This window comes from Rutilus rutilus (genome assembly GCF_951802725.1).
Source record: "Rutilus rutilus genome assembly, chromosome: 17".
NCBI classification, from domain to species: Eukaryota; Metazoa; Chordata; class Actinopteri; order Cypriniformes; family Leuciscidae; genus Rutilus; species Rutilus rutilus.
This window is the reverse complement of record NC_140230.1, coordinates 26,912,012-27,033,907: the sequence shown is the minus strand read 5'-3', so window position 1 is coordinate 27,033,907 and position 121,896 is coordinate 26,912,012. Positions and strand designations below refer to the sequence as shown.

Below are 121,896 nucleotides of genomic sequence, written 5' to 3'. Positions count from 1 at the left end.
GTGGGTAGACAATGAGTGATTATTTTCTCAAGCTAATGTCACTGTAAAAATGCAGCTTTATACAGAACAAAATATTTGTTTAAGTTTCCTTAAGTCAGAACATTACCTCTTGAAGAGATAGTTCATAGATAGTTGTTTTGTGTGTGTTTTGAAGAAAAAAGTCAGAGCCAAGATTGGATGGTTGAGTAAATGATGACAGGATTTTTAATTTTTAGGTGAACCATCACTTTAAGACCCATAATCTAAGTGATAGTTCTCAACCCATTTTTAGTTACCAGTAGATCTAACATAAAAGACAGTGCATAATAGCCTCTACACTATAGCTTTTTTCACGGTTGTCTGCATTTTGAGTAAATTGCATTTATTTTAGTGTCTGAAAGTAAAGTTTCTCAGGGGACAGGGTCATATAATTTCTTGGAAAGGATTATTTCCTGCTCTCACCATTAATGCAGCCAATGAGACGAGACCTTATAGTTCTTTGAGGGGTTATTCTAGGCTGTATCTTTCTTATCTGTTCTCATAGAGCAAGTGCACACTTTTTCCAGGTGCTGTCAGCCTGTGACTACTTGTGACTGAGATCATGCACACCAAGGAAAACTCATGGTAAATTTTAGTTTTATGTCATTGATATATACTATACAATGAGTAAAGGAACATATTTGCTGAAAACATATTTACATTGTCTGTTTACTTAAAGAGTTGATAAGAGTTGTAATTTGGATTCACATCTGTTATCTTAGAGTAAGATCCTTTATGCATTTAATCAAATCAGTAAGGCCAATAAAAAATATCAGCTCTGCCAAACACAGCTGAGTCACAATATGAAGACTATGCAGAATTATCTTCAAATGAGATGCAAATGAAATAGAGCCTTGACAACTGCATGCTGTAAATTTGCGTTTATGACTCATCAAAACTGCTTTTAGAAACTGTAAATGTGTCCACTGTTTGCATTTTCACTGTGATTGCTACTAAGCTTTTTACCTTTTGTGCTTTAACCACATTACGCCAGCTTTATATTCTCAGCTTTTTTGCTACCAGCATATTTTTAACTATCAAGAGGGTCTCTGTGGTTTCATTTATGTTAGTTAATTTCCTGTGTGCTATGCCATTATATTTCCATAACTGACTCCGGAAATCTTGGGATGTAATAAAAAATGATGAAAAATTAATACAGTGAAGGTTGATTGTTCTTACATTATGGTGGAATTTAATGTCAAAGATATATGGTGTAGTGATATCTGATCATGATATGATGTTGATATTGCATAAAAATGTCTTGATGATCTTCGAAAGATTATCATGTTTCTCATTGTAAGCATTGGCTGATAATCAGATGATTGTTTATTTGCACTTTGTATCTTATCAGACACAATTTGAGCAATTATCAATGTGACCTGTTCTAATGTATCTTTCTTTCTCCCGACTCAGCTGCTGTTCCTTTGATGACTGCAAACTGACTACAGAATGGCTGCTGAGCAGGACGAGACACAGGCCAAAGATAGCTATCGTGTGCGGCTCTGGACTGGGACTTCTTGCAGACAGTGTCTCAAATAAACAGATCATCCGCTATGAGGACATTCCCAATTTCCCAGTGAGCACAGGTACCGGATTCATGGAAGTGTATCAGAGCTGAATACATTTCTTTCTTGCTCCTCTCTTTCGAAAGAAACAACCCTCATAGCAATGCTACACAATACATTTTAGTTGGCATATGCAGTAATAAAGCAAAGGATGAAGTCGGTGGATGTTCTTATGTTAATTTACATAGTGTGGTAATTTCAGTCAGCATGTTGAGTCTATAAAATGCCACTAGACAGATACAGGAGTTGTTGGAGGGAATCTGAAAGCACAGAGGTTTTCATTCTGTCCCTCATTGTATTGTATGGTTAACAAATTATGCCCAGCTCCTGGTAATATGAGCTACAAAATGAATAACTACTGCCTATGAATAAAATATTATGACTGGAGCAAAAATAGCCCCTAATATCTGCCACAGGGAGTTATGATATCTTTGACAGGTTTAAATATTAATATGGTGAGGTGAATAATCTTGGGAAGTGTTCAGATGCATCAAATGATATTTGCACTACCTGTAGTGTGTGTGTGTGTATGACGGATGGCTGAAGAATAAGAGCCCTTGTAAATAAGGGAAAGTATAATAAGGGTCTTAGAATCCATTTGTGTTGTCATTCTTTGTCTAATCCACTTCATAATTTAAATTCGCTGGTTTATGGAGACTAACAGAGAAATGACTGACAGTTTGAATAATGAGAATGAACTATGGATGCTCTGTGCTCATTTTTTAAATAATAAATTCTTCACATTGCCCATTGCATCATTCATATAAATCAGCAAGTGTCAAATCAAAATCAAATCAGTCAAAATATGGACAAAATAGACAATATACTCACACATAACTGCTACAGGTAGTAAAAGTCATTATAGTATACAATTATAATATTAATATGATTATACTTAATTATTCATATTGCATTCAAGTGCATATTATTATTATTTTGTATATTTTTTATTATATTAATCTATATATATATATATTAGACAGATTAATATATATAAAAAAATTATAATAATACATATTTTGAAAGTTAAACAGTGTGTATAAATACACTGTATAACTTTCAAAATATGTACTTCTTGAATATGTCACTAATTTTTCATTAAAACTAATTTCGATAATTAGTCATTTTTAAGCATTACTAAATTTATCTCAGAACTGTTCTCATTACACTCACTGTTTTGTCAATTTGTGACAATCTGATTTTAAAAAAACTCAGGCGGCATGCACTGAAACGTTCATTTGCTCATTCATTTTTACAATGTTGCAGGAAATACATTTCACGGTGAGTGTAATAAGCCCCCTCTCTGAATGAGTTTTTTTCTCAGAGCCATTCATCAATGCTCGTGCAAGAAAAGAGGAATCGGCCCCTGGAAAAACAGAGCTATTATTCCAGCAGAACCTCATTACGCTGCAGGTTTTAGGGCCAAACACATCTCATCGGCCAAAATTCAAGGTTATATTTACATAAGCTTATAGTCACTTGGCTCAGTCGGCCTGTTCACATGTCAAAGTAAGTTCCTGAAGCCACAAACAAACTGCAGCCTCCTACTGGCTCATAACGTTAGAAAACAATGTTTGCTCCACCTGTTCGTACACTAATGATACACAATCAGTCTCACTAATGCCATTCTTGATGACGTCAGCAGTCATCCCTAAGCAGCAGGTATTCGCTTTTTTAAGATTGTTGAATGAGCAAAGTGAACATACAAATGCAAATCAATGAACTTCTAAATACAGCCAAGCCAGCATGATCTCTTCGATTTGGAGACAGTCATTAGTCAGTTAACGCCATATAATAGAAAATGATTAGATGACATCTGTTATCAATGGCAGCATCTGACCTTTTATTTGCACATTACAGAGAGGTTTCGCATTAGATGAATAACCCCTTAGGTAGACGTAATATATTAGGGAGAGAGCAAAGAGTACATTTTTTACAGCAGGAGGTTCTTTACTGGGGAGAGACAGCTTTAGAGCCCAATACATTGCATTTTTATTATTAAGAAGCTTCATACATCACACTGTGGTAGAGTCATATTTATTTATTTTTCACAGACTAAGGACCAAATTTAGTATGCCAAACTTGGCATTAAACAAAAACTACTTACATGATTTACTTAAGACTTGCAGTGAAAAATTAGAGATGGAAATGTGTGGACAGTTGTTTTTTGCACCTGACCTTATTTCATATGCATTTGTTGGAGTTTCCCTTTCAGTTTCAGAGTTTATGGAGAGTATTTAAATAAATCATGCCACGTGAGGTTTGCGGTAGTCTATTTGAGCCATTATTTAACACCCAAAAAAGCATTTCTTAACCCATTTTGCGCTTGCCATGGCTGCGTTAATTTACCCTGATTAGTAAATCTGGCCCTAAATTGTTTTGTAGAGTTTGTCGTTCTTAGTTATGTGATATGCTGCAATTACAATGTGTCTCCCTTTATCCTTTACCTCCAAAAACGTTGCTCTCGTGATATTATCTCCTCAAGTTGGTATATTTGGATATATATATATATATATATATATATATATATACAGTGCAATGCATAAGTGAATACACCCATGCTAAAGTTGACTAAAAGGAGGAATAAAAAATCATATTTTGGAAATTGAAGTTAATGCCTTAATTTAAAAAATTAGGAAAAATCCAACCTTTAAGGACACCAATTTTCTTTGTGAATGAATAATGTATCGTAAATAAATAAATGTTCTTCCTTAAAATACATGGTGCATAAGTGAGTACACCCCTATGTTAAATTCCCATAGAGGCAGGCAGATTTTTATTTTTAAGTATTTAAAAAAAATTTTTTTAGGATACTATGCATCCTGATAAAGTTCCCTTGGCCTTTGGAATAAAATAGCCCCACATCATCACATGGCCTTCACCATACCTAGAGATTGGCATGGAGTACTTTCCATAAGATCATCTCTCAATGCAAATCAAACTAGCTATTAGGCTAACTGAAATAAAACCATGCCAATCTCTAGGTATGGTGAAGGCTATGTGATGATGTGGGGCTATTTTAATTCCAAAGGCCAAGGGAACTTTATCAGGATGCATAGTATCCTAAACAAAAAATAAAAAAAAATACTTAAAAATAAAAATCTGCCCGCCTCTATGGGAATTTAACATAGGGGTGTACTCACTTATGCACCATGTATTTTAAGGAAGAACATTTATTTATTTACGATACATTATTCATTCACAAAGAAAATTGGTGTCCTTAAAGGTTGGATTTTTCCTAATTTTTTTAATTAAGGCATTAAGTTCAATTTCCAAAATATGATTTTTTATTCCTCTTTTTAGTCAACTTTAGCATGGGTGTATTCACTTATGCATTGCACTGTATATATACATAACATATTGCGGTTCAACACACTGTTTTGCATCATTTAAGAATGTGCAAATTCTTAGAAGAAATTCTTCTAGAATGATCATTTTTATCAAGCTTGTATATTTCAGTTCAATAATTTCACTTAAATGGCAATGCAAATGACCTATTAATTGTCATTTAAGTGAAATTACTTAACTTAAATATACAAGCTTTATAAAAATGATAAATCTAGAAGAAAATTTCTTTTTGCATCTGAACTCTTCATATATATATATATAAAAAATTACAATTACAATTACAATTTACAATGATTGTAAATCATGATGATGATTTTATATATATATAATTAAAAAAAATATATTATAATTTTTTTAATAAAATATTAATATGGTATATACATTATATTATACAAAAAAAAAGAGTAAGCATGTTTTTCACCGATATGTTTGTCTCTTTATGCATAGTTCCTGGTCATGAAGGGCGCCTGGTGTTTGGTCACATCAAAGGCGAGTCCTGTGTCTTCATGCAAGGAAGGTTCCATCTGTACGAGGGTTACTCATTGTGCAAGGTGAGCTCAAATACACAGTTTGATGCCTCTATTGCAGGTGCTACCACAGCCATCTTGTTGTTTATCTTGCCCTTAACTGATTTAACTTCATCTTGCCTTTCGATACGGTTCTTAGCTGTATCCATTTATAATACTTACAAGCACAGTGGTTTCTTTACTTGAAGTAAAAGCTATATCACAAATCCCGTTTTTGTTTACTCTGTGGCATCAATGTCGTGTAAAGTAATGTGATGTGCGTTTCAAGCAGTGGCCTTGGTTCTTTTTAGCATCACCTCAAGGACAAGTAAACTCATTGTTAACAGCTCCTATTTGTTAAAACAGAGAGGAGCTGTTGCCTCCAGTATGGGTCATTAACTTTATCTGTCCCAACCAGGAGATGCATGAATACCGAGGCTGAATGCTGAGAAAGCAGGTGTGGAGGAGAAACAAACTGCTCACTGCTCTTGTCACTCTCGTATCAAAGCAGTTCATTGATAATATTCAGCTTGCTCTCGTAGTCCTTTGTGAACAGGAAAACAGTTTTGTTCCTTTAAAAAGGATCTGAATGCATTAGCATGTTGATATTAATCATGAATACATTTTCACATCGGTTAAAAGTCCTTGTTAATTTATAAGTTTTCAAATGTTAATTTACCCCGGAGTTCAACCAAGCAGCATGATTTGTGTGAGCTCTTGGCTTTCTCTCCATCAAAGTCTGCAGGGGAATAAATGATCTGTTGCACATGGGGCCAGAGAGCCACTTTTTACTAATTTACCAAGGAATCTGCAACCTCTTGCCCTGGAGTGGGACTGTCACTGTAATTGCAGCCCTGACAGCATGACACAATGCATTACAATCAGTTGTCATGGCCACCATGCCCTCTACAGCCAGCCAAAAGCTTTTTAGTCTTAATATGAGGCTGGGGCATTAAATCCATCATCCCCCTGTATTATCAAACTCGAGCTTTTCACAGCACTATTATGTATTTAATGTCTTAATGGCTGTGGCGCATAAACACACACTGCAGCCCAATTTGCATATCTGTCCTAAATAGGATGCAGGAAAACAATTCGCGTGTCAGATCAAATCAGGCAGGTGTTAAAAAATAGTGAGGCAAATGTCCCTGTTATAGTATTTTATGATGACATTTTCACCCATGACATTACCAGCGCAACATCCTAACATTTGGGCGAAGCATTGGGTACATATTTTTTTTTTCATTTGCTGTTTCTATTAAAAAAAAATGACAAGGATTGAGCGGAAGAACCTGCCATAGCATTGGGAATCTAATTATGTATTGTAAGGCAGGGCTGCCAACTTTTCAGATTAGCCTGGAGTGAGAATTACGGATGGGGTGGTGAGGGGTGATTCAATTCATAAGCTTGCGACTCGATTCTGATCTTGATTCAATATTGATTCATTTGGCTAAATATGAGTAAGAGTAATGAGTAAAAAGCCTATACATTTTTCTTAAGGAATCAAATCTCTCTCAACTAATGCCATAAACATACAGGGAAACCTGTCTGCTGTGGCATTATTATTAAAGGTTAAAAATTAACAACTCATTCTTATATAATTAATATAATGCGATTTTATAATAATGTTATAGCCTAATATTTTTTAACAATATAAGAGTAAAAAAAAAAAAAAAATGATATAGTGTATATATTTAGCAAAATGCTCCTCTTTAGAGTTAATTTTTCTAGCTAACTAACATGTAAAATGGTCATTGATTGGCTTTACGTGACATATTGTTCACAATAAACTGTTTTATTCATGTCTTTCTGCTGTCGAAACACTCATTGAATGACTACATGAGACTAATAGATTTTACTAAGCTGTACTGTATCTTTCAGCGTATGTTCATGTACGTATGTTTACGTTGGTGCTATAAAGAGGAACACAGATACAGCGATCTGTCATGCCACATTTGTTTGAATTTTGTAATAAAAGTGACAGAATTTGAAAGCTGAGACTTTGTTTCATATCAAAAGTAACCTGCTCTGTCGGTGCGTTGTCAGTGTCCTCTTTGCTTAGCAATGTTTAGTCTTTTTTTTTTTTTCATTAATTTAGAAGCTCAACCAATCTGGTTATTAAATCTTTTGTCAAACTGTGACAGCTGGTTTTGTACCTTCAGTCCACTGTTCATTTTGCTTTAGCTGACTCATATCTGTGAGTCACTGTGCAAATCGGTGCCAACTCACTGTATCCTAAAATTGGACCCAACTCATTTCCATTACAGTTTATGATGCAAACTTGCTTTCGTGTTTGCCCTTGGTAACACAAACAGTTATTATGGCTTCTTTAAGTGATCTCATTGTTGTGGAGAGATGTGCTTCGGAGGGTAATTGGACAGTCAAGATTAGTTAGCCCTTCACTGACCTCTGTTTCTCTGCAGCAAGTAAAGCAGCTTTATGGTGTTCAGATGCATTTAGAGGGCTTGTCTCAACTGTACGCATCTCTAGACTGTACTGGGGGGTTTTTCATTCCACTACCCTACTTCTGCGTTCTATTGTTCAGAAACAAAAAGAGAGTTGATAGGTCATTATTGTGTGGCCTCGTAATATAAGTGTCATTGAGCAGTTTAAGCCATCTGATGTTTCCTAATATTTATGCTTTACGTCACTTCACTCAACAGTAAACTGAACTGGCGTGATTTTCATTTCTCTCACACCACAGACTCTCGCACTCTTGTTACAAAAGCAATTGACACCATCTTGCATCTCAGTTACTGATATAGTGGCAATGACCTCAGAGGATTTCTGTATTAATATTACTGTAATATTGTTGCAGCAGTGTTCGTCTTGTTACTTGGCTGAATTGTTTTGTAATTGTATTTGACAAAAAATTTTAACAGAAGTTTTAAGAAACTATACAGGCAAAATCATAAAATAATTTCAATTCACATCAATGTTTCATGCATGTTTTTATTTACATGCAGACTTATACATAACAGAAATCTAACAGATCTAATTTGCATACTACTTCAGTGAATCCGGTGCTAAAAGGACACAGACAGCGCGTGCAAATAGCCTATGACGCAATCATTGAGTGCAATCCATTCTGAAATCCAATCCAATCCAATTCCCTGAAATTGAAATAAATGCCAATTCATGATACAGTCCCAAGACATACAAGATTCTCTTCTTGTTACTCTATAATAGTGCGCATTAATTAAACTGCGGGTGACGGGTAACCTATAATGCAGCACCTATAGACAAATTCTCTGAGGAGAGTTAAATACTCAAATATGAAGCGATTTGATCTCTGAGAGTTTACGTTCCACAAAGAAGTCATCTCTGATTTAAAGGGTACCAAACTGAGGCGTATTTTCTGGTCCACCTCGGCGGCCCGTGTGTGTATATCTGTAATGGCCGTGTTGCTCACGGAAACCCCACACGTCGACCCTGGTTCGTCAGCTGGAGAGCAGGCTGACAGACTGTGACATCCCTCTTGAGATGTGCTGTACTGAGCCCGCAAGTTCATTATTCATCTCCTGCTCACACTGACACCTCCCTTAATGGCTCCCTGCTCTACACTCCCTATATTTATCCCATTTAGAATTACTAAAGCTTATTTAATACCTGCCTAAAACTGTGGTTACCAGGCACTGTGGGGTACCATTGCAAGCATGTGGATATTGTCATACCCACGTGGTCTTCTTAATTTTTTTTTTGTCCAATAGCCTATAAATTTGATCAAATAAATGTGTAAACTTCATCACATATTAATATGTAAAAATATAAATAAATATTAATCTTCTGTTCGTTTTGCTTTATTTCTGTACTGTCAGTTATTTTCTTATCCAATTTTTGAGAAGACTCACCTGCCACATGATATTTTTATTCCATTAAAAATGACTGGACCTGAAGGGGCCATTGTATGGCCAACATGTACCTCTGGTTTCACAGACAAGGCTTAAGCCTAGTCCTGGACTAAAATGCATTTGAGTTGTTTTAACTGAAAGCATATTTTAAGAATCCAGTCCATTGTTTTGTCTCAAGAAACATGCCAGTAATGTTTTTTTTCTAAGGCACGTTTATAAAATCGACTTAAATGTCCTAATTTAACTAAGAGACCTAATCCTCTGTTAAACCAGGCCTAAGTATCATTCATTTAATCATTTAAAAGTGAAAAGTGATCCTGCTGTATAACAGCTTGTGTTTTCTTGGGAATTTTTCCAGGTCACGTTCCCCGTGCGGATCTTCAAGCTGATGGGTGTGGAGACCATTATCGTAACAAACGCATCTGGAGGTCTTTGTCAGGATTTCAAAGTGGGAGACATTATGGTCATTAAGGACCATATTAACTTGCCGGGGTTTGCTGGACAGCACCCACTGTGTGGACCCAATGATGAACGGTACGCAGATAAGGGAGAGAAAAAGGCAGAGTAAAGTGTGAATGAGTGAGAGTTATTATTTTACAGAATTGTGATGGTGCGTGTTCTTTCTTGTCTTCCTCAGATTTGGGATCCGGTTTCCTTGTATGTCTGACGCTTACAGCAAAGACCTGAGGAAATTAGTTTTGGATATCACTACTGAGCTGGGCTACTCCAATTTTGTGCATGAGGGGGTCTACTGTATGGTTAGTGGACCCAACTTTGAGACCATCGCAGAGGCACGCATGCTGCAAATCTTGGGGAGCGACTCTGTTGGTATGTCACAAAGGGGGAAAACTGGCAAAAACGCGTATGAAAAAATTCTGAGCTGCCGCAGGGAAAATGCACAACTCAAGTTGTCAAAAACATTGGAGCACTTTATATGAAACACACTCATCAAAACAACATGACATTTTTATTTCTTATTTTTTTATATTTTCATCAGTGATTTTAATACTGATTTTTTGTCAGAAAATCTGTGTCAATTCTAAACTCTAAACAATTCTATTAGGTCATATTTTTTAAATTATTTACAATCCTTTCTTAATGTATGGTTTTTCATACTCATAAATTACATTGTCCTGAAAAATCGGTTATTGCATGACTACAGTAGTTTGAGGTAAAGTTAATCAATTAGGTGAAATAAATGGTTAAAAATGAAAATAAATCAAAAAGGGGAAAAAATTCCATTCCACTCTTATTAAAACATCCATTAGCATATAGTTGCAATAAGTTATTACTTGTTACAATAGATAATAATAGAAATAAATGCACTGACCCACTTTCAGTTTAAGTGGAAGGTTCTTGGTCAGAAAAAGCTGCAATGTTTAGCAGGGCTGTTATTGTAAAATTAAAACTAAAGCTAAAACTAATAATAAATAATTTTCTATAATTGTGATAATAATATTAATAATAATTGATCATCTTAAACTTAAAATAAAATAAAAATGTTGTTTTGGAAACTAACTGAAATAAAAAATTTGAAGTACTAAAATGACAAACTTATATTGAAATAAATGTATATATAAATATAAAAAGAACTAATAAAAATGCTTATTAGTTCTAGAATATTTTATTAGAACTAAACACTAATGAAAATGTACAAAAAAAATAACAGAAATCACTAAAACTTACTGAAAACCGATAATATAATAGTGAAAGCTAATTCAAAATTAATAAATACTAGTATATAAAGAGGATAATGTAGTTTATAAATAATAAAATTATGCTGCATCAGGTTTCCTCTCTCTGAGGAGTTTGAGTGGTTTAACTTGCTGTTTTCTTTTGTGTGTACTGTGTAGTGCCTCTCCTTTAATCGGTGCTTCAGGAAAATGATAGCTTGTTAATAATGATGTGCCATATTAGCAGACCTGCCGTGCCATATTAACTGATGGAAATTAGGCCCACCCAAAGGGCCAAAGTAGCCCACTTCAATCAATGTGATTATGTTAATCAGTGATATGAATAACTCTCTTGTCCATATGATTGGCATAAACTATACTTACTCCTGGTCCTCTGATGAGTTGAATGATGTCTTAGATAATTGGACTCCGATTACCAAACGACAGCAGTGTGGGTTATGTGCTAAGTAGGCTCCTCTGGCTAGACCGGTCAACAACTGGTTCCTGTGTGCGTCCTCTCTCCTGTGTATACATCAGGACCCCAATAGTCCTCATTAAGTGTTATGCGAGAGTGAGACCCAGACCTGGTCTGCTTTATTAATGAATCACCTACTGCGCCACAACAGAAATTGAATTAAGAGTCTCTCTCTCTCTTTCTCTTTTTTTCCTGCTGCCCTCACAGGCATGAGCACAGTTCCTGAGGTGACAGTAGCCAAGCACTGCGGACTGCGGGTCCTTGGCCTATCACTCATCACCAACAAGGTTTCTCTTGACTACAGTCGTGAGGAGAAAGTGAATCATGAGGAGGTGCTGCAGATCAGCAAGATGAGAGCTGAGATGCTCCAGAACATGCTCATGACCTTCATCGCTCGCTCTCACCAAGTGGAGACCCTCAACAACAACAACAACTGCATCTACTCTAATACCGTCTAGGGTCAATCAAACCAGTTCAATCATGGGCGCTGTGGGAGTCATGTGATTGGATGCAATAGATCTAAAGGCTCTATGTTATGTTTAGCCTTTATCTGGTTGTTTTAAAAAAAAAATCAATGTGAGACCTCACTGTGCTTTTGGAGAGGATGTGATCTCCAGATTGTGATTGTTGTCTTGTTGACTTTTCCTGACTTTTCAATATGAAAATGAAAAAAAATTGTAAATAAACCTCCCTATAGTTGAAATTAATTATTTGACATCTCAATGGGAACATGTTTCAAACCATGTTTATAAGCCAAAAACAACATTCTGTTTCACAAGGTACGGTTCTTAATCTACACGTTAAGAAAAGTCTGTCGTCAATTACTCATCATAGAGTTGTTCCAATTCCAAACCTATAAATGACCCTTTAATAAAAAGGAATTTTCTGTATTGGAATTTTAACAGGTGTCTTACCCATATTTGTGTTGTGTTTTAGAGATTCACAGATTTATTTCTAACAGTGTAAAAGCACAGCAACAAATAGCTCTTGATTGCACATGTGATAAGATTGACAAACTTACTTGGAACTACAAACTTAATACATCCAGTAGGATTTATAGACCAATATTTCAAATAATTGTTACACGCAGTGTCAAACCACACACTGGTTGATCAGTATTTAGCTGTTTTTTCCAATATCCCCTGGTAGATGTAGTGACTACATGCAAGTAAAAAAAAGCATCTACCTCCTCTGACACACATTTAAATCCATAATCCTGTTGATAATTAATAATTTTCTATAGTCCATCAGGATATCTGAGGTTTTCTTGTCATTGTAAATGTTCAGAGGAAGGTAAATTTAACTTATGAAGAATTCCTGACATCAAAATGACTCCTGTCAGAGTGACAGTTAAATGGCATAATTTCCATCCAGCATTAAGATCAACACAAAGTGTTAAACTGAATATAAAAGCTGACTGTAAGCAGGAAGTCATCTAAAAGTTTTCATAAGTGTTTACAACTTAATTATGTATATAGCATTTTCGTATAACCATTTATTGCATCATTGAGTTTTCTATTATTGTGAGCCTACGGACAAAGATTAATTTGTTTTCAAAACAATATGAACCAAACTTTTTAAAAAAATCATACAAAGTGATTTTGCTGATCTTTTTTGACAGATGCCTAATGTTAATAAAAAATGAATCAATCTAAATATTAATGACTAAAATGTTCAGATTAGCAGATTGAAATGATAAATTAGTGCTTTATCTATTTGGTTAGTCTTTTGAGAGCATAGTGACCATGTTAACAAACACTAGTGAATTTGAATTTCCTATCATATGCACGATAGGATCTCTGAAGTGTAGATGAGTTGTTTATGTGCAGGTATTTATGCGATAATGTCAGTTACGGTAAAAATACTAGCTTGGGTCAAACTATTTTGAAGAACTCATAATTTACTTTCATTTTTGCTCTTCTAAGATGCAACTTTCAGGGTCAAAAAGTCATTCTTCTAATTAGCCCCATCTTATAATGAGTATTCTTATCAATAAAATGGATTTTTACTTAATCAGGAGTTTTGAATTGTGTTAATGTTGCGGGCACAACCTTCTTTGATTTTCCTTGAATGTCAAGTGCAGAAACCAAAAGTTCACTGGGCCCAAATTCGCATTCCTGTTCTTTTGGAGTCAGCATGAAATATTGCTCCCCTCTTAACAATCTTTGGGTCTTTGAAAGTTCTGCTAGAAAGACGGATCTAAAACTCTTTTCAGACTGTTAAATCTCTCACTAAACATAAGGCTGAACTTCGACCATTTAAGCTCACAGCCTCACACATACATTAAGCAAGGACGAAACTGCTTATTGTGGAATAATCAGAGAAATCCAGACCTGCTACTTCTTATGGAGGACCAAACCTGCAGAAATTAAAAATAAATAAATAAATAAATAAATAGATAAATAGATAAAAAAATTTGTTAAATAGATAAATAAATGTGATAATAGGAAAATAAATAAATAAATAAACGACTTGATAAAATAAATATGATTCATTTTTAATCAAATTCATTTTTGTATTATTTTTTCCCCTTAATGTATTATTTTCTGCTTATATACATTTTTACATTTTTTAAAAATCGTTTTAACTTTTATTTATTCGTTAATTATTTATTTATTTATTTTTATATTTTTATATTTATTCTTACATTTATTGTTTAGATTTATTTATTTATTTATGCATTCATTTATTTATAGATTTATTTATTTCCACATGTATTTATTTTTAGATTTATTTATTTATTTATTGATTCATTTATTTTTACATTTCTGTGTGTAACATGGAAATGAGGAAGGCGGTCCTTGTGTAGCTTCAGTGCATCATTGGTTGAGAGCTCACGAATAGAATCGTCAGGCTTAGCTAATAGAGAGGAGATTTTTCAAAAAAAAGAAGAAAAAAAAAAAGAATGGCGGCAAGAAATAATTCCTTGTCAAGTTTGCTACGGGATGTGGCAGATCAGCTGGAGAGTTGTAAGTCATTTTCACCTAATCGCATTATGCCGAAATATTTTGTTGCGTCAACTATTTTTCCAGAAATAATAACACGAAGCTGAAACTACTTATGTGATCCCTCTCAGCATCGTCATCGAGTGTGGAACCGTCGGCGTCGACGTCGACGTCAGGCGCTGGGTTTATGACACCCAGACACCCAGTGGATGGTTGGTTTTCTAGTCTAATGACTGTTCTGTAATAAATGACTAGATCTTCACTCTAAATGACTGAAATGGTTGCGTTTCTCAACCACCGATGGCTTCTATGAAAATCGGAGCAATCCAGGGCCGCGTTTCCCTATTACGGAGCCCCTAAAGGGACGTGGTGGTGAACATTTTGGGGGATGGGACAATTTTATTTTTTTCAAATCTTTTGCGTTCCCTCGCAAAAGTTTTGCGTTCTCCCGAGAAACTTTGCGTTCCCACGCAAAAGTTTTGCGTTCCCTCGCAAAGATATTTGCGTTCCCACGCAAAACTTTTGCGTTCCCACGCAAAACCTGTTTTGAGCTCGGACAGACACGTCCTGTTTAATGTCCCGCTGGCAGTGTTTCAGAGCTCCGTACGTTAATGGAGCGTTTATAGTGTTTGAACTTGGACTCAAATATAAAGAAATGCGGTCAGTGCTTAACTAAAGGAGTTCAGTGAAGTTGGCATTTGGCAATATTCACATAGGCTATTCGAAGTTCCCTATTCTTGAGCTAAACGTTGTTGAAACACAAACAACATCTATTTATAATCACAGTAACCTAGACAACGAGCTAAAACCTGATTGTCATCAAAACAAGCTTTATAATATTGATCTCTATGAGCAGGCGGCTGAGAGACAAGTTAGAAGGGACCGTCTGCAAAGTGCAATATAACCCAAAAACGACTACAGCATCAACTCACAGTAGAATAATCATTAACTTCAATGTTACAAACTGTAGTGCCACCCAATTCAGTATCAATGGTGACCCACTGGTCATACTACACTGCTTTTGCACATTTTATATTATGAAAAATATTCAATAACTTCACTGTAACACACCAAATTTAGTTTACACTTGACACATCACTGCTCTAATGTTGGTTATAGGCCTACAACAAATAGTTTGGGAAATAATTGCACATAAAAAATAAGTAGGCCTATTCTTTACACAAATTATATTGGTAGGCTATACGCAGCTTTTGCATTATATTTGCTTACTGAATTTGATGGCATTACACTGTAGCCTACACTGTATGTAAAGCCGCCTTTCCACTGCGCACGACATTCGCATTCGATTGTCGCATTTCGCCCCCTGGTGTCAGTCGCACGGAACTTTGAAATTGGTCGTGATGCAACCGTTACCCTCGGCTATTCACAATGGTAAAATTAATGATTTTAATGAATGTAATGCATGCATGAATATATCCACACAAAACAAATGACCCTCAATACATCTTATATATTAAAAACAGTCGATTTTATAGAGCTAATCAATATAAATATTGATTTAATATGATACAAATATTTTTTTCTGCCATAATTATTAATAACCGTCATTTTGCAGGAATAGCGTTTACATTAAAGTATTAAAATATTGGTAATTCTAGCTTCGCGCTCATAGTTTTGATTAGAATACATCACATCCGGTCGACCGGTCGCATACGGTCTAGCCGCAGAAGTTCAGATATTTCAACGCATCCGAAGCTCAAATCGGATCCGAAATTTCCGCATACACATATGATCGGAACTCCCCGCAGCTCCCGTACGTCTCTCCATAGGAAATTAATGACTTCCGGTCCGACGGCTGTCGTTTGTCGTTTGCAGTGGAAAGGCGGCTTAAGCCTACACTTCACAGAGTGTGAAGTTATTTTATATTTATTTCTAAAAAGGGTGAAGTTATTGCTTTTATTTCATAATAAATAATCATAAAAATTCTGCATTTTTTATCAAACTAAGTAATGTAGGCCTAGTATAACCAGCAGGAGAGCAGTGATGTGTGAACTGAATTTGGTGACAATTCTGCACATTTTATATTATTAAACATATTCAATAGCTTCACTGTGACACACTGTACTGACCGTACAGTGTGTCACAGTGAAGCTATTGAATATGTTTAATGATATAAAATGTGCAGAAGGGTTTTGAGATTTGCACTTTACAGACGGCCCCTTATTTGGATTTGAGAATTGGGTTATAGCTCGTTGTCTAGGTTACTGTGATTGTAAATAGTTGTCGTTTGTGTTTTAACAAAGTTAAGTTCAAGAATAGGGAAGTTCGAATAGCCTATGTGAATATTGCCAACTTCACTGAACTCCTTCAGTTAAGCACTGACCGCATTTCTTTATATTTGAGTCCAAGTTCAAACACTATAAAACGCTCCATTAACGTACGGAGCTCTGAAACACTGCCAGCGGGACATTACAACAGGAAGTGTCTGTCCGAGCTCAAAACAGGTTTTGCGTGGGAACGCAAATATCTTTGCGAGGGAACGCAAAACTTTTGCGTGGGAACGCAAATATCTTTGCGTGGGAACGCAAATATCTTTGCGTGGGAACGCAAAAGTTTTGCGTGGGAACGCAAAGTTTCTCGGGGGAACGCAAAAGATTTGAAAAAAAAAACTCTCCCATCCTAAAAAAATTTCCACCACCACGTCCCTTTAGGGGCTCCGTACCCTATTATAGGTCCACGGCTAGGCCTTTTTGGAAACGCGGCCCTGGATTTTTCGGTTCTGTGATTGTCAATGTCAACTGGGTAAAAATAAAAATGAAATCCAGACACAGTATCTTACTGATGAGGTTATAAGTAAGGGTTAATGCCCGACGAGGTGTCCATTGTCAGGTATTAATGGACGACGGCGAGGCGTGAACGGTTGCCTCCGCCAAAGTCCATTAATACCTGACAATGGACACCTTGAATAACCCGCTTATACCATGGTCACTTGCCAAATAACACATTTTTAAAACATTAGTTTATATTTTAATTAGTTTTACAATCGAAATCTAAAGTTTTTACAAACACCCTTAAGTGGTTTCTCGCAGCTGATGTAGCCAGCGCATTTATTTATTAATTTCGAACGGTAAACAGTCAGTTTCACCAGAACTCCTTTACTAGGTGTCCTCTATCACTTTTTAATGGACACCCTGCAGCCAATCAGAATCGAGTATTCACCCAGACCATGATAAAGAGGTTATAAATAACTCTGTAAATGAGTTATGTTACTTTACATACCTGCAAAATAAACGTTTAATGCTCAACTGTTTGTAGTAAGTTACTTGGATCATAAAATTGTCATAGAAAATGAATAATAAAATATAGAAATTAGTGGTTATTGTTCAGTAGTTTTTTTTTTTTTTTTTTGCCAGCTAAAAGCAAGAAATAAGAAAAATAAAACATGTCAGTTTGACAAAGGTCAGACATTTTTTTATTGCACTTCTGTTACTATTGTCCCCTTCACTTAAAAATGATGGCTGATTTGTTTACTTTCCTACACGTTCTAGCTGAAGTTGCAAGACTATTTACACCTTACAGAGGAAGAGGATTTGCAAGACGAACAAGCTTGCCTGTAATGAGTCGAGCAGTATCCTGCAGCTTTACACATAACTTTTGCTGTCTTGGTGACAAAAATGCAGAATTAGTACCCAGTCGCTGTGCAAAAGACAGTTTGTTCTCTGCTGGGTTAGGGGAGAAACGTGTCACCTTTCGAGGTATGTAAAAAGCAGCTTATTGGAATGTTATTGTTTAAAAGCAAGGTTTTCTTGAACACATTTGGATTATTAATTAACTGTTGTCTTATATACTGCCCTACAAAGCAAAAAGGCAGTAACTACGCAGAGTGCAGAACTGAGAAAAACGACTTTAAAGTTATCCTGTCATCCAGCCTAAGTCGTTGTAGGTAGATTATTGGACATGTGGCTGTTTTGTTACTTTATATTAGCTTATTCTTTGTACATATCAATCCTCATATTTAATTTGATATTTTACCCCTATTTTGCAGTTACTGTATTCTTGCTTTGTAAACTTGCTTTGTATTACTTACCAAAAACGGGGCACCATACCAAGGAAAAAGGCAGTAACTACAGATTCTCCAAAAACTATTACCATTTTTCTCCAAAACAACACACATTTGAGATAAGATGTTTTGTCACATAACAAAGGATGCCTTGAATGTCATGAAAATGATAATAACTCATTTTTGACCAAAAATGCAGTTACTGCCCTTTTGTTTTGTAGGGCAGTATAGTAGGACACAATAATATGGTTCTCAGTGGTGCCCCAACACTGTTGGTTGCAAATATTCTTTTAAAAAAACAGTACGGTCTGTCAGTAGTCATTTTAAATAAAATTTTAACGGAAGTTGTCTGGAGCTTTCAAAACTGAACTGAACTGTATGTCAAAAATAAGTGATAACTGTCAGATTTGTCCCAGTATCTTACATTTTATCTTTTTATTATTATTTTTATTAAAGGGTGCCATGCAGATCCCCAAAAATTTAAGGATGTCATCTTGGAGGCTTATCCAAAACTCAGACAAGGTGGTGGGTTTGAGTTATTAAAAATATCTGGGAACACAAGGAGCCGTTATCTCAGCCTGATACCCTGTCCAAATGAGGGATACAATGTTAAATATTTGAAAGATCCTCAAAACCAAATTGGTCATGCAACCATTTTCATTCGTCCACTTCAACGTAACATTGAAGTTGAACCAGTAAGTTACATACTTTCAAACAGGGAATGTTTTAACATTTACATTAAACATGAATGACATGTTATTTTGTTGTGATGTTTTCTTGCAGGCGAGTCTTCCTAGCAGAGATGAGTTAATTGGACCACCTCAGAAATGTGTTGTGTGTGGAGACGAATTTTCCTTTGCAGCTATCAAGTCTCACAGTGATGAGTGCGGGAGGTATTTGAGGTTTTATTTTTTAAATGGAGTCTCTTATGGAAATGTTTATTTATCATTGTTTTGGGTTTACAGGACAGAACTATTATCTATTGAATTACAGTAGACTTTGTCAGTTTGAACCAGTCAATGTATACACTCACCTAAAGGATTATTAGGAACACCATACTAATACTGTGTTTGACCCCCTTTCGCCTTCAGAACTGCCTTAATTCTACGTGGCATTGATTCAACAAGGCGCTGAAAGCATTCTTTAGAAATGTTGGCCCATATTGATAGGATAGCGTCTTGCAGTTGATGGAGATTTGTGGGATGCACATCCAGGGCACGAAGCTCCCGTTCCACCACATCCCAAAGATGCTCTATTGGGTTGAGATCTGGTGACTGTGGGGGCCATTTTAGTACAGTGAACTCATTGTCATGTTCAAGAAACCAATTTGAAATGATTCGAGCTTTGTGACATGGTGCATTATCCTGCTGGAAGTAGCCATCAGAGGATGGGTACATGGTGGTCATAAAGGGATGGACATGGTCAGAAACAATGCTCTGGGAGGCCGTGGCATTTAAACGATGCCCAATTGGCACTAAGAGGCCTAAAGTGTGCCAAGAAAACATCCCCCACACCATTACACCACCACCACCAGCCTGCACAGTGGTAACAAGGCATGATGGATCCATGTTCTCATTCTGTTTACGCCAAATTCTGACTCTACCATCTGAATGTCTCAACAGAAATCGAGACTCATCAGACCAGGCAACATTTTTCCAGTCTTCAACTGTCCAATTTTGGTGAGCTTGTGCAAATTGTAGCCTCTTTTTCTTATTTGTAGTGGAGATGAGTGGTACCCGGTGGGGTCTTCTGCTGTTGTAGCCCATCCGCCTCAAGGTTGTGTGTGTTGTGGCTTCACAAATGCTTTGCTGCATACCTCGGTTGTAACGAGTGGTTATTTCAGTCAAAGTTGCTCTTCTATCAGCTTGAATCAGTCGGCCCATTCTCCTCTAACCTCTAGCATCAACAAGGCATTTTCACCCACAGGACTGCCGCATACTGGATGTTTTTCCCTTTTCACACCATTCTTTGTAAACCCTAGAAATGGTTGTGCGTGAAAATCCCAGTAACTGAGCAGATTGTGAAATACTCACAGGACCAGGAGCACACCCCTAAATCCATTGAAGCAACTGCCATGTGATTGGTTGATTAGATAATTGCATTAATGAGAAATTGAACAGGTGTTCCTAATAATCCTTTAGGTGAGTGTATATAAACCCTCCTAGTTACTAAAATGTCATTATTATTATTATTATTATTATTGTTGTTGTTGTTGTTGTTTTTAAACCATTTAAAGGCTAAATTCACCCAAAAATTAAAAATTTATTAATTACTTGTCCTCATGTCTTACCAAACCCAAACGTTTTTCATTCATCTTCACAACACAAATGAAGATAAATCTGACTGTCCCTCCATTAGACAGAATAGTGTCCATTGAGAACTCATATTTCATTAAAAAGACCTTCATTTGTGTTCTGGAACAACATGAGAGGGATGAATTGATGACAGAGTTTCCATTTTTGCATGAACTATCCCTTTAAACAGTCTGTGTTTACCCCTTTTCTGAAGGTCAGTGGAGGTCAGTGTTGAGGTAGTGAGTGAGAGAGCTACAGAAAGGGCCACTTCAAGCAGCACTGAAAGTACAGTTGTGAGGCAGGAAAGAAATGATGTAAATCCCAGCACCAGTTACTGCACAATGCAAGATCAGGAAAGCATGACAGTTTCACAGCTCATCACAATAGATGAAGAGAGCACTGAACTTGATGGTTTGTATAGTTGACTTGCACAATATATCTTTGAATTATGCATTAATTTATTTTTAGATTTATTTATTTCCACAATTAATAAATTAAGCAGAGAAATACAGGTATAGAACAAAAAGCAAATCTCATAATGTTCATTTGAAAACACAACATGTGCCTACGGTCTTCAAAGATTACGGGTCATGTTTTTTGGTTTTTTTTTTTTTTCTTTACCTGATCATATGCCTTTTAATGTTTGTTTCTGTGGATAATGTCTCTGGTTTTAGATTGGAAATTTGAGCCAGATGCAACAGAGGCCTCAAAGAAGTACAGAGAAAACCTTTTGAAGACACATGAAAGGGGAAAGGAGCTCAGTTTCCAGATGGACATGAGAGACAGTCCTGAAGACAGGGAGAGAGCAATCTTGACTTTCTACAAGATGGCAAAAGTAGAATGGGCTTGTCCTTTAAAATGTACACTACATGGTAGGTAAAGTAAATCCTATAATACAGGGGTGTCCAGCCCTGCTCCTGAAGGGCCACTGTCCTGCAGAGTTAAAGCAGGGCTCAGTAGTTCCGGGATTTCTTCGCTGTATTCTCGCTTTTTGCTCACAGGTTTCTCTCTAGAGCTCCCCCCACAGCTTCAGAATAGATATTTGACAACACTGTTGTAAAAACTCGTTGCCAATTCTCAGACACCAGCAGAGCAACGACATTAAAGCAGATGGGACATTCTTTAAAACATCTTCTTCATTCGGGTTCGAACAGCATGAGGGAGCGCAATAATGACAGCATTTTAGCAGATTTCTTTTGGCCGTAAAGCAATTGTTTACATCGCGAGACCTGATATCACGCGATGCTTCCTGACGCGGCGGCCCGCCGGCTCAAAGTTGCAAGTGCGGATTTTCCGCTCACGGGCACCAGGGGGGTGCGAAACGACCACCATTCAACCCGAAATAAGTAATATAACCATTCCAATGACTCCGAAGCTGTTCAGTTAAGGTAAAAAAGTTACTTAGTTCACCTTTAAGCCATGTTTACACGAAGGGAAGACGCACAAGAAAACCCTGTTTTTATCATAGAAAACGATTATTTCTAAAAACTCCGGCCAAAGTGGAGATTTCTGATAACGCCGCCAATGTGTTGCCGTGTCAACTGGGAGAAATGGGTTCTCAAACGTCACATTATGCACCAGAAAATGCCTAACGTCATGTTTAACGTTATTTGAGTGCCCTATGACATAGTTATGATGGCGCTCGACGGCGTATTTATGCAACTTTATTAAAATTACAACTTTTTTGAAAACAAGGTTGTGTGCACAATGTTATTATTGAAAACGTAGGGGGGGGAAATATTCGTTTCTCTAAATACCACGCGTAAATGTGGCCTTAACCTCCAACTAGCTCCAACAGACTTGCCTTGAAGTTTTTAGTGAGTCTAATGGTCTTAATTAGTTGGATCAGGTGTGGTTAATCAGGGTCGGAGCTAAACTCTGCAGGACAGTGGCCCTCCACAAGCAGGATTGGACACCCCTGCTATAATGTGATACAGTTCTGAATCTGATTTTTGTTTGCGTTAATGTCCTGTTATACCTTTGCCTTTGTAAGCCCGTCTAATTGGTCCAATGGAGGTCTCCAATAATACGGGGAAGGTTTCTCTGCGCGTTACTGTCTTTCCTTTTACGCAACACAACAAGATTAAATGCAATATATTTTCTTACATGCAATAGCTCGTTTCATCTGACTCCATAAATGAAAAGGTTTTAATGATATCTGTGTATCATTAAACGTGAACGAATATCTGATTATTCTTTTAACTCTGATTATAGTTTACCCGTTTAGATTTAGGAAACTATATCGCTTAGCAGTCCTTCGGATGCACGACACAATCTCGCCAGTCTGATTTCTCAAAACAGAGGTAATTGGCTAAACATCTGAGATTTGCCGTATTCACACGTACAAAATAACAGACACTTACATAGCCCCCTTGAATGCCACCTCAGGAACTTAATCAAATTGTTTCACTTTAGTAGAGGTCATGACCACCATAAAAGACGTTAGTCGATCAACTTACTTTTCTTAAAATGGCTTTAGTTTAGTCAAGCCCGTGGTATAACCACGTACACGTATCTAAAGGAACATTTAAATGAGAACAGAGGTTATGGAACGCACCCGAATCCAGGTTGATCAAATAGCATTCGCTAATTCTGGACGGAAATAACTCGCTCCCCTCATTCAAGTACACTTGAATCTGATAATCAAGTATTAGTCGTCACTAATGTCTAGCGCAGGCTTGTGGAAATATACGGATCCTATAATCTATAAGAGTGGAAACAATCTCAGAGTCAGTCAGAATAAAATCAAACGTTTACAATTTATTGACCAGGTAATGAAGCAATAATTCAAAATCCAATTCGCAAGAATAAAATCATCAGTTAATCATAACATAGTAACAATTCAGGAATCGAAGAATTTGTAAAGATTATTACCTGGTAACGAAAAATACACACATGCGGTTGTGTGGGCAGTCAACCTACAGACTCCTCGAACTTTCTGCACCTTTTCCTTATATACCCAGATAATTCAATATTCTTACCAAATGGCCGTCTATCATTATAATTAGATTTTGGTTCCCTATTCAGGGATTCACACTGGGAGATCAGAATTTGTATTTGAGTAGGTTCTTGTTTTACATACAGGAGGTACAGTCTGAATGGAGGACCTGGGGGAGGGAAACACCTTGAGAGGATACATCACTTTTCTCATATTTTATAACTTCTTTTAGCTTTTCCTTATGGTTGGGAAAATGAGACCATTTTACCAGGCGCACTGAGACACTTTAGATGATATCAAACATGTATAAATACTTCTTGTACATACTTTACATTGCATAGGTTTTCAGTGTATTTCAGGTGAGGCGGAGGGGGAATGAAGGGGAGATATTGTGTGTGGAGTGTGAACTGCACTGTGTGCTGCGTCTCGAGGTCCCTGTTACATATGCAGGAGATAGTTCAAGTGTTAATGTCCAGGGGGGCCTTTTGTTCCATCGAGGGGTCGGCCAGACATACTGGCAGCAGCCTTACACCTTTAAGGGGATCCTGCAATTGGAGACGGTGTGACTCGTCATGTTTTCGCAACCATCATGTCAAAACTCCAGCATGGTTTTGAACTACAACTTGGTTAGTGACCTATACAATACATGTTCTGTCTTTTTCTGTTTTCTTGGGATAACTTTGAAAGAAGTTTGCAGCAATTTGTTGGCATCAACAGTTAATTACTTGCCATTGGCCTTAGGGTTGATGCATTAAGGTTTCTGCATTTTGTATTATTGTAATGCATGCCGGATTGTAACATGGTGATTGGCTTTATTTCTTTAAGTGCCCGGAGGAACACTTCTTTTTGAGGGTGAAAAGGATCACTTGATACCCTCAACATCACAGAGTCTTCTGGATAGTGACTTCTTTGTGGTGGCAGGCCGTATAATCGGACACTCATTCCTGCATGGTGGTCCATGCTTAACTGGTTTAAGCCCAGCAATAATCCACGTGCTTTTTGGTGGACCCCCTGAAACTGCCACAATAGATATACTGGACTGTGTGGATACTGATGTCCGTCAAGTAATAGAGATGGTTAGTTAATCTTTACTCTTATTAATTTTCATTAAATATATTAGCTGGGAATAAAACATTTACTTACACAAAAACAAATACACTATGCAGCCAAAAAAAAGTTGTTGTTTAGATTTTATTAGGCAAATACTTCAGAGACTATGATTGGATCATTATTGCAGTGATTATTATGTTTCTAGCATGTTATATGTTTGGCAACAGTTCTTCTAACCCTAATTGATGGAGTGTGCAGCTTTTCATTTCTTAAACACACATGTAGGAATAAACATCATGGCCATATTCTAGGATGACAAAGTCCAGATTCAACAGGCTCAAATTGTGAAAGAATGGACTATTAGGAGGAATAATTTTCACACGTGAATTGGCACCTCTGAGTCCTGACATTAACCTCAGTGAAAGTCTTTTGGATGTGCTGGAGACTTTACAGAGTGCTCACCTCTTGTGTTGTCAATACAAGATTGACTCTTTAAGTATTTGCCTATTAAAATCCAAACTTTGACACTTTTTTTTGGCCAGGCAATGTATATAATTATTATTTTATGACCAGTTGGAAGGCACAGGTGAATTATCAGAGGAGGAAAAGAGGGCTATTACAGACCTTGCAGTGTCCTGGGATTTGCCTGGTGTGACATCAGAGAACAGAAGATGGCTGCTTGACAAACTTCTCATTCATGCAGTGAGTATGCACTATTGGTTGGAATACTCTTAAAATTTAGAAATGTAATGTATGTTTCCAATCCAAATTAAATTATGTGAAGGTCCTTGAAAGAACTTACAAGCAAGTAAAGCAGCTTCGGCGGGGTTTGAAGGAAACATTGATCTGGCCTTTGCTAACTGAGAGGAAAGACACTATTCCTCTTCTCTTTCCTAGGACTTGTGATACAGTGTACACCCCACTGGTAAGATATGGACCATTTATGTAATTTTGTTGAGCTCTACAATTCTTAAGTAATGATAATTTTGTCAATGTGTCAGATGGTTTTAGAGAGGATATTTTGGCCAACACATGATGAAGACAGCGAGGCTTCTCTTGAAGACACATGTAGGCTCACTGGATTCCTTCGCACCTTCATTGGAAATGGTAATTATAAGAGAAATCAACAGATTTTTTTGCTTTAGATGCTGGATTTTTTTTATTATTTTGTTTTTTGAGTTGCACTCAAGCAGCAACATTCTAATCTGAAAAATGAAGCCTACCCGGAAGTGCGAAAAACTGCAATACATCGAAAATCCGCTAGAGGGAAGTCCCAAAAGGGAGCAAATGTCTATAGACCACCATGTTAAAATGTCCGTTTTCACAGCATAAATTCATGTTTTTAACGGTTGGTCCCATGGACTTTTATTGTATTTTTCGATAGGTTCCGAGTGCCTGACAACTGTGAGGGGGGTGAATTTTTTTCTAACTCGTTAGTTTAGATCGTATTTAGATATAAAATGTATGACAAATAAGGGCGTGGTTAACTTTGATTGACAGCTTGACTGACAGCTGATAACGAGCATAGGCTGCGCCAAGGAGAATGACAACATAAGAAGCGCCATTTTTTAACACAGTTAAAATATAATACTACTGTTTCTGTATCATGAAATGTAGTTTTAAGAGTTTTTCAGGTGAGAATGTAGTTGTTTAAAGCTCAAATCTGTGGTTTATTTATAAAGATTTATGAAAATTTGATCCAGTTGTGAGATCCAGACGATCACCGGGCGCTCAGCGTTCATGTACCCCGCCTGGTACAGCCTTTCCTCGGCTAGTCGTTCTGACGTTTGCCGCTGACTCTGACGTCTATGTAGTGGTTAAACATGAGATATAATTCCTCTTGTGTATATCTAACGGGCGATTTTTGGTCTCGTGAATCTATAATTCGTTCCCTGGCCAATCGTTTTGGCTGAGGGGAAGTTTCATAACTTTATAAGCTATTTAACTTTACCGTTGTATGGTTAGACTAGAGCGCTGACTTTGTATGTTTGACTGATTGAGTTTTGTCATTTTAAATTTTAATAATAGCTTTCCTGTAGCTCAGTGGTAAGAGCATTGCGTTAACAACGCAAGGTTGTGGGTTTGATCCTAGGGGATTGCACATACCTATGTATAAATGTATAGGATAATGCAATGTAATAGGGCTGGGCAAAAAAATCGATTTTTCGATTAATCGTTTTTTAAAATGTGGTCGATTCAAAATCGATTCTCAAACGCCAAGAATCGATTTTTTTTCCATCTTTATGTATTAGTTTTCCTCCACTGTTCATAGGCTTGCAAACTCAATTTTATAGCTAATGCTGTGAGATTTTATGGTAGTTTTATCTAAATCATAAAATAACCTCAATTAGTGCTGCACGTTTAATCATATCGCAATCGCTATGACAAGCCTATACGCAATTAGGCTATATGACCAAAATGCTGCCAAAATGCTGTCGTGACTGTGACAGAAAAACTTGCGATGATATCGTGCGTGCGCACAAGACAGCACAGAATAGAATTATCTTTCGCGCTTGAACGAAGAACACACACAATTATGCCAAAATGTATTTTTGTCGAGTATCTTTATAACATAAGAGCAGTCTTATGACGAACGTGAAGAGTTGTGCCTCGTGAGAGAATGAGTCCGCGTGTGAGTTCCGCGTCTCTGTCAACAGCGGCTGGTCTTAAAGGGACAGTACACTGTAGCCACTAATTATCTCTGTCATTTAAAGGTCCCATGACATGAAATTTTCAATTTCTGAGGTTTTTTAACATTAATATGAGTTCCCCTAGCCTGTATATGGTCCCCAAGTTTCTAGAAATTTCAATCGGTATAAATCGAGCTTTTCCAATCTTTCTCTGCCTTTGAGAAAATGGAGGCTCAATCAGGCTGATCTTGAATCCCCTCTTTATGACGTTACAAGGAGAAATGTTACCTCCCCTTTCTCTGCTTTGCCCGCCCAGAGGATATTTCTCGCCCATGAGAAAATGAGCTAGGAAACAGGAACGCGCGCGTGCGATTTTAGTTTGTCCACGAGAGATATCATGGCTTTTGAGCGAGCGAAGCATAATAATTGCTCAATAATTGGATGTACAAATGAACACTGAAGGGTCAATACAAAGCTGGGCTTGCTGAACGTCTGAAACTAAAGTCTGGATCAATCTCTTTGGCTCAGCTACACACCTCGGACAAGTAAGTCAACTAATGATATATAAGTGGGTTGCTTTACTGTTTATGGTTACCTAGCTTGTTACACGTAGAATGTGGCTGTCACATGAGCTATGCAGTTTATGTGTGTGAATACACACACTGTAACGCGAGTGTTGTACACTTCTTTGTTATTTGGATAACCGTTTTCCTGTTGGTTATATGGCGCGTGCGATATCCGCATTTCAAGATCGCAGAGCTTGATGTAATTGTAATAAGATAAATACAGACGTTACAGATCTCTCATGAAAAGGCAACAGTAGGTTCGCGTTAGCTACATGATAATAACTGTAAACCATCCGAATAAAGTACCGTATTCAAACATAATATTTTAAACTTACCATTCGGAAACGTCCTGCTGGAGCTGCTGAGTTGCAGCTTCTCCATCTGGATCAGATTCTGGGTCAAACTGAAATGCTTGAACGACTGCGTGTCTTCGTGCCATTGCAATATATCCAACATAAACAAACATGCATGGTATCGTTGCGCAAGATGGTCAAGGCCACGCCCACCCTCCACCTTGCGCCGCCTTTCTCCTCCTCATTAGTATTTAAAGCTACAGACACCGAAACGGCCTGTCTGAAGGAAGCTCATTCTGGGACTGGTTTGTAGTGGCTATAATTCTGCACCGAGGCTGAATTTTTGGAAAGAGATTTCAGATACAGTACTAGGGACCACTAAGGTCTATATTAAAGCCTACAAAAAGTAGCATGTCATGGGACCTTTAAGTTAATCAAAGAACAAAGAGAACAGAGAAAAACACTCACTGCTCTTGAATAAAGAACTTTTGTAACTTTGATTAGTCAATATATAATTTATAATTAATGCAACACAGACTGTTTGATAATTTTATTCAATTTCTGTATGTCCTAGCTGTTAGACAGGAAGGGCACATATTATATTATATGCAACGTTTTTATATGTGGGTTTATGTGAGGATTGTTAACCTGTTTGATCAAGACATGCGACTGTTCTGACTTGTCCAATTTTCAGCATAAATTTTTCATCTTGCATCAAAATCCTGTCTATTCATTGTATGCATTTGAAATATAGAGTTGGGTTCTGTTTTAATGTACCCAAGTGTACCTAAAATAAAAAGAGTTTAATATACAGGTTTGTAGCTCTTAATTTCTTTTTATTAATTAAACACTTGAAAACTTGTTCACTTTTTTTTCTTTTCTTTTTCTTTTTTTAAAGGTCCCATGACATGCTACTTTTTGTAGGCTTTAATATAGACCTTAGTGGTCCCTAGTACTGTATCTGAAATCTCTTTCCAAAAATTCAGCCTCGGTGCAGAATTATAGCCACTACAAACCAGTCCCAGAATGAGCTTCCTTCAGACAGGCCGTTTCGGTGTCTGTAGCCTAGCCTTAAATGATAATGAGGAGGAGAAAGGCGGCGCAAGGTGGAGGGTGGGCGTGGCCTTGACCATCTTGCGCAACGATACCATGCATGTTTGTTTATGTTGGATATATTGCAATGGCACGAAGACACGCAGTCGTTCAAGCATTTCAGTTTGACCCAGAATCTGATCCAGATGGAGAAGCTGCAACTCAGCAGCTCCAGCAGGACGTTTCCGAATGGTAAGTTTAAAATATTATGTTTGGATACGGTACTTTATTCGGATGGTTTACAGTTATTATCATGTAGCTAACGCTAACCTACTGTTGCCTTTTCATGAGATCTGTAACGTCTGTCATTTATCTTATTACAATTACATCAAGCTCTGCGATCTTGAAATGCGGATATCGCGTGCGCCATATGACCAACAGGAAAACGGTTATCCAAATAACAAAGAAGTGTACAACACTCGCGTTACAGTGTGTGTATTCACACACATAAACTGCATAGCTCATGTGACAGCCACATTCTACGTGTAACAAGCTAACCATAAACAGTAAAGCAACACACTTATATATCATTAGTTGACTTACTTGTCCGAGGTGTGTAGCTGAGCCAAAGAGATTGATCCAGACTTTAGTTTCAGACGTTCAGCAAGCCCAGCTTTGTATTGACCCTTCAGTGTTCATTTGTACATCCAATTATTGAGCAATTATTATGCTTTGCTCGTTCAAAAGCCATTATGTCTCTCGTGGACAAACTAAAATCGAATCGAGAATCGAAATCGAATCGAATTAGAGCTTGAGAATCGAAATCGAATCGAATTGTAACATCTGAATCGATACCCAGCCCTACAATGTAAGTTGCTTTGGATAAAAGCGTCTGCCAAATGCATAAATGTAAATGTAATAAAACGAAGATGATCTGTCATGTTGTTTACTGCAACATCTGTTGTTTAGTACAAATGCACATATTGCCTGGACCATATTAAAAATGTTTAATATTTTTATATTATATTTAAACGAAAAGAGGTAGGTTTGTGTTTTATATTTCGTTTTGTTATAAATAGGCAAACGTTATATGCAGTGAATATAATCAATACGCGTTGCCTGAACCACATTTGTGTGGCTATAATGTTTAAGATTTCTTTCAATGAAAACGAAAAGAGGCAGTATGGTGTTTTATTACATATTTCGTTGCCTAAAATAGACACAGAGATAACCGGAGTAGCAGAGCGAGCTGAGTGACGCGCGCTGCGTCCTTTACCCATATATGGATTGGCTAGAAGGTGGGTGGGGTTAGGATTTTCCAAGATGGCGCCCCCCATACCCCCATAAACGGCTTCAAAACCGTTCTTCAGAAAGTCTATGGGTGACGTCACAGACGCTTTGTCCATATTTTTTACAGTCTATGGGTGCACTGTTAATAGGGCTGTCACTAACGATTATTTTGGTATTCGAGTAGTCGGTTCATTATTCCGACAATTAATTGAGCAATCTGATTTATTTTTTTGTGATTAATAAAAATAGCACACATTTGTAAGTGAACAACAGCCTTGACTTAGAATATATATCTAGTTATTTGAACAATTATTAATAACAATGAGACAATAACTGGTTCAAAAGTAATTATCATATGGTTTATTAGAACAAAACTGTTAAAACACATAATGCAATATAATATAAAGAATATAACTTATGTACATTATGTATTATAACAAGAGCCTGCAAAGGACCCCTGTGGTCTAATGATTGCCTTTATACTTTACCTCGCAATCTAATCCTTGTTTAATATTGGCTTAGAACATTTAATCAAAAGTCCACTTAATTTTGTATATTTGGACATTTAGAAATGCTACAGCCACTGTAATTTCTTGAACAAGAACATGCTGAGTGAGGGTTAACTTATTTTGAAATCACGATGAGCAGTTAGCATATTTTTAATTAACATTTAAATCCAATATGTAAATCTGTGATGCTACAAATGCCTTTTTCTTTTTTTTTCTTTTTTAATGCAGCTTCTAGTAATATCTTACGGTTTCTAATGAAATTCTGGACTGGATGGGATGTGCTGCCCAGAAGCCTAGACGTCGAGGTGGTGGATGGAGACCTACCCAAGTCTTCCACATGCTATCAAACTCTCAAGCTTCCTAGTCATTACAAGGACTACGTTTCCTTTGAGAGAGATATTTTAGCTGCTATCTGGAGCTCAGATTATGGATTTGGAATGGTCTAAGTTTATAATATCAGATGCCATTTTTCAAAATGTTTCATGTCTAAATCGGATATTTAGTCAGAAAATCTCAAACATGTTTGGTATGCTGCAATGTTCAGAGCTTTGGCTGTGTCATTACATTTGTTATTAAATGTAAGAATTTATTTGCTTGGATGTACTAAAAAGATACTGTTCTAGAAATTCTAGCTATACTAAATGGTTTGGAAATATGGAAGAATATTCACTGGTTGCGAGAGTTCATTCATATTAACTGCCACTGTTAAAATGTCTCACTTTTTCTTCCTGGAAATCCAGTCTGTGAATCTTGTAAGCAATTTTTACATGCATTCAGAACATTGTCAAATTTATACCAAACTAAGCTTTGGTCAAACAAGTTATTTGAAATGTTTATTGATCTTGGTACATTACAAAGATTGTGTGGCTGTTCAAAGTCATTACACAAGTTCAATAAAAAGGGGGGGGGGGGGGGGGGGTTAATAGCATTAATTGAATTACATTAATGAGATCAGAACAAGTGATACATATTTAAACAATGTTGATAAGAGGTCAAAAACAGGCACATATAATTTTATGCAACATAAGTGCAACTTGCTGATGCTCTTTGAAATTGTGTATACTTGCTACTCAAGCATTTCGGATAATAACATTACAGTCTCTCTGTACACCTCCAACACATCAGACAGGGGGACATCTGGGTCTGGCAATCTTTCAACATCCTCCTGTGCAAGTTGATGTATTTGTACTTCAGGAATCACCACACCGGGTTCATGGTGACCACATGGACCTCTCCAGTCAATACCATATTGCATGGCATCTACCTGTAATAGACAATTGATAATTAAAAAATTCTGACTGGGGTTGCTATATGTTGTTTAATTGATCTAACTTATGGTTTTCCTAAAAATGATTATCAAAACTCAGAAAAATCCCCAAAAAACTGCTGATGAGCCAAGACTGTTAAAACTCAATTTAAACACACTGAAGCCCATTAGACTAATTTAAGATCCTCTAATTTATAATCTATCACAGAGGTCTTCATTCCTGCTCCTGGAGAGCCACTGTCCTGCAGAGTTTAGTTCCAACCTGCTTCAGCACACCTGCCTTTGAATACTCAAGCGATTCTGAAGAGCTTGATGAGCTGAATCAGGTGTGTTTGATTAGGGTTGGAACTAAACTTTGCAGGACAGTGGCTCTCCAGGAGCAGGATTGAAGACCTCTGATCTATCATCTAATATTTATCTATCTATCCATTCAATCACATGTTAAAGGGTTATTCACCCAAAAATGAAAATTCTGTCAGTATTTAACAACCCTCATGTTGTTCCAACCCCATAAGACCTTGTAAGACGACCTACCGTAAGACAGTAAGACCCGTTCATCTTCGGAACACAAATTAAGATATTTTTTCATTAAATCTGAGAGCTGGCTTACTCCTCCATAGGCTTCTAAGTGACTGAAACTTGCTGGCCCAGAAAAGTTATTAAAGAGATCGTTAATATAGTCCAAGTGACCACAGTGGCTCAATCCTAAGTTTATAAAGCGACGAAAATACTTTTTGTGCGCAAAAAAAACAAAAATAACGACTTTATTCCACTATTAATTTCCTTCTCTCTGGGCCTCGAGTTGGTTCACATAGTGTTTTAGCGCAGCGCTTCTGTGTTATACGTCACCACGTAGGCTCACTATTGGCCGACGCTGGTCATGTGTGAGATACGTGTGGCGTATAACACAGACGGGCTGCGTTAAAACACTACGTGAAATAACTCGAGGCCCAGAGAGAAGGAAATGAATAGTGGAATAAAGTCATTATTTTTGTGCGCACAAAAAGTATTTTCGTCGCTTTATAAACTTAGGATTGAGCCACTGAAGTCACTTGGACTATATTAACGATCTCTTTAATAACTTTTCTGGGCGAGCAAGTTTCAGTCACTTAGAAGCCTATGGAGGAGTGATCCAGCTCTCAGATTTAATCAAAAATATCTTAATTTGTGTTCCGAAGATGAACGAAGGTCTTACGGGGTTGGAACAACATGAGGGAGAGTAATTACTGACAGAATTTTCATTTTTGGGTGAACTAACCCTTTAATTCATGTCATAATTGCTAACCAGCTTTGATATAAATACCTGGATAGGGTCTTGCAGTTGATGACTTAACCAGAGCTGTATTGGTGACTGGTTTCCTTCTGTCCGCAACTTGTGGTGGTTCCAGCCATCCAGAAAGTACTGAAGATGTTTCTGTACATGTGGCAAGAAGCACCTTTGGAGGGCATAGAGATGCACTTCATCATCTGGATTCAGAAGCCCGTCATTCTCAAGGTTGGTGAAGATTGTGTAGAAGAGATCAAGCACTCCAGCATAAACATCTCTCCACAACCTTTCAATCCTAACACAGTAAAATAACCAAAATACAGAACATTTAAAACAACGACCAATATTTATAATGTTGTACATGAAGTGGAGTTTCCATAGCCTAAAATATGAATTAAAAAATCTATTTTACAGATGTGGGGATTTAGTTTCACATACATTATAAACATTTAAAAAAGAAATTAAAGAATTTTGTTTCCAAGATTGATGGTAGTTACCTGGTAACAATTTTTGAATGGTTTATTTTATTCTAGAAACCATGCATATCTTGGTAATTGTTTGCATTTCTTTGTAAAAAAGAAAAAAGAAAAAAAAAAACCCAGGGGCCTGAAACCGTAGCAAGGCATTGTATATGTTTGATTATACCTCTGATTATGGACACTCTTCCCTGTGATGTGCGAGTTTCTGTTCTCTCCTCTGGTGGAAACCATGAAACGAGCAACCTCGATATTCTCCCCACCTTTATCTGACCTCACACGTGATGGCACACCGTACAGGTTCACACCTTCTAAAAAGCTGGTCAGGACTGTAGCAGCTTTATTATTGGTGGCAGCTTTCAAAAATACGATTAGACGGCTAAAGCCATCGATTCCACCATGAACCACAATACGCCACCTGGAACAGATATAGGACAATTTATTTCAACAACATTAACAACTAGTCTTTTGAGTAATGATGGAAAATACATTTTACTTTCTATAGTAAATCAAAACAGCCAAAACAGTACATAACATACTTAAGACGATACCTTTTACATACAGGGGTTGGACAAAATAGGTGTGAAATAGACAATATTTATTTATTACTGTGTTTAATCAAAATGTGCCTTTAATACAGATTACAACCTTATTAAACTAGATTAACAGATTAACTACATTAATAGTCTCCAGTTGAATGTCGTCTATCAGAACATCTGCCAATTTGTTCAGAGATGTTTAAGTTGAGAATCTACTTCTCACTCACACTTCTCTCCAAAAATGTCCCGCAGTAGTTCAATAATACTCAAGTCAGGTGATTAAGCTGAGCAGGGCAGATGATAAAGTTTATTTTAGTGCTCCAACTGACCATATACAGTACTCTCATGATGGAAGAGGTGCCTGTGTCGCATAACATAGGGGTCTTCGTGAATTTAGAGGCAGAGCTATCAAAATAGGGGTGTTATCCTTTTTGGGTATGGGCATTTTGCTTTGGTGATTTCAAATATCAACAGTGTTTCTCTAGAAATCCCTTACTGGACCTTTAACAACACAATCACAAAGATCTGCTCGTATAATTCCACCAATAATGTCTTTGAAAATTCAGTTGTACAGACCATGTTAGAATAAATCTTCAAAGATGTTCTAGTCAAATGGATATGTTTCTATGTTGATCAAGATATTTCACCACTCATTCAAGTGGGTTCCTCAGTTCCCTAGCATTACACATACACACACACAAAATGGAATCTACATTTTAGAACAGTTAAGTGAGGAAAGGTCTGATTGCCATCTTCTTATAACAGTTCGTTCAACCTTACTCCAACAAATTCACACTTATATCTACATGGTTGTTATGAAATTTAATTTCATGGTGTTAAAGAGATCTGCATCGAATTAATCTATGAACACATCCCACCAATTACACATTTATGCTTTTGCTTTTTGCAAAAATTGCATTTTCTTTTGTTCAACTGTACAGACATTTCCTTTTCAGTCTGAAATAGAAAACGCATCCAGATGAACATGATAAATAATAATAAATAATATTCTACTATTGTCAGCATACCTTATTAACTTATGGTTACCATCGATGTGCCATAAACTGTTGGGTGCAGGGACTGAGTATTTTCTACGCAGCCGAGGGTTCAGTTGAAGACTGCGCATAAGGACACCCTGAGGATCCACCCGTCTCATGCATTCTTGAACACGTTGCCCTAAAAAAGGTAAATTCATCAAAATATGCAGTAAATATTCCAGTCTTTGAGTTCACCTTTGACATGTTCAGTGGTGACCTAAAGGACAAGTTCAAAAATATTACTGTACTGACACTATCAGATGTGCATACAAAAACTTGAAATTAACTGAGCTGAATAAGTACACTTCTGAGATGTTTTTCTAGCTTTAAATTATTTAATAACAATGAACGTTGCAATACTGACGTATTTCAAAAAAACTTCACAGTAATAAACAGGTAGATAATCTGTATTGGCGATATATATAATTGATTTCATTTCTATTTTACATGCTTTTTACTCAAGGATGCTAATATGTCAAGGTACAAAACCCGCCTTACTCTGTACTCGAATGCCCTGTGCACCGAGATGTCCAACCATCATTTTGTATAGAGGGTTTTCACCTACGTCACGATTTGGTCAGTTACCCGGATGCGCGGCCATATTGGAGGTACTCGGATGTAAACAACAGCATGGATTGCACTGTTTATGTACTACTGAACACATTGTTACACTAATTTCTGATGTCTAAACCACGGGAACAACACATGGAAGCTGCGAAATCATATAGAGAAGGACTTAAAGCAGGAAAGAGCTCAACATTTTGACAAACTTAAGGTAATATGTGGTAAAGATCTGAACGAGCTAGCTTCTCCAACTAGTCCTTACTTCTATTTTGACATTGGCTACGTTCAGATTGTCAGTCCAAAAAAAAAGCACATGAAATCCGTTTCAAGCTACATCCATATGTGGTTTAATATCCTATTCAAATCACATATCAGGAAATCCACCAGTCTGAACGCTCTTTCGCGTGGTTTATGTGACTTTCTCACGCCACGTAAAATGTAAACATCAGACGTTGTTATAGGGAACATGCTGAAAGTCGCTGCCGAAACAAGGCTGTGTTGTTGCAAAGTGCCGGACAAGCAGAAAATTATTATTTTTGAAAAGTATTTTGAAACCGGCGCGGAAAAAGAGTTGTGCATACAGTAACCTACCAGCCTCCTACAGTTCTGCAGCTCGAGACGCAGTAGTCCAGCGCAGCGGCTACACATCTCCATATTGTAAAATTTAAATAAGAAAACATTTATATTGCAAATGCAAACCCCTCCATCAACGCAACATCATTGCCGTGTTGTCAAAGAGCTGCGTGGACACACAAATCGGTTCTGAACAGTTGCAATACAGTGTGGACATCATTTTAGATCATATTCCAATCGGATACAAAGATAATCGGATTGACAGTGTGTATGTACCCATAGTTAACTATTTTACGTCAAAATTTTAGCCATAGTTAACGCTTCATTTACACATGTGGCTGATGCTGTGCCTCTCTCAACCACAAACGCCATCTTTCATCAGTTTTTTGCACTCTTCTCTTTAACTTTCGGCAGTCTATAGAACTAGAAATGTTTTTTCTCGGTGCGACCGATGAGTACAGACCAAAACTTGACCATTTTTCAGAAGCAATAATCAGCCAAATTTGCGAGTCCGTTCAGTTCAATGGCACTGTTTACGTTCAGTGCCTCCAAAATGGCCGACTTCCGGATTGATGACGCGTCGTGAAAACCCTCTATCCGGCATTTGGGTGGCGCTTTAGTACATCTTCTACCAGAGCATCCAGTTCAGCGTCCTCCACAGTTAAGAACAGGTCGCTTACTCTATGAGAATAAAATAAACCTATTATCAACCACACAACACACAAATATAAACACTAATGTGAAAGCTTAGTAGGTTATAAGGCTATGCTACTAGGAGCTGCTTACCTTAAACCATGATGCGCCATCCTATTCCGGATAGTTCTTTCAGAGACACCAAACAATTTTGCAATGTTTACAGCAGTTTGACCCATTGAGAGATAAGTTTCAATAGTACTTATCGGAAGCAAGTACGATGGACGTCCCGCCGTAGTACCATCTGACTCGCACAGATTTTGAATGTGTTGGGAAATATTTTGCAAAGAACCTAACAATTCAGGCTGTTCTTCGACGTTCATGTCGGCAAATATCTCTCCTAAAACATCGATAAGCACATCTAATCTAAACAACACATAGTCATTTGATGCGTTGTTATCAACTTCATTTGCTAAGTTGCGCAACTCTCTAGCTATTTGTAAAACGTCCGCCATAGTACACACCTGTCTCACCACCACCCGACGTCACAACAAAGCCAGAGTAATCGAGCAAGCGCCTCAATCAACGATGAACCAATGGTAAGCAAGACCAACCCACCTAATTATCATACAAGACAAAGAAATGTAAAAATAAATGAATCAATAAATAAATAAATCTATAAATAAATGAATGCATAAATAAATAAATCTAAACAATAAATGTAAGAATAAATATAAAAATATAAAAATAAATACATAAATAAATCAATAATTAACGAATAAATAAAAGTTAAAACGATTTTTAAAAAATGTAAAAATGTATAAAAGCAGAAAATAATACATTAAGGGGAAAAAATAATACAAAAATGAATTTGATTAAAAATGAATCATATTTATTTTATCAAGTCGTTTATTTCTTTCTTTCTTTTCCTATTATCACATTTATTTATCTATTTATCACATTTATTTATCTATTTATTTATTTATTTATTAATTTTTAATTTCTGCAGGTTTGGTCCTCCATAACTTCTTCCCAAATGTCATCATGGTTAGAAGTTGTTCCAAAATACCCAGGACAAAATGTCTGTGTGGTTGCTGATACACCTGTCACAGATTTATAGCGCAGTAGGCAATTTGCTGCTATCTGAGGGACAAAAAAATACTTTATTTATGTTAGACGTCCAGGCTAAGAACGACTGTAATCGGACTTCCTAAAAATAGCTGGCAATTCATTTGGCAGCAAAGCTGAATTAGTTTGTGAGAGAGATACAAATTATTGACAAATAGTAATGCAAGCATTTTTCATGTCACAATGATTTCAATAAAGACATTTATATTTGGAAAAAACAAAGTCAAATTAGCAAGTAAGGAATGTAATTTAAAATAGGCATATGAGTGATCAAGACAAACAAAAATAAAACATGAAATGGTTCCCTTTTCCCACTGGTTGCTCAACAACGATCTGCTTAATGGGTAAATTGTTCTTCCATGAATGACATACCCTGAGGCATCTTTTAGTGAGGAGAGTTTCTACACCAATTATAAAAAGTTGTACGAACAACAAAACTGTGTTGAAAACTATACAGTAAACTATCATTAACACAAAACAAGACAAAGGCTTTAGCTAACACAATATTAAAAAGTTACCATAGTTTAAATCACTGTAATATTGAGTTAATATAAAAACACAAACCAACACATTCTTACCTGTGAAAGGTTATTGCATTTCTTCAGGAATTTAAATTTCAATCAGAGGCTGCGCAATGCTAGCCTGACTACGTCAGACTTACTTCCGCTCAATTTCGTTTCGCTTCTGTACTCAGTCTGAGACCACGGCATAGTTTTCCGTTTTCCTCCGGCCTGAAAACAGCCGGCCAATCAACGAACAGAGGGCGGGCTGAGAGCCGTGACGTAGACGCTGATTGTACCGTGGATGCGTAGATTTACTTCACATAATCTGCAAAAGTCGTTCACAGCCATGTTCACTCCGGTATTTCGCTCCATGGTTTTGTTTTCGCATCATACATGTGTTTACAGTGGAAGTTAGATGCGGCTGAGCATGCGCATAACACACGCCATAACCAAACGTTATTTGATTGGCTTACGGGTAACCAATGATTTTAAGCTTCAGACTAGTGCCCCCAGGCGGTAAAGAAAACGTTTTTCTATTACGGAACTCCAGACTCTCTCTATGAAGCAAAGCGAAGTAGCAGAGTCTGGTATTACCAGGCTAGCGCAATGCTATGGCATCTTGGAAACCGTTTTTACCGTTTTCTTATTACCGAAGTGGTGCAGTGTGAAGCAGTGTCTTTTTTTTTTTGGGGCAAGACTTGATTTTGTCCATTGGGAATTGATTGGATTGTTGGATCATAGTCGTTTGCTATTGCTGTGATCTCATGTGATTGACAGGTTGTCCCACCCTCGCTGGAAAACGGTTAAAAACGTACATTTACACACCAACCGCAACTTTCAGACTCTTTCAGATTCTTTCAGATCTTTCTTTAGCTTAACTGTCATGAAAAGAAGTTTCCGACTCTTATTGCAGGTCTCATATGGCGTATATCTCAGCATCTGAGGTGTAGATGAGTTGTTTTCATGTGCAGGTGTCACTGTTTACTTGCTATGGTGTGATGTAAGCTCCTCACAACAATACTCTGCAGGAGTGTTTCATAATGGCCTGGGCTCACACTACAACTGCCAGCCAACCCATCTGTGTGTCTATACAGCAATTAGTGACCAACACCACAAACATATGTCACCCTGTCCTGCTTCTCTTTCTCTAGAGGCACAACAGGTTGACCAGGAGTCTGTATTAACTCATTGGTTCGGTGTTGTTAACCACTAAATTTAAATGTTCTGAGAGCTAGGGACCTAGAAAACACCAGTTTTGTGATAACATCATTAGCACCATGTAGTCTAATTTAGGCTTATTTCACTCAGTCTGCCAGACTACCAGGGAAGTTCTGTGTGCGGTGACGATGGTGAACTGTCTTTCTATCTGTCTGTCTGTGCCTGCCTACCTGCCAGGCAGGATGCCATTACAGAGGACCAGAGACCCAACCGTCATTTGTCTGGGCAGAGCCTCGTTAATTAACATATGGAGAGCAATTATCTCAGGTCATTGCTCATTTTTACAAATGAATGTTCTATAAATATGAGAAAACCAACAAGACAACCGAACAAGGGGATAATGCACAGAAGCAAAAGGAAAATCAATTCCGTAAGTTCGGCACTAAGAATAATTCATTCACAAAGCACAAACACAAAGCTACTGAATTGTGAAGGCCAAGCAATTGTAAAAGCCATGTGACTGAACTGCAATCACATTGCAAGTTTACCTTTGAACAAAATATGTACTCTAGAAATATCCAACGTAGTTTTGTCTCACACACACACACACACACACCAGGCTTGTGCAAAATTCAGAATTTCAGAATTGGCCTCCATTCAATTCATGAATTGGAATTTGAATTGAATTTACTCCGCCCCACAGGACGTTGAATTGAATTTGAATTGGAATGACAGGAAGTGGAATTAAATTCATGGCAATTCAAAGAAATTCCACACAGTCATACAACAGAACGAATGTGTTGAGTCTCGCATGCATTCAGTGTTAGGAAGGTTACTTTGGAAATGTTATTGCTTACTTTTATTAGTTACCCATTATAAATGTGGTTTGGATTACTTTATTTGGATAACTTTATCAATGCAAAGCAATTTCATTTTAAGTTGATTAGTAACTAATTGAATTAAACATTTTACCTCAGTAATACAACTAAATACAATAACATTAATTTTGTAATTTAATAACAGAAATTTCATTTCACGTAACTATTTACACCTCAACCCTGCATACATTTTGTTCTAAAATAGATATTGATCAAATTCTTGAAATAAATTACCCCCTCAATGTTGTTTAATTAGTTTTGTTCCAATGTAATTTTCATTTCAAAGTAATCACACAAACACAAGGTGTTGTAAATGCAGTTATCATTTATTCCAATGCAAAAAATTACTGAGCAACACTGTTTCATCTAATTCTCAATAGCTCCTCAAATGTTTTTCATTGAGTCTGCACCGTTCTGGTCTGAATATCTTTCCTGCAACACTAAAGATTCTCTCAACAGGTGCAGAGTGAAGTTGTAAGGGACTTCTGAAACTTAAAAAATCCAGTGTTGCCCATCAAATTGTGCTTTCAAACTAATTTCCACCTCAAATTGTTTAGCAACCATTTTAAATACTTGGTTAAAGTAAAGCATTCTGGGAAATGGAGTCATGTTCCATCATGTTCCACAAAATGACAATTACAATAAATCAGACTTAATTATTTGTTCTGTGACTAGAGCTTTTAACATTCATTGCTGGGGGAAAACATATCATTTTAATGTAATCTGTACAAGTAGTTCAAACTAATATCATTATAATGCAATCATACCTGACATATACTGTAAAGCTTCATTGTAAACACTTCACTTAAAATATGTATATGAATTTCTTTGAATTTTTTTTTGTATTGCAATTCTGCTTCCTTTAATTCAAATTCGAATTGTAATTCTAGATCCTGTTTTTGACATCAATTCAAATTCAAGAATTGAATTGGAATTAAGGAGTCATTCTCAATTCAATTCTGAATTGTGCACAAGCCTGACACACACACACACACACACAAAAAAAGACGTAGGGCTACACTAGCTCACTAAACCAAACCCCCAACGTCTTCCAAACTAAATCAGTGAACTAAAATCTAGACTTGTTTTTTCACCTAAGATCACTTTTCTTTATACACTTTGATTTCTGGAATCCAATTGCAAGCTTTATCCTCAAAGGACCCAACTGGCACAGGATACAAGGATTAATTAGTGCGAGAAGAATTATACATTGACTTTCAGAGGACAGACTTTAAAAGGAATTCCGTCATTTTTAAAGCACTGTTAAACATTTGCCAAATTATTAAAGGGGTGATTATACTGCCCTTTTCACAAGATGTAAAATAAGTTTCTGATGTCCCCAGAGTGTGTATGTGAAGTTTTAGCTCAAAATACCCCACAGATATTTTATATAGCATGTTAAAATTGTCACTTTTTGAGGGTGAGCAAAAACGCAGTTTTTGTGTCTGTCCCTTTAAATGCAAATGAGCTGCTGCAGAGCGAGGGCGGAGCTTCAAGAGCTCTTGTATGCGTTCGCGTGTTTGCAGCTCCAATTACCTCACATAGACACACACTGAAAATTTTAAATACTTTTAGCCTTTTATGTTCAAACCGGAGTCAGACAATGATGGAGAGACTCAAGAAGAAGTGACAACATGTAGAATGCAACAGGACATTTCTGAATGATTAGTTGATGAATTTATATTGCTGATGTGGAGTTTACTATCTTCATCTTCTAGTCATTGATTAGCATATTCTGTCATGATAATCTATAAATCGCGTTCCCGGGGGCGGGGTTCATGTAAATTCAAGGGTTGGTGATGTCACTAACCTGGAGGAATGTTGTGTAGTCCCTACCAGACGTTTGTTGTAGTCCTTAAAAAACGATTTCTTTAAAAGCAAATATATTCCTTTTCTTTGAACTTTGAGCATTGTAACTTTGCAGCTGTTGTTTATGCTCAAACAGCAACATTACACACTAACTAAAGTTAGAAAAGTGAAATCATAATCAACCACCCCTAAAAGTAAAATGTAAATGTCAGGGTGCAAACTGTTGTTATAAAATTGTTATTTGAGTTAAACGTTATCTAAAATGTTTGTTTTTTTATTTTTTATATAAACCACAAAACGATTAGCCTATACAGAAATATTTGTGATGTGCAAATAGCTAAATGACAGTAGACATGCTTTATCTTAGTATTGCCCGAAATGGACTACAACAGAAATTGTGCAACACCTGTTGGCGTATTCTGGTAAGTAGGCCTAGGCTACTTAAATGGTTATGGTGGGTTCAAGGGTTCAATGGTGCGTTCAAGTCATCTCCTAAAGATCGTATTTACAAGTTGAACGCACATGAACGCCACCACAATGTCGTAAATACGAGTGGGAAGCTCGGGATTTTCTTTAAGTCCCAATCTTTACGAGTTGGGGGGCGTGTCAGTGAGAAACATGGCGGAATACCAAAATACTTAAAGGTATTTAGCAGTGATATTGTCAGGCTTTTCTATTACAGTGCATTAAGCAAATTGCCTGCACCAATATGATGGCATAATAATATAACAATGTATGTAACGATAAAGTTTGCAGTGGCTTCATAAATTAATTAAAAACGAGTCACGACTTCCCACCTCGTAAGTACGAACTTCCCAGGAGGACTTGAACACACCACAAGTACTCCTGGGAAGTTCGTACGTACGAGGTGGGAAGTCGTGCTTATAACGGCATGTGCGTTCAAGTCACTTTCGTCGGAGCAAGATGGCGCAGTATTCTCTTAATTAATTACACAAAAATACAGTAAGATGCTTAAACTCTTGTTCTAGAAAATGAAGAACAAAGAAATGTGCATCAAGTGTACTTTGTATTCTTATGTTTTTAATTAATTTATGAAGCCACTGCCAGCTCATCATTATATGTTGCATTGTTATATTATAATTCTATCATATTCTGTGTTGGGGATTAGCTAACTGCGTTGTAAATAGAAAAGCCTGACAATATCACAGCTAAATACCTTTACGTATTGTGTATTCCGCCATGTTAATCACTGACACGCCCCCAACTCGTACAGATCGGGGCTTAAAGAAAATCCCGAGCTCCCCACTGGTATTTACGACATTGTGGTGGCGTTCATGTGCGTTCAACTCGTAAATACGATCTATACGAGATGACTTGAACGCACCATAATTACGAGTAGGGAAGTCGTGTTTACGACGTCAGGGTCAGGTGCGTTCTTTAGTGCAAGATGGCGGTGTAGGCTACCTTCTCTTAATTAACTACACAAAAATACAGAAAGGTTTTTCACTATACTTCTAAATGCAAGCTATTAGGCTATATTCTGTGCAGGGAATTAGCTTATTTTGTTGTAAATAAAAAGCTTGACAAATCTTCTAAATATAGCCTATAAATATTATGGTATTCCAACGTATATCACTTACATGCCCCGCCCCAACACGTAAAGATTGGGGCTTCCCATTCGTTTTTACGACTTTTGTGGTGGCGTTCATGTGCGCGTTCAACTCGTAAATACGAACTTCTCGACATGACTTGAACGCACCATTAGTTCATGTTACTTAATGTTGTGTTCTGGCGAAGATGAACGAAAGGTTTTGAAGGTAGCCTAATGACAGAATTTTTATTTTTGGGTAAACTATAACCCGTTGGCCTACATCTGTTTGGACGCTCTGAGTAACCTGAATTATAGCCTACGCTCGAAAACATTGTTAACACTAATAAATGTTTGGAGAAAATATAGGCCTAAAAGACATTTACCCTTCCAAAAGTAGTCGATGAGACTGAGAATAAGCGAATAGCGCACTTCATGCATGTCAGATTGTGATCTTAATTTATTTTTTTGTAGCCATATGCTCCACAGTTCCTATTTTGAGTTTTATTAGTGTCAGTGTGCTCTGTTTAAGTCTGTGACATCCGCGCCAGAAAGAAGTCCTGATTGAAATGCGTCTCACATCTGTATAGCTCAGCACTATATTGCGCGCTACCTGCGGTGTGCGGAGACAGAGGTGCGCTGGGCGTTTGCCATCATCCGAGGGGAGGGGAGGGAGGAACTTCACTTAAATACTGGAGACATCAGAGAGCCATTCTCACAGCATCGGTCTCACAGCATCAGCGCCTGATACACGGAGAGAACATGGCAAACGCGTACCTGCAAGGAGTAGAGATCTCAGCTTCTCAGTTCCTGGATATATTCCATCATTATGACAACGATGGTAATTTATTTCCTTATTTTGTGGATTTTATGAACTGAAACATTTTTGGGGAAGAAAAAAATGGGATTATTCTTGCCACCTGCTTTGCAACTGGTTTCCAAAAGTTTGGTTGTAATTATTTGTCTAGTTTATCTTACCTATCTGACATGCATTAACCTGTGTGGTGTATACCGTTAGTCATTTCAGATGGTTTTGAAATATACTTTTTGGCAGACTGATGAAAGCTCATCTGAATTGAAACTGTGTTGTGTCACTGATTTGGGGTGTAAATGCTCTCAGGTAATGGATATATCGAGGGGAAGGAGTTGCAGAATTTTATCAAAGAACTTCAACAAGCACGAAAACAAGCAGGACTGGTAAGTCAAACTGTTTTTTTAATCTACAGCTGCGTAGTGATATCAGCTAGAAGGCAGGGATTTATGTGACACATACCAAGAAGGGTTGATAACACAATATAATAATAAGAAGAACAACCGTAACTATAATTACTATGATTGTTATTACTATAAATACAGCTAGCTGCCAGCATTGTATTGGAGTCCAAGCAAAAAAGTAATTTATGGAGAAAATGACAAAATATAGACAAAAATAGCCAAATCTTTAAATAAGGGTCCTATGTAAACTATTTTTTTCTTGATTGTATTTTGCATAGCTTTATTTTCTTCTTCTTCTTCAAATATAACATCCCCTGAAATTGGAAAATGATCAAATTTAATGTGTCCTCACATTTTCCTATATATAATAATGAATGTGTGTTTGTGTGTACACACACACACACACACACACACACACATTAATATGCTTAAATAGGATTGCTCTTGATGGCCATTTTGTTTGATGTGCAAGCAGCTATCAGATTGATTAGAGATTGCTAACTTCCTTGACTAAAGCGCATGGAAGTTAGCGTATGGTCGACTAACAGCAGATGGAGATGCATTGGTACTCTATTGCTATTCCTGCAGTTACTTGCTTTACAATGCTAAAAAATACAATGTTGAATTTCAGCCCCCAAAAATGCAAGCCCTGAAAATACAATGCATTCGAATGCAAGCACTGTTAATGCAATGCAATGCTTTTTTTAAAAAATTTTTTAGTGCAATTTAATAGGCTTTTTTTGTTTCAAAGACATTTGTCATTAATTTACCTCCATAAAACCTTTGCAAACAACAGTTTTTTAGTTGCATCTCCCCCTATGGCCATAAGTAGAAAGAAATTCACATGCATTATCCTGGTGTTGGATAATGCAGGTTTATGAATGTTGGACTAGGCATTTAGAAGATATATGTCAAGAAGTAAATATGGGCCACACCCAAATATTTTACTAGCTTGTGTCTTTAAACTGCTTTGAAAAAAATCTTTTTACAACTTTTTCGAATATGATGATACATAGCAAAACGTCATGTAAATTAGACTAGCAGCCTAGAAGAAGTTTGAAAATGAAAAATAGTGGAGAGCACATAAAGTTTCAGAATTAGCAAAAACATAGCATTACATAAAATATGCTTATTGCGTAAAATTGTCAGAGTGGTATGTACTGTTTGCCTGTGAAGTGGTTGAATTTTTGGACCATCCAACCTGGGGGACCCATCTCGGATCTCTGTAATTTAGGTTCTCTGATGCCCAAATAATAATAATAATAATAATAATGTGTAATATTATAATAATAAAATGCTCATTAAAATAAATGCATATTGTATATTAAACATAAGTATACAAATGAAAGGAAAAGATGAAAGTATGAATGAAATTTATAATAGATAATAAATACAATAACAAGATAATAAAAGTAATAACTTTATTACCACTGAAAAATAACTTCAGGCACCACTGCCCCCCGCAAGATAATATCTGTCTATGCATTATATGAGTGTGTGAGGTGTTGGTCATGGTCACAATCCATCTAAATGGATCTCATTTTCGTTCATCAAAATGAACCATATGACCTTTTTATAGAAGATATTGCAATTTTAGTGGCATACACATTGTCTCCAGTATAGCATTTATAATAAATGACGGTGAATTCCTTTGCTGTATCATATGATGGAGTGGCTTGTTATCAGACCTGTTAAAAGCTCTGATAGAGGACAGAGACTTTGTCCCAGTTTGTCTCAGTCAGCACGTTAGAGTCAGTCTGTCTCCCCATCTGTGTCCATGCACATCTGCTGCAGGCTCCTCCCCTCATTTGCTTCATAGAGAATAAATCCTCATTTGCGTTTGTTTTACAATACTTCTGTAGTTGCAATCTGCTGGTTATGCTGTTATCTATAAAGAACAGCAATGCACAGTGTGTAGAAAACAAAGATGAAAGAGCCAAAGCCTCATTGGAGGGAACTGCGTGCAGACTTGATGTAGTGGAATGACCTTGGATGAAACTCATTACTGGTATACGAATGATGGTTTGTTCTTGTCTGGAAAATGCACATGCTAAAATTGCGAAGTAAACTACATTCATAAGGGCCAAGAATGACTGAATAGATGCTGAATCCTCGGTAACTGAATGACTGTAATGAATGTCATAATAATAAATGTGAAATTTCCAGTTCTTCCATCATGAAGGTCAGAGTATGTAGCAATTTAGCAGTTAAACTACACTCACTATATGGACAATTCGCCCCAAAGCAACCCGGGTTAAGTGCTGTACTAAAGATCTCAAGGGTCGCTTCTTATGGGATCGGATTCTAAACTATAAAGGCCCGTTCACACCTAGAACAATAACTATAAATGTAACTAATGATAACTATATTAGTGTCCACACCAAAGGACAATGACGTTTATTATATGCCAGCACTGCAGTTTTGTCGTCTGCCGCTTTAAATGCTCTACCCTTTAAAGTCTGGTGGCTTCTGATTGGCTGTCATTGTTTTGATCATTTATCAGCTGGAAAAAAATCATTCTGAAAGTGATTCCAATTATATCGTTTATCTGTGCCGTTATCGTTATAGTTGTGGTGTGGACTCTGATACTTTTTTTTACATTTAGAGGAATTTCCAGATCATTATAGTAGTTATATCGTTATAGTTATTATTATTATTACGTCCTTGGTGTGATTGGGCCTTAATACCTGCAGGAAGCATTTACATTCATCTAAATAGCAGTTGCTCGTGTGGCTTAGGACCCTTGGAAGTAAAGAATTGGAAATGTTAAATATTACCAATACATGTTGCTTGCAGCAAAATTCACCAGAAAACACACCTAATTTGAAATGGCCATGAATGGTGAAAAAGGCTAAACCTGATGATGTAGGCCTAGTTACATTGTGAACCTGCAACCTTCAAGTTACCAGCACTGAGTTTCAGCAATCCCACCATCTGTATTTTGTAATTGGAGAATTCAAATACACCTACAGGTCTACAGTTGGTCTGACATTTTATAAAACAGTGACACTTGTCCTCCATGTTGTCCCTGAAGTGGTGTCCAGTGGCTTTGCTTTATTGAGATTCCTATGTCGTTGAGTTACGGCTCTATTAGGCGTAAAGAGGAGGTGATGGACTGTGACAGGACTGAGGAAAAGCAGCCACTGGGTCATTTCACACCTCTAATGATATTGTGCTGTGCTTCTGTGCTCCCTAAATGTCCCTCATGGGCCTCTGCATATAACAATTTAATTTATTCAGATTTCTAGACAATGCATGTGTTCAGGTGTCATTTAATCTTATACATGTGCCCACGTTACTTCAGGTCTGCTCGCCTAAAACTCTTTGAATAAGGCCTTCTAAAAATGCATTTATAGATGGACCTCAAGTCAACACACAAACTTCAATAATTGCAAACATCAAATGAGTAAAAAAAATGACCTCACCCAACAAATAACTAACACTGATGAACAAAAAACAACATCAACAACAGCAGCATAAAGACAGCTAGCAGCAAAACAATGCTTGATCACTTAATGCATTATTTATGCATAAATGCATGCTGGGAGCTGACAAACACTGAACAAATCAACATTTCTCAATATGAAACTGCTTGTTCAGACCACTCGAGTTGGGATTACATGTAGGGGATTTTCTTTAGTAGACTCAAATTAATTCACACACCTTATGTAATGATTTAACTCTGTTACACTTACTATTATTATAATAAATAAAATATTGTGTAAATTTCTTTCCTTTTTTCATTCTTGTTTAATGTAAATAAAAAGAGCAGATGCAGTCTATGTCAGATGCAGCTGGTTTAAGTCAGGCCCCACGTTAAATTTACTCCACTATTACTACTAATCATTACTAAAATTGCAAAATCACTCTGTTTATCATCATCTGAAAGAAGACGACCTAAACTGTTTCATTTTCATTTTCAATTCTTTAAATCATGTTTTAATTTCATCCCTCGCTGTCCTCACTGTCATATCAGCTGAAGCAGAAATGTTTGGATGAACATGTTGATCACTTCTCCAGAATGAAACCAGAGAACAGAAGGATTTCAGGATGGGTGTGGAATTAATCAATGGGCCTTTTCAGTCAATCACATGGAATCCTCTGCTTATTAAATATAGAAGAGAGTTTCACAAGTCTACCTTCATTAATCATTATGGTAGCCATTATAGATACCATCACCAGTTCAGAAATGTTAGGCTTAAAGAGCAAGAAAGGGTCCTGACAAAAGCATTGCTATAAGTAATACGATTAATGCTCGTATAGGCAAGAAGTGACAAACTGCATTATAGACCAATAAATGAGCAGAGATCTATAAACAGTTATTCTAATGTTTTATATTCAACAGTATGGGTCACCAGTGTAATGTCAATAAAAAGTTGCCATATTTTCTGACAAATAACAATAAAAAAAATGGCAGACAGATATTTCACACTGTAATAGAAGCAAATAAACTTCAAAAGACATTTTAACAATTTGAATTAAAACAGTCTATACTTATAAGAGAAGAATAAAACACTAAACTTGATTAAGGTATTTATCTGACTAAATTATTAACAACAACAGGTTTAATTTTACTATACAAATTGGCATTGACTACAACATAATTATTCATATTTTGCTGATTCTCTCATTTCTTCTTTGACAGCCTGGTCAGAAATGATCACACAATTTGGCTTGTGTCACTGAATTAACACAAATACAACGGACTCCAAGCACAACTACGCAATATTCTTACAAAATCGAACAAATTTTTAATTATATTTAAATAAAGGTTGAAGATGTCAATTTTCTTTGGCTGGACATCAGTTTTGGCCACTATTGTATACAAAAATGTATTTAAGTAACGTATCTATTTTTTTAAAAGACCTACATCACATATCTAATCCAGTATTTTAGTATACACTTCATTTAACCTCATTACACCAGTGCAATGCCCTTTCAGAAATGCCTGCTTGAGGATATGCTTTCATTTGTCTCAGCCACCCCATTGAATCTCACTGAGTCTGTAGTAAGATATATAACTCTTGGTAAACAGGCAAAAGTTTAGAAAACTTGGTGGGTTGCATTTTATTGGCATATCATAAGGATGGAACAAACTGGAGTCTGCGGGGCCTAACTTTCATCAAAACCATGACCTCATCATGTGAATGAACTGAAGTGTTTCACATTATTTTGCTGATTTTTGCACAGTTGCCGCTCTCCATCCTATGCCAAGATGGGCAGGCTTTTTTGAGGAATGAGAACTCTGCTCGTCTGTATCAAAATCAGTATGAAAACACAATCAGCATTGTGCAATGAGGGCTGAAGATAGCAGCACATCCCATCTGTCTGTGTGTATTTGTTCTTACACATCAATGGCTTTTAGAAGGCAGAAGAAATGGATTGTAACAGCCGGAAGCTTGATTGTAACCACTGAAGTCTGCAGCAAACTGTACTTTTTGTTAGAATGCAAGAAAGTTACAGAAATGATTCTTTAGGATGCCTGTTTGTTGAATTGTCATTTTCTTTCCAGGAACTAACAGACAAAATGAAGGCCTTTATAGAGAAATATGAGCAAAACGCTGATGGGAAAATAGGTATCATTGAGGTAAGGAAACTAAAAACGTATGCTATGGTATTACAATAATATACTTTTTTTTAATTAAAATTATTTAATGATTTTTTGACTGTTTAAATGTCTGTCGCCAGCTATATTGTTTGGCAGACACAGACTGTGATGTTTAGGCTCCAAAAAAAATTGAAAGGTTTGTCATGTTGACATTGCAGTAAACGACATGAGCTTAACGTTGCTCTGTGTTGATTTACCGGAGAACAAAAATGTTTGTTCGTTTATATTATGCTTTCATCCAAGTACTGTGAGCCACATTTGACCATCAAAACATCAATTGTAAAACCAGAATTGTTTGTTCACATTGTCAAATCTGTAAACTGTTCAAAACGGTGAAAGCGTGTGGATTTACAGCAATCAGTGCAGCTGTCAGCGGCTCTCTGGAGAGGTTATCTCTACACAGATATCGTCAGATCCAGCAGCCTTTGACACTTCATAACCTGACATTCCTTTTCCTTCATAGATGACACTGTCAACTTGTCTTTCCCTAGGAATTAATGCACATTACATTAATCAGAAAGTGCAAAAATGAACTTTTTCTTTACGTCTTTCACAGCTGGTTCAAATACTTCCCACCGAGGAAAACTTCTTGCTATTTTTCAGACAACAGCTGAAGTCTTGTGCAGAATTTATGGAGGTGATTCTAAAATGTACACAATTTAAACAACCTGTGCTGACTATAGAATAGATAATACCATTGCATGTCTTGAAGTGCAATTAGTGCTTTTTAAAAATATACAGAGCAATATATTTAGGTAAACTACACTACCATTCAAAAGTTTGGGGTCAGTAAGGCTTTTTTAAAGGAATTTATATTTTTATTCAGCAAGGATGCATTCAGTTGATGAAAAGTGGCAGTAAATAGATTTATAAAGCTACAAAATAATTTTTTTAACTTTTTTTATTTAAAGTTTCCACAAAAATATTAAGCAGCGCAACTGTTGTCAATATTTGTAATAATGAGAAATATTTCTTAAGCATCATAGCACCATCACAGAAATGAATTAGGTTTTAAATTAAATTGTAAATTATTTCTGTAATGTGTATAGTCTGTTTTGGATTAATTTTCTGTTGTTTGCTGTGCTCTTAGTTCATATCATTAGTTTCCTTGGTTGCTAATTAATTTACACACCTGTTCTGTTTTCCGTTGATTACTCTCTGTCTGTATTGAAGCACTCAGTTAATTCGGCTCATTGTTCCGTGTCATCAATGTTGTATTTGGTTGTCGTTTATTTCATAGTTATCTCCTACGGTACGTGTTCTCTTGTAGTTTCTGCTCATTAAAGAAAGTTTTTGGTTTTCCTTGTATTCGTGCGACTCTCTGCAACCAAGCATGACATTTTCACAACATAACTTTTTTTTAACTATATTATAAGCTTTGGTTAGCATATAAGAGGCTTTTTTCCAATCTATTACAAAATCTTACTGACCCCAAACTTTTTAACGGTACTGTCAATGCTATGTGTCTTTTTAAAAAGTGTCAATTTAAATGTAAACACTGAATCTGCAGATTTCTGTAACACATCCATGTTATTAATTTCTCTTCCAGGCTTGGAGAAATTATGATGCTGATCACAGTGGATACATAGAAGCTGATGAACTTAAGGTGAGAAGCAAACTTTAAACTTTGACTTTTTATGCTCATTGTGTGTAAAGACCCCAGTGCTATTTAATACTAGTAATCTTGAAACTATTATTTTCCCTCTAAAATATATGTTGCTCTGACCTAACCAGGACACCCTTACAGCTTTAACCCTCTATTTGACCAAAAAGCTTTCTTCTTTTTTTTACTTTTCAAAAAAGTGACTGTTATCCAGTAGTAACATTTCTGGTTCTGTCTGAGCAAAAACACATTGTAGAAAAACACAATAAAACAAATCCAAATAAGCAGGAGTGTACTGCAGTCACAATAGGTAAAATGTATTCCAGCTATTCATTATAATCTGCTCATATGCTTAGAAAAAAAAATCATATCAACCAGTTGCTTAAAAGTTTGTTATTTGGGCTAGTAAACTGGCCTTCGGATCTCAAACATGGAAATGAGGGTTAATATCTTTTAGGTTTGGCAGATAGTTAAGCATTATGACACTTGGCACACAAACTTGCTGACCAGCATACTTAAAGTACAATTCCACCCTATTATCTCTTCACAATCTTGTCTATCAGTTAGGACAACCTTTTACAGTGTAAACCTATTAACGACATATAACTGACCTTAAGATGCAAGTCATCTCAGAAGGCAACTTGTACCTTCTTAAAATGTAAATTCATGAGGTCAATCATAGCAATATGGGATTACCCACATTGGAGTTTCCCTCTTAAGAAGTCAATCTAGGTCTTTCTCCAGCATGTGGACTGGAGGGTACAACAACAAACGGAACAAAATATTTAATTTCCAGATCAACATTAATAACCATATGCAACCCTCAAAGGGGCTTGTTTAAAGCAAGCACAGAGGATTTTGGCATTTAAATTAAAATGGGGAATGGTTTCTTTGAACATCTGCCAGATTTACAGTCAATGATTTGATGAGTGCAATCTGTTAACACTGGACCGCTTTTGGACCCACTAATGGACCTCCGGCAGGAAGAGGAAATGCTGAGAGCTCTGTGAAATATGAATGTTGCCTTTTGGAGACAGCACCACTATACAAAACATAAAATGGATAGTTCTGGCCCTTGATGCTGATTGGTCAAAATTGGTTATATTCCATAGTATTGCAACAGTGCAACCATTCATTTTTTTCTCTTTTTTTTTTTTTTTTAAGTCTGTTCAAGAGTTATAGACCTTATGCGCCAGAGAAACAAGTGCGCAGACATCTTTAGAATATTGTCTTTGAATTTCCGTTTTAGCGGTAGCTCTGTATATTTCTATGGCAATCCTGTCGAAGAGTAATTAGCTGGTGAAGTGGATTTACTTATTGTAGAGTTAACAAAAGTTATCACGAGCACTGTAATGTTTAAAGCAGATGTCTTAACACATGTCAGTAGACCGGGAAGATTTTAAATCGGGAAGTTCATTCATAAATGCGTAAGATCGCTGTGGAAATACAAACCGGAAGACAAAAGACAACAAGCGCAGCGCTGAAAAGGGGCGGAGCTACATAAGGTCTATAAGACATGAAATATACCAACCAACTACAAGACTGTGAACTTAACCACTTTAATGGGTGTTGTAGTTTTTCTACCAGGAGTTCTGCAGCTGAACATGAGTATTTTGAAAATAAGCTGAAAACTTGCAGGCTGATGGTTTCAACAAAAGCATATACCTTTGATTAACAAAATCAATTCCCCCACAAAGAAAATGAATCTCTTATGCTCAAGGCTGCATTTGTTTAACTAAAAATTGACAGTAAAGCTTGTGAATTGTAAATTAGTTCAAAAGAACATGTATTTGAAACAGAAAATATTTTGTAACATTATAAATGTGTGACTGCAAAACAAATATAAACTGTCACTTTTGAAATTTCATAAATTTCATAAAGAAAAAACTCTTTATTGACGCCAAACTTATATAAATAATCCAATCGAATGTTTTTCAGAACTTTTTGAAAGATCTGCTGCAGAGGGCTAAAAAACCATATGATGAGAAGAAATTAGAGGAGTACACACTGACTACGGTAAGTGAACTACAGAGCCCAACAAATAGGCCTACATGTATTTTGAGGGAATAAATATTGTTTTGGTTTTTTTACAGCTGAAAATTTTTGATTCAAATAAAGATGGGAAACTATGTCTGTCAGAAATGGCACGGTTAGTGAGCTTGCAAATTTCTTATGAATAAGTATAATTTGCTATTAACTTTGCTATAAAACAATTGGAAATATGGCGTCTCTCTCTCTCTCTCTCTCTCTCTCTCTCTCTCTATTAATATATATATATATTTTTTTTTTAAACAGGCTGTTACCAGACCAGGAAAACTTTCTACTAAAATTTCAGGTAAATCTGCATTAGTAATCAACCCATAAATGCTCTGGATTTACCCATACCCACCTAAAACTGTACATCTTTTCTTCAGGGGGTAAAAATGGCCAGAAAAGAGTTCAACAAGATTTTTGAGTTATATGATCAGGTAAGTCTCTTGCATTGATCAGTCATTCTTTTAAATGGTGTAATCATCAAAATACTCTGTGCCTGGCCGCCTTAAAATAACTCAAGCCTAAACTTAATGCTGGTTGATTTTTTGCATTACCAGGCATGCATAGATCAGCCAGAGTGTCTTCTATTGTACAAGGCGTGAGGAAAGCAGCCATTAGTATGCAAAGACAGTACTCTTTCTGGATAGCACCTCTAACACCATTGAAGCCCTGGCTCAATTGTAATGTATTACTGTGTCCCTGAATAGGGCAAATTCCTCACTGCTGATGACAGCACCCTTGATCTTTATTGATTGGCAAGTTCAAGTTGCGAACTCCCATAGAGACTGGCTCAAATACACACATAACCATTTTTGGGCTATTAGAAAACACTGCTCAATGATGCGGCATTAGAGGTGGCAGCATATGCTCAAAGCTCTGAGGCATTTCATTACAGACACACCGACTGCTGGTCTGCATTTAGCAGACACATGGCTTTGCCACATACTGTTTGCGCTTAATGCAAAGGCTAGCTTGTTCTTTCATTAGATCATTAAGAGATGATTAAAGGCCACATTATGAAAATTATGGAGATACATTGACTTATTCGACTGACTTATTCTTCATTTAATTTTCAGATGCCTCCTAAAATGGTATAATGTCATAAAGATGTTTATTTTTGATGCAATATGGATACATTAGTAAAGCACTCAAACATGAAAATTACCGTTAACTTTGGTTTTGTTTCTTCAGTACAACACAGAAGTTGAAATTTTTAAAGAATCGAAAGGGAAAAAAATTATATATAAAATTCTATTATATATTAAATATATTATTAAAGGTGTATGTGTGTACACCAATCTTTTGAAATCATATGATAATTTTTTGGTCAACTTTGGCACATATTTGCAGCCCCAGGTTGCAATAAACTTATTTTACTTATAAGAACTATTTAAAAAAAATATAGAATTATTGACAAAATATTACAAAAAAGTAGTATATATATATATATATATATATATATATATATATATATATATATTGTGTTTAAAAAAATTATGAAATATATAATATAAAAAAATAAATTTTTGGAAAGACATGATGGTGAATAAAAAAGAAGTAAAAAAAAAAAAAAAAAATGGGGGTGAACTTTTCCTTTAAACCAAAGCCATTACATATAGTACCTTTTTCACAGTAGGGGTAAAATCTCTGCGTGGGAGTGGCAGCTGCCCCTAGCGGTGACGGGTTGAGTGACAGGCCTAGTGGCAGCTGCCCCTGCCACGCAGGGATTTTACCCCCTCTCCTTTTTCAGGGGGACGTTTAAATGTTACAAGCCCTCTAAAGGAAGTTACTGGCCCACTTTCTCTGGCTATTATTTCTTCAGAGCACCAAATGTGCACCCCAAGACTCAGCATGTCATTGCATTGACTCTGTGTGCAAAACCGATCCTAAATGCCCTGATTTTCAATCTCTCCCTAGAGAACATTTCATGAGGCATCCCTAATGTCTGAATAGAGAATACAGGAAATGATGGTTAAGTGGCATGACGCTGAGTTTCCTCAGTGGCTGTCACACATCTGTGCTTGTTAATGTTCACTATGCTTGCTGCCTCTCGCAGGACAGGAACGGTTACATGGACGAAAATGAGCTTGACGCCCTCCTCAAAGACCTTTGTGAGAAAAACAAAAAGGTACGCATCTAATCTGAGATTTCATGCTTTCATTTTATGAGATCTGTTGATGTATTCTGGCTCTCAGTTGAAGCCCATGATGGGCACAAACAAATTTCTTCAAGCAGACTCATAAAATAAATCTAATCTTCTGCTGCTGCACGTGGGTTACATACAAATTCTTCACTTTAGAGCAGGACAGAGAAACTTTACATTATGTAAGGGAGAAAACTACAGTGATACACAGCTATCAATTTAAAAAAGGAATAGTTTGGGTTCAGTATAAGTTCAGCTCTAAGAAAACCATTTCAGTCTCTCAGTTTGTAAAAAAAATAAACAAACAAACATTTCATAGCACATATAGACATGCACTGGATGGAAGTCTATAGGGGAAAGCATTCCGCAAGGTTTGAGGATGCCATGAAGTTCGCTTTTCTTTCCCGTGCCAATGTATTTCCTGTTAAAACAGGAAGTTTGAATAAATAGCCAATAGGCTTTATTTGCGTCACTGTGAGCCACGATTAGCGACTTGGTAGTTGGTTGCAGGTGGACATGGGGAGAGGAATTTACATTCTAGAGGGCATCTAATTTGATACAAATCTGTGTAGTGCAGGATTTCTTTAGTATTTTTTGTCCATTTTCCTGGAAGAGAAAGACTACATTTTAAAGGTGAATATTGTCAACTAGCATATAGATGACCTCAAAGCTAATAACGCTAACTTGTCCCCTTTGATTTCTATTTCAAGTGCATAACTTAAATGTATTTGCTGCCAGTAGTCTGAACATGGAATACTTTTAAATTACATGTCTACAATGCCATTCAGAAGTTTGGGGTCATTAAGACATTTTAATGTTTTTGAAAGTCTTTTCATTTGGCATTTATTTGATTAAAAATACAGTAAAAACTGAAATATTACAGATATAAAAAAAGTTTTCTAGATTAATATATTTTAAAATGTAATTTTTTCAGTTGATGGCAAAGCTGAATTTGTATTAGCCATTACGCCAGTCTTCAGCGCAGAAATGTTTTCAATCTGCTTTTTAATTGAGTAAATTAATTTAAAATATTTTTCAAATTTTTGTTATCAAATATAATTAAATATTTGTGTTTTGGTTTTGGTTTTAAAAAAAATGTTCTGCATGTCTGAATAAAGCCTCTCAGACTCAGGAAAACTGAATACAGTGGGTACGGAAAGTATTCAGACCCCCTTAAATTTGTCACTCTTTGTTATATTGCAGCCATTTGCTAAAATCATTTAAGTTCATTTTTTTCCCCTCATTGTACACACAGCACCCCATATTGACAGAAAAACACAGAATTGTTGACATTTTTGCACATTTATTAAAAAAGAAAAACTGAAATATCACATGGTCCTAAGTATTCAGACCCTTTGCTCAGTATTTAGTAGAAGCACCCTTTTGATCTAATACAGCCATGAGTCTTTTTGGGAAAGATGCAACAAGTTTGGGTGCACACCTGGATTTGGGTATCCTCTGCCATTCCTCCTTGCAGATCCTCTCCAGTTCTGTCAGGGTGGATGGTAAACGTTGGTGGACCGCCATTTTCAGGTCTCTCCAGAGATGCTCAATTGGGTTTAAGTCAGGGCTCTGGCTGGGCCATTCAAGAACAGTCACGGAGTTGTTGTGAAGCCACTCATTCGTTATTTTAGCTGTGTGCTTAGGGTCATTGTCTTGTTGGAAGGTGAACCTTCGGCCCAGTGAGGTCCAGAGCACTCTGGAGAAGGTTTTCGTACAGGATATCCCTGTACTTGGCCGCATTCATCTTTCCCTCGATTGCAACCAGTCGTCCTGTCCCTGCAGCTGAAAAACACCCCCACAGCATGATGCTGCCACCACCACCATGCTTCACTGTTGAGACTGTATTGGACAGGTGATGAGCAGTGCCTGGTTTTCTCCACACATACCGCTTAGAATTAAGGCCAAAAAGTTCTATCTTGGTCTCATCAGACCAGAGAATCTTATTTATCACCATCTTGGAGTGCTTCAGGTGTGCTTTCATGTGTCTTGCACTGAGGAGAGGCTTCCGTCGGGCCACTCTGCCATAAAGCCCCGACTGGTGGATGGCTGCAGTGATGGTTGACTTACTACAACTTTCTCCCATCTCCCGACTGCATCTCTGGAGCTCAGCCACAGTGATCTTTGGGTTCTTCTTTACCTCTCTCACCAAGGCTCTTCTCCCCCGATAGCTCAGTTTGGCCGGACGGCCAGCTCTAGGAAGGGTTCTGGTCGTCCCAAACGTCTTCCATTTAAGGATTATGGAGGCCCTCTTAGGAACCTTAAGTGCAGCAGAATTTTTTTTTTGTAACCATGGCCAGATCTGTGCCTTGCCACAATTCTGTCTCTGAGCTCTTCAGGCAGTTCCTTTGACCTCATGATTCTCATCTGCTCTGACATGCACTGTGAGCTGTAAGGTCTTATATAGACAGGTGTGTGGCTTTAATAGTATAATCAAACACAGCTGGACTCAAATGAAGGTGTAGAACCATCTCAAGGATGATCAGAAGAAATGGACAGCACCTGAGTTAAATATATGAGTGTCACAGCAAAGGGTCTGAATACTTAGGACCATGCGATATTTCAGTTTTTCTTTTTTAATAAATGTGCAAAAATGTCAACAATTCTGTGTTTTTCTGTCAATGTGGGGTGCTGTGTGTACAATAATGAGGAAAAAAAATGAACTTAAATGATTTTAGCAAATGGCTGCAATATAACAAAGAGTGAAATTTAAGAGGGTCTGAATACTTTCCGTACCCACTGTATGTCTAATGCCACATTGACAGACAATAAAATCACTGAACATACTCTTCTGATCTCTTGACAGGTTCTAGAAGTCAACAAAATCCCGACGTATAAGAGCGCCATCATGGCTCTGTCTGACGGAGGCAAGCTCTACAGAACAGAGTTAGCGCTGGTGTTGTGCGCAGAGGAGATGTGAACGCCTCCATCTGTACTCGCACCATCTCAGAACCCCGTCCCCAGCTCACCTGTGATGCGTAATGTAGCTAGAACCTTCTTACGTTCTTTCATTTTGAACATGGATTTCACATAGACAGGCAACCAGTGGCACATACTTTTCAATTTGTTGTTTCTATACTGTTTCTAAATGTACAGATTTTTTTAACAATGACACACGTACAATACAACCTGCACTGCATAGATGAACGCTACATTTCCCTCAACACGAAGAAACCCAAAAAGCTACCAAATTCCCATCATGATTTTAAAATCCAAAATATTCACCAATACCTATTCTGCAAATATAAGAAGTATTGATTTATCTAACACTATCATAGACAAAAGCAATAATGTCCTCAATGAATGCTGATGAAACATGGCCTGTTGGTGGGATCTATATAAAACTCAAAGGCTACAAAATATACTTTTGCGATGCATGTTTATACTGTAGCTGATGGCAGGCCCTGCTAGTGGGGTATTTTTGACTGCAAGCACATGCCGAACGTAATGCATCGCCCCAGACCTGTCCTTAAATGTTAGATTTTGCACTGTAAAGAATGACATGCTCCTCTATGCTGAACACCACAGACACTGTGTAAGAAGATATTAAACTTATTGAATGACTACTTGTATCCAGTTGTGTGTCATACTGAACATCCCTCAGTCCCTAGAAATCAGCTTAATATTGAAGTAATAAAAGCCCTCACCTGTTTGCCTTTCTTCTGTGGAAAAGTTTTTCCCCATACAATGAAAGTCAATGGGGTCCAATGTTGTTTGGACCCCATTCAATTTCATCGTATGGACTAACAGTTAAAACATTCTTCTATATATTTTCTTTTGTGTTCCGGAGTAGAAAGTAAGTTAGGTTTGGATCAATATGAGTAAAAAGATCTCAAGAAGCTCATTGTGTGGTTTGGTCCAACGTATTCATAACATGCAAATGTTAGTTTGTTCAGTAAATAAAATCATACTAAAATTGAATGCCTGGTTTGAAACACTACATGACAATAAAGCTGGTGTTGGGGAGTTCTGGCAAAAGCACAAAACAATTCTCAGTAGAGTTCCCCTCTCCATTTAAAGTTTAAACAGATCATGATCTTATCTTATAATTGAACAGTTGACCTTCCCAAAGCGGACACTGCAAGACATAAAACTTCTGTCACTGTGAACTAACAGAAACACTCAGAATCTAAACCTTTGTTTAGTTGGAACTTTGATAGCTTGACTGAACTAAATCACCTAGGATACCCGGATTACCCGCATATTGAAAACATATTTGATTTACATATTTTCTCATATCTATATCAAGATTTTATGCTTAGAATTTTCGATTAAACACCTTTGGACTGGAACACCAAGGATGAATCGCATTCGAGAGAAATGCCTTTCTCTCTCCAGCGCTGTAGCCGGAAAATTGTTTTGATACCAGAATTTCAAAGCCAATTTATGAGCTATTTTATCACCCTGCCAGTAATGATTTAGGCTGCCCTGAAAGTGCCACATTGAGGCTAACTGATATTTAGGACTGATGACTTCGAGGACATATACCCCCGGTCTCACAGAGAAGGTTTAAGCTAGTCTTAGACTAAAATGCATGTTTGAGCTGTTTTTACTGAAAGCAACTTTCACTGACATATCTTAAAATATGTCAGTTCCATTGTTTTGTATCGAGATGCACATCAGTAATGTTTTTTTTTTCTAAGGCACGTTTATAAAAGCTACTTAAATGCTCTAATTGAACTAAGGCTTAATCTAAGCCCTGTCTGTGAAACTGGTAGCCTGGGTGCCAGCCCGAACCCCGCCCACAACATTTTTTGGTCGGGAAGTTCGGTCTGGACTCGCTCCGTTGAGGAGCTATTATGCCCGAACAAAAATTGTTCGGACCAATCAAATTGTCAGGGCGGGCTTTATACGATGATGGACAGATGAGCAACGGTAACGTAATCATCCACGTCACCAAAGAGCGCTTGATTTGAATTAGTTTACAACAAAGACGACTGCTGCTGGAGAATTGAGATTTCACGAGCTCACATTTACAAATAAGTCAGATAGAATAAATGCGTATATAAGAGTTCACACAAATAAGTCGATAGAATAAATGCGTATATAATGTGCAGTCCGAGGAGAGGGCTGTGGGCTCGGTAGCCATACTCCCCCCGTATTCCTGGTTGTGAGAGAACAAGACAAGAGTGAGGATTCGGGGTGGTGGAGGGATGCTGAAAAACTGTCAAGGAGTGTTAGGTAAGTTTACAGAGTGAATATGCTTCCTCATGCTGATAGATAGGGTAACGTTAGACATGGTATTGTTTGATGACAAGTTGATATTGGATTGATTATTTGTACGTGCTCCTCCCGAACTTTGTTTATGAAACATCATGTGTAGATTCCGCCATCGCGTCTGTTATAGAAGATATCGGCAGCGCATTCATTTTAAAAGAGGAACAGAGAGCCGCGACTTTTTTTTAATTTTTTTTATTTTTTTTATTAAATGCTTGTAGAAGCCGCGACATTTTGTTGGTTGAAAATATGAATGAAGAACATGCGTCATTTACTCCGTTGCTCTGATTGGTTGTAGGTCTATCCAATTGAGTGCAGAGGTTTTTTTTTTTCCTGGTTCGGTTGAGACACACCCCATAATCAAATCTCTATGGAGCAGTATCAGACTCACATTCTGACTAGAATCTGAGTATGACGACGTCAGGCTATGAAACCGGGGCATTGAGAACTAAAACTTAAATACAAATTAATTAAATCCAAATATATTGAATTACACAAACATTTATCAATAAGTTTCTTTAAATAAATTATTCTTTTTAACTTAGCAAGGATGCATTAAAGAGACAGTAAATGCATTTACATTGTTACAAAATATTTCTATTTTAAATAAATTATCTTATTAACTTTCGATTAATCAAATACAAAAAAAAAAAAAATCAGTTTCCACAAAAAATTTAAGCAGCAGAACTGTTTTCAACTGTGATAAGAAGATTATAATTTACTATAAACAAAGGCAGGTCAACAAGAAAAGATGCAGTTTTCCATAAGGGTACCACACCAGGGTTTTTTTGTGCTGTCAAGAACCCATCAAAAAAGACCACAAGCAGTAATATAATATAATCTGGAACTACTAATAGTGATGGGGACAAGACCACCTATGCTGAGTCCGAGTCAAGACCGAGTCTTTGAAGGGTCGAGACCGAGTCCGTTGGTTTTCAAATACAGTCGAGTCCGAGTCAAGACCGAGTCTTTGAGGAAGCAAGTCCGAGTCGAGACTGAGTCTTTAGGAGTCGAGACCAAGACCATAAAAAACATGTCAGTTTTCATATTCATGATTTAATATCACCCCAGTTAATAATCAACAGTTAGGCCTACAGACTAAGCTAGATTGGGAATTGTTTAGAGGAGCAGTCTTAACGTCTTAATATGGACTATGCTTTTACTATCATTAAAGAAATCCCTACCACATGCATCATCTTCTGCCTATTTTTCTAAACTGCTTCAACAGTGCTGATCTGTCATCAACATGTTAAGCCCACCCTGACTTTTTTAATCATAGTTAGGACATGCAGAACAAATAAAAAATTTCTAGTGGTATGTATTCTAGTGGACTAGTGATGGGGACGAGACCGCCTATGCCAAGTCCGAGTCAAGACCGAGTCTTTGAAGGGTCGAGACCGAGTCATGACCGAGTCTTTGAAGGAACAAGTCCGAGATGAGTCCGAGAAAGCAGAAATCGGTCTCGAGACCGGAGTACTACATCACTAACTACTAAAATGAATAAAAAATGAATATGGAGACTCCTCAGTGGTCATTTTAAGGAAAACTGATTTAAAAAAAAAACAAATCACTTTCAAAGATTAAAAAAACCCTCTAGAAATACAAAGCAATCAAAGCTCCGAAATGCATTTCCCTCAGTTATTTAGTTATTTATCTATCCACTAATTGGTATTTAACCAAGAATAAAGCAAGAAACAATGCAGAATTTGTTCTATTTTTGACTAAAATAATTTGCATGAAACAAGGTAATGTACACCAAACTTTAATTTGTACTTTGTCATTACATTATAAGGCGGTTGAAGGTTGTTGTAAGATTTCAAATCTTTTGATCAAGTTTAGGTTGACTTTATGCATTCTTTTAAACATTCTTTGTGGGCTTTATCCATCCATCCACACTTCTATTCTTCAAACCACTAATATTCTGTATAAGTCGCAGGGATGCTGGATCCTATCCAAGGGCACTGGGGCAACATGCAGGCTAAATGTGTAACCTACATGTTTACAGCCAACAGAATGTAAATGCCATTGTTACAATGGATTTTTAAGGCAGAAATGGCAGACAGGCCAAACTTAAATGTCAAATGTGCACACATTTTTAATTCAATATGGCTCTAATCCTCCAAACAACAATTCCTTACAGCCCTCAAGGTAATAAATGTGTCACAGAATGGATATGTGTATGTGCCAAGACAACTTAAGTCTCAATTTATACAGTCTACAAACCATATTTCAATTGATCCTCTGTTACACAATGGGAGATTGAGATTAGGACTGTCATTAGTGCTGAATTACTGTGGTTTTACAGGTTTACGATCCCTTTGTGCTTCTGATCATTGATTCCATCATGGCCCATTGCTCCTTTGTGACCTGGCAAATAAAATCAAGGAAAACATAATAAATAAAGTAATGAAAACTCCCCATTGTAAATATCTGATTGACTGAGTAAAAAAAAAAGAAAAAAGAAAATCACCTCCTTCAGACCATTGAACTCGCCAGCCATGGAGACATATTCACCACCATCCATTCGAATGATCTAAGGACAGAGGAGCTGTTAAAGCTGGAAATTTGTCTTTCACTGTGAAAAACATATTAGCTTCCCTGTCAGGCCTCCTCAACTTTTTTAAGTAGAGCCATTACAGTAATGCGCCGGACTATATAATTTCATATTGATCTCTGGAGCACTACTTTTTTTCCCCCTAATTCTTCACAAAATTCTCTCTGCTACCCATCACAGAGGGAAAGAGAAGTGTAGGTTGTGCCCTTGTCTCCGTTTGGCTGTAAATGGAGAGGCCCTGTGGGGAAGACTCTAGGTGAGCCAGAGAGGCGAAGCACTTTTCACGCAAGGTCATCGAACTCACCGCTCCTGATATCCAGCTGGCGTAGTCGCTGCAGAGGTAGGTGGCAAGGTTGGCGATCTCTCCAGGAGTGCCCAGACGACCCACGGGTATCCTCGAGAGCATCAAATTCTCAAACTGTCCGGTGGGATCCAGTCTGCTAAATGCACCCTTCAGAAAGATAATGGGAGAGTTAATATAATATTTGGAAAACTAAAGCTTGACCTGGACTGAGTCAGTGAGTTGAACTAGAGAACTGAATCAGTCTGATTTGTGAACAAATCATTCAGACTGGTTTTCATTGAAAAGGTCCGACCAGAAAGCATGATTCATTCACAAATTCACTCTACACACCAAGGGATGGACAACATTTTCAGAGAAGAAGAACTTAAAACACGCACACTACCTTGGTTTTGATTGGTCCTGGTTGAATAACGTTAAATCTCATGCCGTATCTGCCCCACTCAGCAGCCAGAGACCTGTAGGTAGATACAATGAGCCTTTACACATGCTCTGATTTCAGGGATGAAAAATGTAACCGATACCGATAACCGATAATTCTTTATATTTGAAAGGCGATAAATATTGACCAATAAATCTAAATACAAATTTTTATTTAATTTTCGAGAGCCTGATTACAAAAACAAAAGTCTCACCATTAAAAGCCATGTCCCAAGCACACAATTAGAATGTTATCATTATAATTTTATGTAGCCTATACGCTGCATATGTTGCACTGAACTGTATTTTCCTTTCCTGAAGTGATTTCAATCATATTTGAAGCAATTTAAAACCATCATGGCAAACAGTTCGCATCTCAACTGTCTCAGCTGAAGGAAATCCATTATTTTTTGCCTTTAATATATCGGCCAAATTATTGGGCCGATAACAATAACATTAAAAATGAACATTTTCTACTGATACCGATATGGTGGCCGATATATTGTGCATCCCTATCTGATTTATTAGAAATTTGTCCAACTTTTTGGGGATATCTGGTCATCCTTTCTACCAGACATGGCCACTAGTGCTTCTAGTGTAATTATCTCCCTGAGACGAACCTTTTTCCATTAGGTTTATCACACAGCACTAGTGTAAGCACTAGCAAACATGGTGGCTCAAATTCTTAAAAAAAAAAAGAATAATAAGACCTAAAATTCACAATAACAATAATAATACAATACAAGATATATTTAAGAAATATAGAATAAAAAAAAAATATTTAAGATTCTGCAGTATTTAGAACTCACTAATCATACCAAATGCAAAGAAAAAAAATCATTATTTTTATTATTAAATGCAAGGCAATTGATTCAGACAAACAACTTCTTATGGAATCAAGATCATCTCTGTTTATCACTCATGATGTAAACCAATTTTAAAAAGCATGATATATAAATAAGTGTCATGGTGCTTATGTTATATGCAGTATCATCCTGAAATAAGACATGCTTGGTTTAATTGAGCTCCTCATTCCAGTCTTCAAAAAAATTATTTTTTTTATTTGAAGTAAATCCTGTCGTTGAACTAAACATTTAAGCAGAGATAATATTATTAATAAGCTACTGAATCATTAGGTATATAGTGTGCTGTCCAGTGTCCACCTCTCTCTATTGCATTTCCAGCATATTTAACACTCCTTAAGAGGATAGGATCAAGATCCCCATCTTACAATTAAAATGTAAATGAAACATAGCCACTGCACCTTCATTATGATAACATATGCAGCCTTTCAGGAATATATTAGAAAGGCATTTGACAGGAGGACCTTATTCTCAAAGGCCTGCCAGGAGGTGAATTACCTAAAAACGTGTCTGTAGTGTAACGGAGTACATACGTGCACAGCTTCTCCACTCCAGCTTTAGCCGCAGCGCTTGGCACAACAAATCCTGAGCCACTCTCAGCGTAGGTTGTGGTGATGGCCAGAAAAGCAGCTCCTTTATAAATTCAATAAATTAGATCAATCTATAGGCTGCAGAGCACCTGTGACATGACAATTTATAAATAGTTCTGTGTGCATCGAGAATCTAATACCTGTTTTAAATGAAATGAAAATACAATGAACGCACCGAGTCTTGAAGGTCAGACTTGTTATCAGCAACATAATATCTTTGCACTTGGAGTTAATGGAGTAATTGAACAGTCTGTAATCACCATGTTCGAGGAAGCAGAAAGAGGTCAAAATAATCAGGTGAGAGGCTGGATGTCTGAATCTGAGCAGCTCATTCAACAAATACACACAACAAACACACAAATATGACTGAGGCAATGAAATGGAATTATCTTATCTTGCTAGTTGTCATCTTACCCACACACACACTTGGGTCTTATCATTGCAAAATATAATAAATGTACTACATAAGGCCTAATGATGTCTTAATTTACACATGAGCAATTATGCTGCAGCTTACTGGTCACAGCCAGAAGCTGTTATCTCCACGGAAAACAAAGAGAGCAGAAAACGGCATGAATGCACATAAATTAGCCCATTACAAAAACAAGCTTGATTAGCAAAACAACTATGACAACTTTTTTTTATGCCACTTTCCAAAAAGCATTATTCATGGAATGTGCAAAGAAGCCACAGGCAACCTCATTACTGCAGAAACGTCAAGACAACGGGCAGGAGACAAACGTGGATCATCTGGACAACTTAGTTAGTCACAAACATAGATGTGATGCGGTAAAATTTTCCACATTTCAATTCATCACACTATAAAAGAATTGGTCACAATGTAACTTACAGAACAATAAAAAGTTTGTATTCAGTAAGATTTTGTAATACTTTTGAAAGAAGTGTCTTATGCTCACCAAGGCTGCATTTTTAATAAAAAATTACAGTAAAAAATACAGCACAGTGTTCAATACAATAGTTATATTGTGAAATATTATTACAATTATTATTACAAAATAAAAAATAACTATTTTCTATTTTAATCTATTTTAAAATGCAGTTTATTCCTGTGATGGCAAAGCTGGATTTTCAGCAGCCATTACACAATGTATCATATGACCCTTATTTAAAAGAACAACATTAATTTAAAATAGAAATCTTTTTTAATGTTATAATTGTCTTTACTTTCAATTTTGATAAACCAAATCCATCCTTGCTGAATAAAAGTATTAATTTCTTTAAATAATAATAAACATTTTACACTACCTAGAAATGTTCTGGGTTCTCTATTTATCTCTATTGACAGAATCTGTGACATGCTGTCAGTTATCACAGATGATAATAAATAGTACAGATTATCAGTGACTTGAGCACTCTGTAGGATTTTTTTGCATTTACTGCCCTCTAGTGGTTAAGCACTCCGAATCAACCACCTCCAGCCAACCAATAACCATACATTTATGCATTTGGCTTTTATCCAGAGACTTTCAGTTACACATTTTAATCAATTCACTCACTCCCTGGGAATCAAGCACCATGCTCTACTGTTTGTAATAGCGTTGCATACTACAATGGTTCCCAACCCTGGCCCTGGGCTGTGTTCGAAATCGCCCCCTATTCCCTTAAATAGGACTTTATTTGAGGGGACATACTTTTGTAGTGGTGTCCGAAACCATAGTGGATATTATCGAGTTCACTAATTCAATCCTATAATGCACCGCAATAACGAGTGTACAACTGACACTCAATGGCTGAGAATACCCATAATGCACTGTGAGGGTCGTTCACAAGATGGCGCCCGCAGCTGAATCATCCATATATTCATTTTCCAAACCACTGGTCCAATGTCTGTACAATGTATTATCATGCAGGTATAAATTCCTTTTTAATTATTAAATTGTTTAATAAAGGTTTATGCATGCTAGTTTCCATGACAGAGTTCAAGATAAATCTTTTCATTACTACTGGAGCTGCCAGTTTGCCAAGTTTCAAATAGTTATTAAACAGAAAGTACAAACTATACAAAAGCAGTAGCCCTTCTGACACACTAAGTGTTCGAATTCACTCACTCGTTTTCATTCACTCCTTCAAGTGGACTATATTAGTGGACTAATCACCTTTCTCAGCTTTGATGAGGCGTTTCCCGATGTCTAGCGTGACATAGGCAGTGCCGTTCAACACTACGTCAGTGATGGTTCTCCAGGCATTGGGAGACAGCTTCTCTGAAGGAGAGATGAAGTTTCCAGCTGCATTGTTTATCACCACCTGGCAAACAGAATCTCAACGTATCAGAAGGAGTTTTGTGTGGAATCTATTGTATCACTGCTGTTAAGATGGAGATCTAAACCTACATCAGGCAGGCCGACGTCATTGACAAGCTGGTCAACAGCAGCTTCAACTGAAGCAGGGTCTCTAACGTTACACTGGACGGCATGGACCTGAAACATCAACACATTTATCAAACTCTAGGAGGATGAAAACAAGTTCCTCACCAAAAACATGGCAATGTTTGCTTAAATGCGAGAGGTACCTTGTTTTTTGTCTGTTGTGAGATTTCCTCTGCTGTTTTCTTCAAAACATCAAGATTTCTGGAAGTGACAACAGGAGACTTAACACGACTATTTTAACATGAATAATCACTCAAATTTAACATGATTTAAGCTTTTGGATTTGCTTGCAGGGTGAGTCATCAATTATTTAGGAACCACAAGACAAAATAACAGTAAAAACAGTGATCGTGAGAAATATTACAATTTAAAATAACTGGTTTCTGTTGTAATATATATTAAGATGTAATTTATTCATGTAATGGCAAAGCTGAATGTTCAGCAGGCATTACTCCAGTCTACATTGTCACATGATCCTTCAGAAATCCTTCTAATATGCTGCTCAAGAAACATTTCTTACTATTATCAATGTTGGAAACAGTTGTGCTGCTTAATACTTTTTTGATGATCTTATGAGAGGGGTAACTAACCTACTGGCTATCACGCATTCTGCTCCCAGTGAAGACAGAGCAGTGGTCATGGCTTTTCCAAGTCCTGTTCCTCCTCCAGTGATAAAGGCCACTTTGTTTTTGAAAGTTCCTGGGAGAAGCATAACACCTTCAGAAGGTGGGAAGAATCTAGCTTGGGGACTGCTCTGGTATAAAGTGTTTGTCCCATTTCCAAACAACTGTTAAAGGATAAAAAGAGGGTCATTTTATTTATTCAGACAGCAGCTAGTACCAAAAAACAACAACTTTCAACTGGGTGAAAGGTCATAAGGACAATGAAAGTATAAAGTACTTCCTGCTTAAGCTATGCATTTAGGGAAATATACATTATAATTAATAGAACATGTCTCAAATGTAGTATGAAAGGCATGATTTTTACATTCAGTGTACATTATAACAATTAAAAAGAGTTCATTTTACTGCGCAAGCTATTTAAAATTGAATTCCCAAAAATGCCATTTAAAAACGTATATTTTATAAAACTAAAAGTTCAGCTTATGAGATTTTGAAACTAAATTACAATTTAATGCATGCACAACTAAATAAAATTCTTACTCGTGCTGGTGTGAAACACTTGTTTGGAGTTAAAACTCCATTTAACAAGGCCAGTCCTCTGAGCACCGCCATAACGTCAAAAGGAAAAAAATTATATATTTTTTAGAGGGAGAAATAATACGTGTTGCAACAAAGTCAAAAGCATACAAATAAACTAGTGAAGTCAGACTCAGTAATGCCTCTGACGCATTGAAATCACTCTACGACTAAAGTCCGAAAATCCTGAATGATATCTTCCGGTTTCCGGTTTGCCGGCTGATCTGAAATCAGTCAAGATAGGCTTTTCATCCAATAGCATGTCGCTAATGAGCTGACGATCAGATCTCAGATCAGCCATTGGAGATACACACCTCTAGTTCACTCCTGAGACATAACAAACGAAGCGGCTCTTTTTTGTAAATATCTGTATAAAGTATCGTTTGTATCATTTGACATTTCTTCTAGTATTGTTCGTTTTAACTTAGGCAAAATGTAGAATGTCATTTTGTGTAAGGTGGTTTTGTGTAATAACTCTAGTTAACCAGTCGGTTGACAGCGCGCCGGGGCTCAAACAATCAGGTAAACAACCGTATTTGTACATCAGTGCTGTAAACAAACACTATATACGCACACGTATTTGACATATTTCGTTATAACTGGTAGTTTATGTGGATAGAAAATGACAACAATGTAAATATTTGAGTTATTTTTTCTAGCTAACGTAGTATTGCTAACACAGATATGATGCAGCATTTAATATCCGATGACACTATGATGTGAAAGGCTGTATACTGGATCTGAAGATTATACTGAATTTATGACAAAACTTTTCATGTATTTATTTACTCTAACGTTAGTTGCAGATCGTTATTAGTAATCATTTTAAGAGAAAGTAGATTTTTGTAATTAACTGCAGATCTATCTATCTATCTATCTATCTATCTATCTATCTATCTATCTATCTATCATAGGTATAGATTTGTCTTTTGGGCCAACCATCTCTGATCCAGTGAGATGGGGAACCAACTGGCTGGAATTGCTCCATCGCAGATACTTTCAGTGGACAGTTATTTCTCTGACATCCATGATTATGAATATGACAAAAGTCTGGGCAGTACGCGTTTTTTCAAAGTGGCCCGGGCGAAACATAGAGAAGGATTGGTTGTGGTTAAGGTCTTTGCAATCCAGGACCCCTCTCTGCCCCTGACCAGCTACAAGCAAGAACTGGAGGAGCTGAAAATCAGACTGCACTCCTGTCAGAACTGTCTGCCTTTTCAAAAAGCCACACTTACTGAGAAAGCAGCCATACTATTTCGGCAGTATGTTCGGGATAACTTGTATGACCGTATCAGTACACGGCCGTTTCTCAACAACGTGGAGAAGAAGTGGATTGCTTTCCAGCTCCTCAATGCCGTGGACCAGGCCCATAAATCTGGTGTGCGTCATGGTGACATTAAAACAGAGAATGTTATGGTGACAAGCTGGAACTGGGTGCTTCTCACAGACTTTGCTAGTTTTAAACCCACATACTTGCCTGAAGACAACCCTGCAGATTTCAACTACTTCTTCGACACGTCCAGGAGGAGAACGTGCTACATTGCTCCGGAGAGATTCGTGGATGGCAGTATGTTTGCCACCGAAAGTGACCAGACAACACCGCTTGTGGATCTCTCCAGCAATAGCCAACGGACCAGGGGAGAACTCAAGCAACCCATGGACATCTTCTCAGCTGGTATCCATTTTGCTTAAACGGATGCAGTGTAATATATCAAATATTTTTCAAAGACCTTTCTGGTTTCATTTTCTTTTGTTAGGTTGTGTGATTGCAGAATTGTTCACAGAGGGCGTCCCTCTCTTCGACCTCTCACAACTGCTGGCTTACCGTAAAGGACATTTCCAGACCGAACAAGTGCTGATGAAAATTGAGGATCACAGTATTAGAGAACTGGTAGCATTTCTATTCATTTGATATTTTGTATTATTTCACATTTTCACTTTAGGTTCTACAAACTTATACACTACCATTTTGGAGCTGCTATTTTTTAATTTATTTTAATATATTCTAAAATGCTATTTATTTCTGTGATGGTTAAGCTGAATTTTCAGCATTATTACTCCAGTCTTCAGTGTCACAAGATCTTTCAGAAATCAATCTGATATGCTGCTTTGGTGCTTAAGAACATTTCTTATTATTATCAATCCTGAAAGCATTTGTGCTACTTAATATTTTTGTGGAAACCATGATCACATTTTTTTACAGGATTCTTTGATGAATAGGACAGCATTTATTTGAAATAGTCTTTACTGTCACTTTTGATAAATTTAATGCATCCTTTCTGAATAAAGTGTTATTTCTATCAAACTAAATCTTACTGACTCTACAATAATTAATAAATAAAATGATACTAGTCAGTACTCTTAATTAGATATTACATAGTACTCTAAATAATTTCATCCACTTTATGCAGGTGGCACAAATGGTGCAGCGAGAACCGGAAAAGCGCCTGACGGCTGAAGAATACCTGAAGCAGCAGCGAGGCAAAGCTTTCCCAGAAATCTTCTACACCTTCCTTCAGCCCTACATGGCCCAGTTTGCCAAGGAGACCTTCCAGTCTGCTGACGAAAGGGTGTTGGTGATACGTAAGAACCTGGAGAACATCCTCAATAACCTGTGCAGTGGGGGGCAGACTGGGAAGGCTGAAAAGCAGGAGAAGGCATCTCAGGAACTTAGTTCATCCAAGGAGCAAGGGCTGGTGGTGCTGGTGTCAGTGATCACATCCTGTCTGCAGACGCTGCGCTTTTGCGACTCCAAACTGGCAGCTCTGGAACTGATCCTTCATCTGGCGGGCCGGCTAAATGTGGAGATTCTGCTGGACAGGATCACACCATACTTGCTGCATTTCTGCAATGACTCGATGCCGCGCGTCAGGGCCGAGGCCGTTCGCACACTGACTAAAGTGCTGGCGCTGGTCAAGGAGGTTCCTCGCAATGATGTTAATATCTACCCAGAATACATTTTACCTGGGATTGCCCACTTGGCCCAAGATGAAGCAACGATTGTCAGACTTGCTTATGCAGGTATTCTAGTGCTAGAAATCTCTGGAGAAAATTGTCTAAATTGTCTGCCTTTTAAATGTGTAACTGTACATAGTTTTCACGATCCATCAAGTTTCTGGTTTTAAATGAAATACTTAAGGTTACGGAAGTACCTTGACTTAAATATTATATTACATTATATTAATGTTCAAAAGTTTGGGGTCAGTAAGAGTTATTTTTTAATAAATTGATACTTTTATTCTGCAAGGATGCATTAAATTGAACAAAAGTAATAGTAAAGACTTTTATAATGTTACAAAAAAAATTATATTTCAAATAAATGCTTTTCTTTTAAACTTTCTATTCATCAAAGAATTCTGAAACAAAAATGCACTATAATAATGATTTCTGAAGGATCATGTGACACTTAAGGCTGGAGTAATGGCTGCTGCAGATTTAGTTTTGCCATCTCTGGAATAAATTACATTTCAAAATATATTAAAATAGAAAAATAGTTATTTTAATTTATATTGCACAATATTAATGTTTTACTGTGTTTTTGATCTAATAAATGCAGCCTTGGTGAGCAGAAGAGACTTCTTTAAAAACTTTTAAAAGATATTACAGACTCTAAACTATTGAACAGTAGTGTATGTTATATTGTTATATTATATTTATAGAGAACATTGCACATTTGGCTGAGACAGCACTGCGTTTTCTGGAGCTGGTGCAGGAGAATAATTTGAGCTCTGAACAAGACCTCAATGGAGAGGACACAGAAGAAACTCTTCACCCCAATGAAAACTATGATTCAGGTAAATGTTGGTCCTTCAATTAAAGCTCACTTTTATGGTAGTTTTGAAACAACATTAATAACCAGTTTGCATGAAAAGATTTGTATGCTATCATTAAAACGCTGTGGATATGATCCATCTATCGTCCAAAGAGCTGCAGGCCTTGCATGAGATGGTTCAGCAGAAGGTGGTGACTTTACTGAGCGACCCTGAGAACATCGTCAAACAGACGTTGATGGAGAACGGCATCACGCGCCTCTGCGTGTTCTTCGGCAGACAGAAAGCCAACGATGTCCTCCTCTCCCACATGATCACCTTCCTCAACGACAAGAATGACTGGCACCTCCGTGGAGCTTTCTTTGACAGCATAGTAGGAAAGTTGCCACCACAGTCGCTTCATATGAAGGCAGTCTCTTGCAACATGGTAACCAAATCTCCTCCTCTCTGCAGGTGTTGCAGCATATGTTGGCTGGCAGAGTTCCTCCATCCTGAAACCTCTTCTGCAGCAAGGCCTGAGTGACGCTGAGGAGTTTGTCATTTATAAAGCTCTCAACGCTCTCACTTGCATGTGTCAGCTGGGGCTACTGCAGAAACCTCACATCTACGAGTTCGTCAGTGATATTGGTCAGAAAAACTCTTCATTCATAGTCCATTGTATAATGTGCTTCGTAATTACTGTATATCATTTATTATTTAAAATGTTACTATCCCACAGCTCCTTTCTTGTGTCATCCCAATCTGTGGATCCGCTATGGAGCCGTGGGTTTCATCACTGTTGTCGCTCAGCACTTAAACATTGCTGATGTCTACTGCAAACTTATGCCCCATCTCAACCCCTTTATCACTCAGCCGATTATACAGGTGAGGTTGCATTAGTGCGGGCTTCGGCTTTAGTGTATCATATTAGTTGTGACTTATTTGCTACACTTCTTGTTTACGCTGAACACAAAAGGTGAGTTTTAAATGAATCTGCTGACCATTCTTTTAATATACAGTGATAAAAGTAATTGAGGACTATCATAAAAATAGTTAATATGACAGACAAACAGACCAAAATGTAAGTTATTATGGCCTGAAATTCTTAAACCATTCACCTTTTGTGTTTCACGGAAGAAATGAAAAGTCATACAGATTTGGACGAGGGTGAGTAAATGACAGAATTTTAATTTTGGTTAAACAATTTTTCTGCCTTTGGACAGATTGATAAGGAGATTGTGTTGCTCAGTGTGCTGAAAGAGCCTGTAAGTCGCTCCATCTTTGACTACGCACTGCGTTCCAAAGACATCGGAAGCCTCTTCAGACACCTGTTACTTCGCCAAAAAAAGCGCAATGGCTCCATCCCAGAATGCCCCATTCCTGAGGATCCTGCAATTGCACAGCTCCTTAAGAAACTTCTCTCACAGGTTAGGAAAAGAAATTAAAGTTCTATTCTAGTTTTTAATTATCTATTTATTTACATAAATATATAATGTTGCTACTGTAGTTAGGATTTCTTTGTGATTTGTTTTTTTTAATGAATAAATAATTACTTTTTAGTTTTATAGCAATATTTCAATGAAATAACCATATTCCTTTCCCTAACACTATCCCTGAGTAATGACTGGTTAATAGAAAGGTCGTTTTAGGGAAAATAAGTCATGTTTCACTTGTATAAATCAAGTTGAGCAGTTATCATGCGATTTCTTTCAGGGAATGACGGAAGCTGAGGAGGACAAGCTCTTGGCTCTGAAAGACTTCATGCTCAAGTCCAACAAGGCCAAAGCCAACATCATAGACCAGAGCCACCTGAGTGATGGAGCCCTCAGTGGAGTCATTGATCTCGGTACACTGGGCATCACTGGCCGACAGGTGGACCTGATCAAGCCAAAGCAAGAATCTGAAGACAAGAGAGGCGGGTGACAAACTTTCTGCAGTCATTTTTACTGCTACTTCAATTGAAGATATATACGCTTCTCATGTCGTTAGTTCACCATTTAAAATTAATGCATTATATTTTTTCGTTTGTTTACAGACTTCATCCCTTCTGCCTCTGGTATATTGTTTAGGTCTCAAACAGCTAATCTCTGTTTGAAGTTATAATCACTCACTTTGACTAACACTTTGACTAGGCTTTGTGTGGCTAGATCAGAGAATTCATGATAAATGGCAGATATGATGTGGATAGATAAACTTTGTTGTGCACTCTAGCACATTTGGGCTAATGATGCTTTTTGTTGCAGTCATTTCCCAGTATACACCTAAAGAAATCAATTCTTTTGTTTAGCAAGGATGCATTCAATTAATCAAAAGTAACAGTAAAGTTATTTATAATGTCATAAATACTGTTCTTTTGAACGTTATATTTATCAAAGAGTCCTGACAAAAGCAGATTTCATGATTAACAGTAATTTTAATCAACACAACTGTTTTCAACATTGATAATAATAAGAAATGTTTACTGAGCACCAAATCAGAATATTAGAATGATTTGGCACCGAAGACTGGAGTAATGGCTACTGATCATTAATATTTGCCATTACAGGAATAAATAATATATGAATATATAAATAATAAATAAAATATATTTAAAAAAATAAAATAGTTATTTAAAATTATAATAATATTACAGTGTTATACTGTATTTTTGATCAAATAAATGCATCTTTGGTGAGCATAAGAGACTTTAAAAATATATATTTTTTTATTTTTTAAATCTTACTGTCTGACTCTAAACTTTTGAATGATAGTGCATGTAAATATTTATTCTCATAGATTCCCTATTAGCTGGGGAATATTATTGCAGAAACTTTTTTAATGCCGATGACCCCCAAATATGATGATCGCTTTGCGAGGAATCCCCTACCTATAATATAAAAACAGTTATATATTTTTAATGGATAAATACCCATTTATACCTAGTTTTAAAAAATGTTTCAAACTAGGGCTGTCTTTAGAAAGTTGAGAAATATTAGCTACATCTATACTATTTTACTGCATTGCAAGCATTATTATTCCTCACACAATTTTTTATCTAGTGCGAAATATTGAAATTGAAATATTGGTGATTTATTTGCTTAGAGTTAATGATCTCAACATATTGTGTAGTCCCCTTCAGTTTAAGTGTATTTGGGAAGTAAAATTTGATTGTTTGCTTCTGTTCTATGATAATATTCACTTTTTGAACTAATATTAAATTACTTTATTTTTAAGTACTGCGTCTTTGCGCTGACTAAATCCATTGCCTGATTTCTTTCTCATGTGTCAGTATGCATGTTAACGGTAACTGAGCAGCGTGTTTTAGAAACCAGAAATGCATAATTTATCAGAACCACATTTAAAACAGGTCCAATTTTTTTTCTCTTGTGACAGCTCGCAAGCATACGAAGCAGGACTCCAACTTGAACGAAGAGTGGAAGAGCATGTTTGGTTCTCTGGACCCTCCCAGCTCGACGGCGACTCCCTCGACGGTACCTAATGTTCTAGTTCCAAGCGGTGGTGGGGAACCCAGTGGAACTCTTGCTGGAGAGCGCCTGCGATCTGAGAGTTCCTCACAGACTCTTAACCTCCCTCATGTTCCACCCTCAGCCCAGGTCGACCGCTGAGCCGACAGTGTGCTATCGTCCCTCCCCTCTTCTCTTTCTCTGCCCTCTCTCCATCTCCTTTCTACCTCTTCTATCATCCTTTCTTCATCAACACCTATCCTATTGTGCATTTGTCCGTGTTGCAACTCTGTAGTCTGTAAAGCCTTTCAATCATATCAGTCACCTGATATTTTCCATCATGTTTACTCAGACATGCAGGAATGTCCTGGATTTTCTCTAGATTAAATACACTTAGCATGTTGTTCCTCAATAGTGGTGATAAAGAACTAAACTCTTTATCTTAAACCTCTTCCTGTTTCTCTTCAACCGCAGGTGCCTGAGGCCGGATCTGTGCCGCCCAGGAAAACCACAGTGCTCCCTAGCATTCAAGTGGTACAGTCTGTAACCGGAGCGTCTACATACCAGCGGCGCATCACTACGTGCAAGGCTGAGCTGCAACAGCTGGTGCAGCAGAAAAGAGAGCAATGCAACGCAGAGCGCATGGCCAAACAGATGATGGAGAGCGCAGAGTGGGAGAGCAGGCCTCCGCTGCCAGGTACAGCAGTCTCGTCTCCACCCTAATATATCATGTGGCTGTCTAGCCTTTGCTTGCGAAAAATTAGTACGATTTCTCGTACTGAAATCAGCAGCTGCAGCTGACCCTTTTGTAGACCTCTTCTTATTTTTTTTTTATATTTAAAATGCAAAGCTCCTTAAGTTAAGTAATTTAATTTTAGAAAAAAAGATTATTTTAAATTGTAAAATATCTTAATGTCCCCACAAGGATTTCAGGTATTGCCATCTCATTTTGTCCCCATAATGTGGGGTTTACCAGGCCACACACATACACATACACACAATTATATATATATACAGTGAGGAAAATAAGTATTTGAACACCCTGCTATTTTGCAAGTTCTCCCACTTGGAAATCATGGAGGGGTCTGAAATTGTCATCGTAGGTGCATGTCCACTGTGAGAGACATAATCTAAAAAAAAAATCCAGAAATCACAATATATGATTTTTTAACTATTTATTTGTATGATACAGCTGCAAATAAGTATTTGAACACCTGTCTATCAGCTAGAATTCTGACCCTCAAAGACCTGTTAGTCTGCCTTTAAAATGTCCACCTCCACTCCATTTATTATCCTAAATTAGATGCACCTGTTTGAGGTCGTTAGCTGCATAAAGACAGCTGTCCACCCCATACAATCAGTAAGAATCCAACTACTAACATGGCCAAGACCAAAGAGCTGTCCAAAGACACTAGAGACAAAATTGTACACCTCCACAAGGCTGGAAAGGGCTACGGGGAATTTGCCAAGCAGCTTGGTGAAAAAAGGTCCACTGTTGGAGCAATCATTAGAAAATGGAAGAAGCTAAATATGACTGTCAATCTCCCTCGGACTGGGGCTCCATGCAAGATCTCACCTCGTGGGGTCTCAATGATCCTAAGAAAGGTGAGAAATCAGCCCAGAACTACACGGGAGGAGCTGGTCAATGACCTGAAAAGAGCTGGGACCACCGTTTCCAAGGTTACTGTTGGTAATACACTAAGACGTCATGGTTTGAAATCATGCATGGCACGGAAGGTTCCCCTGCTTAAACCAGCACATGTCAAGGCCCGTCTTAAGTTTGCCAATGACCATTTGGATGATCCAGAGGAGTCATGGGAGAAAGTCATGTGGTCAGATGAGACCAAAATAGAACTTTTTGGTCATAATTCCACTAAACGTGTTTGGAGGAAGAAGAATGATGAGTACCATCCCAAGAACACCATCCCTACTGTGAAGCATGGGGGTGGTAGCATCATGCTTTGGGGGTGTTTTTCTGCACATGGGACAGGGCGACTGCACTGTATTAAGGAGAGGATGACCGGGGCCATGTATTGCGAGATTTTGGGGAACAACCTCCTTCCCTCAGTTAGAGCATTGAAGATGGGTCGAGGCTGGGTCTTCCAACATGACAATGACCCGAAGCACACAGCCAGGATAACCAAGGAGTGGCTCTGTAAGAAGCATATCAAGGTTCTGGCGTGGCCTAGCCAGTCTCCAGACCTAAACCCAATAGAGAATCTTTGGAGGGAGCTCAAACTCTGATCTAGAGAAGATCTGTGTGGAGGAGTGGGCCAAAATCCCTCCTGCAGTGTGTGCAAACCTGGTGAAAAACTACAGGAAACGTTTGACCTCTGTAATTGCAAACAAGGCTACTGTACCAAATATTAACATTAATTTTCTCAGGTGTTCAAATACTTATTTGCAGCTGTATCATACAAATAAATAGTTAAAAAATCATACATTGTGATTTCTGGATTTTTTTTTTTAGATTATGTCTCTCACAGTGGACATGCACCTACGATGACAATTTCAGACCCCTCCATGATTTCTAAGTGGGAGAACTTGCAAAATAGCAGGGTGTTCAAATACTTATTTTCCTCACTGTATATATTTAAACTTTTTTTGAACGGTAATGTATGTGATGCTTTCTCCTTAATTGAGGTAATTCATTCAAAATCATTTTGTTCTAGTAAAATATGCTTATGATGAAGTATGGACAATATCATAAAGATATTTTGAAAGATACTGCTTTTCAAAAAGGGTGGTTTTTCTGTAGCTGAACTACTTTAAATTATGAGTTGCTTGAAGTTTTTCCACTTTGGTAACTGTAGCTGTTGCATTGCAGGGTGGCATCCAAAAGGTCTTCTAGTGGCCCATCTTCACGAGCACAAATCTGCTGTGAACCGAATCCGAGTGTCTGACGAGCACTCCATCTTTGCTACATGCTCCAATGATGGAACTGTAAAGATCTGGGACAGCCAGAAAATGGAGGGCAAGACAACCACCACAAGGTATTGAATGTCTTAATGTCCGTATTTTGACTCTTTTGGTTCGATGTATTTTTTAGGTTGTTGTTTTTACTGTTATGTGACCCGGGAAGATTTAAAATGTGATTGTTTCAGGTCGGTGCTGACGTATTCTCGGATTGGAGGACATGTAAAAACACTGACCTTTTGTCAGGGGTCGCATTACCTTGCTGTCGCATCAGATAATGGTTCCATCCAGCTTCTTGCAGTTGAGGCAAACAAGCCACCCAAATCACCCAAAGTCCAGCCCTGTCAGACCAGGTGTGTGCAGGTCATATAAATACTTACTTCCATTCCACTTCCTATCTTTGTGTGCTGCCATATAATAGTACAATCAATACAAATAAGTAAATCAAGACCATCACACTTAGGTCAGTGTCACTCATGCAGTCAGATCAGTGAGCCGCTGAGTCTTTTTCAGGTTCCTGGATCCAAAGGATGAGGGCTGTGTGGTGGACGTACATCACTTTAATTCAGGGGCACAGACGGTTCTGGCCTACGCCACTGTGAACGGCTTTTTGGTGGGATGGGACCTCCGCAGCAACAGCAACGCTTGGACTCTTCGCCATGACCTGCGTCTGGGCCTTATCACTTCCTTTGCTGTGGACATGCACCAGTGTTGGCTGTGTGTGGGTAAGATAGCTGCATAGCTTACAGTTGATGATGTTTAGTGGTGCTTATACAGAAACATCATTAAGTCAAGTAACTTTTATTTATATAGCACTTTATACAATACATTGAACATTAGAGATGAGTGCTGATCAAAACCCCAATTACAGAAGAAGGCTTTCAGGAAATTCCTAGACTATGAAAGCATTGGATAAACTAGGTTTGCTCGGTCAAGCTTGGATTTATTTTATGTCCTATTTACATAGGCACAAGTAATGGCACAATGGCATGCTGGGATATGCGGTTTCAGCTACCGATTTCCAGCCACTCCCACCCAGCCCGAGCTCGAATCAGACGCCTGCTGATGCATCCACTCTATCAGTCCTCTGTCATTGCAGGTGAAAAGTTTACTTGCATTTATTTGATAATTGAAAATACCATAAAACAGTAATATTCTGAAATTGTATTACAATTTAAAATACCAGTTTTCTTTTTTAATATATTTTAAAATATAATTTATTCCTGGCAAAGCTGTACTGTATCTATATAGATTATAAATATACAATATAGTATGTTCATAAAGATTTTCCTCATTCTCTACAGCTGTCCAAGGTAACAATGAGGTGTCCATGTGGGATATGGAGACTGGAGACAGGAAGTTTACCCTGTGGGCCAGCTCTGCACCTCCGCTTTCAGAGATGCAGGTTGTTGCATGTTGTCACTTCTCCATCACAAATCAAAAATAATGAGTAAATTCATCCCAAGTTACCAGCTGTCATCATTCTGGACTCTGTTGTCCTCCACAGCCCTCTCCTCACAGTGTACATGGAATATACTGCAGCCCTGCCGATGGCAACCCTCTCCTCCTTACAGCTGGATCAGACATGAGAATCAGGTGTGCCTAATTAGTTAAGCTAATCACTGTTGATTTGTTAAAAGATATTGGAAAAAGGGATTCAGAAGACTTTCCTTTGGAATGCCCCTACAAATGGCCTGAAGTGCCCTTCAAGGGTGCAAAATGCTGTTTTTTTTGTGTATTTTTGGCCATCTATGATTGAAAAAAGTAAAGTAAATCAATAAAAAAATTCTATTTTTTTCAATTTCAACTCCAGACATTACTCCATATAGTCATTCAGTGTCATTTCCAAAGCTCAGTTGAATTTGTTTTCGAGGGTATCTTCATACATAAACAGCTGCCTTTGCCTTATGGACAAATATTGAATTTGTAAATATAAAATATTGCAAAAAAAAAAAAATATATATATATTTTAAAATATATGAATTTGAGTATTCTAAATGACATCTACAGGTTTTGGGATTTGGCCTACCCTGAGAGGTCATACATCGTCGCAGGCGGTGCTAATGACTCTCTTCACTGCCCTTCTGTGTTCTACAATCGCAAGATCATAGAAGGAACAGAAGTAGTACAGGTCTGAAGCTTATTATCATCATCAGATTTTTGGTTTCTGCATGCTTATATTTATCTGATCTTCACTTCTGCCTCCCTTCAACCTCACCAGGAGATCCACAGTAAGCAGAAGAGCGGATCCACAGAGGACACGCCTCGCCGTGGCCCAGAATCCCTTCCCGTGGGCCACCATGACATCATTACTGATATTGCGACGTTCCAGACCACCCAGGGCTTTATAGTCACCTCTTCTAGAGATGGCATTGTCAAAGTCTGGAAGTGAGAGAGACACTGTGCCAAGATGGGACGACATTGTTTGTATGGACGTCCAATCAAGTGCAATGTAAATTTAAATATAATGCCAATTAATATAATTCAGTAATTTAGGATCAAATCCACTTTAATATTAACCATATAAAACAGTGTAAGCCTGCAGTTTGTGTGTGAACAGTTTTCTTTGTGTTTTGTTCTTTTGTGCAACTGCTTCATGCTGATATCAAGGTCATACAATATGGCCACACTGTAGAAAACAGGACATGGTATAGCTAAAAAGTATTTGCAGTCTGTTTCACACAGTAGTTACACTTATAGTGTTATTTCTGCACAGCTATGTAAACACCTAGTTTTCTTTCAAGGCCTGAATGCAAGACATGGAATGAAACTTCCATTGTAATCACTGTGTAATATTACTGAATAAATGTGTATTTGCTGAAAAACATTGTAGCATGGCATATTTAGCCTTGTTTAAAGTGAACATGAAAAATCTAAATTGACTCATGGATTCCCACTTAATAAAATCAAGTCCAACCCTACTTTTTTATTTTGGAAAAGCTGGTTTTACTAAAACATACGACAAGTTACAGATGTAAAATGGGTTGCGAGCAGTTTTTCACAGTTTTTAAAGACTGTATTTCCACATTATTGGTGCTGTCATAGAACTTCACTAACAACCTTTATGTACATTGACATACAGTGTGACTTAACAGATGATGTATAACTTTATTAAAGATGAAATGTAAATGTATGTATATATACATACATACGATGAAAAAGCTGATTTGCTTTTGTGTTGGATATGCCGGTGGGTAATTCTTAGCTTTTTTTGTAGTAAAAATATAATTGTATTTTTTTACAAAAAAAATATTTAGCTTTAAAAAAAGCAGCTAAATGCAAGACGTGAACATTTGTTCAAATGTAAAAAAGTGTAATTTTGAAAGTCATCCAGGTTAAATGTCCCTTAGACAAAGGGCTTCACACTCCTCCTGTGTGTCAAACTTGTTTTTGTTTCCTCCACATCCTCCAAACCAGAAGTGTATACATTCATTCTGCTGGATGTCATAGTACCAGCTTAAAACATAGTTACTGCAAGGCCCCACATCCTGTTTCATAAGGCACGTATCTGTGAGTGGAAACATCAGGAAAGAGTTGATGCATAATCCTTTTACTGGCTTTACAGAGAAAAAAATAATAATATTGGGCCAAATGTTAAAGAATCAGCAAAAGACAGACAAGCATTTGCAGAAGTGACTCATTTCTCACCATCAAAAAATTCGATTTCCTCTTTGGCCTGCAGGTTTATTTCAGGATCTGGAGATGGAATAAATAATACAAATGTTTCAGCTTTTTTATATTGACAAAGTACCTTGTGTGATCATTCATTTCTTAAATGTTCAGTTTGTAATTTCAGTGTCACTAGTGGTACAAAATGGAATTGCAATCTGTTTACGCGGCTTGATGTATGTACAATAGCAACTAATGGTGTAAGTTTTGGGTTGGACTACCTTTCTGAAATCTTAAACTACCCTAAACTGGTTTGCTGGTCTTAGTTGGTCTCTCAGACTCATCAGACTGGTCTGTTGGCTAGTTTTAGAGAGGTTTTGGACAACTTTTCAGCTATTCAGGCTGAAAGAGAAGCAAGACTATAATAGCTAAAAGGAAATTTTGCCAGGCTGGCAGACCAGCTTAAACTAAAAATGATGAAAGTTTACAAAGATTTATGAACCAGTGCACAGTGTTAGGGGTAATGCATTACAAGAAACGCAAGTAATCTAATCAAATTAAATTTTCAAGTAACCAGTAAAGTAAGCATTTCTTTTAAATTTACAACAAAATATCTGAGCTACTTTTTCAAGTAAATAATGCAAGTTACCCATTTGTTGACTGACACCTCATGAGACCCATGTTGAGAGAAATCAGGAGTGCAGGCGTTGTGTGCGCAGAGTGAACATGATGGTTATTGTAGTTCTAAACTAAATGTGAGCAGGCATTTACTCATCTCACTTACACAAAAAACAGATTCAGTGTTTCTCAAAATTAATAAAAAACGGTGAATGCAAATGCTGAATATTATGCGAATCTGCAATAATTAAATATACTTTATGTATTTAATCTCACTTTATTAACCCTAAAACTGGCAATGTGATCTGGGTGTGACATAGTTTTTGTCGTCTTTTTTGGGGCGTAAGAATGATTTTTTCATCAAATCCTTTTATCATTTATCACAGCCTGGTCAGTCTTGAGTATGCTGGTCACATGATTTGTTTAAAAAAAATGTTGTGATTAATTAGTCAGCCTGACCTAAATCCAACATGGCTGCCAGTGGTGCAGGACATTCAGATTTTGAGATAAGTAAATATATATTAAACTTACTTTTCTTTTGAAAAAAATAATACTAACACTGCTAACATTAATTATGAACATTGTCTTAAGGTGCTGAAAAAGAAAATTTATAAAAATGTTGTTCATGTTGTTATTTAGCACGTTTTGAAATATATGTTACACCTGAGTCACATTGCCACTTTTGGGTATAAAAAAGGGATTAACTTTGTATTCATTTTTGTAACAGTCTTTGTATTCTGAGTTTTTTTTTTTTTATTACAAATTATAAAATTTACAGGTTAAACTGATACAGCCTGTCTGTCTTGAGTATGCTGGTCACATGATTTGCTTCAAGTTATCTGTGATCAATTAGTCAGCCTGACCTAAATCCAACATTTTTTACCATTTTACCAAATTTTTTTTTACCATTTTTATGGTAACGCAAGGTCCGATTTCAAAACGGTTATTCATTATAATGTCAACATTATATGAGTAGAAGTATAGGATATAATTGTTTTAAACATGCAATGGCAGTAACAGTTATAGATTTGGTCCTTTTTTTTTATACCCTAAACAGGCAATGTGATCTGGGAGTCACAACTCATAAAATTCAAAATACATAAAAATTTAAAAAAATTCTTTTGGATATGATTTACTTAAGTCCAGATGATATAAAAAATGACATGAAATTATTTGTTGCTTATCATTTTCTACTCTTGCCTGTTTAAGGGTTAACCAATGTCTTTGCGGCTGACCTTCGATGATCCAATTCAACCATCTAATAAGCAAAAATGACTTTAGTTAAACATAGTTTAGTTTCTTTATTATTTTTCTATTGCTGAAGTAAGTGTTTAACTTTCTTCAACTGTGTCTTCTGGAATCCACAACGGCAGCACAGCTGAAAGGTTTGTTTGAGCGGCGTCCTCTACTGTACAAGCGTGCTTTGCATTTCACTTTTGGTGTGAAAGGGCCTTCACATTTGCCAGAAACAGAACTTTAGTTTTAGTTTTTTTGTTATTGAGAGGGAAAAAAAAGTAAGCAAGCCCAGCTCAGGTGAGAAACAATTAACGCAAAAGTAACGTAACACATTACTTTCAATAAGAGTAAATGTAATTAGTTACTTTTTTAAGGAGTAACTCTAAATTGTAACGCATTCCTTTTAAAGTTAGCTTTCCCCAACACTGTCAGTGCAGTTACTTACTTTGTTTGCCGCAGGTCTGAAGGCATTCCTTTTCTGAACTAAAACGGTTACGGTTACCGTCACAGCCCCCGTACCAGAAGGGTAAACATGCATCAACTGCTTCTTTATAGTACCACTGCTGCATATATTCACCACAGATGGTTCCACGGTCACTGTTCAGGTGACAGAAGCCTGAAAGCAAAACGCTTTTTTACTAATAAGCCATGACAATGATGCTGGAAAATCATTTAAATAAGTAACTCTTAAATGAGACTGCCTAAGTTTGCAGTAAAGATAAATTGTTATCCTTTTTGTTGAATAGGTTTAAGCACTAGAGACACAGTGATGTGAGCAGAGAATTGTACGGTAAGATCATACTGTCTGTGCGGTCAGTTGGAGACTTGACGAATGAGTCTCCATGGCCTGATGTCTGCTGGTCCTCAGTCTCCTCCTGTGCAGTGTCTTCTTCCACCACCACATTTGGGTATACAGCGGATGGCAAAGGATACCTAGGAAATAGCTTTTGTTTTGACACTGGGCACATATAGATATTCACAAACAGATGAGCCATTATTGCACAAAATATTTTAACACAAAAATCTTTATCTTATTAAATAGGCACCTGCCTTTTTTCTATGTAATTACAATATTTCTACAATAATTATAACTAAATAAATAAATGCATTTATTTCACATTTATTTTATTAACATGGATCTTATATATGTGTGTGTGTGTGTGTGTGTGTGTGTGTGTGTGTGTGTGTGTGTGTGTGTGTGTGTGTGTGTGTGTGTGTGTGTGTGTGTGTGTGTATAAAGATCCATGTTAATAAAATAAATGTGAAATAAATACATTTATTCATAATATATTTATTTATGTAAATTGTATAATATATATATAAATAATTTACATAAATAAATATATAGATAAATGTATTGCAGGTTTAATTAATAAGCCACATCTTATTAAAATCTTATTAAATAACCACCTGCCTCCTTTCTATGTAAGTTACATAACATAATAAATAAATTGTAAATAAATAAATCAAGCATTTATTATTTTATTAACCTGCAGCTTATTAAATTAGCCCCAGCCTCTTTTATATGTAAATAAATAAATACAGAGGTTAATGCTCATTGTTACTGGAATGATTTCAAACAAACAGATGTTTCACATTAGATGATGATAAAGCAGGGTTTGTCATTTGATACCTGTCTAGTGGTCTCTCTGCAGCCTCGTAGTTGAAACCCGGACCTCGTTGAAAATTACTACACTGACTCTGGAGTGATGAATGAGGGTAGGTGTTCACATTCTCTGCATTCACAAAGAAACTATATTAAAGGGTTAGTTCACCCAAAAATAAAAATTCTGTCAGTAATTACTCACCCTCATGTTGTTCCAACCCTGTAAGACTTTCGTTCATCTTCGGAACACAAATTAAGATATTTTTGATGACTTATCTTTTCATTTCTGGGTGAACTAACCCTTTAACACACACACACACGTGTATGGCAAAGTCATCATTAAAGGGACAGTTCACCCAGTGTACAGTGGACAGTGTATGATGTCATGTTTTGGAACACAAAAAGCTCCAAAAGGGATGTCAATCTTAAAAAAAAGGACAAAAAGTATCATATGTATATTATATCATTTGTTTCTCACATAAATCTATTTTACGGCATCAGAAGAGGTGGAATAATAGTGCACAGGTCATATCAATAACTTGTATGGTGTTTTTATATGCTTTCTGAGCGACATGAGGGTGAGCAGTGTTCATTGGGTGAACTATTGCAAAGCTTAGGCCCTCAAATATGTATTGAATGATGTGGAACACTTACTGCTCAGAATGTGGAAGAACGTCCTCATGAAGCGCTGTGTGTACTCCTGCTCTCCGTGTTTCAAGTGGCCCAGGTGAATGATGTGCTGTTCTAAGGGATAGCTGGCAAACTCTTCCACCTGAGTACTGCTGATGTGGTCACCCACCGTCAGGGTGAAGAAAACAATACCATTGCACTTCGCCATCTTGGAGATAAATTCCAGCTTTGCTCTGTCCTGAGATGCCATCTCTTCCCCTATGATGGCCAGTACCATCTTGTTCTTGCGACCCATTGGAGCTGAGAGGATGGCCTGTATTATGGAGTTTTCCATCGCAAGGGCGAGTCTGGAAGAGCCTCCGGTTTGCTTTAGATCCTGGTAGATGCTACTCTTCATTAGATCACGATCAGGGAACTTTTGGAAGCCAAATATGACTTTCACAGCAGACTGGGCTTCGCTGTACGTAGAGCTATGCTGGTAGACGGCCACTCTTGCATAACTGTCAGCCTCGTTGGGTCGACTGCTCACAACAATCTGATCTAGCACACCGCCAAGCACCTCCTTCACACCCTCGTACTCGTCGGCCAGGATGCTACGAGAGCCGTCCACAATCACCGCCAAGTCCATGTCCAACTCCTGAGGAGCAAATTCCAGGTTGGTGCCCACACATTCTCTAGCTGGTCTGCAGGGATCTTAGAAGAGAAAAGAGTGTAGATATGACCACAAAGAAACTACGGCCATAGGATGTTCTGCAGAATTGAAACACCCATCATTCACAAAATTCTACACATACTTCATTCCTTGAACGTTCATTCATTAAATATTTTTGATTCATTTCATGCTTTCACCTCATAACCTTAATCACACCTTAATTTGATGAGAAATGTTGAAATCTTTCATACATTGTACACTCTGGAGATAAATCTGAGACTTAAGTTTCAATTTGCACTCCGTTTAATTTAACCCAACTCATCTCCTCGGGTCATTTTGACCCGAAATGAGTTTACTGTAAAAATTTTAAAAAATCAGGTGTTCGTCTGAGTGGTCTAAGAGCTTGCTGAAAAGTTTCACACTTGAAATTGGAATGCACAAAAAATGACTGGTTTCTGTTTTTCTGGTTGTAATACAAATAGTAACAAATCTTTCCCTCGCGGGTCAATTTGCCCCCCCATAATGAATGAATGGGAAAGGGGGAAAAAATAGGAATTATTTTTTTATTCATCAACAAAAATAATAAAAATCCATCACAATCCAGAACACACACATGCACAAACGAAGGCATGAGACTGTAAAAATTGATAAATTAGGAAATTCCAGACAGTCTGTTTCGGGGTTGACCAGGCCCTGAGAGGACAAAAGGACCTCTCTGGAAATTACCATTTGAACTGGCTCTCGTGCACCATCGAGACGAAAGTCTCACCTCCAAATCAACTTTATCTACATCTCTTTCCCTCTCCCCTCACCCCCTCTCTCTCATGCTCAGATGATTCACCTTAATTCCCAAGAAAATGTATGGTTTAATGTGAATGATTATCACAGAGTATTTTCATGTTTGGTATCGTTTAAAATGTCTCAGTGCGACTGGTACAAATGTCTCATTTCAGAATAAGTAAAACACAAGGTAATAAGGTTTTAAGAGTTTATGGATAGCTGACTTACAAAGGAAGGTGGTCTCTCAAGACAAATGGTCACTCACCCCCAAGAGGTGCTACCTCTGAATGCAAATTTATTTTGTTAGCACATGTTTCCATGTGAAAGAGGTCTGACTATTTAATGAAACGCAGCAGGGAGTTCGAGGCCTTTTCTGTAATTCAGATTGGCCCCTGAGGCTGAGAGAGCGATCTCTCAGCCTCACGTATTTCTTAAAGTTGGGTTTGCATCTTCTCTCTATTCCAGAGCATTTGATGTTTTGTATCGATTATCTTTGAATTGATTATGAAATTGGCAAGATACATTTACCTGACATAATAAATTGTTACATGTGGTTATTCTAACTGATCTTGACATTGTTCATTTAATGGTTAAAAGGAATAGTCAAACATTCGCCCACTTTTAGTGAGGCACAGATATTATTAAAACCTTTCATTTATGGAGTCAGATGAATTAACGAGTAAATACATATGATTAATGTATTACAAATTTAACCAACCAATACTTTGCATGAGTGAGGACAGAACACGTGATACCTTCCCCGTGTATTGGCGAACCGGCAGATTGGACCAATATAGCGGGCCTTACAAGACTATAGAACATCCACAATGCAGAACACACTCTCTCTCTCACACACACATGGTTTCGCTATCTTTGTGGTGACTCTATAGGCGTAATGGTTTTAATACTGTACAAACTGTATATTCTATCCCCTAACCTTAAACCTACCAATCACAGAAAACTTTTTACATTTTCAAAAAAACATAATTTAGTATGTTTATTAATCCATTTCTCTTGTGGGAACCGCTTGCGGGTCCCAAAAATGTAGGTGATCTCAGGTTTTACTCTCCTTTTGGGGACATTTGGTCCCCACATTGCAATATAAACCTGTACACACACACACACACACACACACACACACACAAACACCTATAAATTCCCATTAAAATGAAGTGGGGGTGGTATATAACAGGGGAAATATTTTGTTTCTTCTTACATTTTTTTCAACTAAAAATCAGTCACAATGCAGACTGCACACAGATTTGAATTGGTTAGATGTGAACATTACAATGCAAAGCAAATTAGCATATTAGAATATGTCGGTTGTGAGAAGGAGGGAGAGAAATAACTGGTGCTTACCAAAGCAGATAACACAACTCTGGATCTTACTAAGAGTAGTATTCTGGTCTTGCAATCTACCCAGCACAGTGAAGATAAAACTCTGGGTTTCATCTGCCTGCATACAACAAAACATCCCACAAATGTATAGGTCTACTTTTGTATTCAAACTTTGTGTGTTAGTCACACAGATGATTTAATAATTAAAGGGAAAGTTCACTCAAAGGTTTTGACTTTAAGAGTATATTCAAGTGAATAACTTAACTTTAGCAGCTGTGGTAAGTAAGAGAAAGGAGCGACTTTAAAATTTCATTTTGTACCACAGAAGAAAGTAGGCAAAAAGGTTTGTAAAGACACGAGGGGGAGTAAATGATCACAGAATGTTTATTTTTGCATTAACTATTCCTTTAAATGATTAAAAAGTAAAGTGTGCTTAACTTTACCTGAAAAGCTTTTCTAATATTAGGGACATTCCTCAGTCCGATGACCCCGAGCTTAATGTTCAGGGCTTTGTACTCTAGAATGGCCGTGGTGAGGGAGGTTGGATCCTGAGTTTCTCCGGCGGTGAGGAAGATTACTACTTTCCTCATCAGGACACCCTTTCGCACACGCTTCAGGACGTTCCTCCCCACAAACCGAATGGAAGCGCCTATGTTACGCCGGTTTGAAGTGCGTTCCAGTGCGATGTTATTTACTGCATCAATAAGCTGCTTCTTGCGGTGATAGTCGTTGAAGCGGATCATGTATTTGGTGTAGGAGCTGTAAGAGACCACAGCCACCCGAGACCCCGTCGGGCAGCTGCTCTCTGCAACATTGATATTGTCCAAGAGTCTCAGGACTACAGAACGCATCCGTTCAAAGCCTTGAGGAGTCACATCATCAGACATGTCCATGCCAATCACAAGATCAGTGGGATAGGCAGGGCATTTTATGTTATCTAGAGAGACACATATGGGAGAGAAAAGTCATTTTTAATAATGGACATTATTTTAAAAAAAATAAATATTTTTTTGCTTCTCATTTCAGTGTCCTTAATGACATAAAATGTTACCTACTTTTGCAGCACACTGTTAAATAAAAACAAAGCATAAAAATGTCATTATCATCATCATAATGCTATTATTATCTATTTTAAGAAAAAAAAAAGAATCGTAGATAAAGATTTCTTACAACAGTTGTCTCGAACATATGAGATCAGTTGACAGTCCTACAAAAGATTATATTTTATTTATAAATATTTAAAAACATACTTTGCATTTAGACAACAAATAAAAATACTAACGTTCAAAAATACTAAAATTTTTTAAAGAATAAAAAAATTCTATTGGTGAAAAGGAACAGAATTCTCGTTTTTGAAAAACACCCCTGAAAAATAGGCGAATCTCCAGATAACACCGACTGTGACGCAACAGTCGGGATTATTAATATGTACGCCTCCAAAAATTGGCATATGCCAGCCCATGTTCAAGGCCAGGCGGAACTGCGCAGCCGAATCATCGTCCGAATCATTTTTCTTCGAGAGACATCATGGCTTGCAAACGAGCGAAGCATGGCAGTTGCTCAGTGTTTGGATGTACAAATGAACACAAAGGTATTTTTTTAGTTCCTTCATCCGAGCCTCTGAAGAACCAGTGGGTTATGTGAATGTCTGATGTGTAATTGTTCAAGTCCAGGCAGATCATCTTTCTCTCAAAGTCGTTCAATACTGTTTATGCATCAGTAAATCAAGCCAGTGACTAAACGATCAACTTCACGTCGTTTCTCTTAGTAGGATAAAAAATAATCTTACTTAAACTGTGATTAATATACAGATAGCGATCAAAGAACAATCCCTTTCCAGTCGCCCAAGCTGTCAATCACACAGCGCGAGTTTATCTGGACACTTGCCAAAACTCGTTATGAAATCAATGACGCTGTTACACTGCACAACGAAGCTCTTACTGTACGTACATCATGTTTGCATTGGTGAAATCATTAGTGAGAGTGCAGAAACTGCGTTGCAATGATAAGATCTTCATTCACGTGATCAACAGGCTTACACTGAAGTCTCACAGCAGCCAATCACAGCAGTGGGCGTTTACACTGAAGTCTCACACAGACACGCCCCTTCAAACAGAGCGTTCAAATCAGAGGCTAAAATCAGGCTAGGAAAAATGCCTTTTATTTCTAAATTATAACAAATTTTGATTTAAAAACCATACTAACATCATAAGGGCACCCCAGGAAACATTCTAAAATAATAAAATAATCCATGCAATGGGACCTTTAAATACAGCAGTAGTAAATAAAAACAGAAACTTACAGACATCCTTCTATCTCCTCGTGGTCCTTTTGGGCCCTATGTGAAGAAGATGACATTCTGTATCTCTTCAAATTCCCATGATCATATGATGCGAATAATATTCACATACCCTGTGTCCAGGCAACCCCTCGCTCCCAGGATTTCCAGGTGTTCCTGCCCTGCCAGCATCGCCCTGTTATCAGACATCTAATTAAGTCTGCTTAAGGTTCACAGAATGAGTAAGAAAATAAAGCTTGTAAAATGTTATTACATACCCCTCTTCCCCTGTTGCCTTTAGGACCACCACCTCCATTTACTCCTTTAAAGCCCCGTTCGCCCTGATTTTCAAAGAAGAAACATTGTTCACTCATTAATAGTTGCACAACTGAGACATTATTTTATGAACCAACCGCATAGTTATGGATGTGAAGTCACCTGAAGTCCAGGAAAACCTGGGAAACCAGAATCTCCCTTAAAGAAAAGTAACAAATAAATAAATAAATAAACAAACAAACATAAATACATATGCACTTTATGCAGTTTTCTTTACCTGATAAATGGCTAAATAAGTTTCAAAAGAGCTATGTCTAAAAACTGAACGATTATATGTTTTTTACATGATTATGATTATACATAGCCCAAATGTGCTAATTGAGAGCAAATTATTGCAGTATAATTCTATATAAACCTTCTGTCCTTTGAGTCCGGGGAATCCATAGCCATCTGCACCATCTTTTCCCTGTTAGTAATAATTAAAAGCAGCGATCAGTTGGTTAATTCGTGTCTAACGTCAAATAAACGGATTATTAGACAAACTGTTGAAATGTTACATTTAAGAACAAAATAGCTTTATTGAATGATGATGGATCAGGCCTGAAAATGCAGAATTTTTGTAGCTTTTTAAAAAAGTAAGAAAAAAAGTAACCGGTAGTCCTCTGGGGCCCGGAGGTCCGACAGATCCCTTAACTCCAGGATCACCTGGCTGGCCCTGTGATGCAAAAGCATGATGCGTAGGTTTAGCATGAAACTAAATTTACTCAAAAATAAAAAAATCTGTTTAGGCCAATTCACACCGCACAGAAAAACGCCAACACACGTTTGTTGGGTTTTGTTGGATCAGTGTGTTACCCCTGGCCTGTTGGCGTTGGTCGAGGCTTGTTTTCAACCGACTGAACATGTTCAATCAGTGTTTGTTGGTGTCTGTTGGGGCAGTATGAACATGACAGTTATTTTTCATAAAATTCTACATCCAACGGCCAACTTGTTTGTTTGGCGTTTGTCTGTGTGATGTGAATTGGCCTTTATATGACATTCTTTGTTTAGATAAACAGAAAGAAAGATTTCAAAGAAAATAATCCATCACGGTGAGTCCATATAATTCAAGTGAACAGATGCCGCTAGGTTGATGCCAGAAAAACCCTACACAAGATCGTGAATTTTTTGTAAAATAATCCATCTCGTGAGTCCATGTAATGCCATTGAATGCATGCCGCTCGGCTGACGGTAATCCATATGACCCCAGTGGATGAATCTGTGTCTTCTAAAGCAAAACAATAGGTGTGTATAATAAAAATATTTTTCTTTTATTTTTTTTTTACTCGCACTGTCATACGCTGTGTGTGGTCAGCCGAGCGGCACCCATTCAATGGCATTATATGGACTCAAGAGATGGATTAATTTCCTAAAAATCTTCGTTTGTGTTTATCTGAAGAAGAGAGTCACAACAGGGATGGCATAAGGGTGAGTAAATGATGAGATCATTTTCGTTTTTGGCTGAATTATCCCTTTAAAAAAGCAGAGATTTATAAATGAAGAGGTTTTAAAAGAGGTCACTCACCTTCTGTCCCCTGGAGCCAATGCTTCCTTTAGCTCCTGGCCTTCCTGGAGAGCCAGGAGATCCCTGTATAAAAGAAACCAACAAATTACCATTGATGGCCAGATGTGGTTTATTAGATATTAATAACCAATAATAATCAAACAAAGTGGTCAATTCATTCTATTTCTACATGTACCTGAGGTCCAGGTAGACCAAGAAAACCTTTCTGCCCAACCGGACCAGGTGGACCGAAAGCACCCTGAACAGAGACAGAAAGACTCAAATTATAGGTAGCACAAGCTCAAAAAGTTGATAGCTGAGGAAATAAATGGTAGTTATTGATGGATTTAAAAATAGAATAATTTGTACATTACCAGTGGACCTGAGGCCCCAGGTTGTCCTTGTTGTCCTGGCTCTCCTGGAAGCCCTCTTTGCCCCTAAACGCACAAGCAAACCAAGTCAATTGGTATAACTTCTGAAGTTGTTTAATTATTATTTCTACAGTACTGTACCGGTACACCCGCTAAGCCTCTTCTGCTACCAGGACCCTGAAAATAAAGATAAAAATATCAACATAGAAAACAGGAGTTAATGCTTCTGCCTTCTGTACTATAATAACGTATTAACTTACTGGTCTGCCATTATCACCAATTTGGCCTGGAAGACCATCTGGACCTGGTTCACCCTGTTAAAAGAGCCCATAGAAAGAGAAAATTAACCAGAACAATGGAATAGATATAATTGATAACAAAAATAGTCAACAGGTATGCAGTAAAATACAACTTCAACTATCAACTTCACTATCAATTAGTCAGGTCTTTGTTCAGTGATGTCTGTTTATCAGGTTGCAGCTTCAATACTTCTAGACATGTAAACTTAAGTGTCTGTTAAACTGTTAAGTGTCAGTTTGTACTGTAAGTAAATAATGTCCCATACCTGTATGCCTGGACCGCCAATGTCACCTTTAAGACCCCGGGCGTTGTTGTCCAATCCTGAAATTCCCTGATTGTAATAAAATGGATTAACAGGGGTCAAAATTCAGTCAAACTCTACTGGAACATCTGCTGTATAAAATTAATCAGTGGCTGATCTCACACCTGGCACACATTATTTGTAATGCTAAAACAAATGCCCTATTTTGATTCGATTCACTATTTTGCTTTAAGAGACTAGAGACAATCTTTGTCAAATCTGTTAACAAAAAAGAGTGTCAGCTGCAAACAATTCTGAATTATGCATACCTGAACCAAATTTGAACAATCTGACCTGACCTGAATGATTTGCATTTGAAATCAATAAAAATGAAAAATCACCATTTTAATGAATTCTTCGAAGACAGTATGAACAGTGTTTTGTCACCTGAATGAGTAATCTATTAAGATTTGTATGTGCAGTTAAAGCCTACTAACCGGATCTCCTCTCAGGCCTCGTTGTCCTGGGGTTCCAGGGCTTCCTGAAATACCTCTTGGACCCTGTGTTTTGGGCACAATGAAGATAATACATATGAATGAATCAATGAAATTAGAGCTAAAGAGAGACTGGATCATGGTTGAGACATTTAAAAGAAGAATATGTGTAACGGATTTTACTGGGCTTCCTGGATTTCCTCGCTCTCCTGGGCTTCCCGCTGCTCCAGTTACACCCTGAGAAATACAAATAATGAAGCAAAAATGCATCACTTCCACATTGTAAAAATAAAGGCAACATATTAACATTTTCCAAACAAAATGTGAGATGTGCTTGCCGCCACAATACTTATTTTAATTTTAGTTTGCATTATATATATGTACTGACCTTCGATTACTCACTGAATGTTAGAAGTGCACCATCATTTTCTTACCTGTTCACCATCTACGGCATTTAAACCATCTTCTCCCTCATCTCCCTGAGTAAGAAGATTAAAGAAACTCAAGTCATTAAGAAGAAAATAGCGGTTACATTACTTACATTAACAAGACAAATGAAAGCAAATAAGAAAGGAGACAGGAACACAATTTATTTTCAACCTCAAAAAAACAACAAAAACCACAGGCTAAAACAAACCTTTTCCAGATGACAATCAAAGACAGTAAACCAAACACACAGACGCTTGCTAATAACTGCTGTCTGGTAATAATTAGGTAGACACTTAATGTATATAGCTTTCTTCAAGTTATCTCACGCTCCCCCTTAAAGCTTAAATGTTTATGCAAACCTCAGTGTCCATAGCCTTATGAAAGTACTCACATTGTCGCCTCTGTAGCCTCTGCCACCCTGAAGAAATTAACAGCAAAAGATAAATGTTGCATTGTTTCAGCAAAAAAAGTCACATTTAAAACTCAAAAAGGTCTCAATAAGAGAACAATGCATTGCATTGTTACCTTTACGCCTCTTCTTCCTATGCATCCCTGATGTCCTCGAGTTCCATTCAAACCACGAATCCCTCTTTCACCCTGAAACACATACATTGCACATGAAAATCATAGGATATCAGTTTTTTTTTGTATATTCAGTATATATTCTGGTATTAAAAGAGTTTACATACTTTAAAGGTGCACTAAGTTATTTTTTCTTTAAAAAATAATTTGACACTAAATGAATAGTACTTCTCACAAATACACTATATTTTAATATATTTTAAAATGTTATTTATTTCTGTTATTCTAGTGTAAACATACACTTTGTGTAACCACTTTATGGACACAAAACACCAGCAACAGTTCAAAGGGCATTGGAAAGTATCTTTTTTTGTCTCATGAAAGTCAATGAAAAAATTATAGCTATAAATTGAAGAACTTACAGGCCCTCCTTCTTCTCCAGGGTAACCAGGAAGCCCATTCATTCCAGGTGACCCCTGATCAGCAGCAGTACAGTAAGACAAATTAAACACTTATCTCCATTTTCAAATATTGTTCAGTAAATCTTCAGTAATAGATCTTCAGCTAATCACCTTCGACCCTGGACGACCCTGATTTCCACGTGCTCCCTCGTGACCAGTGCATTTACACAACACGTTACAGCACTCCCTTGAAAGAACTGTGTCCTGCGAATTGTAAGTAAGAGAGAAACTGTGACTGATGACATGTTAAACAAAGACACTTGACATCCTGACATCTTTCTTCAGCACTCCTTAAAACTCACAGCTGTTTCCCTTTCTTCTTAGAGAGCCTCACACACCCCACCACAGGAAGCCATTTATTTACTCTGCAGTCAAAACACTGTTTTGATCTCTAAGGCAAACCATAAGGCAGCTAATGTACTGCAATACTGTATATTTCATGTTACAAATAAGGCCCCAAAATTTCTCATAGCAGTAAAAATATGGCATAATCTCTACTTGACGTTACTTGATTCACTCAAAGTGTCATCCTTTTGTCAATGATTTGGTTTAATGCCATTTAAATTGACTTACAATCTCCTTCTGCATGACACTGGCCACATTCTGCATGCCAATAGAGAGAAGCTGCTTGTAGCGCATCCCTCGACCAAACTCCAGTTTCTGCAGGTCACCAATGTTTTTAAATCCATCCAGCGCCACAGTCAGCAGTGCTTTTACACCTGTGTATGTAACAAAGGGCATTTTAGCAAACATAATTAGCCTTTGATTTGAACCAGGCTCTTCTGGAAAAGTTTAACAGACTGTAACTGCACAGTATGAAGTTGTTTTTGTTGAAAAGCTATTACAGGGGTTAAAGCAAAAAAATATTTTGCCTGAAAATCATTCCTCGGCCAAACCCCATTCCACAGCCTGTCACACACCCAGTTTAAGAGCAGTTTTTTCTTCTTCTTGTAATTAGGAGTATAGTGAGTACATGCTTTACCTTCACAAATGACATACTCAAAGAACATTTGCATTTAAAGAAAGACCATTTTGAACTACGTTTCTATTATTTACACACTTTATGAAATGTCAGTGTTTTCAATCTATTGCTTTTTAAGACTTTACTCTTTGTGATGTAGTCATACAGATAATTAACCATTTGCATAACTTTAAAGGGATACTCCACTTTTTTTGGAAATAGGCTCATTTTACTACTCCCCCAGAGTTAAACAGTTGAGTTTTACCGTTTTCGAATCCATTCAGCCGAACTCCGGGTCTGGCGGTACCACTTTTAGCATAGCTTAGCATAGATCATTGAATCGGACAAGACCATTAGCATCTCTCTCAAAAAAATTACCAAAGAGTTTCGATATTTTTCCTATTTAAAACTTGACTCTTCTGTAGTTACATTGTGTGCTAAGACCGACGGAAAATGTAAAGTTGCGATTTTCTAGGCTGATATGGCTAGGAACTATACTCTCAAACTTTGCTGCCGTACCATGAGTCCAGCAGGCGTAATGATATGACGCAGTGCCTGAAAATAGTCCCCAGCTTCCAACGTGACCGGGACTAAGTTTGTCTAACCTATTAGACCTATTTTCAGGCGCTGCGTAATATCATTACGCCTGCTGGACTCATGGTACGGCAGCAAAGTTTCTTGATTATTACGCAGGAATGAGAGTATAGTTCCTAGCCATATCAGCCTAGAAAATCGCAACTTTACATTTTCCGTCGGTCTTAGTACACGATGTAACTACAGAAGAGTCAAGTTTTAAATAGGAAAAATATCGAAACTCTTTGGTCATTTTTTTGAGAGAGATGCTAATGGTCTTGTCCGATTCAATGATCTATGCTAAGCTATGCTAAAAGTGGTACCGCCAGACCCGGAGATCAGCTGAATGGATTCGAAAACGGTAAAACTCAACTGTTTAACTCTGGGGGAGTTGAAAAAATAAGCCTATTTCCAAAAAAAGTGGAGTATCCCTTTAACACAAGCTCAAATAATAAAAGCCAACAGAGCTTTTGCCTAAAAGTAAGCTAATATCTTATCTCCATGTCAACTACACAGCCTAATTTACACTAATTAACACTAATTTCACAGCCTAATTCTATATTTTGATATTGCGCATGCCACCTGGGCATTAGACAATAGATACATCATGCTTATTTAAATGATGTATACAGTTGTACATAATACATAATGTTCCATTTGAACTAAGATTACAATTTTAACACATAATGAAAATGTGCATGAGTTCCAGATGAATTTACAGGTTTCAATATTCATACTATGTTAGTAAAGCCCTGACATTCGGTTCTATTTATTTAATGAATCATAATGTGATCGTATTATTCAACGCACTATTATTATGTTTGAGACATCAACCACTGGTCGATGACCATAATGTTTGTATAAACTGTAGGTAACAACTGATAAAATGTACATCTAGGTCATAAAAAACGTAATATTTTCTTCTCAGCCATGTCAACAATTGTCCGTGAGCGAAATCTCCTCCCATCTGTTGTCTGATTGGCCTTTCGCAAGGATTCCTGGGTAGTTAAAGTGTGTGGAGCCTGCTTCTATGCGGGCCTCGCGGAAGACGCGGGGGCGATGCTGAGCACACTTCAGAGCGTTAAAATGCTGAATGGGACGGCCTACGGACTCGTAGACTCGGCGAGCACGCGCAATTTAAGTCCACGAGACCGAAAGTCCACATGAAGTGCGCCATTTGGGACAGGGCCTAAGAGTGCAGAGAGGAACGTGCTTTCGCTCCACTCCAGGCTTTGATCACATCCCCCTCAGCAGGGTGAATAGCTACACCTCATCTTTCCTTAAAGTCCAACTAAAATCCAAATTGACCCTATTTACTTTGTTAGCGCATATTACTAGTCTTGTGGTGAAAAATGAATCCGTGCAAGTTAATACACAGAAAAAAATAGTTTGCCGTCATAATCTTTAATCAAAGTCTGAAAAGGTACTTCCGGTCTGGAATGGCGTTCCTTCTCTGATGATGTAGGTTTGACGGCTTGGGTTGGGAAACGCTTTAACCACTCTCCTCAAACCATTAGTCTGTTATGAGCAGAGATGGAGAGGAGGAGCGCTTAGAGTAAAACCCTGCCCTCTGTTCAATATTCCTTTTCACTGGGAAATACGTCACGACACTGGAGAAAAGTCGTTTGCAACTTCCGGTTCACGCGGACTTTAATTTAAGACCTATTCGAACTGAAATGAAGACATTTATTACACTATTTGAGAAATGTAAGCATATTATGGCCTTAAAATTATAAAAAGTGAATTTAAGACACAAGGACAGACGGGAACCCTGCAATTGACGGAAATCCGTCGTAGAGTCGTTGCAATTAACGGAAAAACGTTGTAGCGATGGAGAACTTTAATCTCTAAGTACAGAGTTTCTAAAGAATTGAAAAATTGTTTAATCAGTGTACCACTTGTCTTGAGGTTGCTCACGGCAAGCAGAAGATCCTCAACAGGCTCATCCAACCCATCTGTAAAGATGATCAGCACCTAAGAAGAGAAATCAAAGAAAAACTTTCTTCCTTGAAAATACCAACTTTTTGAATATGGATATCCTTGTTGGTTCAAGCTGGTTTATAGTGATCTATCTATCTATCTATCTATCTATCATAATCAATCAACGGCGTAACACTTTCAATTCCAGATATATCCTTATGTTATTACAGCCTGTTCAATTAGATATGGTTGATTTGGTTACTGCTGTTCTCACCTTTACATAAGAATTGGAAGCCCTGAACTTTTCCTCAAAAGAGCGTAGAAGCTTGGTGTTAAATCTGAGAGATTGGGAAGTCTGCAGTGTCATCACTTTTTGTACCACACCTTCACTGTACTCTTCAAAAGAAAAATCATCCAGCTTCTTTCCTTCAGCATCAACCAATCGGAAGCCTATGTTGTTATTGAGGGTTGGTCTGGTGATGCAGCACAAGTTGTGCACAACTGAAATGTAACGGATGATCTCAGGCAGGTAGGCCTGCAGCTTTTTCTGGTCTCTAAAGATTGAGCGAGAACTTGAACTGGTGCGAGAGTTATCAAATCCGATGCCAATGTCAACAGTACAACCTAAACAAAGAGAAATAGAATTCATGTGTGATAAGGAGGATAAGTTGAATGCTAATCAAAAATTCATAAACCAATAATAATTTTCATGCCATGGCTTATAAATGATTGATGATAAAGTTATATCCTGTTTTGTCTACTTTAATCATAAATAAAACCTAAAAAACTTTTAGCAATCATTCTAAATGCTACAAGTATATAGCAAATAGCAAAGATAATACAAACAAAGGTAATCTAAATGTAAAAATTGAAGACACAAACATGCATAACCTATATAACCTGTATGGGACAAATATACTGTGCATTCCTAGTTTGGTATTTCTCTTCAAGTTATACTCCAGGTTATTTTCAATGTACTACAATTTTGTGGATCAATTTAAAAAAATGCTTAGTAACCAATATGGTACCAATATACTGCGCATTCTAGTTTGATGTTTCTCTTGAAGGTATATTCCAGATTATCAATTTAATATCACACACATTGGCACCTCTACTCACTTGCTTGTATGGGTACAGGTCCAGGAATACAAAGGCTATCAACAAATGTTGCTGTTGTCAGATTAAGGTAGTCGAAGTTCTCCACTTCAAATAACCTATCCGGTGACCCGGCAATATAGCCGAGCTCTTTAATTAAAACATCCCCAATTCCAATCACAAAAACATTAATTTGCCGGCGTCTGAGATCATCGGCTGCTTTGTTCACGTCGTCATTTGAAGCGCCATCAGTGATGAGTACGAGATTCTGTGGTACGTTGTTCTGTTTGCGACTCCCTTTGCTTTCCTCGAAGAATTCCACAACGTTACGCAGAGCATTTCCAATGTATGTCTTTTTTTTCATTTGCGTGATTTGTTGAATTGCTGTTTTCACCCCATCTGCATCTATATACTTATTCAAGTAGAACTCTTTCTGATATAAGTTGCTGAACTGGGCTACACCGATTCTGATAAGTTCTGGAGCAATACGGAGCTTGTCCACAACATTTAGCAAGAATTGAATCATTGTTTTCCATGAATCCCCACTGATGCTTCCAGATCCATCAATCAGAAACACCAGGTCAGCGACCACGTTCTGGCATTCTGCAAGACAGAACAATCAAATGAGATGAGCCAATACTGATCATGTTGATAAATCTGAGATCTAACTAAGTCATTCACGTTCTTAAGGTCTGAAGAAAAAGCTTTCACCTGGTTTGCTTGTATTGCAGATGACACCTGAGATGTCCTTCTGCAGATCTTGAAGGGTCCGATAATTATTAACATGGAAGATTTTGTTTTTGTTCTTGGTAATCATCTCCAGCTCACTATCTTGAGCTCTGGCCACTCCAATTCCATACACATTTATACGTTTGGCTGTAAACTCATCAGCCCGTGCACGGAGGTCTTCCTGGTCTCTAGCATCACCGTCCGTGATCACGAATAGCATCTGAGGGATGCCTCGCTTCTGGCGCCCACCATTTGTTTCACTGAAGTAAGCGAGCGAGTATCCAAGAGCTTTTGCCGTGTAGCTGTTTGCAGGTGGGGGCTGAAACGATGTTATAGCCTCCAGTACCTGATGTTTACTTGTGTGCTGGTTTAAAGAGAATTGATTCGGAGTGCCGGAGTAGACAATTACGCCAATGCGAACTAGACTGTCCCCAATCTGTGTGCTGTTCACCACGGAAATTAAAAACGTTTTAATGCTTTCAAAATCTATAATATTAATCCGTCTGGTGCACTGCACCAAGAAGATCACATCTGCCAACTGTGCGCTCGGACAACCTAATGGAAAAATGAGAAAAAAAAGGAAAAAATGATGTAATCTGGTCCAAGTTGGTTTATTCTAGTGCTTGCTTGATGCTGGTCATAGCTTTGTTGTTCAACAGCAAAAAGTTTTAGTCAACCAAGAACCAACATGGTTGAATTTGAGTGAAACCGGGTAACTAACGCGATGAAAAACTGCAATTCAAATGTGAATTTAAGGAAGTAGAATTCATATAATTAAAAGAAATATATCATTTTCAACTAGAAAAGGAAGGTTCATCAAGATAAACTTTGAATATATTGGATTGGCAAAGTCTTGTCTGAAAGTTTAAAACTTAATTTATATACAAACATGTACGTTTAATGAACTTTAAATTTAACAATGTGAAAACCCTTCATTTCCCAAAATGCTATTACCTGTTGCATTTCTTGAAATTATAAATCAGCAATTTCCACTTCATCTCAATCCAATTCAAATTCTAATTCAACTTCCTGTGGAATGCACATTCCAACTCATGTAATGAAAGAGAGCAATTCTAAATTTGACCAAACCCTGAATGAACAGCATACAAAACAACAAGGATGTGCGGTAAATGTGGCATACAGTAACATTTTATGACTCACCTGTGTCAGGGCTGCAGAGCTTGAATTGGAGGTTTTTCTCAATGGACTGAAGTGCTTCAAAATCCCTCTCCACGTACACTTTATCTCGAGTTCCACTGATTTCCCACAACTGTGTGGTGTTTATGCTCTTACCCACACCTATTGAGAAGATGGTGACACCCTTGTCTCTGATGGCCTTGGCAGGTAAGGCGACAGCATCGTGAGCTTCCCCATCTGTGATAACTATGAGGAACTGTGGGACGTCAGGCCGACCACCGTTGGATGCATCAAAATACTTTGGAATAAACAAGAGTGCATCTCCTGTGTATGTGTCCCCTGTTAACTGTGTAATGCTGTTAATCGCTTCCTCTACGTCATCTTTGTTATAGAACTCATTCAGGGCAAATTGGTGCCGTGGTGTAGTGCTAAACTGGACCACACCAATGTGCACATTATCTTCTCCGATGACAGTACCATTAACAACTTTGGTAATAAAAGTCTTCATTGATGTAAAATTTGTGTCGTGAATGCTAGAAGAACCATCAATCAAAAACATGATATCGGCCACACTGTTCTTGCAGGCTAAAGAAAGCAGAAAAGAAAAAAGAAAAAATTATTTACTTCACCAGTTTTTTCATCTTGCTTTCCAGTAAATATATACTATATAACATACTTACTTAGAATTAAAAATTCAATCATTGAGAATAGAAATTGTGTGAGATAAGAATATACGCTACTATTCATAATGTTGGGGTCGGTATATAGGATTTTCAAATGTTTTAACAGTAATTGGAATCTCTTGCAAGGCTGCATTTATTCGATCAAAAATACTGTGAAAATAGTATTATTCTGAAATATAATTGCAATTTAAAATACATTTTCTAATTTAAAACTAATTTATAATTTTATTTTAATATATTTTAAAATGTAATTTATCCCTGTGATGGCAAATGAAAAGCTGAATTTTCAGCATCCTTACTCTTTTTTTAGTATTTAGTGTCACTGCCACATGGTCCTTCAGAAATCATTCTAAACTGATTTAACTGAATTCTTCTGTTCAAAAGAACAGCATCATTTGAAATAGAAATCTTTTGTACATTTACATTTAATCATTTAGCAGACGCTTTTATCCAAAGCGACTTACAAATAAGGAGAACAATAGAAGCAGTTAAACTAACAAAATGACAACAACATGTAAGTGATATGACCCTTTCCAGTTTAGTCTAATGCAGTATATGTATTTTAAAAAAAATATATATATATATAGAATATAGAATAGAAGAGAAAAGAAAGTGTTAGTATAAATGGATCAAGTGTTGCGGAAAAAGATGCGTCTTCAGCCGTTTCTTGAAAATTGCTCGGGTTGAGTTGGAATATTTGCAAATATCTTTACTGTCACTTTTAATCAATTTAATGCATCCTTGTTGAATAAAATTATTTATTTATTTTTAAAAAGACCTCAAACTTTTGAAAGGTAGTGTATCATTAATTAATCTTTTAATATGTTTGTCAAAATGTAGGTTGTTTTAAACCAGTCAAAAATAGATTTAAAAAAATATATGTTTTTGCAGCATATCTACGACTGGTTAGTCTTACCCTCTTGTGAGCAAATATCTGTGACAACTTCGCCCTTGAGGGAATTCAGGGCATCATAGTTGGTCACATAGAACTTCTTAGTTTCATCAGCTGTCATCTTCAAGAGCTCATCCTGGTTGGCATCCTTAACTCCAATGGCATAAACTGAAACACCTTGAGTCGTCAGCTCTGCCGCTGGTTCACTCACGTCATCTTGGGATTCCTTATCAGTTATGACAATGAGAATCTCCTGCACCTTAGCCGGACGGGACGCTTTAGCCTGATTAAAGAGATCGGCCACAAAAGTTAGTGCTTTGCCTGCCTCTGTGCCTCCACTGGGTCGAATGATGTCCCTCACAGCTGCTTCTAAAGAGGCCCTGTTTTTGTGCTCTGTCAAGCTGAATTGTAGAGTTGGATCACGGTCGGCTTTAGCAACTCCCACGCGAACTCGATTTGATCCAATGTTGAATAATTGCAAAAAGCCAAGGATAAATTTCTTCACATCTTCGAAGTCGGCATGAGTGCTGCCAGAGTTGTCCAACAAGAAATAAATGTCTGCTTCCTCTGTGTTCACGCATCCTAAAAGTGAGGGTTAAATTACATGGAATTATGAGTAGGGAAAAACAAAGGCTGTTGCAACATACAAAATTTCTTTTTGAACTAAAGCATAAAATTCAGCACAAGTTCTGTAAAGTTAAATGTATTGTAACATTACAAATAATAATACAATAAAATAAGTTGAAAAAAAATACAAAATTATGAAAAATGTTATCGGTATCTTTTTCAAGAGTCTCCCCTAATCATTCTATAAAACGGTTGTAAAATACACGAAATATAAATAAGTCTGGCATACATCAACAGAGAGAAGTCTGGCGCTTCATTGGAAGATCAAGTTATAACATTTTTATAAAAAAATATGAGGTAAACACTAATTTATAAAAAATGTAATATACGCATTCAAAATAAGACAGATAATATAGATTTGGAAAATTATTTTGTATAGTGTGAATTTTCATTTCATGCTGACCTTAACTAATCCTCTAAACTACGTAATTCATCAACCACTTACATCAAACAAACACATTGGTATGAGATACTTCAGCAATGTATTAAGTTAAAGAGTAATATGCATGAAGAACTTTTAACTCATTACACATTTAACTCATTTTCACACACTTACTTATGTTTACCTTGTTTTAGGAGGAATCTAATGTTCTTGTCAAAACCTCGATTGACCACAACCTTACAAAGGCTCTTTCTGAGGCTTTTCTCCAACGAACTAAGCATCTGAAAACTTTCCACGTTGAACACAAACTGCCTTTCAGGGTAGGATGCAATTTTTATGAGCTCGTCCACACTAGCATCCTTCACCCCAAGGGCATAAACAGTGACTCCTGAACGCCTCAGCTCAGCAGCTGTGACGGTGACATCATCTTGTGACTTGCCATCAGTGACGACAACAGCAATCTGCTTAACACCAAGAGCTTTCCTGCTGCCCCTCTTCTTAGTAAACAGATTGTCCTTGGCAAACTTCAGGGCCGCACCAGTTGAGGTTCCTCCACCTCTGTATGGTATGATTTTAATATAGTTCAGAATATCCCTCTTGTTTTCAAATGTGTCCAAGTAGAATTCAGCACTGGGTCTGTCGTTGTAAAGCATCAATCCCACCCTCACACTGTCAAAGTTGATCTCTAGACCGCTAACTATGCGGTGGAGGAAGCGTTTCATCAGTTCAAAGTTGCTGCTGGTGATACTACCCGACTCATCCACAATAAACACAATATCCGCCACTTGGGCTGATCTACAGTCTGTTCGAAGACAATAACAATGCATTAATATAATGTTAAATGGTGGAAAAATATTGTGATAAAAATGTTACAGTAATGAAGAAAATTCAGAGGTGCACCAAGTAATAATGTTTTTAAGGCTATGTTCAGAATACCATAGTATTCTTAATAATGCTGTGTATTCTGTGTACACTGCACTGTTTGCGGTAAACAAGCCAAGGTTTTCAGTTTAAGAAAATAAGCTACTATTGGATTTCAATTACTTTTCACTGGCTGCGTCCAAAATCGCATACTCTCTTGAATGGGTACTTAAAATCCGTACTACATCCGCCATGGTGTCATTATCATGTGACCTCCCAGCATCAGTTACGTCGCTTCACTGCCATTCACAAATACTCTTCCGTGGCCTCATGGGATAGTAAAGTGTCCATCATATGCACATTTCAGAACTTCGCTGGAATTTCTTTTTGCCAACTCTTTTATGAGTACTGTGAATTCGGACATTCTCTTGTCACATACAGTACTGTTTTTCACCTACTATATAGAAGGGAAGTATGCGATTGCGGATGCAGCCATCAGTTCTCAACTCTACCCCAAAATTATAATTCTGTTATCCTTTACTCACCCTCAAGTTGTTCCAAACCTGTAGGAGTTTCTGTCTTCTGCTGAACCCAAAATAATATATTTTGAAGAATGTCAGTAACCAAACAGTTGATGGACCACATTGACTTTCAAAGTATTTTTTCCCCTCCGTACTATGGAAGTCAATGAGGCCCCTCAACTGTTTGGTTACCCATATTTTTCAAAATATCTTTTCTGTTCAGCAGAAGAAAGAAATTCATACAGGTTTGGAACAAGAGGGTGAGTAAATGATGACAGAACATTCATTTTTGGGTGAACCATCCCTTTAACATTTTCTGGAAAATACAGAAGTTTGATGTGTGTTTATTGTCTGGTTGAACTGCAAAACATGGCTTGTCATGATCTTAACATGGTGGCCACCGTGAGGGGACCCACTTTATGTAGACTAAAACAGCTTCTATGTCACTGATATATCTGTAGTAAATAAAATAACTATTCTTATGTGTCACTATTTCTTATGCCAAACTTACTTAATGCACCTTTAAGAACCTATAATACATAATTAAAATAAACGCAAACTAACCTCCTGTAACAATTAAAGATTCTGGTTCCTTAATCCTTTCTATGATGTCTGAAGCAAGTTTATTAATAGTCTCGTCAGAGAGTAAGATCTGGAAAGCAAGTAGAGTAGGTGACAGGTAGTGTAAATTGTCTTCCAATCTGATATCAATAACGGTCACATCCTCATTCTTCATTGTTTCTATGGCCCTCACAGTGGGGTCGTATGAGTTCCCTGTTCTCAGCACCAGCAGATACTGCTTGTAGCCTTTAGCAATTCTGCTGCCGGACACCGTGTTAAGAAAGTGAGTGCGAACATAATCTATGGCTTTTCCTAATTTTCGCTCTCCGTTAGGCCTGGGCTCGAACCGATTTATGTACTCAATGGCTTCTTCCTCGGCTTGGTAGTCACTGAACAGAAACTCTTTGACAACGTTCTCGCCAAACTGAGCCAGAGCGATCTTATAAGATGCATCGCCCACATTGAGCTGCACAGCCAGTTGGGTGAGAAGTTCTCTTATCTCCTGTGTGTACGCCTGGGCCATACTATCCACCAGAACAAATACATCAGCAAACTTTGGGGCAAGAGCTGAAACAGAAACACAATGATGAATGGACAATTATTTTATGTATTTGCACATATACACAGTAAATACCTGAATATTAAATATATTACACAGTAAATTATTACAAATCAACCAATATCAGCCGTAATCATTTCCTCAGGGATAAGATAAAAGTCAATTAGGGGCCATTCACACAGAACGCTTTTAAAAACACGAGACACATTTAAGAACTCTGCGACGTCATGCACAAGATGTCGCAGACATGGGACGTGAGCACAAAAGTCAAACAAGTCTGTCTAGTCTAGTGCATAGAACATGGAAAAGCCCACTCACCTATCAATCATCTACCGGAATACATTTTTCTTTTCAATTTCAGTTTATTTTTGGGCTTTTTATGCACTGAGCATATGTACGGCCTACTATGCCACAGCTCAGATCAATAAAAAAAGCTTTAAAAGCTTTCTTCGGCATGCTTGATGTAAACTTAAAATCTTATTTTTCATTATTTATTTTTTTACTTTTGTGTGTATTTTCAACATACAGTAAGTGAACTGGTGAAATCAGTTAGACATTTTGATGTATGTAGTCATAATATCAGAGACCCTCTCCCTGCATGCAAATCTGTCACATGTGGTCACAGCAGACACATTTTCAGTGTTAACTAAAAACTAAATCTATTAAAATCTATTTGTTTTTGGTAACTGCAATGTTAGCTTAGATCCTCCCATGAGTGAGCTGTACACAGTCCGCCATGCGTTTATCTCCTCGCTAGAGCAGCTAATGGAAATGCAAGAATGTCTAATACGTGAAAGACAATCTAAATGTTCTGTTGTTGGCTGTATCGACGATCACAGAATCGTTCCATTTCACTGCACTACTTTTTTATTGCTTTTCTATGTAAACATCTTTTACAGCGTTTCGTGCAGGAAATGCCGTTCTAAAAATGTAATGCTCAAGTTAAAGGAAGTTTAACTTTTGAAAAACAGGTGAACGGTCCCGAATGGGAGGAAAAAACGCAAGGTCCGTCTAGCGCATGTTTACATGGAAATGAACGTAAAAGCAGCACAGTGGAATGCAAAACCGTGTCCTGTGGAAACGGGACCATGCTGTTTCTCCTGTTTTGTTGTTGCTGCCGGAGTATCAGAGGCATGAGCTGTAAAGGTACAGCCCTCTTCTGGAAAGTGGGGCAGGGAGCAGCAGCTCATTTGCAATATATACACAGTTTTTGCTTCCACCGAAAAAGGGGGCATTTAGGGCATTGTACAATAAATGATCATTGTGGTATTTTGAGCTGAAACTTCACATTCACCTTCTTGGGACACCTAAGACTTATATTACATCTTGTAAAAAGAGGCATAATAGGTCCCCTTTAAGTTTGAAATAATGAAGTTACTAAAACTAAAACCAAAATGAAAGCTATATAGGAATATAAAAAAAAACGAATACAAAATGAATAAACAAAAATACTGAAATTCAAAATATTAATAAATACTATAATATGATATAATTGATACAAGGATCTCACATGACCACTTGTGATTGTATCACCAGACAGATTTAGATATCAGGTGTAAACAGGCTTGTTGACTTTTATGAACAGAGCTTCAAAACTTAACTTACCTTTCCCCTGATCTCTCATCAAGATACAGACTGTCTCTTTCACGGTGGTCGTCAGTCCTTGCAGTGCTTGGTATTTGTCGATATTAACCACAAAACGCTCAGGTGGGCTGTTGGCAATTGCCTTCAACTCAGTCATATTGGTGGCACCAACAGCAATAGCAAAGATAATAATACCCTTCTGTCGCAGATCTCCGGCAGGTCCCTTTATATCATCGGCTGAGTCTCCATCTGTGATCAGCACAACAATCTGAGGCACGTTTTCATTGATACGGCTTCCATTTTCACTCGTGATAAAACTGTCCTTAAGGAAATTCATGGCTTTTCCCATAAACGTGCCTCCTGTTCGGTACGGAAGGTTATCTATTTTCTTAATCAGTTCTGCTTTGTTTGTATAGTTCCCCAGCTGAAACTCTTTGTAGGGATCGGTGTTGAACTGAACAAGGCCAACTTGTACATTTTTAGTGTCAATATCCAAACCATCCACGAAAGTGCGCATGAACGTCTTAACCTCCAGGAAGTCTCGAGTACCGATGCTGCTAGAACTATCCACGAGGAATACAATGTCATATGCCGGGTTTTCATCCAGGCATCCTATCACTGAGAGTACAATATACAACACATGACAATCTAGACATACATAATGGTCATAAATGACAAAAAAATTGAATTCTGGGGGTCAGTAAGATTTTAATGCTTTTGAAAGAAGTTTATGCTCACCAAGACTGCATTTATTTGATAAAAAATGCTGTAAATACAGTAATATTCTGAAATATTATTACCATTTAAATATTATAAATTATTAATGTTGAAAACAGTTGTGCTGCGTAATATTTTTGGGAACCATGATACATTTTATTAGGATTTTTTGATCAGCATAGAACAGCATTTATTCTTTATACAATTTATTCTGAATAGAATTTGTTTTGTAAAATTGTTGAAACAACTTAGTGTCACTTTGAATAAATTAATTGCAGCCTTGCTGAATAAAAGAATTAGTTTCATCCAAAAAGAAAAATATTATTGACCCCAAACTTTTGAACAGTAGAATAAATATTATCAAAAATCATACAAATTATTACATAAATGATTCTCTAATGGGTAAAAAACACTAAAAGCACAAAACATGCAGCATTAGTACAGTCCTTTTTTTAAGAACAATAATAGCCATAAACAAGCCTATTTGTTATTTATTTAATTATAACAACATAGTTTGCCTCATATATTTCTGTAAATCATAGCATTATTTTTCTGGAAAGTGTTTACCTGTTTGCTGTGTAGTGCTGCTGTGTAGGAAACATGATGTAATGAATAAAACAGAAAGAAATGTCAGTGTCTTCCCCATTGTCTAAGCGCGTCCCGAAAGCCTTAACAAAAAAAAACAAAAAAAACAGCAATAAATTAAGCATGATAATTCCAGTAAAAATTCAGTAATACCTGATGACTTGTGTAAGAAGTCCCCTAAAGAAGTCCACTTATACCAGCAAACATCAGATTTTTACAAACGTGAATCAAATTGAAAAACCACAGAATTAGTCAGAGAAATACAGCAGAAAGATAAAACTATTCCTTAAAATACATACTTTAAAACAAGGAGCAATAGAATAGCAGCAGTAAGTATTAATAAATAATGATATTCAATTATAGATTATTATGAGTAATAGATATCTTCAAAATTGTCATTTCAATTATTAAAGAAATCAACTAATAAATTCTATAAGTTCCCCGATCATTAATAAACAGTGTCAAAAAATTAGATCCACTAATCCCAAATTCTTCTGATTGAATACATGGCACAAATGGAGATATTCCGATAAAAATGTAAAAATGAAGAAAACTGTGCTGAAATGAAATGTCTGTCAGTTTATCTCCAACCCAAATGACCTGAAACCATAACAATGTAAAATATAAATAATCTACTAGGTAAACAAATGTGTTTATTTTTTCCTGTTAAGAAATGTTTGTGTTGGACTGACATGTTTCAAGAACCAGCTGTGAAATTTAAGGTCAACTAAGGGCATGTCTAGACCATCAAGCTCTCATAGCCCAAGACCCAAACCCTTTCATGTGGTAAGAAGAAAGGAATACCAATACTTTCATGGCATGAAGAACAAAACCTCAAACCTAAAAAGACCCAACAACCACCCCCCCCCCCCCCCCCCCCCCCCACCCCTATTTCTAAATCTGTTAGCTAAGCAAAAATGAAACCAAAAAGTACCAAAAATTTGTAGATCATTTCCTTTATTTGATGCCACACTCTAAATCCAAATGGCAGCAGTGCCATCAAACAAACTGATTGTTTGCCAACATGTTTCAAACACTGCCCCTCATCTACAATTAGTCAAATAGCACATAGTTCCACCTTAACTCACTGCATTGATTGATGAAACATGAGCTATATTGGGCTGGTCAGGAAGGGATAGAGAGAGATGATGCTCAATAAATTGTATTGTTCTTTTTCATTAATCAAATTCAGAATCAGTTACATTTTGCTTTCCCATCTGTGAGGCACCGGACACATCTGCACATGTGCATCTCATGTTTGAGAGCGGTACAAAATATTTCCTACGCAGACAAAACCACAAATGTGCCTGCAAGCCGTCCCAAAGCAGGAACTCAAAGGAAATCACGTCTAATCTGTATTCTGCTCCTTTTCTCATTCTAAATAAAACAGTCTTCTATATAATAAAATCACACATGAGAGACACATGGTCCCCATATCAGTTCCAGTCACTCTAACAGAGCAACTTGTTTTATTAATAGATTCTTTCTAACAAAAAAAACCAGTGTTTCCAAATACAGCCCTCGACAAGTTTTTATATCTCGTGTGTCCCAGCGCTGTTACTTCCTTTACCAGGAACCTAGGCAAGTGGAGCATTGAGATTAAGAAAGATTCATATTTTATGTATTAAGGGTCTGGTTTCACAGACAGGGCTTAGATTAAGCCAGGATTATGCTTTAGTTTAATTAGGACATTTAAGTAGCTTTTATAAATGTGTCTTAGAAAAAAACACTGGTGGGTATGTGTATTTTTATTTAGTTGTTTGGTTGTTTGTTTGCCTGCCAAACAACTTCTTTCAATAATCGTTCAGCATCACGCCGCAGCCTGTTTTAATTCCTTTATGAGCTGCACAGTTGAGCCGGATGGTGCAGTTGCTTTTATGTGGTCTGCTGTTTTTGGAAAATAAATAAAAGAAAAAAGTACTTTTTTTTAATCACAAAGCAAAAAAAAAAAAGTATCTTAATTATTTTAGTAACTTAGATATAAATGTTTTATTGTAATAAAATATGCAAAATAAGGTCTGCAGAAAGTAGATTCCAAATTCTTCTTTTATCATATAGAGTTGCTCGAATTCACAAACTGTGGTAACTAAACCACACCCTAGTTCAGGACGAAATATGGCACAGTGATCAAAAGAAAATGACATTTTTTATGGGTGTTTTATGCCAAGTCAATAGTTTTGATAAAATAAATGTATCCAAACTTTTCATGCGGAGTTTTAAACCCTTAAGCAAGAACAAATACATTGAGTGAAAACCCGTTTGTGAGGCCCATATGTTTTAACAGGAAAGGGGGGTCAAATAGTGTGCACATGGAAGTACTTAAACTGTGAAGAAAGAGTTGATAAATTGTGACAATCAAAGCCAAAGGCCATGCAGGACACTTCATTGAGGCAAATCTTTGAGTGCACATTTATTTCAAGCTTGTTTCCTGCCGTATAATCTCAGAAGTCATGCCATGTTTGACACAAATATTACAAGAACGACATATCAAATGGATAAAATACTCTGTAGATCATCCCATTACAGCATTTCACTAATCTGAGCAACTGAAAGCATAGACAGCTCTTTTAGATTATAATTTGGTTTTTTCATTGTTGTAAAGGACTGTTTATAGAAAGTCCCTCATCATGATGTTATAATGTATTATATATTATTTATTGATTGATTTTAAGTCCTACATTTATTTTGGAGATGCCACTAGATCAGGCATCAAAAATCACTATGCATGCACTGGAACAAGGAAAATAAACATTGCATGGCACACAAGGGAGAGACATGAATAATGTGCCAATACGCTACAGTTGTATAATATAAACAATAAGGATTGAAGTACATGTGAATACCAAGAAAAATGTATGTCAAAACCAAACTTGCAAACTCCATGCACTAGATCTGACTCTGATCCAACCAGATACCTCGGTAATGGTGCAATCTGGACATCGACCAGGATTGTGTTCCCCAAAGGCAAACATTCAATCACTGACACACATGGCAATGCACAACACATCTTAAATGGTAACCATACAGCTTTGATGCTCTCTTCAAATTACTAATGACCCATGTGCATGTAACACAGCCACATATGTTACATATAAACAATCCATGGTGCTGTGTTTTTTTTTTTTTTTTTGTATGATCAAGCATGATGACAGAATAGAGCATATGGATATGATCACCTCTAACTAAATCTGCAGATGTGCAATTACGTTGGGTTCTAAAATCCTCAAACCCAAGAGCAATTTTTTGACATACATACACCAAATTAACTAACTAGCTAACTAACAGACACCTTAGAAGCCCCTCTGAACGCCTTATTACTCATTAGAATAATTCTAGTCACCACTCAGAATAACAAGCCTAACCAATTAAGAGTATTTCATATGCTTGGAGCTTCAGTCGTTTGCCTCAGGAACTGCTGCAACAACATTTCATTTCCCCCCCCTCATTTCCAAACCAGACCAGGCCCCTATCTGATTGGCGGCACTGCTTTCGAAACTGAAGGAAATTCCTAGTGGAATATTTTACTTGAGAGCATTCCTGAACAAGCAAATACATCATGCAATCACGGAGAAAAAGATGAGGACATTGAGGACGTACAATATCTAATATATCTATGTGTGTGTGTGTGTGAGAGAGAGAGAGAGAGAGAGAGAGAGAGAGAGAGATTTCAATTTTATTAACCACATTAAACAGAGCTAAACAATTTCCAGGTTTATTTTCCCCAATTCATCATAACATTTGATTTGAACCAGCCCCGTAGATCTCCTATAATTGAACGCAGATGTTTCATTACATTATAGTATATTTTTACCATTTCTCATCTTTTTTTACTTTTTTTCCTTGTCAGCTGCCTTTCACATAAATCATATTTTAAGAAAAAAACGGACAAGGGTTATAAAAGTGGTTATGGGTCATAACTTTTACAAAGAAGCATTTAGCCTAACTGCTGAAAAGATTGTAATTTTTATACGAGTATAAAACCTAACTCCCGAAAAATAAACATTGACACATTTTTAAGCATCATTTCAAATTAAAACAAATGCCAGCAGAGAGAGCTTTTCACTGATATAACCTAACACGTTTCCAAAGAGTTTCAACAACACAATGATGTATCTTAATGCCTCTGCAAACAAGAATGAAGCGCGTGTACTCACTGTGCATCTGTCGGAGCACGAGACAACAACCCCACTGCACGAGCACATCTGTGCATCGATGTGCGACCACCCCTCAGTGAACCGCCTTCCCCCGCCATATCTTCATTTTTACATGCATTAGTTCATTTCTACACTGAGTTGAAGTTCTAAAGCTCATATTTCAAGTGTAATAATATTTCCAAACTATACAGAAAAAAAAAAAACATCTCCCATGCATCAAACGTTTTTTATTCGTTTTTATAGAGCTGAGCATTAGCCTACAACAGTTATAACCTTTTAATATTCACATTTCATTTTATGAGCTGTGAAAATGCAACTGACCAAACAATACAAGAAAATAAATATTAGAATACATTTGTAATTGTACTTTATAGTAAACAATATGATTTAATGATATACACTCTAAAAAATGCTGGGTTGTTTTAACCCAATTTTGGGTCAAATATGTGTCATGATCCTGCCATCTATCTAGTCTTTAATTTTCCCTGGTCTTGAGGCAGGATCATGACAGACCCATGTTTTATGTGTAAGCACATGGCCATTTGTTTGGGCTGTGTGCTTGCGTTGTCTCGTCACGTAACCCCGCCCCCTTGTTACCCTCATTTAGTCATCATTGCTTTACCCTTGTCATCTGTTTCCCTCATTAGTTTCTCCCCATTTAATCCCCTTGTGTTTGCTGTCTTGTGCCGGTTCATTGTTACTTGTTACATGATACAAGTTGTCATTCAATCAATGTGATACCTACTGTGAGTAACCTGTTGAAAGTCTTGAGAAGAGTTGATCCTGTCTTAGCTGTTAGTTTATTGGTCATTTATCTGTCTGAGTCTTAGTCAAGTCTTGTAAGTCTTATACAGTCAATCCTGTCTTGTTTTGCCCCCTCGTGGGTTTTGTTTTCCCTGTTTTTCCTGTAATAAACGTAGTTCACTTGCATACTGTCTGCATTTGGGTTCATCTCCTTGCACCATCATAACAATATGGACAAACCCATACGTTGGATTAATGCATTATACTAATGTAACCCAGCGACTGGGTTTGTACATTGACCCACAATTGGGTTAAAACAACCCAGCATTGTTTTACATTCATTATAGACCCAATGACATCAGAATTGGAGTTTTGTACCTTGTAATCCATCATGTATTAGAAAAGTTTTACCATTCTGTACTGTGCCATTGCTCTGAGCTGCATTTGAGTTTGCAATGAAAAACTGTAACAGCTGCAATCTATTAAGAATACTTCATTGTCAGTATAATGATCCTATGGCATCTTGAAATCTTGTCTTGCATGTAACATGCTACCATAATATATATCACACAGATGTATACACAGGAATAAATATAATATCTGGTGACATATATAATTATAATTTAATATAATTATCTCGGAGCAATGTAGAGTCAAACACTTGTGTGACTGATAAAAAATATAATAAAAAAAGGTTATTGGATCCCCTGAAAGAAGTCAGAAAGGGTCAGAGTAGTCTATACTCATATTAAAACTTAGAATAATTGTAAATATTGTGTAAAGATACATTTTATAGCCATCATTGACAATTTTGGGCACACCTGAATTTGACTGTATGAGTAGTTGAAGTAAATAAGCTAAAAACACACAAAAAAAAAAGAAAAAAAAAAGAAATTGCACCCGTCTTAACTCAGAACATGAACTCTTTAAAGAACAGACATCTCCTACACATAGTTAACATACCATACTAGCATGCTGTTTCAGACAGCTTTTTACTTTTTTGGAGATTAAACATTAGCAAGAACAAGGAGTGATTTCCCAAATGCTCTTCAGAAAAAGTTATTCAGAAATTCTTTAAAACTAGCATGGTTCCTGTTATAGGAAAATTTGCTCATGTTGCCTCTGGCATATTCTTGGATTTTTCTTCTGTCATAATGTAAGTACAGAATGTGATCAGCTTCAGCTATATCTTTATATGGGAGTAAGTTTTGTAGACAATAAAAAAAAATACAGCTAATTGTTACAACTGCTGATGTACCATCGACAATGACTCGCCAGCGTCAAGATTTATGTTCTGCAAAATATCCCAATAGATCTGTCACACAAAGCTTAACAGAATGAGGGAGATTATGCAGAATTGACCAGGCAAGCAGGTTGATCAGAGTTGGTTTAGCTATGCATATATGCGAATATATTGTTTGCGGTTTAGTCGGTTTAGTCATATTATTATAATTACAAAGCCAATATGAAAAGTTCTTATGCAATCATATAACTTGAAGGTGAATTGCATCTTGCCACTATTTTTGTTTCTTAAAACAAGAATATTTAACATTTACATTTATCTTTGAAAGTGCATGCATGCCATTTCCTGTTTGTTGTTGTTGTTTCAGTTAAATAACCCAAATGATATAATTATAGATTGATTGTTGAACCTGGGATGTGTCTTGCAAGAATCCATTATTGTCAGAGGGTTGCGATGACAAGCAGATGTTTCTCAAAGATGAAGGGAAATTCTAAGGAACCTCCAAGTTCCTCAGAAATTCCTTGAAACTAGCAAGGCATCTGTTTTATTGCTATTATTTCAAAACAGATGCAAAATATGATCCCTGATTCAAAAATACAACCCTCCCAGGTTAGTGACATCACCAACCCTAAAATGTACATAAACCCCGCCCCCTGAACACTAATTATATATCATCAAGACAGAATATCCTAATCAATGACTAGAAGATAACTACACATAAGCTACATAAATTCGTCAACTAAGCATTCAGAAATGTTGTCTACATGTTGTCATCACTTCTTGAGTCTCTCCATCTTTGTCTGACTTAACCATTGTTTCCCTGATTTATAGTTTTATTTTGTTGCTTTTGTGGCATGGAAAAACCATCTGGACAAACTAAGAAACTATTAGTGGACAGTTTTCACATGATACAACATACATCTATTTTAAGATTGCTTGTATGTAGTTTACACAGTGAGACATTTGATGCAGTTATTATTAATAGTTTATTTGTATAGGGAAAATCTTAACTGAAAAAATACACAAAATACATGAATGTACAGACACTGAACATACTTGGAAATAAATAACAATGATTAAACAAAAAATTTTAAATAATTGAAAATGAGGTATACAGCTCTGGTTTCCTTTATGCCAGTAGAAGACTTTATATCATTTATTACTTTATGGCTGTAGAAGTTTTAAAATAGACACAAATGTCTGACAGCAGATTTCCTCTAGTTTAATAAAATGGGAATTGTATGTAGCTCTCACACAGAGGTGGAAGGAACGAGATCCTAGAAGTATGTTTCTGATTTAGCAGTAAATTTCACTTTAATGACCTGCCTAACAAGTCTGTTTAATCTCACGCTTCACCAGCTGCCATAATCACTCAAATGAAATTACTTGTGTCTTCCAGAGAAGAGTTTCTCTGTCTGGCATGTCAATTCAGGCTGTAAAAGGGCCAGAATTAATAAGATGTCATAATAATGAAATATTATGAAAAATAATGCAGTGCACAATGCTAATTTATCTTACAGTAATTCTTTTTCTTTTTTTTAATAGGCCTATATGTATTTTCTCTGCAGTTGTAGTTTTGTTGTTCATTGTTATTAATGGACTGCTTTCCTTCTCTGTCACTTCTTGCTGAGCAGTTCCCGGAAATTTACTCTTGAACTCCCTTATAAAATTTGCAAGGTCATTAACCCAGGCAAAGCCCAAAATTTGTCTCAGTGCATTGAATTTCTTGTTTGTCCTTTTGGCTTTAGCCCATCATTTATAAATGATCTTCAAGCCAACTGAATGACTTAATGCTCTAAACGTGTCTTATTGGAGAAAGAAGATTATTAATCATTCAGAGTCTGGCATGTGCAGCACTTCTCCCCTCTCTGCTGCCAAAAGTTGCTTGCAGCTGAAGGATATAACACTCCTTTCAAACATTCTTGAGATTGTGCTGTTATTTACTGTACTTTTACAACACAGTAGATCCTACATCAGCAATAACCATCTCTGCACTGTTCCTTGGCCTAAGATACTGAGGTCTTTCTTATTCAAAGCTGGTTCTGTTTAAACAATGTCAACTTTTGTCATGGCCCAGCTAAGAGATTTCTTTGTAGATCAGATGTTGTATGCTGTTAATGTTGCAATGTGGATTTCTCTGTGCGAAGAGATCCAGGATGAATCATTTTAAATTAATCTCTTATGCAAGTTATGTTTGTCTGGATTTAAGATGTGTGGGACTTAAATTTAGGTCTACACGTGAGGCCAGTAGCAAGTGAACCGGTGAACTGAATGAACAGTAATTAAATTTGATGGATAAATCTGAAAATTAGACAGAGAAAGGCAACATTTACTCTAACACACATGTAGTCACTAAACATTAGTTTTCTTTTTTTATATCTGACGCTCACTTGAATGTGTTTATGATTCCAACCTGTGTTCCTGGACTTTTATGTTATTTCCTGTCTTGCTCCATGTTTTGCAGGTTTTTATAGGTTTAATGTTGATTAGTCTCCCCAGGTGTTTCTTATTAGCCACGCCCCCTTGTTATCTTGTTAAGCTTTTATGCATAGCCCTTTGTTTCACTTGTTCTCTGTAAGTCATTGAATGGACATTCTCTAGTTTAGTGTGTTTCCTCCTGTTCTGTGTTTTCATCAGTTACTTTGTGTTCACACTTTAATAAACCTATAACTTGCTTCTTTTCCTGTCTCAAATGTTACAGTGTTCTTGATCAGTGGTTCTCGATTGTTTTTGCTTCAATAACCGGAAATAATTTCTCTTTCAAATGTAAACCGTTAATTTATGTTGCCTTTATATGTATGCCTTTTTTACTTTTAATGGTGTCATTCTCTTGGTCAGCAATAATTCACTGCACAAAACAAATCTTGGACCATGTTTATTTTCATTGCAAACTGTTCTGTATTTATTTAGTCTGGGTTGCATTTCTTTAAATGCAATGTTTTTAGAGGATGAAGGCATGACATGCAACGTGATCATGCTGGTTGCAACTTTTCCAAGGGAAAAATGTATTTGTGCCAAAATACCATCAATAAAAGATGGGAAGTGTTTTCTCCTCCCTTAGTGCATATAGTTCTAAAGCAGCTTAAAAAAAAAAAAAGTTTTACTAATGTCTTTGGAACCTAATGAACAGGAAATGGCATTAAATCAAGAAATTTCTCTTTGAGCCCCAATGAGCAGCTGCAGGTGACTGTGTCCAGGAAAAAATTTGTGTGGTGAGGTGTTAGACAAATCTGGGGCCCATATAGCAACAAAATAATGTCATATAACATTTTCATCAGAGATTATTATGAGGTGCATTTTATGAAAGCTTGGCTAACGAGATGTGTCTTTAATCTCGACTTGTATGGATTTCGATAA

The 121,896-nt window shown here is 37.1% G+C and overlaps 7 protein-coding genes across 10 annotated transcripts; 4 read left to right on the top strand and 3 right to left on the bottom strand.

Annotated features, from left to right (window-relative positions):
- Positions 1-470: 470 nt before the first annotated feature.
- pnp4b (purine nucleoside phosphorylase 4b) lies at positions 471-12,122 on the top strand. The gene is made up of 6 exons (XM_084385637.1): positions 471-603; positions 1,432-1,604; positions 5,379-5,482; positions 9,647-9,822; positions 9,926-10,116; positions 11,644-12,122. Exons 1-6 carry the CDS (start codon positions 581-583, stop codon positions 11,892-11,894), a joined length of 918 nt encoding a protein of 305 aa, XP_084241763.1. The 5' UTR covers positions 471-580; the 3' UTR covers positions 11,895-12,122.
- Positions 12,123-14,050: 1,928 nt separating this feature from the next.
- On the top strand, positions 14,051-31,452 carry LOC311276121 (uncharacterized protein). Of its 3 annotated transcripts, none has more exons than XM_084385633.1 (13): positions 14,061-14,405; positions 14,513-14,593; positions 17,891-18,097; positions 18,859-19,097; positions 19,186-19,295; positions 20,911-21,107; positions 21,371-21,568; positions 24,174-24,260; positions 24,460-24,710; positions 25,258-25,386; positions 25,469-25,609; positions 25,686-25,791; positions 31,233-31,452. In XM_084385633.1, exons 1-13 carry the CDS (start codon positions 14,342-14,344, stop codon positions 31,448-31,450), a joined length of 2,028 nt encoding a protein of 675 aa, XP_084241759.1. In that variant the 5' UTR covers positions 14,061-14,341; the 3' UTR covers positions 31,451-31,452. The 3 variants fall into 3 exon arrangements, with proteins under 3 accessions (XP_084241761.1, XP_084241759.1, XP_084241760.1); XM_084385634.1 differs by adding an exon at positions 17,756-17,801 and having other exon boundaries at positions 14,062-14,593; XM_084385635.1 differs by lacking the exon at positions 31,233-31,452 and having other exon boundaries at positions 14,051-14,405; positions 25,582-25,609.
- A 618-nt stretch (positions 31,453-32,070) lies between these two features.
- LOC311276122 (uncharacterized protein) lies at positions 32,071-38,231 on the bottom strand (the record flags this gene model as incomplete). The annotated part of the gene is made up of 6 exons (XM_084385636.1): positions 37,514-38,231; positions 36,089-37,408; positions 35,582-35,729; positions 34,184-34,432; positions 33,575-33,833; positions 32,071-32,268 (listed from the first exon to the last, which is right to left on the bottom strand). The coding sequence occupies exons 2-6, from the start codon at positions 36,129-36,131 to the stop codon at positions 32,071-32,073; spliced, it is 897 nt and encodes a 298-aa protein (XP_084241762.1). The 5' UTR covers positions 36,132-37,408; positions 37,514-38,231.
- A 6,252-nt stretch (positions 38,232-44,483) lies between these two features.
- On the top strand, positions 44,484-60,552 carry calb1 (calbindin 1). Its single transcript, XM_084435403.1, has 11 exons — positions 44,484-45,226; positions 45,506-45,582; positions 51,113-51,187; positions 51,765-51,845; positions 52,758-52,814; positions 54,750-54,827; positions 54,905-54,960; positions 55,107-55,146; positions 55,226-55,279; positions 56,902-56,973; positions 59,795-60,552. The coding sequence occupies exons 1-11, from the start codon at positions 45,148-45,150 to the stop codon at positions 59,906-59,908; spliced, it is 783 nt and encodes a 260-aa protein (XP_084291529.1). The 5' UTR covers positions 44,484-45,147; the 3' UTR covers positions 59,909-60,552.
- Positions 60,553-63,951: 3,399 nt separating this feature from the next.
- On the bottom strand, positions 63,952-70,721 carry decr1 (2,4-dienoyl CoA reductase 1, mitochondrial). The gene is made up of 10 exons (XM_084385632.1): positions 70,484-70,721; positions 69,911-70,107; positions 69,464-69,521; positions 69,285-69,371; positions 69,051-69,198; positions 66,877-66,976; positions 65,446-65,518; positions 65,064-65,210; positions 64,676-64,738; positions 63,952-64,572 (listed from the first exon to the last, which is right to left on the bottom strand). The coding sequence occupies exons 1-10, from the start codon at positions 70,553-70,555 to the stop codon at positions 64,513-64,515; spliced, it is 1,005 nt and encodes a 334-aa protein (XP_084241758.1). The 5' UTR covers positions 70,556-70,721; the 3' UTR covers positions 63,952-64,512.
- Positions 70,722-70,903: 182 nt separating this feature from the next.
- pik3r4 (phosphoinositide-3-kinase, regulatory subunit 4) lies at positions 70,904-83,877 on the top strand. Its single transcript, XM_084385631.1, has 20 exons — positions 70,904-71,041; positions 71,434-72,194; positions 72,277-72,410; positions 72,931-73,540; positions 74,179-74,313; positions 74,445-74,667; positions 74,744-74,916; positions 75,008-75,153; positions 75,492-75,695; positions 75,982-76,183; positions 77,641-77,861; positions 78,186-78,408; positions 80,539-80,704; positions 80,816-80,980; positions 81,141-81,352; positions 81,595-81,726; positions 81,932-82,032; positions 82,135-82,223; positions 82,638-82,758; positions 82,849-83,877. The coding sequence occupies exons 2-20, from the start codon at positions 71,477-71,479 to the stop codon at positions 83,017-83,019; spliced, it is 4,146 nt and encodes a 1,381-aa protein (XP_084241757.1). The 5' UTR covers positions 70,904-71,041; positions 71,434-71,476; the 3' UTR covers positions 83,020-83,877.
- Positions 83,716-116,603, bottom strand: col6a4a (collagen, type VI, alpha 4a). Of its 2 annotated transcripts, XM_084385629.1 has the most exons (41): positions 116,553-116,603; positions 112,381-112,481; positions 111,118-111,714; positions 108,957-109,520; positions 107,195-107,812; positions 106,026-106,583; positions 104,451-105,011; positions 103,272-103,844; positions 102,585-103,163; positions 101,740-102,089; positions 101,441-101,519; positions 98,585-98,730; positions 98,123-98,215; positions 97,973-98,026; positions 97,554-97,625; positions 97,420-97,446; positions 97,034-97,078; positions 96,783-96,836; positions 96,603-96,665; positions 96,130-96,195; positions 95,825-95,878; positions 95,706-95,741; positions 95,568-95,630; positions 95,390-95,452; positions 95,215-95,277; positions 94,303-94,365; positions 94,066-94,116; positions 93,813-93,848; positions 93,653-93,715; positions 93,508-93,570; positions 93,399-93,434; positions 92,267-92,303; positions 92,152-92,163; positions 91,540-92,033; positions 91,118-91,214; positions 88,351-89,019; positions 87,724-87,826; positions 86,893-87,023; positions 86,536-86,706; positions 84,276-84,323; positions 83,716-84,135 (listed from the first exon to the last, which is right to left on the bottom strand). In XM_084385629.1, exons 2-41 carry the CDS (start codon positions 112,457-112,459, stop codon positions 83,963-83,965), a joined length of 7,704 nt encoding a protein of 2,567 aa, XP_084241755.1. In that variant the 5' UTR covers positions 112,460-112,481; positions 116,553-116,603; the 3' UTR covers positions 83,716-83,962. The 2 variants fall into 2 exon arrangements, with proteins under 2 accessions (XP_084241755.1, XP_084241756.1); XM_084385630.1 differs by lacking the exon at positions 116,553-116,603 and having other exon boundaries at positions 112,381-112,532.
- Positions 116,604-121,896: the final 5,293 nt, after the last annotated feature.

Excerpts from the sequence above, each read along its gene's own strand:
- LOC311276121 (XM_084385633.1), top strand. The coding sequence starts at position 14,342 with ATGGCGGCAAGAAATAATTCCTTGTCAAGTTTGCTACGGGATGTGGCA. Across the intron at positions 24,711-25,257 it reads TCCGTCAAGTAATAGAGATG|TTGGAAGGCACAGGTGAATT; the intron begins GTTAGTTAATCT and ends TTTTATGACCAG. Across the intron at positions 25,792-31,232 it reads TCGCACCTTCATTGGAAATG|CTTCTAGTAATATCTTACGG; the intron begins GTAATTATAAGA and ends TTTTTAATGCAG.
- pik3r4 (XM_084385631.1), top strand. The coding sequence starts at position 71,477 with ATGGGGAACCAACTGGCTGGAATTGCTCCATCGCAGATACTTTCAGTG. Across the intron at positions 73,541-74,178 it reads TGTCAGACTTGCTTATGCAG|AGAACATTGCACATTTGGCT; the intron begins GTATTCTAGTGC and ends TTATATTTATAG. Across the intron at positions 74,668-74,743 it reads TTCTTTGACAGCATAGTAGG|TGTTGCAGCATATGTTGGCT; the intron begins AAAGTTGCCACC and ends CCTCTCTGCAGG.
- col6a4a (XM_084385629.1), bottom strand. The coding sequence starts at position 112,459 with ATGGGGAAGACACTGACATTTCTTTCTGTTTTATTCATTACATCATGT. Across the intron at positions 101,520-101,739 it reads CTTCCAATTCTTATGTAAAG|GTGCTGATCATCTTTACAGA; the intron begins GTGAGAACAGCA and ends TTCTCTTCTTAG. Across the intron at positions 93,435-93,507 it reads AGGGGTTGCCTGGACACAGG|GGCCCAAAAGGACCACGAGG; the intron begins GTATGTGAATAT and ends TTCTTCACATAG.
- calb1 (XM_084435403.1), top strand. The coding sequence starts at position 45,148 with ATGGCAAACGCGTACCTGCAAGGAGTAGAGATCTCAGCTTCTCAGTTC. Across the intron at positions 51,846-52,757 it reads CTTGTGCAGAATTTATGGAG|GCTTGGAGAAATTATGATGC; the intron begins GTGATTCTAAAA and ends TTTCTCTTCCAG. Across the intron at positions 52,815-54,749 it reads TAGAAGCTGATGAACTTAAG|AACTTTTTGAAAGATCTGCT; the intron begins GTGAGAAGCAAA and ends AATGTTTTTCAG.
- pnp4b (XM_084385637.1), top strand. The coding sequence starts at position 581 with ATGCACACCAAGGAAAACTCATG. Across the intron at positions 5,483-9,646 it reads AGGGTTACTCATTGTGCAAG|GTCACGTTCCCCGTGCGGAT; the intron begins GTGAGCTCAAAT and ends GAATTTTTCCAG. Across the intron at positions 9,823-9,925 it reads TGTGGACCCAATGATGAACG|ATTTGGGATCCGGTTTCCTT; the intron begins GTACGCAGATAA and ends TGTCTTCCTCAG.
- decr1 (XM_084385632.1), bottom strand. The coding sequence starts at position 70,555 with ATGGCGGTGCTCAGAGGACTGGCCTTGTTAAATGGAGTTTTAACTCCA. Across the intron at positions 70,108-70,483 it reads AGTGTTTCACACCAGCACGA|TTGTTTGGAAATGGGACAAA; the intron begins GTAAGAATTTTA and ends ATCCTTTAACAG. Across the intron at positions 69,522-69,910 it reads GAATGCGTGATAGCCAGTAG|AAATCTTGATGTTTTGAAGA; the intron begins GTTAGTTACCCC and ends TGTCACTTCCAG.